Below are 144,179 nucleotides of genomic sequence, written 5' to 3'. Positions count from 1 at the left end.
CAGTTCCCTAACTGATGGTAAATACTTGAACAGTCAGTCTCAAGATGTGGATCATAAAGCAAAGTAAACCAGCTCTTGCAGAACAAGGTTAACAGTGCAGGTGTCAGCAAGGCTGTTTGCACCAGCCATCATCAGCTCTTTAACAGAATCAGAAGTCCCAGCTACTACATTTTTCTGACCACCTCAGCTTCACATGGCACAGAAGTCAATGGCAGCTCAAAAAAAATCAGCATCCATACAAATGCACCTCATCACAAGATTCTGCAGGAATTGTGTATTAGGATTTGCAAAGGTTACTTTTAGTTACATCTGTGGTGTACATGGACCTGAGACAATAATTATCAAAATAAGTTCTCTGCCAAATTCCTACAAGTCATGGCTTAAATTGGCTAAAAGTGGATGATCCAGGAATTCTGCTACTTGGGGTTTTTAGAATTTTTTTGCCACAGTACTGTCCAGTGCTGTCAATCCTAGGACATTAAATTCTGAACTATACTGTGATTTGTCAAAAGAGGTTACCTGTTCTTTACCAAACTGGGTATCACAACCTTAAAGTCAGGAGAAAAGCCTGGAAAGGCCAAGCTTCTGCTTTCAGTCTGTGGGACTTAGGAGCATGCCCAAGATCCAGCTTGTAGCCTGTGTCATGACCCTCATCATGACTGTGTTAGGGTAAGGCTCAAACACAAGTCCTTTCCCATCTCCTTTCCACTGTTTTCAATCATGGCATGCCTCAGTCACGTTTGCTCTCTGAATAATCAGCAAACAGGATGCCAGGGAGCATGAAGTGGAACATTTGCTGTCTAGGCTGGACATATGCTCCTGCTCCCTCACAGCTCAAAGAATATGAGAAGCACTGGGCATGATTATCACTTCTCTTTCAGTAGGTCTGGAGAGCTGCTTTAGGCCACCATCAGCCATCCCACCTATATAGCCAAGGCTTTTGCCTCAGCTTCCTGCAGCACCTCAGGATCACATTGCACTGCAGCAGAAGAGAGGTCTTGCTGCACAGTTCAGAGTTCTCTGCAATTTGTAGATCAACCAAAAAAGGGAAGTTTCCCCTGTTTGTACATCTTCAGGTTCTCACAATTATTTTTTTTTTAATTTCAACAGTGAACATGTTCAAATAGTTCATTAAATAACTTATGATAGGTGGTGGTAAAGAGCTTAAGAAATCCTACTCTCAGTTGCACAAAGTACCATCCTGTATCACCTTTTAATCTGCCATTTTTTGTACTAGTAGCAACACAGTAGATTTTCCTATTTTCTTATAAGAGTACTTATCCACCAAATAAAACAAGCAAACAAATAAACAAACAAAAAAAAAATTAAAAACCAAGCCCTTTCCTGTGAGTGTCTATACAGGCAAACTCCAAAGTGCAAGTCTGTTTCCTAGACAGAAAGCTATGAGATTTCATAAGATCAACATGAGAACAAATAAATTTTTGGCATATGAAAGCAAAACCATCACTATCCATCCTCCATAATAATAGTAATTTCATAAATTGTAGGGTTTATATATGAGCTATACAGACAATTAATACATTTCTGAAAAATTTTAGCCAGAAGAAGAAAAAAAATAAAGATAAAAATCATAAATATGCTGAAAGTCCCTCAACACCACCACTACCTTGTATGCAATAATTATGTTGTCATTTGTGCTCAGGGAGAACAAACAAGAAAAAGACACAGATCCCCGACTACTCCAAAGAAAATGTTTGTTCAAGAAACACCAAGTAGAAAACACTTTCACAAATCTTATTGTGCCCAAGAGAAGCTGTAAGCAGCACAGCAGACATTTACACTTGCCAGAACTCCATTCTAAATGACCTATTCAATACAAACGACTCTCTGGCATCGTAATTGCTGCACTGCTCATGTGCTTGTGTTTATCTTCTTAAAACAGATGCATGGCAAACTTTCCAAAATAAAATTATCACATATAAAGTTTTTTCTTTCTGTCGTGTAGCTAGTGTCCTGGATACTTTCATGGAGCAATTGGGACTGAAATCCTTGAATTTTACTGCATTTTAAAAAATTTATTTAAGAAATGGACATTTCCTGGTAGCTTAAGGTAAATGTCAGAACTTGAAGCCTAGGTACAATTAAACATGAAAAGAAAGAACATGCTGATGAGTCACACATATGGTATTTATTTAATACAGCATTCCTCCCAGTCTAATTTTTGCCTCTATCTGAATTAACAACTGGTTAAAATACATGGGGTTGTTCATACCAACAGCTTATTTCAGCTTCCCCCAAAACCAAAATAGCAATAATGCATTGGTTTATGTTTGGAAGCTATTTTTATATAGTAATCTCTGTGACTGAGGCTGCTAAACTTAGTTTTTTGTCATTTCTTTTAAATGAAAAGTGAAAGGTTAATGCACAATTGTGCACAGGCAGGAGAGGAAATGCTGTAGCAAAATCCATACCCACGAACCCATGAAATCCGTGAAGCTTTCTTCACATCCACTGTTTAAGCAGGACCCCCACAATGACTTCACTTAAGAGTCAGCATAAGAACAAATGGCATAATATCTCAAACTTTAAAAGATACAATATGTTTGCAAATTATTTCCATAAGTATGTTAGTAAATGGAAAAAAAATCTTATATCAAAGCAGAGGAAAGAGTGGGAGTTCTTCATCAAACAGCTTGTGTCCCAGTAGAAAGAATGTTTTCAGGTTCATATACAGGAAAAAAAAATTAAAGCTCTAAAGCTGTACCCATTACTACCAGGTGGATATATCCGGAATGTTACTTTTCATGGGAAACACTTGGATGACAACTAAATTCCAGGCAAGAGCACTGTAAAGTTTTGCTCTGCTTTCTATTACAAATAGCTCCCTCCATATTTTTCACCACTCCTTGCACACTTCCCTCAATACATTGAGAACTCAAGCTCCAAGAGTTTTTCCTCAGCCCCCAGTTAAGAAAAAGTTGTTTGTTTGATTTCAGAGACATACAGGTGTAAAATCAGTTGAGTTTTCAGCATTTGGACACGTGCTGGCTTTGTTTCTAGTGACTTGGTGGGCAGAAGAATTAGAGGTCTGAAAATTTCAAATTTTAAAAAAAATCACTTACATTGACATTCAGGGCTGTTGGCACCCACGCTGATTTCAAAAGTCAGATTCTTGCTTCTTTTATAAAAGCGGTCACCTGCACAGTAAAAGAGTTTCTTAAGTTAAGGATGTCCCTGCACCTCAGCACATGGTCCAAAACCCTCTCAGTGATGCACACAGCTGGAGACATCACAAGTCCAACTCCTAGATGGAGTTGCAGTACCGAGTCCTCCCATGTTCCAAAGTTTACCTTTTCCCTCGGCTTGCCCTTTATTGCTTAATATGGTAAGTACATCTTTAAACACCTAAAATACTATATTAATATGACAAAATAGTAATCCTCTGCTGCCAAAGCCTGGCTTTGTATACTCAAAGCCAGTCCCCCTTGCTGGGAGCAGCGTCAGAGCAGTTGTATACACTCTGAGCTTCTTCCCCTTCAACATAGTGATGCTACAAAAGTTTGAGTTATTTGATGGGGGGGGTGAGAAACCTGTCATATCTCTTACCTAAAATATATGGGTCATAGCTAGAGAGACTGAAGAATTACTCTCCTGCCTCAAGGCAGGATCCCCACACTCATGTCATCCCTAGCAGGGGCTAGTCTGGCTTCTCTACTATGGATAGAGACTCCAAAAGCTCCCTAAGTCGATTCCAACACTCAGCTACCTTTGCAACTGGAGACCTCGACCTACCTCTACCTCAAACCCTCTTTGCTACGATTTAAGCTCACTCTCTTCTGCTGCCAACTGTGGTGAAAGCAAACACTCAGCCCTGGTTCAGTCCTTTTCCCACCAATAACTTTTTCTATACTCAGTTCTTCTAAGCTTTGTCCTCTCTACACTAAACCTTTTCTGTGCTATATTTGCTCACAAATCATACCCTAAAGCCGCAATTAAAATTGCTGATTTCCTGTACAATTTCCTAATTTTCCATTACACAGAAAACTCAGGTCTAGATTACCTACCAGCAACCTTCTAGCTCTCCTTCTCTCTCTTAGCAGGAACATTCAAAAGAAAATGAGTAACACTCTCTCATATATATAGCCATGGGCCAGATCCACAGGTGATATAAATTGACACAAGTCTGTACCTAATTAAGGGGCTATGTAGGTTCAGGTGAGGTAGGACAGTTTGTTTTGCTGCTGCTTTAGGAAAGACATAGTAAAGAGAAAGGCTAGGTCTTCCTCTTTTTTTGTGGCTGCATGAGAAATTTAGGCGTTTTGGTTTGGGAGGGAAGGGGGGTGGTACTGTAGGCACTATTTAGGAGATTTTCGTGGTTTTGAGCTAAAGAAACCCTCAAAGGTGCCCCTGGGTGTGTAGAGGTAAATTTAGCTTTGTCTTCCTGCTCTGATGAATTTGCTAAACTAACAGCGTGTTACATCTCCCTAGTAAGGGGCTGCTTTCCTAAGCGGAGAATGGCTTCTTTACTGAAAGTCCGAGGGTTAGGGGGGACTGCCCCCAGTTGTTCACGGCCGCCCACTGCCCTGTAACGCCGAGAGTGCAGAGGGTCACTCCTGGGGTTTGGAGCAATTGCAAGCAGTGCTGCGCAGCGCGCTCCAAACCCCACGGAAAATCCAAACCGCCTCTCTTGTCTGACTGATGCTGCTCAGTCTCAGAGCACAGAGGGGTCTCCCCACCGGGGCCAGAGGCATCGAGCAGAAGCACCGCCCCGCTCGGGGTGCCCGGAGCTTCCACGGGGCATCGGCGAGGCCGGGAGGCCTCGAAGGATCGCGGTGGGCGAGGATGAAATCCAAGGAGGAGCGCGTCTCGCTCCTCGCTTACAAAAAGTTGACATCAACTCAGTTGAAAAGTAGGTTAATTAGTAGTGTCTGACACAGCTCCCCAGCAGTGACTTACTTCAGGTGCCGCACATTACTGTTATTCTGCTGTAAAAGGCTTTGTTTGCACCTCGCTTTGTAGCCTCGAGTGTCTGAATATTGAGTAACTCTGGGTATTTGATTTCTTTGAAATACCCTCGCATTGTTCCAATAAACCGTATCCTTCAATCGAGTTATTTTTTTAGTGTAATGAAAATATTAACAGCACTTTGCTACTATATATGTGACCCTTGGCAATGAAGTAATTTCTCCTTTTACCATCAGAGCTCTCCGATGTCCCTGAGCGAAGGGATGTGGAGGCGGGGAGGGAGTGGTCGGGGTCAGCAAACTCCCGCGCGGGGACTTATCCCGGCCAGGGTTTGTTTTGCGTTTGTTTGGGTTTTTTTCTTCTCATAGGAAAGACAAAAATATTTGCATTCCTGAGAAGGTCTTGGAGAGCTTGGCCGAGCCTAAAGCCCCTGATCTGGCCATGCGAAACCAGAAAACCTTCCCACTCCGAGGATGTCGGCGGAATCTCTCTGGACCGGAGCCTCTAACCTCCCACCCTGAACTCTCAGGCGTGTGTCGCGCTAGCGGGGCCCCATTCGTGGACATAATGTCGGGGTGGAGGTGAGAGGCTGTGCACAGGGTCTGCCCCGGGTGAGCAGCGCGACGCGGAGCGCTGTGCCTGACACCAACCCAGGGATAAGCTCAGCTTTACAAAGGCATTTGGGACAGTTCTCTTCTCTTTTTTACTTCTCCTTTTATTAACCGAATGAGGACGTGCAAGGGAAGGCACGCAGGGGTAATGGTAATCGTGAGATTAAACACGTGGGAAATACAGGCTGAGTTGCTCCGCGCTCATTCCTCCTGCTCAGGCGATGCTACCCAGTACTGAACGTTACTGAAGCAAGTTTCTCCTTGCTCCGGTGGTTTGCTTGTAAGTCTGCTGAAAATCCCCCCCGCTCCTTGAGATCCCCATCAGCCAGAGAAACCCTGACTTTGCCCCTCTATTAAGCTGCCTTTTTCTCCCCTAAAGGGCTCTGGCTGTTTGCTGGTTTGTTCTCCCCTTGTAATGCCACTGTGCAGGGTGCAGCTCCTCTCGGAGGAGGAAACCTCTCGGCGAGATCCCCCTGAGCCAGATGGGATTGCTATTTCAGGGAGAGCAAGCAGTGGCCAGAGCCGGCGGAAACCCGTGCGGAAGGACAATCTTTGAAGCTCCGCGGGAGGGGGCGGAAGAGGGGTCGGGACGCAGGGGCCACTCGTGGCTCCAGAGAACATGGGTGGGGGTGAGTGCTCTTCTTTTAGCAAAGACGTACGCAGCCCCTTCACAGACCTCCTCCTCCGGTGCTGCCACGTGCTGCGAAAGCCAGGAGCAGGGCTCAGCTGTACCTGCCTTCTCTGCTTAACGTAAGGCACCGCTCTGGCGCGGAGAGAAAGGCTCGTCAGCTGCTCACTTTTGAAGCCCTGGGCCCCACTTTGGTGCGGTTTTCTCTTTCCCGTGTTCCCTGTAAAGCCAAGCAAAATCAAACCCACTTGTCTTGATCTGATCCAAAAGATGTACCAGACCAACTCCTTTCTCAGTAGAAATGTCCCTGTTTCAATTTCCTCTGAAGTCTATTGCTTTTTCTTCTCAGGCAGGCAGCCGTGCAGCCACTGTTTTAATGTGCGGGAGGAATTGTAAGGTCATCAGGACTTTCCTGTGCTCTAGGAAACTTTATTTTTTGTTTGCAAGGAGATGAACGAGAGAGGTCCCCAGCCAATCCCTCTCCCATTGAAACATTTGTAATTTAGACCCTGCCTGTTGACTTTACCTAGCTGTGACGGGGCGGGGTTATGGGAAAGAGCCTCTAAAAAAAAAAAAAAAAATCCAAAACCTCCTTCAAAGGGCCAGTTTGGGAGGGCTGGGGTCTGCCCTGCTGCAAATAAAGACTAGTCCGCTCTATTTATACTGTACCCTCCAAAGCTTGAAGGCTTCACGGATGAGAAGCGGAGTGATCCTGGAATCAGTTCAGAACGCGTTCTGATGTACAGATAAACTTCTGGAAAGTATCTGATCACTGTGCCTAAGAGCGCTGACCCGCCTCCCATCAATGGAAGTAAAGCGATAGCATTCGACTTAAAGAAAGCCACAGAACTTAATTAATTGGATGCTTTAATGGTAATAGAATCTGCAAAACACTAGTATTAATTTAGACGCTGGCATCTGGTTTCACTGAAGTTCGTGTCGATGCGCGCTCTACCCACCCCAGAGCTCCGGCTGTCGCGGGCGGGCAGGGGGAGCGGGCGAGGCGCCGGGGAAGGTGCCTCGTCCCGGGCCGGCCGCGCTGGGAAGGACTGAGAGCGGGTGGTAGCTGACCCTGCACACGCACATCCATCCTAGGGCGGTGCCCCGAGAGCCGCCCGACACTCCGCGGCCGAGCAGAGCCCGCGGAGCAGCGCGCCCGCGGCTCCCACCTGAGCATGCGGGGGTCCCGCAACCCCACCCGCAGCCGGCCAGGCCGGCGGGACCGGGCCCCGCGTGTCTCTTCGACAGGCTTTTACCGCGACGCACACGCCCCAGGGGCTGTTTGCCCGCGCTTCTGAAATCGTGCAGCAGTGTGACTCGAGTCGGCTTTTTCCGATTGTGAAATCTTTAAGACAAAGAGTCTCCTTAAATCATGAGAGTGACAGACATGAAAAAGAAAATTGATAATGTTAATAAATGGAGTTTACTGGGAAGATGACATTTAGAAAAGGGTGAGATGTCTCAAATTGAGTTTTCGCTGGTGAAACAAGGCGATTCTAAAAGGCCACAGATGAGACGATTTTTATTAAACATTTGTACTATTTTAGAAGCTCAGCCATAACTCATCTGCACTAAAATTTAACGACTTCGATTCATCAGAAAAGTTTACTCTTGGACTCCGCTTCAAAGCCGGAACAACCCCAATGACAGGCTATAATGATTTTCCCTCTCTGATTTGCAGTGGACTGGTGTGTTCTTGTGCCCAGACCGAAGATTCATATTCAGATCCCTAAGTCATAAAATTTAGGATTTCGCATTTCTCTTTTCCAAACCGAAACTTGACTAAACCAGAGTCCAGGATCAAAAGCGCGCAAGAGCTATCACTTTCTCAGGGGACTGCAAAAGGCACTCGACGCAGCTACTCTGACAGTATTGCAGACAATTTGGGAAACATTGGGCAACACGTGTTGTCCCTGGGAACGAAATCGTGCTGCTTTTCCTGAGGTTTCCCTGTCAGGTCCGGTTTAACAAAAGCTGTGTCCGCGGTTTCTCGGGAAAGGCGATCAAGGCTCCACATTGGACATAGAGGATGAGCAGAGTCAGAGAGGAGGTCTGTTTGTTCTTAGAACTTTGTTGCTGCTCCCGGCTTGGTTCCTTCCCCGCTCCCTTTTTTTAACTGTTTTTTTCTCCAGTAAAATTAAACCAAGAAAGACAAGTGCAGAAACAAAGGTGAGTTCAAGGTAGTGATGCCGGGACATCATCCCGTAAACGAGTATCTTTTCCTTGGAAAGTGGTGGCCCGAGAAAATTATGCTTTCTCACCCGACAGTATCTATCTGATCACCTATGGGAGAAAACTACCTGGATGTCAGCCCCGAGCCTCAGCCCGGCTGATACGGCCGGGGCAGCTCAACCCTGGCACCTCAGCTCGCCTGCCAGGAAGTGTTTTCTGTCACTGAACGGGGTGTTCCCGGCACCATCCTGACGCGTTTACATCCAGTCTCTGTGTGAGCAGAGCTCGGCAGAAAGCAACCTGGCCTGTGTTTATCCTCCAGACTTGGAATAAAAGAAACCGGGTCGTTGTTTCTTGATCTTTTTACTTCCTTTCCCTGGCCTAAGTGGAAACCCCTGCCCGCCCCGCGCGTTTAAAGACGTCTGCGGGCTCCGACTAACCCTAGGTCTGTTTTTTAAAACGTACTTAAGCTACAGAATTTGCTGACACATAAATAAGCCATCAAGGCTCTCGGAAGCTCATGAATCTTTGACTGAAGTATGTGTGGGGACTTACACACTTGTTCCACGTCGTGATACTTTAAAAACTTTCACAAAGACGACTCTGGACAAAAAAAGCACCTCTGTTTAACAAGATAATTCTTGCTTTCAGTTTTATTTCTATTTTCAACTTCCTATTCTTTTGTCCCATGACATGGCGCTTTTTTCCCCCTCGGGGACTCCTTTCTCTTCTTTCTCCCCTCCTATTCTGAACTGTTTTACAGCCCCGCTTTGTTACTGTCAGGAAAAAATGTCTGGAGAACCCTGTCTCCTAAAGAAGGAACAGAAAAGGGAGGACTGGAGCTGCAATGTTGCCTATGCATGCAGAACATCCCAATCTGTTTTTGTGCATTGAGTTGGGGAGAGGGCAGCAGGGAGCGTGCACCCAGCCTCCGCCCGGACAAAGGGAGGCCGGACAGCTGCGCACCCGCCACAAAAGATTCACTCTTCTGTCAACTCTGTTTACTTAGTGTTGTTTCTGACCTCTGTGCTACACTTGTTGCTAATACATATGCTTATCAAACCATTTTAATTGGCTTTCTTGATAACAGTAGTCCCAGAGGGTTTTTTTTTTCCTACATGTGTTTCCAAACAACTTAATTGACTTCTCTAATATTCATCTTCTCGGGCTCTAAACAGCGCGTTTCTCCCCCCACGCTTCAAAGTCACGGGAAAAAAAGGCCCAGGGATGTCTGCACGGAAAAAGCTTCAGCTTTCGGAAGAGTGTTTGGGCGGGGACATGAGTATGTAAGGTAACCCGCACCCCAAGGGGACAGCCGTGTCGCCGGCATCGCTCCGGCTGGCACAGAGGATCCGGGCCGCACGTGGAGTGACTGCTGGTAGATAGGCGAGCTGACTGTCCCCGTAAGGTTTTAAATGTGTTTTTGCTTTGTTTGTGGCATTCGGTGGATTGGTGCCAGCCTGAGAAGATCCAGAGCCACCCTAGGAGCTGCCCATCGGTCACGAGTGCAGCATCCTGCCCGGCTCAGAGGGCACTCATGGCCGCGTTCACCCTCCGTGGGCAGAGCCCTCACCCACGCAGGTAGATCTGCCCCACCTCGTACTGAACCCCCGTGGCCAGGTCAGCCGGCGGGGAGGTGCTGAGAGCCCGGGGGTCCGCCTGCCTGGGATGCTGGGATGCGGGGGGTGGTGGAGAGCAGCCAACCTGCCCCCCAAACCACAGAGCCGCGAGCACCAATCCCCGCAGCCTTTGCCATCTATATTAATCGCTTCACTTGAGCCTCTCCCTCCTTCCTTTTTTTTTTTTTTTCTCAGTTTCGTAATTAATTGTTGCACTCGGGTTTGTAATGGAAACAATCCTGCCAGGCCGGATGGTTGTTATGATTTGCTTTCTTTAGCGTTTCTCCCCCTTTGCGAGCATTGTTCGCGGTGACTGTCTGGGCTCAGATATGATGTTGGGACAGCGCCTCCCTTGAAATGGAAACAGAGGCCTGAATAAAGAAGGGTGGAAAAAAAGTACTTTGTAGTCTGCATCGTCCATCTTTAATTCAGAGACGCATCTATACTCCTGGGAGCGCCGCCTTTGATCTCTTTGATTTTTACACCAGATCTGTTATGGACTAAAATTCCTAGGTTTTCCATAGAAACATCTCCATTCCTTCGGGATATTGATGTTTTCTTCTTCCTAGGGGTTATGATATGGTAAATCAGATTCAGAAAAGCATGGACAATGCCAGCATTCATGGGTCGGGGGGCGGGGGTGGGGGGGCGGGAGCCTCTCTCTCTTCTCCCAATGAATCAAAATATTGTTTATTCTGTTGCTCTTTAAGCCCAGTCACTTCAGCTGCCTTTCAGTGCCTTCAACTCTGGAAGAGGGGCAGCAGCAGCAGCAGCAGCAGGTTGCGTTGCCATGGGGACCCTACTGTATGGCAGCAGCGCCAGCCCCAAAGACAATGCCTCGCAAAGGGGCTTGAAAAGTGAGGTTTCTCCCTTTGCCACGCAGCCACTTCCGATGGAGCAAGCATTCTCCTTTCGGGACCCTCATCTTGTCACTAGAACAATGTCTATCTTCGCCTGCCAATTTTTTTTTCTCTATCCTGCCTTTGATCTATAAAAAATCAAAAGAACAAAGTCAGGGGAGAATAGGGGTCTTTTTTTTTGTTGTTGTTGCTGATGCACAGAACAGGCTTTTATAATTTGGGTCTACTTTTGTGCCTGAGGATTGCAGGGGCAGGAAAGGAGGGTAGTTTATTCATGTGTTGGGCTCTCTCCAGCCCTGACAACCCTGGGCATGGCGTGTGCCAAAGGCCTCCCCCTCCCTTTCCCCTCCTCCTCCCCCTCCCCAGCAACCAGGAAAAAGTACGGGTGCTGCCCAGCCTGGGTGTCCCCTACTCCCCAGACTTGGCCCTGAGAGCTCTCCCACAGACTGGGGCCTTCCCACCTGCTGGGCCTAGGACACCACTGGGGTAGCAGTGACCCTTGCTTAGGGCCCAGATAAGATCACTCAAACCTACTAATAAATGCTGATGTTAATAACAGATTCATACAACTAACAGCATGCCCATCACATTATATTTTAATGAATGATACAAAATGGTGCTCTTTTCCAAGTCATGATTTTGTGTAAACGTTAGAGGCATGAATGTGAGACTAACACCCTTTTCTAAGAAATCAGACAATTCTGGACCGTGTGAGGTCCTGAGATGCTGAAATCTTGGAAAAGAAACTGGATCGTCCATGCAAACAAACCAGTATGCATTTCATTTCTTTGTTTGTAAGTGGCAACAAGCATTGTCATGCATGTGTAGGACAGGCTATAAATAATCCTAGATGAAAAACTGGGTCTAGTTCTGGTTCTTTCTAGGAGGACAAGTGGCTGGTTGGGTTCACATATGACTCCATGCAAGTAATCCTCCCAGAATTAACCCTCATGATTTGAACTCAGCTCGGTTCCTTGCCTTGCTTCGAACAGTGGGAAGTGTTGATTTCTCCAAAAGGATTGCATTACAGTTACTTCCTTTGAGTAAAATGCCAGCAAAGGAAACAACAGAAATGATTGGTCTGTGCTGTATCGGTTACACTGGCTTTGGTGCCCTGGCTAAAACGTGTTCCTGCACGATTCGCTGATTAACTCCACGATAGACTGGTTTCCTACTTAGCAGGAGTCAATTTCTGGGCAAGAGAATATGGTGGGTTTGGGAGAGAGTGAAGTTAGAGGAAGGTTTATTCAGGAAGCTCAGACATCCTTGGTGAGAGCTTGTTCTCTCTCTGGCTACCTTTTCTTAGTTATTTTTGAAAGAAAATCACCAGTTTCAGAATTCCTAGTTGAAATCAATAATTTAGAATAAGGGCATCATGCCCTCCCTCTGGGTTTGTTCTGCTGGGGAATATTTGCTGTGGACTGCAATTGGAGGCAGATGCAACCCTCACTGGAGAGCTGTAAGCAGGGACTGGGAAGGCTTCTTGACACTCAGGGCCCTCGCTCCAGTCTTTATGTCACACAGACATGAAGTAGAGGTGACACAGCCTTTTTCGAGCATAGAAGACATGTGGGTGGACACAAAGGAGTGTTGTAGCACTGCATGTCCCAGCAGTGTGCCATTACAGTTTCAGGTCTGGATGTAGATCACAATGGGATGCTCTGGGTGCACCATCCAGTATGTGGAGGCAGTCAAGTCTCTACTGCTGCATCTGCCTGGCATCACCTAAACTTTACAAGTGTGTCCTAGCTATTGCCTACAACCTGCACTGGATATTTGAACCCCAGTCCCATGTCATGCCCATACAAGCCCTCAGCTCAGTGCCTAGGAGTTGACCCTTTACCATGCAGGGCATCCCCATGCCTCAGGATCTGTGCCCAGAAACTGCAGAACTGAGTCTGCCATAAAAATGGTTACTGAGATGGTGGTTTTGCATGGTACTGGGAGGACTTGGAGACCACACCATCCACTTAAAGGCAGTACCCGGGCTTTGGAGAGAAGGGAGCAGGATGGGAGGGGGCTATATTTCAACTCTCTGAAAGACAACCATTGGAAGAAGATGTGGCAGGCCTGGGGCCCAAGATCAATTCCCCTTCCCTCTTCCTCCTGTCCTGCCCCCCACTCCGGGGGAATCGAATTCCCACCCTATCTGGTCACATTCTCTTCCCAAGATTAATTGTTGGGTCAGGGCAGATTCACCATTGTGGCAGCCTACGAACGCCTTTCTCTTTTTTCTCTTTTTTTTATGAGAATCTTAGTCAAACTTCAGGCTCTCCTCTCTCCCCTCACCACCCCCCCCCCCCCCCCCCCCTCCCCCAGTCTTTAAGGGGAGGAGGACTGTTACCCTGATCTGACGTTCTGGGCTAAGAGTCATCAGCCATGCCTTTTAACTGTACAATTATGAACACTCCCTTAATGTTGCTTTAATAACAGAGTTCGCAAAAAGCCGGAGCGGGTCGGTGTTTAGGGCAGCAGTGAGATGCCGGAAGCCCTCCCCCTCATACACATAGGCATGCTTCCGACGGCTTTGCGGGGGGACTGGTGGAAGTGCACCCAGTAGGGAGATGGGTTGACCCTCATCTCCACTGCAAGCCCTGTGTCCCGCCGGGCTGCATCACCCCTGGAATACACATGCTGGGGGCATCCGCGGAGGTGGCTTGGGGAAGCAACGGCCTGACCGTGGGTTTGGGGTGCATGGAGAGCCATGCACGGCCCTGAGCAGAGTCGGGGGCGCGGGGAGGCGGTGTCTCCACAGTGACTTCAGCGCAGGGGACAGGACCAAGGGATACGGCTGGGGCCGGAGTCGTCGGCCCCCCGCAGCCGACAGAGCTCATAGGGAACGAGCGCGGTGCTGCCGTGCGGGTCACCAGCCTGCCGTGCCGCCGCCCCGCCCTCCACACCTGGACCCTTCACCCGCTACCGGCAAACGCGCGGGGGACGGGGCCAGGGGGCAGAGCCCGGCCCCACGCGGGGCAGCGCCCGCCGCCCCCCGGGGAAACAGCGGGGTTCCCCCGGGCACCGTGGTCAGGGGGTCTCGCCGGCAGATGGGGCGGGGAGAGCCCCTCGGTGCGCCCTGGACCCCGCGGCTCGTCAGGATCTCAACGCGCACGGAGGTCTGTCCCGACGGAAATTCCCACCCCGCTCTCGCTACGTGTGTAACTACAGAGCCTGTCACTCATTTGCCTTCCAAAGCCACCATGTAAGAGGTGCTGTGGAGACCCAGACACCTTCATATCTCAATTTTTCTTGTTTGGACAGGAAATGTGCCTGGAGTGGAGGGGGGGTCGAGATCGTAAATTTCATTGATTACTTGCAGACTATACAGAGTATATTCAGGCTTTCATGACAGCTTCTGGAGACATAACGACTGGACAATATTGCCCGAGCAGTACAAACTCTCTTTAACTACTACAAAGAAATCAGCAGGTAATTATAGGCTCGATTGTATACATAATAGGCATCGGAAATCGGAGAATAACTGTAGGCAGCGATTCTGAACCAGAAGAAGAACTATCGTGCTTCAAACTCTCATACAATAGATGCTTATTGTGCTGGGTGTCTTATTCTAATTACAGATACCTGCACAGCATAGTAATTATAGAAGAGAGACACTTCCTTGATCTTCCAGCCAGCAAAACTCATCCTTTAGAAATTAAGGATATAAAGGCAAAACAAGCCATATGGGTATTCCTGAAACAGGCAATGGTGTTGAGCTGTGCCCTCTGCTCTGGAAGAGCTCTTTACTGCGCAGAACGAACAGAATTTCTGAGCAGAATTGGGCTGCTGGGGAAAAAAACAACAAACAAAAAACCCCCCAAACAAACTAAATAAAAAAAAAAACCAAACCCAGCCAAAAACCACCTCAAACCTTTTCTCGAAGTGCACAGAGAATTACGCTTTCCACAGGAAAAGCTGAAAAATGTAAAAGAGCTCTCGGCCAAAATTAGCCGAAAACAACAGTCGCTAAGGGAACATATCAAGTCCTTATTTAAAATCGAGGTTATAACATTTAAAATTATTTTTTCTTGGCTCTAGGGAAAAAATAATCACGCTTGCTTTTCTATACCTAAAGGAATATAAATATTTAATTCTGATATAGAGATTGTTCCCTTTTTTAATAAAAGGTTTTGTTTTGAAACAATTATTGACAGTCTCTGCGCAGAATAATCTGTCTCTCCTTTAACCAGTGACTTCTCCTTCCAAAGGACTCTAAATACCAGCAAAATCGTGGAAAACACACCTAAACACTCCTAAAAACCCTCCCGGTGTCGATGCCCGTTTCACTCAAGTGCTTCCTCAATTTCCGTTTCTTTCAGGTGAAGTTTTCCAACGAGTTCCTTCGCGACAAGCCGAGGCGGTGCCTGGCATGTGCAGCTGTGCGTGGGTGAAGCCACGCATAGCCCGTCCCCGAGGGTTTGATCCCTGTTTTCTGTGGCTGAAACGAGTCCCGGCGGTTTCCACACAACTTCGCTTCGAATATCATCTGGCCTTAAAGTTCACTTCGGTTGTTTTGCCTCTAGGGATACGTGCTATGTTATTCTAGGTCACTAGTGACTTACAAGCTTAAGTGAACATGTGTCTACATCAAAACCCAGCCACACAGAGGCAAAGAATCCAAGGTATCATTTCAGCCTGTGGGGAAGGTTGTTCCACGGGGTCAAGTTTGACTCTGTCAAAAAGCAGAGCAGAGCGAACCGAGGAGTGCCAAGCCAGGGGTGCTCACTGCGCAGGAGCTCCGTGCGGAGCGGGGGAAGGCGCTCCGCAGGCTCTGACCTTTGCCGTCAGTTTGACTCCGGCACCCACCCGGGGGGCGCGGGGGGCGCAGGGATGACACGCACCCCACGCGTGTCCGTGTGATCGGAAGTACATTCACTGGGGAGCAGCCCAGCCTCTAAATAAATTAGATTTGGATTCCTTTCGATTACAAATATCTCATTTGTGAATTCCGATTGCTATTTTTCTAAACATCATTTTCTACCCGGTAAACGAGATAATATAATTGTTGATTTAAAAAATCTAAATTATTTATAGAAATAAATTCTCTGTCTAACTGGCAACGAGAAATAGCTGAATATTTCACTCGATGCCATTCAATCCTGCTCCTGTAACAACCGTTTTGGTTAAGCTTTGGTGCTAGTTTCAGCCTATCTACTCGGGTTTAATGCCAAGTTAACGTAGGATCTGAAGCAGGATGTTCGTATAAACATGAATCAATTTTTTTCAAAATGCTCTTGACTAAATCACGCCGTGAAAATAAAACACAGAGTGAGAGAAGGAGGGGAAGTGATGTTTCCCAAAATTGAAAGACAGTAAAAAATTGGTCATCAAAAAAAAGTCTCCAGATGAAGACAGTAAAGGTAAATCAAAGCAGAGCAACTGTTTGCAATATCACTTGTACTTTTCCTGTTGGACTGCACAGTATTTTACTGACTGGAAGTACTAGCAGGATGTGCAGGTATCCGCTTACATCAGAAACTGCATTTGATATAAATATTCTGTTCCAAAGAACCGCTTAATCACGTTTCCAAATAATAAAGTATCCTTTGAAACAAAAGCCGCACATCAGGTGTCATTTTATTAATGAATGATGCTCTGCCTGATAAATGTGAAGGGTGACTGTTTTTATGAAAGGTGACTGGTTTCTGCTCCATTCCCCCTGCCGTTGCCTGTCCCGTCCCGTCCCGTCCCATCCTGCCGCCGCCTCTGACGCGGAGCCCCGGCCGCCGCCCTGCCCGTCCGGCAGCCACCTAGAGCCGCCCGGCTCCTGCCCGGCAACCGGCTCCAAGGTCTCTTCCGTGCAGGCTTCAGAGCGATGCCTTGGACTCCAGGCTTCAGCGATCAAATTCACACACTCTCGCCAAGTGGCAACTTTTTTTTTTCCCCCCTAAAATTTTGTGGTGTTTGCCCAATTTCAGCGAGAGAGGCTTGTGAGACGAGGGATAAGTCAGATTTACATCAGAGTGACCTGCCTGCCTCCATCCTTTCGCCTGAGTCACCTATGAATTTCTCAGGTGCACGATTGCATCTCAGTCCGCACATCTCTGCCGCCAGCAGTCTCCGGACAGCGTCTAACTGAGAGGATATGTGCCGTAATACGTGCAATATTTGCCATAGCCGGTCCCAAAGCCCAGCTGCTAGTGCAGCTCGACAAGCCACGCTGCGAACGGGACACAATAAGAATCTGTTGATCGTCGTGGCCACAAGTTCGCTTTTCTGACCTTATATCGCTGTCCAGCCGGTCCTTTGGTTTGGTCTGGTTGGGGCGTTTCTAAGCCGACTCTTATTCTACGTGTTAAATAGTCGGCTCTTTAACCAGCAACTGGCAATCATCAGACATTAATTTATACGGCTTTTACAAATACCTAAGCTATTTAAAATGCTGAACTGGGTTGTGTGTGGCAGGGAACATCTATCTATTGAATAGGCAGTGTCACACGGTAGCATGCTCTCTTGTCAAGGGTGATTGTGTTTTAGGCAAACATTTGAGCAAACATAAAGGCAAAGGTCAAGTACTGTTCAGTTGCAGTGTGTGCTAATTCACCTAGCTAACCAATGGGGCAAAAGTTGCATTTTCTGCGAGCACCGCAGACCAAACCTCTGCGAAGGGCATTATTAGTTGTGAGCCGACTGTGATCGCTTCCAGACAGCTCCCGGGTGGAAGGGCTGGAGGCTCCGAGGGTGCCCGGGGTGCAGCTACTGCACCATCACCTCCCATTGCTAACAAGTCCCTTCCAATAAGCTGGTGCTTTTTGTCCTGTTCTGACCCCGTCCCTTCCCCTCTCCCCCCCTTTTTTCCTTTCCTCTTTTCCTTGGTGTTTAGTTCTTTCCTTGCATTTTCTTCCTCTCCCTCCCCATCCCCCGGACAAACGAAGATGGGCTGCTCATCGCCGGCCGGCTCGGTGCGCTGAGCAGCTCCGGAGAAACTGGGCGAGAGGAGACCAGAGGAAGGGAAGTGCACTTTGGCTTCTCATTGAAAGTGCGTGGGGAGGAGGGGGGAGGAGGAACCGAGTAACTTTATTATCCTCATTCCTCCCCACGTCGTCGCAATAAAATAAAGCCATGTTTTGAATAGAAAAGGCTGGAATTTATTTCTGAGGGGGATCTGCCTGCAGATTTTTCCAAGCAAACTGCATTATTTCTCATAGGGAAAAATTCCCTGCTATCTATCAAAAAAATAGAGAAGTATCAAAGGAATGGGGGGTGGTGTCACACTAGCAGCTTAGAATTCTCTCTCTCTTTTACAGAGGAATTAAAAAAAAAAAAAAAAAAAAAAAAAAAAAAAAAAGATGACCCATTCCTTCCCTCTCGGTTCAGCCTTGAGGGTTCGCACTTTGAATCAATAGTCATTTTATTTGAGCCAATGGCTGTGTTTCCACCAAGGCTGTATATACAGTAGTTTTCATAATAAATCGGGGTTCACAGTTGTAGTCTTAAAGCACTCAGGTTTGGGGGTGGCACGTGCAAAATAAATAAATAAACAAACAAATGAATAAATAAATGACAGTGGGATGAAAAAGAAATCAAACCAAAAATAAAATCCCTACCAAGCCGCCAAACACAAATGACTATTCTGAACCCAGGCGAAATCTCGTGAAATTCTTACTTGTTGCCTTGTGGCATAGAGGCACTCGCCTCTCAGTCCCGCACCGTGGGGTCTGGCTCTGCCTATCTCTACTGCTGGGAGAAGCAGGAGGATTTTTTTGCTTTTGACAAAATTCCAGGAAGAACATCAACAACATTAGAGACATGATTCTGAACACAAAACTAGTTCATGGCTAAAATGACATTAAAATCACGAGGGCATATTTTCTTTGCAACACAAACTTTAAACACAACCATACATTCATGAGAAAACACATTAAAAATAATAATAAACTTACCCCCGCCTGCCAAACCACCACAATTTGTGGGACTCTTCTTTAGTGCTGCAGACAACTTGACCCTTCAAGCCCTGCATTAAACACGGTGGATACAGTGAAACAGGAGTAAAATTAGGGGGAAAAAAATTGTTTTGTCATGTATTTCTAACTAGTCTAATCTCCTTCAAATGTCTCGGATTTCTTTACAACCCACTGGCTACGGTCCTATAAACACCACCTGGGCAGTTTCACAAGCTTTAAAGTTTTGTGCGAGTGTGTGTGTGTGTGTGTGTGTATGCGTGTGTGTGTGTGCGCGCGTGTGTGCAGTAAGTTGTTTAAAAGGCATCGTTACCATTCAGAGGTATAAAAGTATTGCCCTGATCTTTGGCGTGATGGGATTTGGGTTTTAGATTTGGGAGGGTTTTTTTTTTTTTTACATGCACCTCTCATTTTACTTAACTTTTTAAAGATGGGAAAAGCTGGAAGCTTTAGTTTTCGAGAGACTTTTCTCGTTATTCATCTGTTTGGTCGCCTTAGCCGCACAAAAGCGTATCAGCTGCGTTATGAAAAATGGCCTAAGCCCAGAGAATGTCACAGTGGTCGACTTATTATTTTAGCCCTTCTTAAAAAAAAAAAAAAAAAAAAAAAACTCGGGCAAAGTTTGCTTTTGATGAATTCAATAAAAGCGGCTCTGCAACGGAAGAGATTTTAAGCTAAAATCATACAGCATGGGGGCAAAAGCTTAAACCAGCCAGATGGCCAAAGGTAGACAGAGTCTGCCCGCTTTAAACCAATCCACTGAAGTTACAGTCCTCAGACTTCTAGCTTCCTATTATGTTAATCATGCTTTGTCCCACTACCCCCCTTTAAAAATGCCTCAACAAACAAATAAACAAAAGTGAACTTTTGCAATTCATGTGTCACGAACCGGTTTTCTTTCCTCCTCTGGAACAGGAACAAAGAAGGATTTTTGTTTGTTTGCTTGCTTGCTTGCTTGTTTGGTTTTAAAAAGACACGACATTCATAGCCACTGGGCAAGGTGTTACCTTTTAATTTACCAACACCTCATCTCTAGTCTCCGGAGAGGGCTTCTCGGCCGTAACCAGAAAGGACAAGTCTAAAAGACCGCAGGGATTGCAGCTGAAGGCTGTGCTGCGAATCAACTCCTGTCCTTCTCCTAAGTAATAAATAGATCTTATAATAACAGAGAATAATAATTATAAGAAAAATAAATACCACAGGCTAGGGACCGTGTAGGGTAGGGCGGTGAATTTGGTGTGGGCTTTGTTTAGTGTTAGGAAACATTCACAAACAGCCCTAAAACCACTAGTAAACTCCAATCTCCTCTGGCGTAATAAACTTTATAATTCTTGTGATTTCAGTAGCACTCGGAGGCTGCCATTGGCTTCCGGAAAGTTGTCCTGGCTATAAGCGAGGGCAAAGATACAGCGCCTTAGCCTGGGTCCGAGGCTGTCTCCACCTGCTTTAGTAATAGGACAGTTTCTGGTGCCGCTGGACCGGAGGAGGTAGTGCTGGCTCTGCAGAGGAGAGAAGAATCTGCAGGAGCAGTGCGGGCCAAAAGCACCCTGCCAGCCCTGCCCGTCCTGCGCGGGCTCCTCTCGCCTCTTGCCCCTTCTTTCATAGTTCTCCCTATCCTGCAGAACAAGTGTCGGCACCTCCCCGTGGGAGGGGGGGCTGCAGCCAACCGCAAGTGCCTAACGCCGAGATGACCCCCCCTCCTTCACCTCTGCCCCTGCGCCGCGGGACCGGGACCCACCGTGCCGGATCGAGCCCCTCCACCCCCGGGCCGGGCCGCACAGACGGGGCGGGAGAGGCCGGGCCGGCGCACCCCGATGGTCACAGACACCTGTGCCCCGACGGCCGGGCAGCCCCCGCGACTCCGCACAGGCAGCGCGGCGGCCGGTGCGCGGGTCCCCGCGGAGGGATGCGCCTCCCTCCGCGACCAGGGAGCCGCCGTGCCCACGGGGGTGGGCGACAGGTGCTGCCAGCGCTCCAAAGGGGCCGGAACGTCCTGCCGGTGGTCCAGTCTGAGGCAGGGAATGCTGCACGCAGACCCTGGGAGCTGAGGGTTATCCCCTAGAGCTGGCTATTTCCCTAGGGCAGTGGGGATTTAAAATCGAGTATTTGGCTTAATTTGTAAACGATTAAACGAAATAGAAGGAGAATAACGCGCAACTCCGCTGAAAGCCTGATACAGAGCAGAGGAAAGAGCGTGGGTTAGCGTGTCTATCCGAGTGTGTGAGTCGCGCACTGGACACAGCCACCTTTCAAAGAGCAAATTTACTGCGCAGTTTCCTAACTCCAAATGACCTCCGTGCGCGGGGCTGGTTCCCCGACAGGCGCTGCTGGGGTGAACACGGCACCAGTCACGACAGTGGTCAGGAGCAAAATCCACTTTGCAGTCGTTTGCCCCGCTGGCACAGCCGCTTTCGAGAAGAGCTGAAACGAGAGTAAAAACTTGCTGGCGGGAAAAACTTGGGAAAAACCAGCTCACTCACTCGTGTGTGTGTAGGGAGCCGAGGACTCCCGGCCACCGGGGTGTGAGTGGACATGTGTGTCCCACTTGGCAACCCCTGACCTTCGGCAGCCCTCGCTGCTGCCCAGCGCATGGGTCTAACCCGTGTTCCTGTCTCCACCCGTGGCTGCGCTTAAAGGGTCACCTCGACGTCGGCAGGAGAGAGGTCTAGGGGAATCCAGGTGACCGTCTGGACGCCTTTTTCCCAAAACGCTTGATAAATCCGTTAAATCAAATTCCTCGAGAGGCTGGAAATCGCCCTTTGCATCCCCAGGGATCATAGGCTGGGGAAACTTGAACAGACTTTATCCCTATGGGAATGAGAGCGCACCATCGAGGGGCGTTCGGAAAATTTGGAGGAGGCAGTTAAATCGGTCAGACAAAGAGGTTTTGGTTTTGATTTGGGAATATTTTGTTCCCCACATAATAATATCGATTCTGAGCGGTTTTGCAGAAAAGGGGGTAAATCCGGCGATAAAGGGGTGCGTCCCAACTGCATGCTGCCAGAAGCGTACCTGAGCCTGCTTACACAAATGACCCGGACAAAGTCTGGCAGGACAGAGCCCCGCTGCCCCCCGGAGCTGCTCCCTCGGCGCTTCCTCCCCACCGCTGCCCCCTGCGCGCGACAGGTTCCCCCGTCTCTCCCATAGCCGCTGATTACCGGCTTTGAATCCTGTGCAGAGCACTTGGAGACCCCCCGGGGAGACGTGATGCTCTGAGCGCTACTGGAGTCAGCTTCACCCCTCCGGCTCCCTCGGGGGACCACGACGCGGGGGGGCACCCCAGTTTGGGGCGCGTGAGAGGGTAGGTTGACCCGGGTCCGGGGCCTGAACACCTCCTGGCCGGGCTGGGTGTGCCCACCTTGGCCACCAATAGGGCATCCCCATCCCGGCCACTGACTGGACCCTACCGACACTTCACCCGTTGTGCCCCGATTCCGTCGGGACCCGGGAGCACCGGGACGGCTCTGCCACGCTCTGGGCACGGTGGGCCCGGAGCCAGCCCGGGATCTCACCCCGGGTTGCAGCCTCGCCGCTCCTCTGTGGGAAATAGCGGCATGTGGTCACGTTCACGAGTGGAGAGCTAATAGAAGGGCTAGTATGCCCTCCCAGCTCTGGGCTGCCCATGAAACTCTGGTGTTCAGTGCCCGCCCTGCTATCATAGACCTTCTATGTTACAATCTCTCAGCCCTGCGGGGAAACTCTCTCTCGCCCAAAGGCCCCTTGATCTGGACTTCACGTCTTCTGAGGACCGATCCCGGAGCTCCCATTTAAACTTCCCTGGAGTAAAGAAGAATGAGCTAGTTTGATCCTCTGAGTGCTTTCGCAAGTCAGGACACAGCTAGGGAACGGAAAATAGTGAAGATCGTTCCCTCTGAATGCCCAAAGTGCCTGCTAAGTACGGGCAGGTCCTCGCAGTTCTCGAAGGCTGTGCCTTGCTTCAGTGTTTACTCCCCGTTCTGCAAATGTCACCAGAATGCAACTTTAGTGCTTTGCGGTTAATATTTTTCGCCCGAGGTCTATCACTAGCATTAATTGTCCCAATAAATTGAGATATAGTGTGCATAATGCAATGTAACAATATGGTTATATTCCACGTGTATGACTTAATTAAGCTATTTGCAGCCTGATGCTGCAAGTCAACGGGTGTGCAAGTGGATTAACAATGTACTGTTCTCGTATCCTCAGGATGGTGCATAATTACTTTACTGGCGGTACATATCAATTTTTGATGATTGCAGAACACATGCTCACTTTACCAACAAGCGCTTTAATAACTCTCCGTTGTGTTTTAAAAAAGCGTTGTTTGGAAATATTTGGAAGCCTCTGCAAATAATGTTCGAGGTTCGTGGCGCGAGGTTTAGTTAGACCCGATCTCTGTTTGATGGAGTGCAGAGGTTGTGAGGCAGCCCCCGTTCCCGCTGCCCGCTCCCGGGGCCGGGGAGAGGCACGGAGCCGAGAAGGCCGTCGAGGCACGCCGGGCTGTCCCCTGGGAGGGGGGCATGCGGAGAGGGGGGGGCAGCGTGCCCCAACACATGCTCCTGACATTTGCGAAGGGAGTAATGCAATTAGGAAACTCGATTACAGGGCGGCGGCGACGCTGGGAAGCCCCGGGTCTTTGTTCCCAGGAAGATGGCGCCAGGGTCTGGCCGACGGGATTTAGCGTGTGCCTCTCCAGGCAGAGGTGGAGGGCTACGAGTGCCGACCTTCCTGGGGACAACCTAATTTCTGCATCCTAATCGCGTTGGGGAGGCAGGTACCATCCATCAGAGCGAGTTCCCTGCGCCACGCCGAGCGGGGCCAGGTTGCCTTGCCCGGCCGGGCAGCGCCAGCGGCCCAGCGCTCTGCGGCACCAAGAACACCTCGTCACAAAAATAAGAAACGAAAAAACAACGCACTAAGAGCCGACACATGTCCTCGGCACGCTCAGGCGTCGCCCAGGAGCCCGACAGGGAGGGCCTCGAGGGGTCGGGGTGGGTGCACCCGTCTGCGGGCTGGGCCCGGGCTCCGGCGTAACCAAAGGCAGATGGGTTCCTTGGCTGCGGAGGGCGTTTAGCAACTCCCGACCGCCGGGGTTGGCCGGGGATTGGGCTGCCAGCCCGGCCGGGGTGGCGATCAGCCGGTGGCGTCGGGCGAGGACAGCTTTGCTCGGCCTGCGCGACCCCCGGCGCCCCGCTCCGCTCCCTTCCGCGCCCAGGCGTGGTGTCACTGCTGCTCCAGAGCCTTTCTGGAGGAAAACGATTTGTTCTTGTACCTGAAGCAGGTGATGTTTATGCAGAGACATCTGAATGACAGCAGGAGTGAAGGACAAATCTAATAAAGCCTAATAAACCGTGAGAGTCTAAATGTCATTAAACTTACAAAGATGAGAATCCAAATCACCAAAAAGGTAAATGTCTTCATTAGTCTGATCTCTGAAGACTGTCGAACATTTCATTAATTTATAATTTATGATTGTTTGACAAATATTGAAAAGTATGTAAATATGAGGGGGATAATGTCTTTTCTGCGGGAGATAAGGAAATGACCCAAACTGTACGTGCCTGCTAGATTACACACGAGGTTCCATCTATCTGTTATCAAACTGTGCTTTCCCTTTATACAACATATTGTGCAACTGACAAGTGAAATAGTGCAGATAAACCAATGGTTTAAAACGTAATAAAGACAACAGCCATTTGCATTTTTTACATTTTATTACAAAGGTAATTTACTATGACACATTTCTGAATGTAATTTATGAAAACATTTTAAGGCAATTATGTAATGTATACAGCACTCGAAGACACAGAAAGTCAGATAAATAATAATCTTATGGATCTTCAGAGACTTTCTATAACGCTGAAAATATAGACTTTCACAGGAACAGCAGTAAAACATAAAATCATAGAAATAAAATGCAGAATGATGTAATAAAGAGGAAATGGCTCTACTTCAAACTGGAATTGCAAAATTAGATATTCAAGGAAACAATCTCATTTATTCTAAAGAACTAGATTATCTCAGAATATTTTTTTTCCTTCCTCTGCGCTGTAAAACGGGCTTCTAAAGAAAAGAGGATTTCAGAGGAAAAGGTCTTGCACCTCAGTCTTCCTTGGTGGACCAAGTAGTGGACATTCCAGTGGGGATCCCGGGGAGGCAGGGAACAGCTCACCCTCCCTTCACTCTCCTATGACAAAGGGGAATTGCGTGTTTATTATCACTCCTCGTCTCGAAATGAGAGGGGGGTAGCAGGCGCTGTTTGGCGCGGGCAGAGGTGGCTGCGCAGGGCCGGGGCCCGAGATTGCGGGCAAACCGGGGGTACGGGCAGAGCCGGGCAGGGTCGGCCACTGCTTGTCCCCTCCGCACCCCAGCGGCTGGACCTGGGGAAGGTTTCCACAGCCCCCCCCCCCCATTCTCAGCACAGCTCACACTTGTTCATGCCCCAGTGAAGTCCACGGAGAGGTGGCCACTGTTCTGGTGGGCGAGGGGCACGGGAATGTGTCCTAGAGGGGGTCCTGCGCCACTTGCGCCCGCCCCCTCCGCTCTCCGCGGCTGGCGCAGGAGCTCTTCTCTGCTTACCGTGGAGAGCAGAGAGACGCCCAGGAGAGGAAAGGGGACAGCATCGCCCGACAAATGTCTTCAGGTGGCTCCAACAAGCCATTTGCACCCAGAGGGTGAGCAACCCATCGCGTGCAACTGCCGCGGGTTTGGGTTTTCTGTTTGGGGTTCTTTTTTCCCAAAGCCGCCCAGTAGACAATAAGCCACGGAGCAGAGTTTTGTAAAAGCCCCGCATTCCCCAGAATGGGCTCTGTGTCTTTGTCTTTAAATAAAACAGTGCCCTTTGGCCAAATGTGCCTGTAACGAGCCTGTAAAACAAACCAGAAGTCTCAGCTCGTCCTCGAGACTACAACCAAGTCGCTTTATTCCCAAATCTTGCAAATATGTTAGGAGTGTTAGAAGTGGGACTAAAAAGCCCCCTAGCAGAGCTGGTTACCTGCTGTGAGCCTCACTGCCACAGACCCTTTCACCAGACATATTAAATCTCTTACCCTAAGAAAACAGGCACTTGTCACAATTGAAACACGACATATCGGGGCAGCGGGATGTAAGAGTTTAGGGAACTTTATATTTTCCCCGGAGGCCCTCCCGAGTGGAGGTCCCTAACAGACCTCCCCAAGAGGCCTGAAGGATGTCCCCAGCTTCAACGTTTCTGAAGGCCAGGTCCAGAGAGGTGCTCCAGATAGGTGGCCCTCGACGGCCTCCCCTGTTCACCGCCAGCATCTCGCCCCTGGCCTGGCGCTGAGCTGTTTATAGGGCGAAAGAGATTGTGACGAGATGGCAGGTGATTTCCCACCCGGAACCCAGTTTTTGACGCTCCCCTGCCCTGTCGGTTGTGTCTCCCGTGAAGGTAGACCCTGGTGCCCACCCCAAGCCCGGGGCCGCAGGGCACGGCCGGCAGGAGGGCTGCCCGGCCTTGGGAATCGCCACCCCGGCCCCCCAGCAGCCGGGCCTTGGGAACCGCCACCCCGACCCCCCAGCAGCCAGGGCGGGGGGCCGTCAGCTCTCCCCCCTCAGCCCTTCGGCAGCACGCTGTCATTCTTTCCCATCTCTGAAGTATGTGTTTTATTATAGATTATTTAATTTGATGAGTAACATTCCCACCGCCCTGAGCAGAGTCTAAGTGGAAAAAGGTTTACTCGGGTTTGCGAAGCAGTTTCAGTGATAATATGATAATTCAATGACGCGCACACAAGAAATGCAGATATCGCCAGAGGGGCAAAGCCGGCTTCACCGATCTAGGCTGCAAGGTTTTCCACCCAAACGAGCCCTCATCTTTTTTTTTTTTTTTTTTTTTTCCTGATAGAGACAAGGAACAAGATGTGTCCTGTCACACAATCCCACATCTGCTGCCAGGACAGGTCCTCCACACGGCTGTTCGTGACCATCTTGGATAACGACTGGCAATTGTTAAAAACTAACAAAATGTCCCCTGTGATGTAAATCAAATATATGCCAGGGGAAGGAAAGACACTGGTAACCCTTTTTTTTAGGGCGTAAATGATTTCTTACAACACTCCTGGGTTTGTAACTTGCAACGAAAAGAGGAAAAAAGGCAGAGACGGCCGGAGGCTGAGCTGGGAGAAACCCACCGATCCCTGAGTCATAAAAGTGTACAATGAAAGGGCTTTATTGTCTCTCGTTAAGCAGTTCATAAGTGACCCCGTTTATTTCTGAATAGCCATGTTTTGATGACTTATAGTATATGCAAAAACAAACTTTCCCGCGGTGTTTTTTTTCTCCGTCATGCTTTTCTTTTCAAATAGCCAGATGATTTTAAAAAGAAAAACACCCAGAAATGATAAATCGCGTCGCATAGCTAATGGCTGGAGGGCGCGTTTACCAATTCATAATCATTTATTCTTGGTGATGTATGACCCTTACTCTTAAATCTCAAAAGCTTCTATTTGAAGGTGTAAATAGCTTTTTCCCCCCTTGCAGTAAACCTTACTGCATTAGCAGTGATTGATCTCCTGTACAATTCGTCCCAGAGTGCTATTTTAGAGGGGGAACACTGGCTTTTGGAGATTAACTGGGGAGTCTGTTACATATTAATGAACCTAGGAGATATACTAACGTTTTGGTAATTTAGTTATTTGTGTCTATAGCTTTCGCCGTTATTTTCTCTTAGACCCCCGCGGTTGTTATACATCGAATTAAAAAGTGGTCCTTCAGCATCATTTTTTCAGTGGCAACTAAATGCCATTTAATGTGAAAAACAAATGTTGACTTGTCTCTTGAAGGAAGTGTGTTTCTTGGCAAGACATCAAAGTGTTTTAAACTGTATTAGAAGGGTTTGTTGGTTTTCTTACGCGGAGCCTACGGTAATGTAAGGAAACAGCCTCTCGGTGGAAGCACCCGTCGGAGGGGGGAGCGGGCGCTGCGCGGTGCTTCACATAGGTGCAGGCTCGAGAGGCGGCTTTAGCTGCAGCAGGAACGCATGGGCACCTCTTCGCTGGGATTACAGCCTTGATTAACGTACTAATGAATAGGGATGTTAAAGTGTCGTCCGGAAACCCGTCTGTGAGGAGGAGTGAGAAACTCCTCGGTTGGGCTTAGCCTGCAGAGAGACCAACTTCACTAAAATGCCATTAACCTACTGCTCCGTAGCAGACACTGGGGCAAAGCACCTCGGAGATGTCTGAGACGGGGCTGAGGTGGAAGCAGGGGGTGGAAACCCTGCTGGGCTCTCGCCTCTGTCCCCGCAGTTGATTCGGGGCTGCAGAGCGGGCAGGACAGCCTGGAGCCGCCGGGCCGGGCACCGAGCGCTCGGCGCCGGTGCAGCCGCTGCCCGACTACTCGGAAGAAAAATAGTGTCGGGGAGTTGGCGGGCTGGGGGAGAAAGGAGCCTACGTGGGTTTTTTAGCAGTTCCTCTCGCTATTAACTTTGACGTCTTGCTCGGATTTATAAATTAGAGTTCATTATCCTCGAAGGTCGTTAAAGTAGGCAGCTCAGCTAAGAATTAATGCGTGCAAACCCGCTCGCTACAGCTGGCTTCACCCTGACCTGTCTGGTGGGCTCAGGAAGTTGGCGGAGACTTCAGTCACTCCAGTGGTCAAGGAGAGACATCGGTCCCTCCTGTCTTCTACCCTCCTCCTCGCCATTTATCGCCGGTAGAGGGTTGAAATGCAGCTGGCCACCAGCCTGGAGGGAGCAGCGGGCGGATCCCCAAGGCAAATGGATCTGCCCTTATTTTTGAGGGGAACAAACATGTTTCTTTCCCGTCGTCCCGTCCCAAAGTTAAACGTTTGTTTAGGACAAACTCGAGAAGCAACAGTCTTTGCGAGAACCTTGTTTTCCCCTTCTCCTTGTGAATAACAAAGTGGTCATAGGCTACTCGGCCAGTTGGCGAGGAGAGAACTTTTGTTTTCTGGCGCGATTTATGTTCTTTATAAATATGTGGTTTGGAAAATAAAAAGAGACTTGAAAACGTTGTTACAATGAAAAAGGACAAATTAGAAGACATTTTCTGTGATCAAAGGAGGAAGAGAAAGCGAGTAGGGGTATTCAAAAAGCTTGACTTATTCACACAACTCCTTTGGAGCCCAGGGGCAACAAGCGTGTCTTACATTGAAAAGGCGGCTCTATTCAGAGTGCAGGTGCGAAGTGGTGTGGCACATTCTGCCACATTATGTAAAGGTTGTTGGAGATTAGTGTTCAGACTTAATAACTAAAGCGCTTGATTTACATTGGAAAAAAGCCTCCTCATCCGTGAAAGCAAAATAATTTAACGCGTGATCATTTCGAGTGCTGCTGATATCCTAATACTTGCATTGTTCTCGGCCAAGTACTAGAGGAGCGCGGATTGATGCTTTTGGGAACCTATCATTTACAGCCACTGAACTCTGCTCAGAACTGGAGGTCTGGAGGGAAGATAAAAGAGGGACACAAGAGAAAATTTCGCATTACGGGAAAAAAAAAAAAAAAGGAGAAAACAATATAAATGTGACAGTTCTCCTCCTCCCTGAGGAAGACTCCGTGCCTCCTGTCCGGTGCCAGGGCGAAGCAGCGCCCAGGTCTGCGGAGACGAAAATTGGGCTCAGGTCTCAGGCTCTTCCCTACTCCGCCTTCCCCCGTCGCAGCAGAATTACTTACCTTACTAATTATTCATATTTATGTAAATGTCATTAGTTAATGTAACTTTCTATAAAAAGATAATCAGGCGAGAACGGAGCATAGGTATTACCTTAAGTGCATTGGCTCTGGTTGTTTCATTCATATGTTAATACACGTGATGCAGTCGTGCCAGGCGTGGGGAGGGTGCAGAGGAGGGGAGAGGAGGAAGGCGAGGGAAAGAAATTAAATAATAATAACAAAGCCCCACAAAGGCTTTAAGTTTGCATCGCGGGATCAAGGAACACGATGCCTTCTGATGCGCTGAACAAAGGGGGGACCCGGCGCCGTCCCAGCCGCGGCGGCTGCCCGGGCATTCCGGCAACTTTGGGTGGCTTTTTTTGTTTGTTTGTGTCCCCTCCTCTCCTGAAGGAGAATTTTATGCTTCAAACCGTTTCGATCTACCCAAATCCTCGTGCCGAGCTGAGTCCTTCAATTCCCGAAAGACCTGAATTAAAGTATCTTTGTACGGGACACGCACCAATTAAAATTGCAATACCTTTTTGCATCCCTCTTTAGTGTAAGCATTTTAGGGCCATTTCCATAAATTCTCAACGAGAATAAAGGCTATAATGGGAACAAGGTGAGAAAGCTGTTAACCATTGTTTCAGCAAGAAAAGGTCGTAAGTCAGGCAATTGGTGTCTGACCTGTCAGGATAAGGTATAAAGGCTTTATTCATGCAGTCGCTCACGATTTTCTCAGCTCTCACAAAAGTGTTTTTATGATTCTGTTTTCTTACCTCGTTCCTTAATTAAAAAGCTGAATGATTAGAATAGCACCTGCATAATGTCTGAACGACGCCTGCATACTAATTCGCGAGTCTTTACATCTAGTAATTATAACATAAAATCAGAGATTGAATAAAACAGAAGGATTTTGCCCCTAAAGCCCTGCTAATCCTCTTTTAAAAGAGTCTGCTGAAATAATTCAGAACAGTTTCCGGAAGTTGGATTACCGACTCTTTTTTGACTATTTACAATGAAATGATATTTCACACTTAAAAGAGTCTCTGTATTTCTACAACAGGTTTTTAAAGGTGGCCTGTTTTCTAGACAATAACAATCCGGTGACTCTTTTCTCTTCCTACCCATTTTTTTTTCCTCCTCCTCCCAGCAAAATCTTCATTTTTATCAAGTATATGCGAGGATTAATCTGTCCTCAGGTAGGGATAACAAAACCTTCCCCCTTGAAACCTCCCTTTGGCTCCCCACTCCTGGACTCCCCGGAACGAGGGAAGAGGGAGGGCTGCAGGAGGGCAGCCCAGTTTTGCCCAAGTTCAGATGCATCCTGTTTCCTGGCCGCTGGCAGGAGCAGACGGTGAAGCAAGGAGCTCCCATTGCTTCACTATTGCCCGCATCCAGGGCACAGGATAATTTAAACCAGCACTGACTAGGCAAAAGTTGGAGACTAATTTTTTGTGTGTCTTCCCGAAGCAGCTGGGGGGGGGGGGGGGGGATGGAAATGGTGGTGTCCTCGCTTTTGTCTGAGTTTCAGGGCGTCCTGTAGCAGGCATCCTCAGGGGCAGCAGCGGGGGGGACGGGGGGACGGGGGGACGACAAGAGGGGCTGCTGGGCGCTGGCAAGGCGCTCTCAGGGGATTCCCCCAGCCTGAGAGGGCGGTGTAGCCACTCAAGGCTCACCCTGGCCCTGCCACCGAGGGCTCAACCCGGCACCCCGGGGTGGCTTCCCCAGTCCAGGTACAGCCGCAATGACAGGAAGACAGGTTTTACGACAGTATCGAGCCGATTCTGTCGGTAACTTTGACATGGGAGGAAAGAAAAAAACCTCCAAACAACTAAAAATCTGCCGATTTGTTAGAGCGTCCTACTTATTTTAAGAAAAAGGGTTCCTCGTAGCCCGGTGTGCTCCAGCCTGGCCATGGGGTTGGCTGCCTCGGATGAAGAAGAAAACGAAGCTGATGCGCGGATTTCAAAACGCGCAGTTGGAGCCCGCACCCTTTGCAGCCCCGCGGGATCTCGGCGCCTGATGCAGACGAGCCAACGTGGTCCTGGCCTCAGAGCGGGATGGATCCTAATGTAGAAGAAGTTGTGAATAAAGTCAGCCTCACGGGAAGTCGTGGATGTTTCTCTGAGCTGTTGTCATCATTAGGAACACCTTAATCTGCTGTGTCTTTTTTTTCTTTTAACTGTTAAAGAGTTGGTTTTGCGGTGACTCCTTCTCCTCTCATAATGCAATTCTGCAAAAGCTCTAAATAATCTAGAAGAAAATGGAGTCAATGTGTCATTCGGCATTAAAAATCTAGGGGTTTTAACTAAAATCTCTAATTGCTATCCTGGCCCCATTATAACCATGGGAACGACATACTCTGCTGGGATCTCAGAAATGTTACATATCTCTTAAGCAGGCGCTCCCCTTGTTTGTTTACTCTAGCTTACTTTCATTTATATCCCAGGAATATTATTTCAGTAGGCGACACACGAAAAGACAAAGGGTGTAAATAAACCAACATATGGCCCAGAGGTTTTAGAGAAGCTGGAGCCGCTTAGCAAGTCATGTGGGTGATACTGGGAATCCGTCTTCTGTCCTTCCCCCACTGCCTCATAACCTCTTTCTCCCAGTGTTTTCCTTCTACCTTCTCACGACAAGACACGCTCGTGTCGCGACCGGCTTTGAGGGACCATATGGTTTTTCCTTCGGAGTGGAAAAATCTGGGCAGCGGAGGGATCGAGAGGGGTGGACGCAGGTCCGTGTGTCTGCCTCTACGTGCAGCTGGAAAAAACCCGTTGACATAACAAATGTTTGTGGGGATGTGTGTACACACGCACACCAGCTCTGGACGCGGTCGCGCCCGGGTGGAGGGGCCCGACTCCGGGATGGGGCGCCGGACCGATCCGGGCCGGGCTGGGCTGGGCGGCCCCATGGGGCAGGCGGCTGGCGAGGCGCCGAGCAGGGTCGAGCAATCCGGCGCCCACAGAGACACTTGACAACCTTTTTTTGTTGTTTTCAATTGTAATCAATTTCAGGGTTTCTCTCCCAAAAAGCCTAACCGGGGCTGAGCGCCGCTCCGTCCGGGAGGTGCGGGGTGTTTAACTGCACGCTGCACCTCCTTCCCCTCTGCTTCTCCCGGTAAGGCGGCGGAAACGAGCCTCGGTTACTGATTCATATTTCTAATCTTCCTTTCCTGAACATACAATGTGCTTTTGTTAAATGAATGGTCTTTAATTAATGCACTTGCACAATGCAGGGCCTTGCATGGGGATCGATGATAGGAAGCAACAGGGGATGGTTCCCTCCAAAATGGTTTGTCAGCGTTGAGAAAGAAAAGGCAATGTCTATAAAAGGGCCACTAATAATGCCCACACGTCTCTCACCATGTTGTCTGAGGGGACATTCCTTCCCTTGTTGACAGTCAAGTGTAATAAGTACATGTCTTCGCTCAATCATTATAGACCATAGAATTGTATTCTTTAATTAGCATGTACTGTTAACCCTCCTTTCCTTTATGGGCCAGTTTTTGTCTTTTACAGACCAGTAAAAATGTTTCCCTTCTTTCCTTTTTCTTGAATTCTGTTATTTCTTAAATTATTTTCTTTCTTTCTTTCTCTCTCTCCCTTCATGTAGTCAAATGTATTCTTTATTGACAATATTCCTGGCAGCCAAAGCCAACTTTTTGTCATCTCTCTGTGTTAGGCAACTTCTTTCAAGTTTTCCTTTCTTAAAAGGATTCAAGGCAGCGCATGCGCGAGGCGCCCGCCGGGTTCGGGCCGCGCTGTGCCCGAGGCTGCTCCAGCCCTCCAAACAGCAAAGCTGGGAGTTGTGTTTGTCAGGAGAGGAAAACTCTGGGCAGGTTCGAGAGCTGCGGAACCCTGTAACGTATTAACATCGATTAGGAGAATATGCGAGGCAAAGAAGGCTCACTTTCAGATTACTTTAGCTGACGACAGAATTTGCTCTCTCTCTCTCTCAAAAAAAAAAAAAAAAAAAAAAAAAAAAAAAAGAAAGAAAAAGGCATAAAATGCTCTAAATCCTCCTAGAAACCTTACAAGAAGTGTCACTGTGACTGGGGCTCATTGTGGCTGGGGGGGGGGGGAATTCTTCAAAAGAACACTTGCATCCTGCGAAACAACAACCCCTCGGGGCGGCGGGGAGCGGCAGCCCCTCGGGGTGGCCCCGCTGAAAACTGTCGCCAATGCTCAGACTGTTAGTGACCAACATCCCCAGTGTTAGTGACCCCAGAGCCGCACGCTGACCGTGCAGGAGCCAGGATGCCACTGCAGAGGTAACCGGGACACACACACACCCCAGAGGGACAGAGCTCCACTTGGGTGACGCTGGTCTCTGTTTTTACACTCTACACTTTGGTCAGTGCTTAAAGTATAATTCGTTTGAAGTCTGCGATCTGAAAAATGTTGTCCCAGAAATGAAGCCACAGAACTGTTTTGTTTTGTTCTTTTAATACAAATGCCAACCTAAAACGATTAACATTAAAAAAAGGTTAAAGACCAACAAAACCCCCCACGCATTAATACTTGATTGTACACCACATTAATAGTACATAGGTTTGGGGAAATTTTTTGTCAACTAATATGAAAACCAACAGAAAGCCAAGGCTGATTACACAGTGTTTTAGGAATGGCTCGGTATCATCAGTATACCAACACATATTTTAAAAGTGCACATTTGTAAAAATAACCATAGAAATGAAACGTTTATAAATATTTATTGTAAAAAAATCCAAATATTAAAAATAAATAGTATGTTCAAGCACACAACAGAACATTCCTTCATTACCAAACACGTGATGAAGAAAAATAAGGAATATAAGAAGTTTGGAAAGAGATACAGCATATCAACATTGTAAATGTTTTTTGTGAGAGCTACATTTTTCAGAGGCTTCTTCTCTGTACAGTTCACAAAGAATGTGCTAGATTTTCCCATAAATATGACAGGATCCAAAATTAATAACAATAATAATAATAATACCCACTCCACTGCAAATTGACTCGGTCTTTACCCAGGAAAGGTCCCATTAAATTAATGGATTGGCTTAGAATGGCAGGATTAGGCTCAGATCATTCTGTAACAACTAAAACAGAAGTACACTGGTGAGTTACAACTTCAAGAAATTCGTATTCTGAACAGAGTATTGCATGATCTCCAATGAGAAGCTACTAAATAAAACTTGATCAGCGAATCATTTCAGTACAACACCGTTATGTTTATAAAATGAAGATACAAAAGGGATGCAGTTCAACTATCCTTACACTCACAGACAATAAAACATGAGAACATATGGAAGCCATCACTTTGAATGCGTTAACAACTTCGATACATTGCACTATATACATGCTTGATAGGTATCTGGACCGTTAAAATTATCAAAGGTTTTACTCTTATGTCTACGGTCTCGTATTCACTCTACTGGAAAGAAAACATTCGTTGGTAACATAGTGGTGTTGCTGAAACCCAACATTTCTGCCTTCGCCCAAGATTCTCATTCTGTGCAGAGTGTGTGTAGGAATAATTTATTAGACAGAAAAGTTTGGAGGATGAAATACCAAAAAAATGGACATAATTTCAACTTTCGAACTGGAAGGTCATACAGATATCTATGGACGTTTGTACACAGACAGAGTTTCACGCAGACACAGCCACATATATCCAAATGTATGTCTATACACAGGATTCGATAGTTTGGTATTTTCTGCACCCTCTGGGCCCCTAAAGTTATCTTTAAAAGTTTGATTTTTATCTCTTTAGAAACGGTTTAAAGCTAACGGGCAGGGTGAGTTTGACAGAGAGGAGAACAAATCGCTGACAAAGAACCTTTTACGTTTCATCAGCGTTGTTAGGACGACGAGCAGGAATTTCTCAGATAATAACTCCCACTTCAAAGATTTCTCAGCTCAATAGAAATTGGACCATCCTTTTTATTCAACCACAAGGGCTGGCACTAAAGACGACTCAACTGTTTGAATTTTTTTTCCCCCGTGTTTATTTTTCCCCTATTCACTAGGGTACTTGGATAAAATAAACAACAAGACAATTACTGGAACATGGACTTCTAACTTTCCCGGGCCCATGGCCCAGCGCCCATGGCCCCGGCCATGCGGGTGTCAAGTTCCCCCGCACCGCGGAGCCTCCGCTCGGTGCCGCGAAGCGACAGCCGGGACGGGCGGGGTGTGAAGGGGGGCACGGGCAGCTCCCCCCTTGCCTCGCCCCGCTTTCCCGGGTCCTGGGGCACTTCCATGAGCACACCTACTCCCTGGGGCCAAGACAGCCCAAGGAGGGGGGTCTTTCAGTACCCATCCTATCTTCCCCTGCCGGGGGTGGAGGGGAAAAGAGAAGGAAGCAATTTTCAGGCTTTGTGGCCAGTTTTGCTGCGAGAAGCTGGTCAGAAAGGCTGAGGAGAGCGGGCGGGAGATCCCCCCGAGCCTGGGGGTCTGTCAGTCCCCTATTTTGGGGAGAAGGAGACCGGGGCTACAGCGACGGAAAGGAGCCTGCCTCGGGGGGAGGGCGAAGTCCAGCAAAGCCCAGCTCCGCCGAAGTGCATTAGGTGGAGGAAGTCTATCTCTAGCGGGGAGCAGATTGAGTGTATTAAGCTAGCATGAAACCAAAGGTCAGTGCAAATGTATCTTAATAGACTGTCTCAAATGGAGTGTGCCTCCTTTGAAGGCCGCTTGCTATTGCTCTCCTCATTACCATAGCGATCCTAACGTGGCATGCTGATGCACCATAAAACTCACACTTTCAACCCCAAAATCAGGCTCTTTGAACAACCCGAGCTTGATTAGACCTTTCTCCTTTTCTTTCCCCCCTTAAAAACCATTTCCTTGCCTTTAGAAACTCTCCCTCAAATCCCAAATGCATTCTCTGATCCTGGCAGAAAGCAGAAACAAAAGTGAGCTGAGGCGACGGTTCAAGCGGGCCTTTTCTTCCTGACAGTCTTATCCATTTTTATTATGGTCTGGAACAAGTGCCCTGTTCGCGTGGGTTTTGTTTACCGGAAATTAAATGAAAATGATTTAGTTCGCGTCAAACAAAAATATATACTTGTATACACAAGAAAAAGGCCCTGTTAGACGTAAATATTATGTCCTTAATGAAAAGACTGGACGGGCTCCAGACTTCGCCTTTCACTATTTAAGTATGACTTGCCTATTGCCATAGAAATCCTAACTTACCATGAAGATTCACCGTTGTGAAGAAATACTTCTTTGTGCGAGCTTGCTTTGATGTCTAAGGCAAAAGATTCAGGCTTTCAGCTGCGTCTGTCTAGATTACCTTGAGAGCAACGGGGTAGACATCTGTAACAAGCAAATGAAAAATTAAAGGTGATTAGCCTGCACATCCAAATACTTCTGTAAATAGAGAAATAAAGAAATAAACAGATATCAGGACATCATGGAAACATCCTCCCTGCTCACATCTGGTTTCTGCACCTCTCGATTTTCGTGACACAAGTTTCGGGGGCTGCAGAGGGGCACAACTCTCTCCTGTTTAGTCTCCTCTTTTGCACATTGCTCTCGCCTAGCTAATTCCCTACGTGTATTCCCGGTAGCGACATGCTGTTGTCAGTATTCGTGGTATTTCAATACAAAAGTTGTCGCGTTTGGGTGAGTGAAGAAGGGAACACCGACTTGCTGCCGTGGGAGGAAAATACAGATGGATCAGTAAGGAAACACTGGGCGTGGGGGTGTTTTTAGTCACTGACCAGCTATTAATTTTCCTGTAGCTTTTATATTTATAGATACCAATTTACCCGTGTGTATGTGCATGTGTGTGCAGTTGTACACACACAGTAACCCCAGTCACCTGGGTGCAGAGGTGATCTGTCAGACACAAGAGGATGCGGTTACAGCAGCCTTCTGTCTGTACTCCGCAAGCCATAGAAACCCCTTCCAGCAGCCCATGCTATTTATTTGCTTACACTATCTGCTATTCTTAAACAACATTAAAGTAATTAAACCGGCACCATTCAGTAGTTTCAAGCTACCCCAGTGGATAGGTTTGGTTATTTATTTTGGGTTTTGTTTGTTTGTTTATCCCCTCCCTTCTTTCTCTGAATCACTGTAGTGGACCCTGTAGGTTTGATACTCTGTGGCAGAATGGAGATGCTAAAGCCGCGCTGTGGGACCGGTTCGTTCTCATCGGGGCTACTCGCAGGGCAGATGCTCCGGAGCAGTGGCCCCGAGTCCCCGCGTTTCGGGGGGGCTGCCTGGCCCCCGCCCTGACAGTGACGTCAGAGAGCGGTCTCCCCCCACCCCGTTAGAACCCCCCCCAGGAGCTTCAGCGCCCACGGTTCAACAGGAACCACATTCTGGATGGGGACGGGCATGTTTAGGTATTAGAAGTCATTACCAGTGGGAGCTAAAATGGACAGTCAATCATCGCACCCCCCCCGGGCCTTTCTTTATTAGCGACTACTGGGTGTGGAGGGGGAGGAAATATATATATATGTGTTTATATACAGGAAGAAGGAAAAGTGAGGAGATTCTTTACAGAAACATCCATCGAACGGGTTAATTAATCAAAGAATTTAATGGATCCATTTTGTACAAATCGGTAACAATAGTTTATATATATATATATTTCTTAAAAAACACACTCTCACAGAAAATCGTGGGTGAACAGAACAGTGGCAGCACACAGTACTGTAGACAAGAAAAAATCTGTACAGCCAAAATCTGTATGAAATCACTTGGGAAGGGACGAGAAAGGAAAGGAAAGGAAAGGAAAGGAAATAGGAAGAAGGAAGAAGGAAAAAGGAAAAAGGAAAAAGGAAAAAGGAAAAAGGAAAAAGGAAAAAGGAAAAAGGAAAAAGGAAAAAGGAAAAAGGAAGGATGAAAAGAAAAAAGGAGAAGAAAGGTGAAAAGAAAAAAGGAGAAGAAAGGTGAAAAGAAAAAAGGAAAAGAGATGCAAATCGGTTGGCTTGTAAACAGACTGGAGCAAGGCGGCCAGAGAGGGTGTGTGTGGCACGGCGGGAGGAGGCGGCAGCGCCCCGGCCGAGGCGGGCGCAGCCCTCCCGTGTGCGCGGTGCCGGGGGCGCAGGCCGGGCCCCGCCGCCGGCCCACCCGCGCGTTCCGCAGCCCTGCTCTCCCTCCACCAAGCGCTTCTCGCCGCCGCTCCCGCTCGGCTCCCCCGTGCCCGGGGCGGCGCTCCTCGGCCCGGCCTGTCCCGCCACCGCCCACGGCGCGCCCTCAGCAGCGGGGCCGGGGCCCGGCGGGGGGGCGCGGCGGCGGGGAGGCGGCGGGGGGCGCGGGGGGGCCGCGGGGCCCCGCGCCTTGACACACGTACCATTCGCTCAGGTTGGCGGCGGGCTGCGCGGGCGCGGAGGGCTCAGCGTGGGAGCAGGAGGCGGGGGGCTCTCGGCCGGAGTCCGAGGAGGGGGACACCAAGGAGGGCGTGGAGGACTCGTAGCCGGAGCTGGGAGGAGGGGATTTGCAGTGCACTTTCATGTGTTTTCTCAGGGAGCTGGGGTGGGTGTAGGACTTGTCGCAGCCTCTCACTTTGCAGTTGTAGGGCTTGTCGCTGGTGTGGACATGCGAGTGCTTCTTCCTGTCGCTGCTGTTGGCGAAGCGCCTGTCACAGCCCTCGAATTCACATTTGAACGGCTTCTCCCCTGCAGGAGGCAATGGGCGAGCACAGCCATTAGCGGCGGCGGCAGGGCCGAGAGCGACGCATCCCGGCACCTCCCCAGCCCACAGCCTCCCGGACCCCTCTCTCCGGCCCTGGCACGGCTCCTCTCCCCGCGGAGGCTCCTCTCACTGGCCTTGCCCTTTCCCGCCGGCCCCGCCGAGCATCCCCCGGAGCCGCCGCTCCGTGCCCACCCCGCTGCGAGGCCAGCTCCGCACGTAGAGCACCCTGCCCGGCCAGCTTCTCTTTCCCTATCCCCTGCCCTGTGTGTCAACGTGGCGGTTTGTGCAAAAGACAAAGCTCCGAAACAAGGAAAACTTAAGAGGCCAAGTGCTCGTTCCGAGCAAATGTGTGCTGTCCCCGCGGACTCCGAAGTCCTGCAGAAAGAGCGGTCAGTGATTTATCCCTTCGAAGTTTTTTACGTTAAATACATTTCTCACAGTCCCCCAGGTGCAAGTGGAAATATTTTTCATAACCTGGCTGGATCACATTTCATCCACTTCTTACTTGCACTGATTACACTGCCATGGAAGATCCATATCCCCCTCCTTTTCCCCGCTCCCCGGCTTGCTGATACCGTGTGTACAGGCACAAAGTATTTCAGAAAGACATTGATTGTGGGGGCAAAACGATAAAGATTCATCAGAAGAATGATTAGGCCGGTGCACGGCACTGTCGCGAGGGTAGGATTCCCTTTTCTTTTGAACCTATAGTCATGGAAGGAATTGCATTCGGCATTAATCTGTCTGGTAATATGATAAGTAACGTTACGCATAACAGAAATACAATCATGTTGCTGGAGTACTGTGAAAGTTTAACCTCTAATCGTGTGGACCTGGCATGGTACACGATATACAAGAGATTTTCAAGTAAACGCGCCACAGCCAGCTTCAGGATGAAATGTTGACGGCATTATCGTCGTTGACAATAACAAACTGCAAAACCCTCTTGCCAAGGGTTACCCAGGTCCTGTACCAGCGAGTATGAAAATAACTTTCTGATCCCTCAAAAGCCAAAAAGTATCAGGAAGGAGAGGACTCCATAAAAATACATGGTCGAACCTTACCGTGAAGAGCAAACAAAGCCACTGTGTTCACCATCATGGCGTATGTGGTCAAAAGGACTTCCATTATTTGGGTTTGTGTGTTTGTTTTGGTTTGGGTTTTTAAAAAAATTCTTGGGTTGTGCGTTTGTGGTTTTTTTTTCCCTCTTAGTTTGTCATGATTAAATTTAGGAGGGACTCAGCCCACATCAGGTTCGGCTGCGAGCAGAGGCAAATAAAGGAAGGCATTCCAAATATTTCACATGAATGCACTTTATGCAAGGTGGGTGGGAAAAGCTCACGGCTCCTCGTTTAAAGTATGTCCTTTCCGCACTGTAATAATCAATGAGGAGCACTCACATCCTGCACCCTTAACACTTGCATAGAGGATGGGTAAATACCTGGCGTTGGAAGGAAGGGGGGGAAGAGGTTAAAAATAAGGTCTCTTACAAAACCATGCGGATTCTGTAACCAAATACTGTCGACGTACAGCGGTGCAAATGCATAGACACACGCCCGCATATAATCTAATTAGAGTTTCACGTAAGGAAACAATTTGACCTTCAGCATCTAAGTTGAGACAACAAATCAAGGATATTAGTGTAGTACAAGCAAGCAGTAAGTTAGGAGACCCCAGGGAAAGCCATCCTCATAAGCACTCCGCTTGTGCAAAGTGAGTTCCATTCAGGTAAAAGAGGGCTGCGGCGCACTGCGCTTTGCCGAGAGTTGAAAAATGTTCAACTTCGCTTAACCCCCTGAAAGAGCCACTGAAAGGTCCGTCCGTGCAGCCGGGTTTCAAGTGAGAAGAGGGCAGCATTTTCTCAGCTGCCCGGGTTGCATTCCCTGAACGCCTCAATAAAGAGGAGCCATCCGAGACATTTGCAAGTATTCCTTTCGCGAGAGCAGGTTTTCTTACGTGGAAATCCCTACCCGGCAGGGAGAGGAGATTGCACAGGTCGCGGCTGCCGCAGCCCGGGCAGCGAGCTGCAGCCACGCAGAAAGTTCCGCGGGCGATGGAGACGCGTAGGACCTGAACCGCCATTTTACCCCCACACTTGTAGCTGGGCAAAAGTGTTCAGTGAAATTCAGCTTGGAATTGGTGGCATAACCCCCCGTCTCCGGGAGTGGATTAAGGTATTTACCAACTTCTCCGGGTGAGTTGTGGTGGGGGGAAGCCGGAGGCGGTGGCCTCCGGGCTGAGGGCGAGGCGCGGGGCGACGGGGGCCGCAGGGAGGGAGCGGGGCTCCGTCCCACGGCTCGCACTATTGTTCCTGGCCCTCTGGGAAGGCGGCGAAGCGATCCCAGCCCGTCCTGCTAGTCCCGCTGCCGCCGCCTTAACGGCCTTATCCTCCAACCTGGAAAACTCGCATATCACCAGATATCCCTCTGCCTGCTCCCCAGCCTCGGAGAAATCAGAAGTCATTAATATTTAAGGAGGCAATAATTTTCCTGTTGAATCTAGAACTGTCTTCATGAATAATTCGTAGTGAGTTCTATTAGGGTTTCAGAAACATTGCTTTTTTGACAACTTCTGGGTGTTTAATAGAAACGGTGGAACCATAAAGGCCCCGCAGGAGTTTGCACAATACAGCAATTAATCACCGGGAAAGTTAAAGCCAAAAGTACAGAAACGCAGAATGGTGTTTAATAAACGCAAATCTCCGATCTCGGGTTGCCCTGAACCTGCGTCTCCGATGTAGGTCAGTTTTCCCAAGAATTTAACCATTTTCTGCTTCAGAGACTTCAAACAGTGAGGCCGTTAAAGAGCAGTAAAAGTTTGTTTACTTAAGAAAAACACTGTCATTAAGAGATGAGCTCTCCCGGTTAATGGCTGTACCTGTGCTGATCCAACAAGGAACTGGCTCGGATACAAATTACGTGACCCGGGGATACCCCTTTTTCCTCGAAAAAGGGGCCGAGAAGGCAGCCGAAGAACGCAACTGTGCTATCGTCCACCTCCTCCCCCACCTCCCGCCCTGCACACAGACTTGCTCCTCATAGAGCGATGGAAAAATAATGAGGTGACGAGTGACGGTCGCTGTAAAATCTCAGTGCTATGTTTAGAAGATAGCGATACGAAATTAGTGTATGTTCTGCATATTATATCACGTCGAGCTCTATCATAAAAAATGCGACTCTTGGAAGGTCAAGCCCTGCACCGAGCATGGGGGAAGGGGAGTTTTATGAACTGGAAGGCGAAAAAAATCGTTTGGCTGTAAGCAGATCTTACAATAGGATTATGTAGTTTCCCTCGCAGTGCATAAGGCTGTACAGAAGGGGGTGGGAGGTGGAAAACCCTACACTGGAACAGATTAAATTTTCCAAAAAGGGCTTATTTCTTATCTTCTTCTTCAGAGGGAAAAAAAAAAAAAAAAAAAAACCACACACAAAAAAAACACAAGCCAGTGCTACAGACTACAAACACCGGCTGCTAAACTAATTAATACAACTTCACAAGCTGCTCCTGGAAGTGTGAAAACTTTCTACGTGCAATTTCATTAATTATAAATGCTTTCCTGGCCGGAAGAGTTCAAACGTAGTTTTGCAAGATCGTCCAACGAGTTACTTTATTTTCTATTAACTAGAACTAACAGATGTTTCTGACACATGTCCCAATTTCACTTAACAGATCTGCAAATGACATTTCAAAATGTACAGGCCGAAACAATACCAGGGTTTCTTTCCTTTTCTTTCTTTTCTTTTTTCTTCCCCCCCCCATGAGAATCAGAACTTGCAGCTCCCCATATTCGCGAATGCAGAAAGTCGTTGGAAGGCAATGCTCATTAAAAATGTCAGTGTTATTCAGATCAAACATTTGAAACTCTCCCTGCCCAAAACAGAACTGTTGAACGAAAAGGTCGCAGCTGTGTTATTCTCACAATGTTCGAGCAGCAGCATCTCAGCGACATCAGTCAAAACTGACTAGACAAGTTGTAACTTCCATTGTTCACTTTTAATTTGTGAGCTTGCACAATGATTTCATTTTTTCCCCCGACTACTTTAAATCGGAAAAAAAAAAATCCTCGCCCGTGTGAATAAGCAGAAATAGTCGCTATATCACTCCATATTTACACACATCTACCCGCATAAACATTACAGCAGCCTCTCTGCACAACCAGAAAAAAATATGGACGAGAATTCTAAGATCTGCACTTGCTGTCCCCTTCCCCCCTCCTTCTCCCCCTTTTCCAAACGGTAAAGAAGAAAACAAATCGGAGAATTTATTTTCCAGAAGTGCTTGGCGTGCATTCAATAACAACTCAAAGGATACATTAAAAAAAAAAAAAAAGGCAAAACAGTACACTGAATAACAGAGAGAAAGAGAGTAAAGAGAGCTTTACATACTGACCTGTATGAGTTCTTTTGTGTATTTTGAGATTCTCTGATCTGGCAAACACTTTGCCACAGCCTGGGAAAGGGCAGGGGAAAGGTTTTTCACCTGTGTGGACTCTGATGTGATTTACAAGTTTATATTTGGCCTTGAAAGGTTTCCCTTCTCTTGGACACTCTTCCCAGAAACATATGTGATTGGACTGCTCGGGTCCTCCAACGTGTTCCACCGTGACATGAGTCACCAGCTCGTGCATCGTGCTGAAAGTTTTCGAGCATAATTTTTTAGGAGTCTGGTCCAACTCAATCCACTTACAGATGAGTTCCTGTTTGATGGGCTGCCTCATGTAACGAAAGAAGGCACCCGGGCCGTGGTGTGGAGCCAAGTTCACATTCAGGTTCATACCACCGTAGTTATGAAGTGAAGAAGCAGCAAAATGATCTGTCCTGGAGGCTGGTACTTGAGTGAAATGTTCAGACCTGGCGTACATTTCTCCAGGTAACCCCAGTCTGAGCTGTCCGTTTAGATGGCCACCTGGAGCTGCATGGGGAGGCTGCTCATGGAGTCCAGTGAACAGAGAGGGATTCCCAGCTTCTGAGTGGTGGTGGTGGTGACCATGGTGTCCGGGGTAGCTACCTGTTGTTGAGACAAACAGTCCGTGGTGAGAACTTGCAGGGGGCTGCTGCTCGGTCAGCCCTGGCATGAGTGGGGCCGGCAGGTCTCTGCGTATGAAGAAGTCCCTACCTGCTGCCAGAGCCTGGGCTGGGTGAGAGACGGGGTAAGGGGCTGATGGTGACTGCGCCGGGTCAAGCGCTCCCGTTTGACTAGAGACCACCTCGGCTTGGCCTGCCATATGATGATGATGATGATGATGATGATGATGATGGTGGTGGTGGTGGTGGAGCTGGTGGTGGGGATGAGGGGCAGGGCTGAGCTTAAGGGCCGCGGGGCGATGCTGAGGATGAGGATGGTGGCGGTGCCCCATGTGTTCTGGCCGGAGCGGCTGCGGCCCGAGGCGGCACTCGGCGGCGTGCTCCCCCGGCTGAATGGTGTGGGGGCGCCCGGCGAGGCCCGGGAAGCCTGTCATGCTCTGAGGGGGGTGGTGGTGGTGGCGAGGAGCCCCCGCCAAGTCTACTAATCTCAGTGCCGTTTTCCGCCTGGAGAGAGCAGCAGGGTCCATCACTGGGATCCCCAGAGCATCCACGCTCATTAGCTTCTAACGCTAAAAAGTCACCTGACAGCGGGAGGAGAGAGACACACAGAGAGGAGAGGGGCAAAAAACAACTTTTTTTCTTTTTTCCTTTCTCTCCCCCCCCCCCAAAAAAAAAAGTTTCCCAGTCCCGCTGCCCTGGCAGCGGGGGCGCACGGACGGCGCTGCCAGCAGGCGTGCTCGGGGGGGCTGTCGGGGCCGGGGAGGTTCCCCTGGCGCGGCCCGTCCTGCCCGGGGCCGCGGGAGCCCCTCACGGCGCGGCCGCAGCGTGCGGGCCGGGCCCGGCCCCGGCTCTTCCCCGCTCCCATTGGCCGCCGCCTCCGTGACGTCACCGGTGACAGGTCCCGCCGCCGCCTCGCAGGGTTATCGCTCCGAGCGGCGGGGGGTGCGCGTCGCGCATGCGCCGCCGCCGGGCGGCCCCTTCCCCCTGAGCGGCCCGGGGGTCTCTGTCCCGGGGCCGCCCCGGCCCGACCGCGCCGCTGCGGCCGCAGGAACAAAGCCACGCCGGGCGCGGGGAGCGCCCCGGCCTTCCCCCCGCGCCTCTGCCCGTTCCCGCTGCTCTGCCCCGAGGCGTGGGGTCGCCCCCGGCAGAGCCCTGCCAGCCCCCCGGGCCCGCACAGAGCAGCGCGAGTCGAGGCGGCCCTGCCGGAGCGATCGCGGTCCCGATCTCCCGGAGGGTCCCTGGCACTTGTTGCCAGCGCGGGGAGCGGGTCCTTCCCCGCAGAGCTCGCGGCTGGGGCCGTCCGCTCGCTGGCCGGGCATGTGCGGCCGGGAATCGGCTACCGCGCCGGTGCCGGAGCCCGGACAAAGGATCTCTGGGAGACCCCTCGCCCCCTTCCCCGCCTCTGGCAAGTTTTAGCAGTTATCTCGTTACTGGACGCCGGAGCAATGCGAGAAATCGTGATGTTCAGGCTGAATCTGAGTGTTTAACCCAGAAGAGGGAGTCTCTCTCCCTTTCCCTCTCTCTCACTTTCTCTCACGCACACTTACAGGGTAATTCTACGTAAAATCCCCATCCTTGGCTTGAAGGAAAAACATTGCCAAACATTTCTAACGGACTCGGTTCTGATGATTCTCACCTGAAAGGAATAACACGGTCTGCGGGGTTTGCGTGCTAGTAATGAAAGTGTAGGTTTGGGCTTCAGCTGGATACAATGAGGCCTTATAGGTTTAGAAAAGCTTAGGGCTTCAGCACAGAAGGAAGCATCTGCTTAAGTTTTTAAGAAGAGGATTGTGAACTTAAAAAAAGTAAATGAAACATGGGGAAAGACTCTTCTGCTCCAGGAAAGAGAAACACATCTCTAAATATCTACCCACCGTATTAGCACAGTACTCGGATCATGACATAAGAACAGCTCCCCTAATAACCTCTCAGTCTTATGAAATAAAACAACGATTAATTCTCTATCCACCGTGTCAAACTATAAGTACTTTAACACATTGATTTGCTGTTAACTTGCCAGTGGATACTTTACCAGATGCATGCCAGGTAAAGCTCCCAGTGTATAATTTTGCATTTCCGTAAGAATGTAACAGTTTTGGCAATTGATATTTTTTTTCCCATGTAGTAAAACAAGAAACGGTTTGGCAATATCAACCCAGCTACTTTCATAACAGAAGCTACCAGCCAATGATTGGAAACCATAAGATTAAAGAGTAGGACATACATAACCATATAGGGGATATTTTTTTCACAGCTTCACATACTCTGAGTTGGCTGTAATTTTGGCTCTGCTTGCATTTACCATATTTCCTCTGTAACACAAGGCTGATATGCAGGTAGGTAGCCATAGATACATCCTTGCGTGCATCTTTCTGAGTGGAGATGATGAAAAGTGACAAATGATGCAATTAGCTCTCCATCCTTACATAACATGTTTACGCAGGCAATTTAAACCACACACCATCCTCACAATATCTCAACTTTCTAGTCTACTTGCTCTACGAAATGGATTTGACAGTCCTATTCATGACCATCTCAATAGGAGTGCACGGAAGAGACAAACGTTAGGAAGTATGAATCTGTTACTTACAAACGTACTGAGAGTGGGAATCCCAAATAAAGCTGCTTTCCTCATACCTCTTTAAAACACTGCATCTCTACATACTTGTTATCCATCATTTGACACTTCTCAGTCAAGTGAGAAAACATCTGGAACAGTTTGTCAATTAAAAAAAAATGTCATAACCGGTTTGCCCTAAGTTCATTTCAAATGTTGTGATGATTTCTCGCCAGACACTCATGGCTCTCAGCTTGCCCCTCACTCAGGGATGTCTCTCACACCCTTTCTCAGGCAGTGCAAGAGAACCTGGCCCTCGGTGTCCCTCACTGTTAGGTGAGGTTGGTGTGAGCCCCGGTTGCGTGGGTGGGGGGAGTGGGGCGGAGGCCGCCACATGATTGCAGGAGGCGGAGAAACGGGGAAGAGGAGGGAAGCGGGCCCAGACCCGGCCGGGCTCCGCGCATCTCCCACACTGTTTTGAAAACTGCCTGTCTGTGCAGACCTTTGGCAGCTCGAGCTCATACTGCTGCCACTAGAGAGGTGACCGAGGTCTCCTGCTTCTTGGCAGCGGCCTGAGCCGTGATTGACCAGACACGCCGGGCTCTCGGCAAACTCTCAAATGTGTCAACATCAAGTTCTGCAGGGTCAATAAACTGGCAGCTTGATCCTGAGTACAAATTTTCCTGTTGCTGCTGTATCTGCGACCCCGTCTGCAGCCCCGCGCCCCAAAGCTCACCCATGCTGGATGGTTGCTCTAAAGAGGTGATATGTTGAACAGACGAGTCACGAGCGTTTCTCGTCCCTCCAGCCGTCTGCCCCTGCGTCCGACCCGGCTCTCTCGGGGGAGAGGCTGGCCGGACAACCGCCGGGAAAAGGCAGGAGCCCGCACGTCGGGGCTGTGCCCTGGGAGAGGGGCTGAGCTGTCTCCCTGCTTTCCGCCCTGCCATGCTGGACCCAGATCTCCACCTGCCCACATCTCGGAGGTGTGGGGCCGAGGCGGGCAGCCCCAACCCTTCGGCCTCTATCTGTACGCACCCCCGCTCGGCGCCGGGTTGCCGGGCCTGCGGCGTGAAAACGGCTGCACATCTCCTTGCTGGGAGGGAACAGCCCCACTTGCTCAACGGCTTTAACTTTGCCTTGGTTTTTGGTAGGAATCTACCTCCACATCAAGACTCTTCCTATTTCTAACAGAAGACAGAGCCAAATCCTGCTCTCCCTTATAATCGTGCTCAGTGCAAGGCACAGCTCCTGCCCACGGGAAACATCGGAGAGAGCAAAATCTGACCTTTACTCGCCCCATGTTCTCCCACTTCCGCCTTTGCAGAAACTTCCCCACGAGCCAGCTAGAAACCATCCAGCCTGTACTCTAGGGCTGGGATGGAACAGGACGCTCTGAACACTTCAGACAGGCATTCGGGGGGTTATCTTTAGGCTTCAACTCCCAAACGAGAGGAGGTGAGCAGATCAATCTGAAAAAACCCTAATCTTTACTGCGAGAAAGGAAAAAAACCCGAAGAACAGAAACAGAGAGGACAGAGAAGTCACTCTATGCAGTTCCTTATCCCCTAAACCCACACTGGGTAGGAAGGGATGAAGGAGGAAGACTCAGGACATGAGCCCGAGTCTCTGCCTGCCCCGGCAGAAGGCACTGCTGGTTAGTAAGAGGTGGTTCAAGAAAGGTTTTCAGCAAACCCATCCTCACCTCAGAGAGGAGAGGGTGCCTAGTAGCTGGAGAGCACACTCTGCCTTTGTTTTTATTCCCTCGTCCCATTCCTGCTTACGGGGAGTTCTTTACTTCAGGGTTCCCGGACAATGGGAAGCCACCTACCAGACAAGCAGCGGTTTGTGCCTAGGTTTGCCTCTCACATTTTGTGACCTAGAGCTACCCTAGGACAAGCAAATCATATGCTTATTTTAAATAGAATATTTCATTCAGGACCTCAAGATTAAGGTATTCCTGTCAGATAAGCTGTCAGTCACTAACTACTTAGACACCACATTGTGGAAGCCTGGTATCCCTGGTAAAGATGATACATATCATGTAAACCCCATCAACAAGATCAAAGTCTTCTTCTTTAATAGGATCCAATACATGTCAAACCTCATTCCAATCAAATCGTCCGTAAATGAATTCAAGATGAATATGTCATAGAATAATGTGACAGTGCAATCACATGGGGTCAGGGGTTGTTGTTTCAATGAGAGAGTCGTCAAATATTAATTCTAGAACCCGCAAATGAATAGGCATTGAGCAGGATTAGGCAGCTGCTGGTGGGGAGTTCTGTCGCTGATTTGTGTTTATGCAAGTACGTTAAACACTAAGCTGAAAAAAATAGTCTCCTTTGAACTGTAAAAAGGACATATTTTAACTTACTTGACTTTTCCAGGATGTTTCTGTAAAGTCGTTTTCTTTTCCTCATTACAAGGGGAGTCTTGTGCCTCATTTCCTGACTTTGTTCCTGTTTGGGGAGAGAGGTGGAAAGTTAAGAGCAAAACCATTTGTGTGTGATATGAAATGAGTAAGGCACTATATGTCTTGGGCATCATGCATTCAAAAAGAAAAGGAAAAAAAAAAAGCAGAAAAACATAAAACCAAACCAAAACACAAGTTAGGCAGTAAGAGGGGAAGAGAAGCTTTCTCCGAGGGGAAACTGGAGGCTGTCTCCTCAGCAAAGCAGCACATGTTTTATGGAGTCATGAAGTTTCCATGGCTGATTTAGGGAAAAAAAATATGAAAGGACATCTTTTCAGTTCTCCTTTGATCTGACATTCACCTTCTGGCAGGCTATTGTAAGGGAGGTTTTTTACCAACTCGACTATATTGTTTACAGATCCTTCCCTCCCGAAATTAAATTCCGGACTCTCTGCGAGCCTCCAACACAAGTTGTTGTCTCAGCAAGGATTAGTATAGTACCACCCTGGCACTTCTCCCTGCCTATAATTTTCAGCTTACTCTTTGCTCTCTGCAAGGCAGAGCACTGCCACTGCTGCAGGCAGAACTTTGCACAGCTTGCTTTGAGCGGCAGCAATAGCCCTGAGAGCAGATCTGGGGTTGGACGCAGTGTCCGAGTCTGAATTTTTACAGATATCTCTGAAATTCTCAGGCGTTGGTTTGTTTATTTTTAATACAGAAAAGCATGCTAGGGTCTAGAATCAGTTACTTCAAGTGCTATTATTGTTATTACTCTTGCTACTATTATTATAGGGAACTCCAGAGCTGAAAAACAAAAAACTATACTAAGACAAACACTTAATGATATTAATCATGAAACTTCATCATTGTATCACGGTCATACTCTATCATAAATAATTTGATGTCCTCAATATTTTCACTGTTGTGACAAAAATTACTGCCGAAATAAGAATAACTTTAGGAATCCCTTAGGAATTAAAATTCCTAGTCAAGTTTCATTCATCCTTGCACTTTTCTCGAGTCAGAGCAGCCAACACTGCCCCACTAGAGAGAGATTTGCAGGAGTTGAGCTTTATTGGTTAGGATAGGAGGCTGGAGGAGTGCTCAGTTCCCAAGCGTTCGCCAAAACTTGTTGAAACTGGACAAAAAAAAAAAAAGCTGCATTTAAGGTTTCAAATGGTTACCAGATGACAAAAAGGAAGGCAAAACAGTTGTGGATTTCAGAGTAAATATTGGCTAAAACTCTGGCTCCACCTCGCACGCTTTTCTCATCTGCAATGTGCCTTTGGCGGAGCAGGAGGGTGAGGATATCCCATTGCCCGAACTGGTCGGATCTCGGCCGGACCGAGCTCCGGGGCGTTAGTACCAGTGCGGGCTACCAGTTCCCCCCGGGTGTCGCGCTGGGGCTGGGGCTGCGATGGGACCCGCCCCTCCTCCCTCCCCCCCGCCCTTACCTAAACGCTCATTCCTACACCCGGCCGAAGGTGCGCCGGCAGAGCAGGGCTGGAGCAGCCGCTGCCCGCGGGATCCTGACGGCCCCGGGCGGGTGTGTGAGAGCCAGACCGAGTGGGCGGCAGCGGGGATGGCGTGTGCCCCGCCGCCACCGGCTTGTCACGCAACCTGTGCTTTCCGCGGCCGCGCAGGGCGGAGGGAGCGTTCACTGGGAAGGGCTCGGTGCAGAAATAAAGTTCCCTGTCTCCGGGTGGAGCAAGCCCCGAGCCTAGCCCGGCCAACGTGCTCCCCGCTCGGCCAGGGTCCCCGGGGCTGAGGGACCGTGCGTGACAAAAGAGTGGCAGGGCGTGGGGCCGGGGTGTCTCGGCGAGAAGTACACCCCGGTTCCCGTCGGTTCTGCACTGTGCCGGTGCCAGGGGCTGGCACACTCTTTTGGGCTTGGGTCAGAGGTCACCTTCAGAGGCATCGCCCAGGGCAGGGATTTGGGAGCATCCCCACTTCCACACTCGGCTGCAGACGCGGGACGGCCTCTCGGGGCCGGAACCAGAGTCTCAATCCCTCCATGGGCTCTGCTCGAAGCTGGCGGCAGCACCCAGTTCCCTGAGCAGACCCCCGGCTCTGCCCGCGGGGGGGCGGGTGGGGGTCGGAGGGGGCCGGCCGAGCTCCCGGGCTCCGTCCCTCCCGTACCCGCCTATAAAGAAGGGCGTGCTGTGCTGGAGCACCGGATCCCCCGGCGCGCCCCTGTGGCACCAGGCGCGGCAGTGGGCGAGGTCCTGGGCGGGGAGCGCGTCCCCCGGGACGCCTCCCCACGGGGCTCGCCATTGTCAGCGCTCCTCGCCCTCTGCCCGCCGCCCTGGGCCCCCGGCCCCGCCTGGGCGACCGCAAGACCCGTCCGGCCCCGCCACTTGCCCGTCCGAAGCGAGCCCGGCCGCTGGCGGGGCCGGGAGCGCCTCCGTCCCTCTCCGCGGACCCCGCTGCCCCCCACCGCAGACCACCGCACTCTGCATTGCTCGGACCGCCAGGCCAAGCTCTCGCCCTCTTTTGCATTCAGAGGGGCAGGCGCGTTTCCCAGCGTCCGGCGGAGGGTGCCGGACCCCCTCTCGATGGCTCCCGCGCTCTTGTCCCTCCGCCCGCCCCGCCCGCAGAGGTGCTGTCAGGACCCTGCCCCACGTGGGCGAGGGGCAGCCGTGCAGCTGCCCCCTCGCACCGCAGGGTTCCAAGCCCTTCCTCCCCAGGGTGTCCAAGCCTCCTCCCGCTGGGCCCCCCCGACGACAGGGAGCTCTCGTCCAGCCCTTGCGGCAGGCGGTGGGGGCCAGCCAGCTGCCCGCACTGCCCAGGCACCCCCTACTCCCAGGCACTTACCCCTGCGACCTGTTGAAGGTTTCCCCTCATTTCTGAACTGGCAAAAATAAAAGTGGGGGTGGAGGGGAAGGGAAAAGAAAGAAAGAATGAAAGAAGAAAACAATACTCCCCCCCACTAAGAACCCACCACCTCTTTGGCGCTTCCATCGAGGCGGTCATCCTTCATTTCTTCTTTTCTTGCTTTCTGGAAGCAGTTAGGGAATGTATGATGATGCAGAAATGAGCCGTCAGGATGATATTTTAATGGCTTATATGTCACGTTGGTGCATGTGGCTTTGAACTGGAGCAGCTTTCGTTTCCTGCAGAGAGCGCACCGCAAATCCCACTTGATAACTTCTACAACCCACAACATTTTTTTTTTTTATATTCACTCTTACATTGTATATTTAGATACGCTTCCTAAAAATACCTTCTCGTCTGCCTTCTCGTGTATTTTGTACCGACCTGGAATGATCACTGTTTTCCTCCTGCACTGGGAGGCAGGCTAGCACTGAACTACCTAACTTTCTAGCTCTCCTAATGCCATCGCCCAGAAGAGTTCACAACAACACTGACAACTCTGTCCTTCACTTAATTTTAGCACCAAATACAGAAAGCAGTGTAACACCCGCCTTAAGACCATGTGCACACCCAGGCGCTTCTAGAGCGGGTATACCTGTTGCTATAAGCCATTGCAATTCCATCAAATAGATTTGGTAGAATAAATGCAAACGTGTAGATTCAGCGCGGCATTATTCTAAATACTCCCCCACCAAACCCTGTAAAGCATCCCAAGATCCAATGAAAATTACATAATATATCTGCTTTGAAAGCTATCTCCATGCACCGAGCACAGACACACTGCATCTGCAGATAAACTGCAGTGAAACATTCCTTCAAGGCGTATCAAAGTTTATTTATTGTCGTTGTTTTTTGTTTGGGTTTTTTTTGTTGTTTTCTAGGCAATATGGCCATTTTGTACCTCTCGAAACGAGGCAATTCTCATCCGAAAAGGGTTCGCGCAGCTGCACTGCTGGTCCGACTCCCCAGTACCTGCGCTGCGGATTGCTTACCAGCGGCTTTAATTGGAGAGGATGAGTTTAAAGTTTCTTTGTTTGGCACTAGGAATTGGAGGGGCTCGGATTGAGCTGCGAAGGAGGCAAGTGAAGGGCTGAACAAAGGCGAAATGTAAGGAGTCTGACTCTTAGCGAGCTTTTGGTGTTTTCGTTACTAGAAAATAATTAGAGCTAATGAATATGCAGGCGACTGAGTAAATAAATAATTTGCCAGTTTTATATATGTACGCGCATGAGCACATACATAAGTGTATCTATGCATACTCACACAAAGATGTCTATATTTTTAAGTTTCATGAGTTTTGTTTTTTTTTTTAGCGCCGAAGCATCTTTTAAAATATTGTACAAATGTTGCTCAGCTTAATTGATTAAGCCACAAAGGCTTTCTGCTTTTAAATACCATACTTATACCTTTCAACAATCATTTTAATATATAGTCAATGGCTCTTTGTAGCGGGAACAAAAAAGAACTATCCACAGTTTTTCAATAGACTTTGAGCTGGGGAAAGACAGGTTAATCGAGGGTTGCATCTAGAAAACAACCAAGTGTTGTATGTTTGCACTGAATCCAAATGTCTGCATTTTTCTAACTAAATCAAAGGGAGTGTTATTTCTTTTTCTGCTCACTCATCTGAAGGTAAGTAAATTTTCTCTGGCGATCAAAAGCCTGGTCAGCAACAAAGACACCGCCTGCTTTTTCCACCGTCCTGGTGTGGCAAGTTGAGGAATTTCAATAACTGTGACAAGGGTGACTGATTTGTGAACTAGAAAAGGTTTGAATGTCAGAGAATTTACATTGCTCCTATCGAAGACTTTAAATTTTTTTTAAAGAAAAAAAAATAAAGAGAGAAGTATCCGGCAGTTTCATGCAGCAGAAGGAGAAATAATGTAGGTTTGTGAAATTTACAGTTTCACCTGAATAAAAGAGACTCCATAAAAGCGAGGGTGAGAGAAAATGAGAGTGAAAGAGAAAAGAGAAAGAAAATAACAAGAAAAGGAGGCAAAACGACCACGATAAAATTAGAAAGTTAAGAGTTCTCACCCACCTGCGTTTTGATGGGTGCAGAAAACAAGATTTATTTCAGAAACCTGATGGAGGGATAGAGTCAGCTACACAGAGAAATCACGCCTGGTGTTTAAAAATAAAATATAGTGCACCCAGCACCTACTCTCGGAGAGCTTCAGTTTTAAACAAGAGGAAAACACCTTCAAAAGACACGAGTCCCTACAGGGCTTCTCTTTCCAAAGCCTAAAAAGTTGCTCAGTGATCTCAAAAATTCTGGATCACGAAGAAATCATCATTACCTTCATTATCAGAGTGCTGGAGAGAGAGAGAGGGGGACAGAGAGAGGGAGAGAGGGGGAGAAAATAACCCTAATAATATTAATAGAAAAAAAATTTTTTTTGTCCCCTTAGCATACATACACACAAAAAGATGCGCTGGAAATATTTTAGGGGGGCGGGGGACCAAAAAAGAAAAAGGCAAAAAAAAAAAAAGGCAAAAAAGCAAAAAAAAAAAATCTTATATATTAAAAAAAAAAAAAAAAAAAAGAAAAGAAAAAAAAGTTGTTTCTGCCGCAGCCCCGTTTGTCAGAGCGGTGTCAGGGCGCCACAATACCTGCGATGGATGAGCCGGCGCGGCCAATCAGCGCCGGGAGCCGGCGGGGCCGGGGGCTGCTACGCGGGGAAGGGGGAGCCAGCCCGGGCCAATGGTTGCCCACGTCCGCCCGCACGTCGCTCCGCCCCCGGCTCCCATTCATCAAGGGGGGGGACGGTGTCGTCTTTTCAATTCATTTATCTGCAGGAATGATTGCCGCTATCAGTCTCGCGTTCACCGCCCGGCTGAGGAGGTGAAAGTTTCTCCCCAGGAAGATAAACCGCAAAAGACAATATTGTGCATGATTTGCGCCTTTTTTTTTGCAGAGGGAGAAAAAAAAAAAAAAAAGGCCCCCCGAAAAAAAAATCGGGTGAGTGTGGGGAAGCTCGAAGAGGAGAGAGAAACAATCTCTCGGCCACTTTGCAACATTCCTATAGCCAAAAAAATCACTGAAGGAAGTTTCTTTTTTGTTTTGGTTTTTTTTTCAAAAAATTTTTTTTTTTTTTGCTGCCCGTGTTGAACTCTCGCCGTTATTGTTATTTGCAGCCAGTTTATTTTTGAGCTTACCCAACCCCCCCTTCCCCACTTAAACCTCCCCGAAAAGTCAAAGCAGAGAGACGGTGAATATTTTTGGGGCACATTTTTATTATTTTTATTTGCAACTGCGAAGATTTCTTTCCCCCTTCCGCACCAGCCTTTTTTTTTTTTTTTCCCTTCTCCCCCCCTTTTTTTCCTTCCCCCTGCGCTGATGCCGAAGGGGGTGTTTTTGATGTGGTTGCTTTGGTGGTGATCGTCGCTGACTTTCCAAAGAGGGTGTTTTCGCCGCCGCTGCTGCTGCTGCTGCTTCTCTCCGCGTTGTGTGTGTGCGCGCGTGCTTTTTTTTTGGTTGCTGCATCGACGCTGGGAAGATGCTTCTGGATGCTGGACCGCAGTATCCCGCCATAGGAGTCACTACCTTCGGATCCTCTCGCCACCACTCCACGGCCGATGTCACGGACAGAGAAGTGGGGCTGGGGATCAACCCCTTCGCCGACGGCATGGGCGCCTTCAAAATCAACCCCAGCACCCACGAGCTGGCCTCGGCCGGCCAGACCGCCTTCACCTCGCAGGCGCCCGGCTACGCCGCGGCGGCCCTGGGGCACCACCACCACCCGACCCATGTCAGCTCCTATTCCAGCGCCGCCTTCAACTCCACCCGGGACTTTCTGTTCCGCAACCGCGGCTTCGGGGAGGCGGCGGCCGCCAGCGCCCAGCACAGCCTGTTCGCCTCCGCTGCCGGCAGTTTCGCCGGACCCCACGGACACACCGATGCCGCGGGACATATACTTTTCCCGGGGCTGCACGAACAAGCCACCAGCCACGCTTCACCTAACGTGGTGAACGGGCAGATGCGCCTGGGCTTCTCCGGAGACATGTACGGCAGACCCGACCAGTACGGCCAGGTCACCAGCCCCCGCTCCGAGCACTATGCCTCGACCCAGCTGCACGGCTACGGCCACATGAACATGAACATGGCAGCCCACCACGGGGCAGGGGCCTTCTTTCGTTACATGAGGCAGCCCATCAAACAGGAACTCATCTGTAAGTGGATTGAGCCCGAACAATTGTCAAACCCCAAAAAGTCCTGCAACAAAACTTTCAGCACGATGCACGAGCTGGTGACTCATGTCACGGTGGAACACGTTGGAGGACCCGAGCAGTCCAATCACATATGTTTCTGGGAAGAATGTCCAAGAGAAGGGAAACCTTTCAAGGCCAAATATAAACTTGTAAATCACATCAGAGTCCACACAGGTGAAAAACCTTTCCCCTGCCCTTTCCCAGGCTGTGGTAAAGTGTTTGCCAGATCAGAGAATCTCAAAATACACAAAAGAACTCATACAGGTACGGTAACCTTCTCTGTCGCTTTTCTGAGTGGAAGCGCCGAGCGCCGGGGCCAGAGCGGGACGCGGGGCCGTGCCAGAGGGGTCGGGGGGCCCGGCTTGGCTGAGAATCGGACGGGCAGGAGGGGGTATGGTGCAGGGCCACTGCTTTTTCCGGTAGAGGCCGGCTAGGAGCTTCGCTGCAGAAGGAGCTCGGTCACAGCCACGCCAGCAGCAGCAACAAAAAGAAAATGATCCCCGCCGAGGCAGAGAGGGAGGACGGCAGGGTTTGCTGCTGGAATTGTTAGGGCGGAGGGGGTGGGGTGGGGGATCATAGTAACATGTCCTGTTTAAATTTATAGGTTTTAATTAATTATTGTTCGGCAATTTTGGCTGTGGCACGATGAGAAATTGTGCTAAATATTGCAGGCAGCTCATCAGTCTCCTCTTTGCAATTCAGGGCTTGGTAAATATTTAATTCGGAGGAGCGACTTTAAATAAACCGAGCCCGGCGCGTTAGTGTGTTATTGTTGTGCGGAGGGGAGGCGCCGGTATCCCTGAGAACTTTTTCCTTCGTGGGAGGTGGGAATGCAGCAGCCTCTGTCCGGGAGAGCAATCTCCCCCTGCTCCCACCCCCGAGCTCCGAAAGCCAGAGCCGCTTTCTCCAACCCTTTTGCCGAGGATTTGTGGGGCTGCTCACTCGTTGTATTCCTGGGCCGGATAATTTTCAATATTGCAAGAAAATAGGGGGAAGGGACTGGGACGGGTGAAAGAGTAAAATATTGCGAGAATGAGCTATAAAACCGAAAAGTAGACACTGAGAATGGTGTGTATATACGCCTGCTCTCGCGCTCGGAGCGTTGTGATGAGAGAGAGGTGCCCGGGACTGGGGTTGTAAAGGAAACTCGCCCCTCCAAAGGGAAGGGGGAAAAAAAGTTATTTAGCTCTCCCGCTCTCCGAAAAGGGCGCTGAGCAGGAGTCGGAGGAGCAGAAAGGGCAGAGAGAGAAGCAAGATTTTGGGATTTGAGTCTCGTTGAAGTTAGAAAGTTGCAAGTGTTTGAAATGGAGCCCTGGGCTCCGTCCGGCGGTGCGGTGGGGACAATGAACGATCCAGCCGGCCCTGCTTAATCAGATCCCTTTCCCTCCCCCCTCCCCCCCTTCCCTCTGCAATAGGTGAAAAACCATTTAAGTGTGAGTTCGAGGGCTGTGACAGGCGCTTTGCAAACAGCAGCGACCGCAAAAAGCACATGCATGTGCACACTTCCGACAAGCCCTATCTCTGCAAAATGTGCGACAAGTCCTACACGCACCCCAGCTCCCTCCGAAAGCACATGAAGGTAAATGGAGGGCGGCTGGCGTGCGGGCCCGGCCGGGCGAAAGGCTGCGGGGACGGGCAGCAGCGCCGGGCCGGCGGCGCGGCGGTGCCCGCGGGCGGAGCGCGGCCCGGGGCCGCCGGACTGCGGGGCCCCGGCCCCGGGCCCGCCGGGCCGCGCCGCCCCCGCCCCGCTGCGCTGAGCACCGGCCCCTCCGCGGGGCCCTCGGGCGGTGCGGTTTGCCCGGGGAGGGGCGGGGGGGGCAGCACCAAGACGCAGCCGGGGGGCGCAGTCCGGCCTTCCCCCGCCGGCAGGGGCTGGGGCCGGGGCCGCCGGCGAGCCCCGCAGGAGTGCCCGAGCCTGGGACTCGGCGCTGGGTCCCGTTGTCTGGCGCATCCCCAGGCGAAGGCCTCCGTCCACCGCTGCTCCCTATCTCTGCCCGGGTTTTCTTTTGCAGGTCCATGAATCATCCTCGCAGGGGTCCCAGCCTTCTCCCGCCGCCAGCTCAGGCTACGAGTCCTCCACCCCACCAACCATCGTGTCTCCATCCACAGAAAACCAGACCGCCAGCTCCTTATCCCCTTCCTCCTCCGCAGTCCATCACACGTCCAGCCACAGCACGCTTACATCAAATTTTAACGAATGGTACGTCTAAAACGCTAAAACAAAACAACAACAACAACAACAAAACACAAACCGAAACAAAACAAAAAGCCCCAAGCGAGCAAACAAATACCCTATTTAAAAACTCTAAAAATAATGAACACTTTGAAATCAAAATTTAAATGAGCAAACAAAAGTAAAATGCTGCCAGTAGACCCAGGACTGAGTAAAATGAAGACTTCATTTTTTTAAATCTTTTTTATTCTTTTTTTTTCTTCCCTTATTATTTCTCTTTTTTATCTCTCTCTCTCTCTTTTTTTTTTTTTTTTTTTTTTTTTTTCCTGACTGTTCTGCTCTGTTCCAAGGCTTGGTAGGCGAAGGGGTTAGTAGAATGCATAAGAAGACAAGGTTACCAGGGCAAATGCCAACTGTGTAGGGCTTTACTGGAAACCACTGATTAGAGATCGCCAAATGCATGTCTGCTCGGGCAGCGGCCTTCCCCCCCATCCCCTCTTGTAAATACAGAATTATTAGCTTCAAAAACAAAACAACAAAAAAATGTACTGATTGATTTTGTAAATAGTTATATCGCAAGTTGAATAAGGGGATATGTGGATTTGTGGTCTTTGCATATATGTGGGGGGAGGGGCGGGCGGGCGGGAGCGGTGGCGGGGGGGGCGGAGGTGGTGGGGGGGCAGAGGGAAGAGGTAGAAATTCAACTATTTGTACTGAATGGCAAGAATGTTCTAGTAAATGTGTACCAAAATGTGAATTACTTTGTATTATTACAGTCTAAACGTCGATCTAACAGAATATTATTGGTATTAATGTGCTTTTTTGTATAAAGTGCAACATTTCGTCCCAAAGTCCAGTCTAAGTAGTGCAGTAAAATGTTGTTACACGTCCTGTCAAGAAATTCGTATAGTGAAAGCCTGGATCTGCGTGTCAAACTGTTACATTTGTTTATGTAAAGTGATATTAAAAAAAAAAAAAAGATATAAACTATATCTGTCCGTTGCTTTTGGCAAATACAAGAACATAATGTATATAAATCCTAATTTCCATATTTATCCGCATGTAAAGGTCCGGTTATACCTGTTACAAGATATTCAATATTTATGGCTAGAAGAATTGGTATGTAAAATTTAGTTTACAGAACTGTTTGGTAACATTTCGTACCTTATTAAAGATTCTTAAATCCCAAGAATTGTGGTAGGAATTCTTATTCGCTAAGTCAACCTGCTGCAACTCCAACTAGCTTTAGGATATTAGAATAAAACTGTCCCAGTTTTTCACTGCTTTCCATTATGTCATCACTAAAGCAGCGAAGGTGATATAAATGTGATAAATGAAAGGATCCCTGCTGGCATTACTATAGTGTGTAATTAGTATTTATATCAAAATTTATGAAACAAATTTTCGGCCGCAGTATAATTTAAATGACCTTTGCAGACATAGAATAACAACCATAAAAATAACAGAAATAGATTGCATATGCTACATAAATATTAATGTGGGGAATTGTTACACGAGAAGTGCTGCATTCCACTCCAACACTGTCCATGAATCTGCATAGACTGGGTCCCTAAATTAAATTAATTCGGATAACATATATTAGGAGATTTAAAACAGAGGAGATTTCAGTTGCTATTTTAATTTAAGGCATTTATGACCATAACTAATTCTTAGGCAGTGGATTCATGACTTTCCTTGGGCCTTTTACTCCAAGAAGTACAGCACTGTTTCACGAAGGCAGTTGTTGTTGTTGTGTGTATTTTTTATTTGGGTTTTGTTTCTTTTTTTCCTCCCCCCCCCTTTTTTTTTTCTTTGCTGATATTCCTTAAAACGTGATGTTAATTTAAATCAATTACTTCTTATGTTATGTTATTATTATTACTATAATTTTGCCAGTGTTAATAGCTTTCTAAAAAAATAAATCTAGGGCATAAGAATTATTTTATGTAATTTGATTATCTTTCTATCTCTTTTATTTATTTCTCATTTACTTAAGAAATTCGTTCCATTGGCTGGCGTTGATACAGTAAATTTGTAAATGAGAAGACAATATAAAAAATCTAAATTACTTGTGCTTAATGACTGTAGCAGAACGCCTTTTCTCTAAATCAGATTGTCTTCCTTGCAGTTTAGTTTGATAGATTTGCAAGCTGTACTGCTTCCACTAACTTAGCTACGGTTGTTGGAACTGTTGGGCTTTGTTCCTGGTTGTAGCTTGCATGATCGCCCCATTAAGCAGACAACATATCAACAGACAACACAAATCATGAGGTTGGCTAAAGCTGCGAGGGCTTGTGATATGTCATAGAGTGAATTGCACAAACTGACCTTCCAGTAGACCAAGATGACACTTTAACAGCTTCTTTAAAGAAATATTATGTGTACAGCGAGTCAATAGCCATATTAACCGCTCGGGGGGCGGGGGTACGGGGGAAGCCGCTTTCCCCTCACATCCGTGCGGACGCTCCGCAGCCCCGGCGGTAACCCGCCCAGAGCACAGCCCGCTATCTCTCAACAGCACCCGCAAGTATTTTTCTTTGTCCGTAACATTTGAGGATCTCCCTCGGAGACATTTCACTGCCCCAAAACACACCGCTCCCTCACCTCCCCCCCCCCGAAAAAAAAAAAAAAAGAGTTTGCCTTGCTCATCCGAAACCCCGCTCCTGCCAGCTCAGCATCCCCGCCTGCTCCCTGCAGCACCCGTGGGAAGGCTTCGCTTTAACTTTACTTTCTACAAAATGTTATTATTATAAGGCTAATATCAGTTTTCAATGAAAAGAGCGCCACCTTGCAGGGTTTGGCGAGATAGGAAAAGTTGAAGCCCGGTGGGACTTGGGCGGAAAGTGTTGGGACTTGAGGAAATTTAACCCATCGTCAAAAGAGCCAGGGGAAAAAATGTTTCATGCGCCGAAAATGTTGCTCCCTGCGAGTCTTTCAGGGTAACTGTCCCACCGACTTGACCAGGCATCAGTTTTAAAAAATATAACATGAATGTAACTAAGAAAAAAGGAAATATCGTAGAGCTATTCTGAGCCATACATCTGTAAAGTAAACCCGGAGAAACGCGGTGAGGATGAGATATTTTAAAGATGCATTTTGCAAGTTTCTTTGAACTTGTGTAAAGTCCCTAGTGGTCGCTTAACACAGATCTGTTACTTGTGTGTATTGGAACACTTGGTTAATGAGTATTCTTTTAAACTTTCGGTCTGAGGTTTGTTCGAGCGTCCTACAGCAGAAGGAATGATTCTAGTGTTGTTGCTGCTGCTGCTATTGGCTTTTTATCTGTGGTGAAGTGGAACGGTGCGATACTGGTTGATCGCCATCCTGTGTATGTTCTGAATTAGCGACGATCACTAGGGCTGGAATTGTTAATTCGCTGAATTCAAGTCCACGCCATTCTGGTGCTTGTTCTGTTCGCTTGGGTCTGGAGAGGGGAGCAGTGCTTTGAAATCTCCGGCTGAGAGAGGGGTGTTTTTTCAGGCAGAGAGGTTGTGAGGCGTCTCTCGGCGGTTTCTGTGCTGTTTCAGTCCCTAAAGTCAACTTTCCTCTAGCAAGGCGTCCTTTGCGGATTTATTCACGAAGGCTTGCGGGGAGAAACACCGATCCCAGCTCTCCAGCCTCAACGGGGGCCATAATTTTCTTTCTGCTGTCTGACTCTGGAGATGCTGTCGGGATACTTTGCCTGCGTGGGTCATGAGGTTTCGCAGCCCATGGCAGGCCATGCCGGCAGCCCCGCGCTGCCTGGTCCGGGGCAACCAAATCGCTTGGGTCTGTTGTCTGCCTCCCGCAGTCTCCCGCGCCCGCGGAGGCTCCCGTCGCCGCGGAAGAGTGTTTGTACCTACCCAAGGGAGGACGGCAGTACTCTCGGGAGGGTGCAGGAGGCTGTTCGGGTGGATGTGTGGAGAGCTCTGTGTGCTGGCCCCTCTCGGGTGGCAACCCCCGGCCGTGCTTATACCGTTTGCACGCAGAAAGTTAAACGCAAAACAATAATCGGGTGCTTCTATTTCCCCTGCGAAAGACTCGCCTTTCAGGTCGCTTTAATGGCTTGTGAGTGATCGCTTGAATTTATTACAAGGCGAGTCCGCCATTCATAAGCCAAAGTTAGCTTCTTTAGAACAGACACTGTTTGAAAGAGAGACACCCGCTCCGCGCTGGCCTCGCCTGGTTATTGCCCTTGTTTCAGCCGCGAGGAAGCAGCAGCTACTGGACTGATGTACGGAACGTCGGCATTTTTATTTGCTGCTTTTCTGGCCACGCTGGTGAACGGCTCAGACTTTGTAAGTTTTCCTATGTCCGGAGCGCCTGCTCCTCTTGCAGCAACTTTTAAAGGGAGCGAGCGGCGAGCGGGGTCAGCGGGCCCGCAGGGAGCCCCGCAGCACGCCCGGGGCCGCAGGAGCCCCGGCGCGGCCGGCGAGGAGCCAGAGCCCCGCTGCAAAGCCCACTTCCAGCAAGCAGGACGGGGAAGGAGATCCCCTCTGGAAAGGGCAGGGTATTTCAAGTGACCTAACGCTAAAAGAACCAGTGTGCATTTTGCTGTTGCAGATCAGATGGAGAGAGGAATTCGTGAGCGATAAGCCCACGAAGGAGGCTGTACAGGTACCAGGCACACTGTACATCACCACTATGAAGTTTACATATGCATTTGCACACAGACGCACCCCGTTCACACCAGCCCGCACACGGGTGTGCCTGCCCGTGCGGGGAACGCGCCCGCCGCCCCGCGCACACGAGCGAGCCGGGCACCTCGAAACGCAGGGCTGGTCCCCGCGGCTCAGTGCGGCGTTTCCGAGGCAAATCAGCATGTTTTCCTCAAAAGGTGGCGATTCCCTGCTGAGCGGGGGTTTGCTGCCGGGAAGAGGCCGGAGAAGGCTGAGAGGCCCGGCCGGGGCCCGGAGCGGCCGCGCAGCCCGGCCTGCGGTGCAGCCCCTCCGCCCCCGTCCCGCACGGCTCCGCGGGCACCGGGGGTCTCGTGGAGGGCACCGTCACTACCTGTGCTGAGGATATAACTCACAGGACACACGGTCACTGCTGCAGATGTGCACGAGCTCACCGGAATCACCGTTCGCGTTGCTGGTTTTATTACTAATATGTCCGCATCTGTATATATACACCTTTCTCTGTGTCTACATTTGTATATAAAGAAGTAGTGTTTCTAGAGAGACACGTATTCGTGTGTTTACGTAGAAGTATATTTTCGAAGGCTCACAGAAGGCCTCTATTATTTAATGAGAATGTTTCCGTACAATGGATCGCGTTTGTAACAAAATGGGTGTAATTTCCAGAAAGATTAATAATTGAGATTCGTATTTTGAACGAGGGGCAGGACTGATTTCTGGAACTTGCTGAACGGAAGAAGGTGAGTTCCGTTTCACTGCAAAGATGCCGTGTTTTAGGGTGCATTGTTTATCAAGAATGGCCAAGCTTTTTATTTTGTATCAATTTTTTTTTCCTGCTGCGAACATCTATGGGTCAGATTTGATTCATCTTCGATAACATGAAACACGATCCTGTGAAGTGAAGGGGCTATTTTTATCATGCAGCTGGAAGCTGTCATCAATTCGTAACATTTATTTCGGCTTCAGAACGATAGTATAAAATAGCATGAAGTTTCCAGATGACGCCGGTACTGCAGACAGGATTTTTCAAGTATAATAAATCAAATTAATTACCTTTTAGATATATGCGATCATAATACCTCTCTATGAAACTGCTATTAAAAAAATGCTCGATGTGTGCATCTGTGATTGTGCATGTGTTTACATCTGGGGACCCAAACAGAATTAGCTGTCTGGGGTAGCTGCAGAGAGGCAAAGTGGGGCACACTCAAGGTCTCGTCCACACACGCCTCTTCGCGAGACGTGGGCACGGCATTGCTTAGCAAAAAAAAAGAAAGTTGTGTTTTGGCACGGGTCAGGACTGCAAGGTCCTTTTGGATCTTTCTCACTTCCAAAAATCCCGTGAAAAAATGTGGCCGAAGAGTGAAAAAAAAACCAACTGGAAAATACCCCCACATCAGCCAGCTTCCCCTCGCCGGACACATGTGTTTTGTGCTTGATACTGCCCCTCTCGGATGGTGGGGGGGTAGGAGGCAGCGGGGAGGTGCAGGGCTGTCCGTCTGGGGACGGTTCCTAGAAATCGCGCGGGAGTGCGCGGGGGTGCGGGGTGTGTGTGAATGAGTGCGTGTGTCGTGCGTGTAAGCGAGTGAGTGGCGTGTGTGAGTGTTATGTGTATGTGTGCATGACCGACTGTGTGTTACGTGTGAGTGTTATGCGAGTGTTATGTGTGTGTTATGTGTGTGTTATGTGTGTGTTACGTGTGTGATGTGCGTGTGTGTGTGTGAGCGCCCGCCGTGCGCCCCGGCGGCGCATGCGCGCCCGCGGCCCGGGCTCCACGTGCTGTTGAATATTTATGCCGCGCCGCCCGCGGTCGGTGCCGGGTCCGGGGCTGGTGCCCCTACTCCCCCCGTGCCCCTGAGCCGCGTCCCGGGGCTGCCCGGCCCGGCCCGGGGTCGTTCCCGCCGCGCCGTCCCCCCCCGGCTGCCCACCAGTGCTCCCGGGCGGGCACTTCCAGCCTTCCCCGGCGCGCTGGGCAAACACCACCTCCCTCCTTTACCGGGCGCTTTAGCGAACCCCTGCCCCCCTCCTCGCCGGGCCGAGTGGCTTTTCGTGGGGTTATGTGGCAAAAAATGCGACGGGTGCAGTCGCCACAAAAGTACCATCTCCGGGGAAGGGAGAAAGGTTCTTATAATGGATTCCTTTCTGCCTCGTTCCTCTTAGGGAAAAACCTTATCATACTGTATGGCCCTTCATATTTTTTTGCTGATATATCGACATGGCATGATAGATCCGAGAAAGAAACGCAGGCTCTTGGTGTTTATTCTGTTTGTAGGCTGCAGGGTTTGTTGTTATTTTGGTTTGCTTTTTTTTAAAAACAAATAGTAATAATTCCTAGTACTCATTGTTCAGTGGCACAAAGTGATTTTAAAACCTTTTGTAGGGTGGCAAAATAACATCCCATGGTATCTGAAATGTGTTTCTGCATCTCGCTAATGAGATGGGTTTTTCTTTTCCCCCAGAGCCCGATGGGGAACGGGCAGGACGGAGGAAGGAACCCTTCGGAGCCCTCGCGGGCTCCCAGACACACCTGGGCACTTGCCCCGCCGCGGGCCCGGCCGCGGCCGCACGGCCCGGCCCGGCCCCCCCAAAGTTACCAGAAAGGCCCTTCCGGGTGGAGTCAGGCTGGCTGGAAATCGCCCAGCGACAATTCCCTCTCCGCAGCCTTTCTGTCCCTCTCCCCCTCCGCCATAGCCCACCTCTCTTCATCTCCCCTCTGCCCTCCCTGCCTGGCGCTGCGGACGGACGCGCGCCCATCGGTGTGTCTGCCGGGGCTGCCTTGTGGAAGCCGCTCCGACCAACACCTGGAGTGCCCGGGTCACCCTCCCCGCATGGCTGAGGCTCCCTGCACGCCCCAGCCGACTACAAGAGGCGACAAGAAAGCCGATGTCCATCATGTCGCCTGTTCATTTCAGAAAGGGCAGATCCTGACCTCGGTTCCCCAAGTGGAAGCTTGTCTTGGGCACGCACTGTGGTCACCGTTTGCTCCAACATTTACACAGATGTATATTCATATATAATTTTGCCCTCCTTTCCATCCAGCCTATTTTCTTTCTTCCATTTTCCCCTTTATCCAAAGGGGAAGCTCCCCAGTAACTGCAGGGGCACGGAGGGCGTTCAGGGGGACAGTGGCACCCGGGCACACACCTGAGCCACAAGCCCCCGCCTTCATGTGGGAACTCGCTCGCATAATTTAGCTCCCAAGAAAACTGTTGATCTCCAAGTGTGAGACTGAACCTTTGCATTTAGTGCTCATGGCTGCATCGCTTCCTCCCCCCCAGCCCTTTCCCCCCCGGGTTCGTCCCTCTGTTGTGTTTCCAGAGATAACCAGGTCCCCCCGGTGGGCTGGGGCAGGCGCAGGGCTCGGGCTTCTGCGTTGGGACGGGACTGCGCAGCGCTCGCTGTGGGGGCAGAGGAGGGGGACGTGCCCTCGCTTCTTAGCCAACTGGACAAGAATGGGCTCTATTATTATTGTTGTTGCTGCTGTTGCTGTTATTAATATTATTATTATTACTGTTGTTGTTGTTATTATATTAATTTTAAAATTATCCCTTTACAACTTGCAAAGCGCCTGTAAATTTACCTTAAACCTGTTTTCTTTTCTAGCCAATGGTGTCAGGGGCCGGTTAGCCTGTCCCTCCGGAGCATTAACCCTTGTCGCTAGCTGCAGTGAGTGAGGAGCTGAGGTTTGGCCCTGAGGAGCTGTGTGTGTAGATCTGGCACAGCTTTGCTCCCTTAACTCCTGGATCTTTGTTTTGGTGGCGACCAGGGAGAGCAGGGAGCGCTGTGCTCGCATTTCCCTCTGGCTTTTACACACGCACACACACACACACACACACAAATCCCCCTTTCCAACTTTCTGCTTTTTGCGCTTCCCTTCCAGTTTTTTCACTTTTCAGACCTACTGGCAGCATTTGCCGAGATCTAGATCCCCGTCGTGGTAAGTGATGCTTTTCTCCGTTGCAAAACTCGCTCAGCTCTCGACTTGCTGTCCCAGGGATGGGTGTAGAAGTTGTATTTGTTTGGAACAGAATTGCCCAACCCCAGTGGTTTCACGTCAAGCAGCAAAGAGTAAAACTATTGTCGTGTATTAACTCTGAATGGGAGCAAATGGGAGCAAACAGACCAAATAATCACTGCTGGCTCCGACAGTAGCACGGCACTAATGTCATTTTCTTTAAGTTTGCAAGGCAACTTTTTTTTTTTTTTTTTTTTTTTTTTGGTTGTTACCGGGAAAGCGAGCTTGTGTTTTGGGTCGGAACTTATATATTTACATTACACACCAGACCATAACAAAGTATACAAAGAATGCAGCTGCCATATGTGCTTTGTGAACATACAATTATGATTGGGGGGTTCATGCATTCAGCTTAAGTGTTGCAGACACACTGATATCGCTCCGTAAGGTTTGTGCAGTACCTGAAAACTCACTCCATCCTTGGGGGAGGGGCTGGAGAGACGTTGCATTTTTAAAACCTATTTTTTAAAAAAATAAATCAACTTCAGTAAATGCCTCCTGGACGTTTATTTTTAATGTACAGTCTGCAGCTCTGACTGGATCAAATTCACGATTATTCAGATGAGGCTGAATTTGAATAACTTGCTGGTTTCTCTCCCCCGCCCTCCCCCATCACACTCCCCCTCCCTTTTTTTTTTTTTTTTGTTTGTTTTAAAAATTAAGAAAATGAAGAGAACCGCTGAGTCCGGCTGACCTTTGGCTGACATAATTTAGCAGGAGACCGGTCGCAAATGAGGACTGGATAAATTAGACGCTCTAATTCTCCGGGAAAAACGATAGCGCAAGGAGCCGGGGCAGGGGCTGCCCCGCGGCCCGGTAGCCCTCCAGGGCGGCGGCGGGAGGACGGTCCCGGCGGAGCGGGGCGGGGGAGCCGCCGGGCACAGCCACGTTCAGGGCGCGCCGCTGAGTAGCGAGCCCGGTCACCGCACTCCGGTGGCTCCCGCACGCAGGTCCCCGCGCAGAGGCCGCGGGTGCGCACGAGTGGCGGGGTGGCGGCGGGGCGGCGGCGGGGCCCGGCTGCTCAGCGCTGCCGCCGCCCGCGGGCCCCGCCCGGCCGCGCCGCTGCCCTCGGGGCCGGCCCAGGGGACGGGGGCCCCGCAGCCTCCCCGCCGGCGCGGTCAGCGATCCGCGGAGGGCCGGGTTCGCGGGGGCGCGGAGCGGCCGCCGGCCCCGGGACGCGGTGCCAGGCCCCACCCGGCCTGATTAGCTTGTCAGGGTTTATCTCGTTAAGTTCTGCAGGACGTTACTCACATGACAAGGCACGGGCAAACTCTGGAGAGGGATTAATCCCCCAGAAGTTGATGTAAAAAAAAATAAAATAGAAAAATGATTAAAAAAGAGAAGGAATCCGCGTTTCGTATTTTAACCGATCATTTGTTGAGCATTTGCGGGTACAGCTCAGGCAGGCTGGACAGGGGACCACTGTTTTGGAGACAACGGAGCGTTCTCCTAGCGCAGACTGATGTCCTTCTTTTCCCGCGGGAAGAGGTGAGAGCCGCTCCCGCACCGCAGCGGGCGGCAGGGACACGGGCAGGGGCACGGGCACGGCAAGGGGCCGATCCTGAGCTCCTCAAGCAAAACTTCCAGCCGAAGCGGGACCGAGTTCCTAGCCGACAGCAATTTCCCCCTCTCTAATGAGTCGCCTCTGCTAATAAATGGTGCCTCTGCTCAGGTTCCTCAGTGGGCTGCAGCTGAGTCCGAAAGAATCTGATCCTTTATTCCGAGATGTGTTTTAATAAAACTGCTGTAACGTTGGCATTTTATTAGGAGCCTATTGTTTCCAAATTAATACCTTATCTATGAAAAAGTCTATCCTACCAAACTAGATTCACCTCTGTGCACCCCTTTCTTCATTTACATGCATTTTACAGCTGAGAACCTAGCTCTAGATTTCTTTGAATCATCAGACCATTAATTTGGTGGGTAGCGAGATGTTTCGCCCAGATGGATATATTTCTGAATAAACTCAGAAGAAATGCAAAAACATGTGCTTTTCTGTCATATTCCTCTCCCCTCCCCCCCTCTCCCCCTTTTTTTTTCCCTTTCCTCTTTAGTCGGTTTGTGTTGAGCAATTCCTTCAGAAACTTCATTACCTAAAGGCAGACCTAGAGGGCAGGGACTTTGGGAATAGTTCCTTTTTATTCTGAAACTGTCTAAACTTAGAGCAGGGTTGAACATGTCCTCAAATCTGCACCTTCCAGGAAGAAATGAATGATGTGCCAGACTCTTCACTTGTAGTCAAAAAAATATAAACCAAATGCTGTGAGATTCAGAATTCTTTCTCAGGCCCATTTACTGTGCACATTTTACAGTCTCAATGTAAAATGGTCACCTCAGAAGCTGACAAAAAATCCTATGCAGATGTTACTGTATATCTTTTCCTCCATTTTATTTCAAGAAGATTTTACTAACAATTCATAGAAAAAAATGGACAGCACACCCGACAGGATACCTTTGCAGGTTGCAGGCCAAGCAAGCTCCAACAGCTTGCATTAGAAAAAACTTGGATTAGGTGCAATATTTCTGAAAGAAAATTCCCCCCCTGCCCCCATGCAAATAGATTTTTTTTTTGCACTTAAAATTTCACCTTTCTTTGACTTTCTTAAATGGTGAAAGTTTATACCCAGGTCAGCATGAAGCACTGTAATGGAGGGTGGTTTGCAGTGGAATTTTAGATTTTAAGGTATTGTACATAAAAAAAAAATCCTAGCAGAGCAAGTGTAGTTTCTGCTTGGTATCTAAGAGAACTATAATCTAGGAAATACCCTGAAAATACTCATCTGCTAGATAACATGACTGCTGAATAGAAGTGAATTTCCACTAGCTCATCATTACAAATCAAGAAACATTGTAAATATATTCGATTGATAAATCAAGAATTTGTAAATGCAGTGCCAGCATCACAGCACTCTAGATATTTTTCTTAATTATAAAAATAAATGTTTAATTATTCAAATTTGGATTGTCCTTGTCTTATCTGTATGCTTTATTGGCATGTTTGGTTTAGGAAGTGGGGTTATAATGCAGGCAGTTACATATCTAATGTGAGTATCTGTATTTAAATCAAAATCATTATCTTTCACACAGGTGAGCGAAGCAGGTTATTTGCTTACAGCACTTTTGGTGTCAGTCATATTTTTGATCCATTTAGTTTTTGTTATTCATTTTTATTTACGATTACTGCTTGCAGCAGGACTTTCATCGAGATGACTGTACCTAATATGAGCATTTATAATTTTCTGGCTAGCTGGTCTAAAATACTTAGGATATTTTTGTAAAACTAAAATAAAAATATATTCTTGGTCCTTGATTAGTTTTCTGCTGTGATATTTGTAGGAGTTGTCTAGCCTGTGTGTATGTCTGGTCAATACACAACAAGGTTCATGTTTCCACAGACATTTTTAATCATACAGCAAATTGTTGAATGCTCCTATAAGGAGCAATGGACAAAGGCTACCAGGAAGGGTGACTACATTAAAAACTGGCGAAACACATGTGGGCTGAAACAAGGGACTAAACCAAAAACCACACCAAAATCAATGGGAGACTCCTATTGAGTTGGAACAGGCTTCAGACAGAGTATAAATGACTGTACAGGTATGGCACTTTTCATCTCCTTCCAGTTTCGCTTTGGTTTATAGCACATTATTTACTGGTAACATTCTTGAGCTAGATTAAAATTTATTGATTCATGTCTGACATAGAAAGGTCTGTTTGGATGCAAGCACTGATAGGAAAGCTGGACTGATGTTGCAGAGCTGATGGAAATGACATGCAAGTCACCTTATCCAAATAATGATTGCTTTCAGGATATTTCTTAAACTATTCTTTTACACAAAGGTGTATTTTTGTATGAATGCAGCAACTACTCAAGAGATCTGGTCAGGTTCTTTCCAGTAAACTGTTTTCTTTCAGGCACATGACTAAAAGTTGAAAATTGACCAGATTACCAAATCTATATTCTTTGCCAAGGAGTAACAGCAATGAGGGACCCCGACCCCCCCCCTGCCCCCTGCTGCTCCCTCAACCTTAGCATGGCCCTACAAATATAACTTAATAATTAATTCACTGCTAATATTGGAACTCGACTGTGAAAATGCTGCTTTCTGCTAGGAGAATTCAGATGCAGTAAACGCTGCTACAGCAAATGGAGTGTTTCTGTTGGGATATGCTATAAATGGGGTTTAGTCAGTTCCCACTGGAGCCATAAGTTTAGGATCAGATCCTGCTTAATATCATATTTCTCCTTCTCGTGATACTTATTGACTGTAGCAAAAAGGACAGCTATTTAAAAACCCCCACCCCTTAAAAATATATGGACTTGCTTATCTAGAAAATCTTGGTATTGCTGGAATTTTTAATTTTCTGCCCACATTTGTAAAGGACTTAGAGACTCCCTAACAAACTTAGCTTCATATATAGATACTCTCCCCTTTTTAGTTCTATTGTGTACTGAAGAATAGGACACTTAATTAAAAAATCCTAACAGCATAAAACTGTGGAGTGTTGTCAGCAGTTGCAGAGAAAGGGCCAAATTCTTCCTTTCTTACCCTGGCAAAACTCCCATCAGTGCTATGTTCTTTATGAAGCTTGAACATGTATTTTAAGACCCCACCAATAATAAAGAAATTGTTTTACTCTTTCTTAAGTGTTTTCCTGCTGGCTGACAGCAGCAATCAGAAAGCTGCATGCTCTTAGTTTTTCTAGTCATAAAATAAGAATAAGATAAATAAGATAAAATCCTAAATGTTTCAAAAAGCTGTAAACAACTCACTTCCGATATGAAAGCTGTGCAGGAACAATCTGTCCTCTTCCAAGCAGGACTTTGAGTTAAACTATAGGGAAAGTTCTGCAGCCTTTTAGCTTTTCCCCAGCCAAAGCTGTCAATAGTTAAAATATTATTTTTACCTGTAGAAGCACAATGAAAGGGCTTTTACAATCCAGATCTGTTTATACTCTGTAGGTCTAGTAACAAAACAAAGTTTCTCCTCTGACATGCCCAAATAAACAATGACCTTATTTCAAATTCCGCTCAATAAGTGTGTTAAATGCATAAAGTATTTTGAGTAAATGCCATGCAGCTGTTTGGTGGCTTGCAATTGCTGTGGTATCTCGTCTGCCTGTGTTCTGTGTACTGCTATAGATCCTGCAAGTGGACACTGCTATTTCTGACACATCGTGTCAGATTTTCTATAAGTCTACATGTTTTGTTCCAAGTAGATGAAAATAGTGAAACATTATAAATATTAGATAGTCTTGCTCCAGTGTGTGGTGCTGTAAATCTCTGGAGATTTACAAAGAGACAGTGACAACATGAATGCAGTTACACACGATACTACTTTATGAGCTAATTCTATAAAGCAGCATCTCAGCTGTGCACTGATAATAATTTTTCACGGCAACTTTTGGAATGTCCCATGAAACCTTTTAATAGATTAATTATTTGCTCGTCCCAAAATAAATTTGCACGTGTCTAGAATGAAACAAAAGGCCCACCACTGCTTCAGGAGGAGTTTTGCCTGAGAAGGAATTCAGAGTAGAACCAGTTGTTTTAGGGCTCAGAGTAAAATATTGAAATACAGTGATAATCTGCCAGGACACTCTGGTCTGGCTGTGCAACTCAACTGTATGAGCCCTGTGAAACTTTTGCACTGTCCACTGGTCTGTAAAAGTTCTAGGCTGGTGAAGGAGAAATATTTCTTCTCTGTTAGTTCAACAGGTGACTTTGAAATGACCTATGAATTCTTCCACTTTTGTCAAGCTGAGATCAATAGCTAGCATGGTTCTAGGAAAATACGTGTAGGTATTTTCTCAAGGCATGCTAATTTAAAAAATAAGATCTGGAAAAACACTTGTAGTGTTAGAGGATTCAAAGACTACTCAGAAAAAAAACAACTTTGGAATTGTTGTAGCAGCTGCTATAATCTATTATGTAAATCATCTGGGAATTAAAACAAAATATTTTGTAAGATAGTTTTTTGTCAAATAATAAATATGCTATCATTTACAGTTAATGTTTTTCCAGAGGTGTTATTGTTAACTGATGAAAGTGAAACCTCAGAGTACTCCTTATTTTGACTGATGAGGATTTAATATTTATTTATAGCTGTGCCAATGATAACACCCGTATATCTGTTCAAGAGAACATATGTTTCTCAAAATTGGGTGTTGGAACTTACACTGTTGATCTGTACCGAGTTATATTTGTCTTCTAGGTGTCACCTAGATACTCTCACCAAATTTTATCAGACATACTAAATTATGAAATACGTGAAAAAAAATCCCCAAAGGCATAAGTGTCTTTGGTCAGATTATTATTTACTTAATGTTCTTTTGTATCACCATAAAGCTCTCTGCAGAAGCTCGGTGGTTACTCTTCATTGCCTGAGTGTTGTAAACTGGCTTCTATAAAAACAAGAATCAGGCCCTTTAATTCATTTTGCCCTTCTATACAGGGCTGCTGGTGCAACATGTCAGATCATCAGCCTGTTGACTAAAGTACAGTATGATTTCACTAATGACTGGGATGCATACTGCAGATTACCACATTTTGCAAATTAGTGAGTAATCAAACAAACACCATAAAAATCAAGGATACTGCATAATGAAATATACTTTATTAATTTATTTTTACAACCATATATTAGCTTTAATTATTTGTGTTAGTAATTCATTGGATGCTAGCACATGGAGCTATGGAATGTGGGCTTTTCTAAAAAAAAAATGTTTTAGTATCCAAAGCCCCCATTGTAGCAGTCTGACACACAGTCCTTTGTGAGAAGGTGGCTGAGCACTTCCTTGAGTGGGCAACCCTCTTTCAGAAATAATCCCTAGGAAGGCCCTAAAGTCCTCAGGGCCAGCCCCATCCATCCTGGTGGAGATCCATCCTGGGGAGGACTGGCTGTCACCTTGGGAAGGTTGCTGCAGCTGGGCTTGCTGCTCACCTGTGTTTGCTTCAAAAGAATTGATGAAGAGAGAAAAACTCATGTTGGGCAGGTTAGGGCAGGATCCTGACTTGACTTGACCACTCATTGGAAATCTCTCTTTCTTGCTCCTTTACTCCCCTCCTTCCTTCTCCTTTCCTGGTCCATACTCAAGCCTAGACCACAAATAACACTAAACTATCTTTTACCCACCTTGTTTCTGGTGATGGACCAGGGAGTGAAAGCTTTTCTACTAGGTGACTGTTGCCTGCAAGGAGGATTTATCTCTGGGTTCCCCTCTGAGATGTCCACCTCCAGCACTGCCTGCTGCCCAGCTGGGCAGACATCATTCTTTTAATGTCTGTGGAATGAAATTCTGCTTCTCCTGAGTTCAGTTTGGGCCTCTGATGTGGAGGAAAACATCCCTTTAGGGCCTTAATTTCTTGCCATTCCTGTAAGAAAAGTACTGATTTTCAAAAGCATAAAGGTAAATATTGTGTGTATGTATAAAACCTACATGCAATGTGCACAGTCTTTGGTTTTTTTCTCACTGTACATTAAATTTTCTCTTCCATATACTAGCTTGTCATCTGGTATTTCCATAAACTCTCAGTTGTTAAAACCATTTCTCTTTTTTCCTTATATTTTAAGTTTGATCCATGAATGGCCTGTCAAGAGTTTTATATTATTGTAAGCTGAAGTTTGGATGGTAGCAGCGACAGGCCACTAACCATAATTGTGTTGCTGTTACCACTGTAACAAATTTGTGTCACTTAGCTATTTTGAAGCTTGGGAAGTATATAAAGGCAAATGTAGTACTGATGAATATTTATTATGCTGCTGTGGGATCTTAGGTTTAACCATGTTTTCCTCAGTTCTTCAAAACTGTCCCTAAAATTTAGCAGAGTGGATTATATCTCAAAATGGGTGACAACTGTGAAAAATCTTGCTGGAAAAATTATTTATGACTATGGATAATACTTATTTATATAATTTTAATAATAACAGTGTTAGGGATAGTTTTCTTGCAAAGCCTGGAGTAGGAGACAGATACTTGGTCTGACCTTAAGTCAGTACACCAGTATTTGACAAGATACTAAGTACAGTGTGAGGTACACAGATTTTCCTCATTTGACAATATTCAACTGAATGCAAGTTTATGCCCCAAGTATCTGTGTTTCTTGGTGACCTTATCAGAGAAAAGAAAGTTTTGGCCCCCTTGTATTCTCCGCAGGAGCAAGCCTTTTCTTGTATCACAGTCAAGGCAAATGAAGGTTATGTTCTTCACTGCTTCTGAGGCTGGTGGGGTATTATTAACCTACTTGAAACATGATTTTAATGTGTATAAAACACGCTAACAATTTCAATTTATTGGCAGGTCATTGATTTTTTTCCTTTTCCTTTTTTTTTTTTTAGTTAAGAATGAATATAGGTAATAAAAAATTGATAGGTGTGAGTCATAATGTTTCCCTCCTTTATTTCATGAAATAGTCTTTTTGAAATAGTCACAATCTAGAAGTAATTTTTTTTACTCCTGTTGATAATATAGTGTGCATTGGAGACTTGACATAATGTATTGTATTTTAGATAATTACAGTCTTCTTAGAAGCATAGCAGCCAGTATTTTTCACATATGGAGGACCTCTGTTAGAATGGATCTCTATTTTTTTTTTTATTTTCAGGTTAGTGAGAACTGCAGTTATCTAGCAGCTATTGAGTCACTACTAATGTTTGAGTGTGAACCATAAAGAAATGGTGAAGCGATTTCAGTGCTCTGAAAAGGAGCACTGTTTTCATGTGCTGAGTCTGACTGTCCATGGGTGTAGCTGGAACAAACTTGTCTGGTCAGACTTAACCCTTCAGAATCAATGCACTTAAGTCCAGAATGACTAAAGTTCAGCAATTTTTGAGGTTTAAGTAGAGGCTAAACAAACCCCAGATCATCTTATGACTTCTGCAAACAAACAACTGACTTTCATCCATTCAAGCCTAGCTAATGGTTGTGCTCTTTTCCTTGGCCAGTGAGTGTGTGCAAAATATGACTATTTTTGAATAAGAAAACCTCAGACATTTACACGAGAACATCTCTCAAGGTCATAAAGTATGTGTGCTAAAGACAAAAGGATATTAATTTGACCATAATTTGTGTGAGGGCTTTCAACAAGGCAGGCGAATGCATATTTTTAAGACTTTTTTCTCTAGTAATTTAATTTCTCAGGAAATGCTGACATTAATATTTTATTTTGAGCACTGGGGCGCTAATGGTATTACCCATGTTTCTCTTTACTCTTTACAGTACACTCAACACCAAACACTTGTTCCAGTGGCATATTTATCCCCTGGTATACGTAAAGTCTTCTTTTTCTTTTCTTTTCTCTCTTCTTTTTTTTTTCCCCCGTGCCCCTAACTTATAAAAAGCACCCATGTTTAGAAAGGCTGGAAAAATAACGAGATGGGGGACATATGAAAAACTGTGATTTTTCCAAGTGAAATTAGAAACAGGGTCTCTTTAACATGGAAATTTGATTTCTCTACAATTTGAGGACTCATTTCTGCAACTGTCACATATGTAAAATTTCCAGTGAAGTCAAAGAGGCCTTTGAATACAAAGAAACAGCACAATCAAGCTCTGAATATATATATATATATATTCCATATGCTTTTCTCTCTCTTCTAGTGATATACGTCATAATAATTTCATGCAGATAAAACTGTCATAATTTTAATTTATACAGTCCTTAAACTGTTTAAAAATGAAATTAATAAAAACAATTTCAGAGAAGAAGGACTCATCTTCATGAGAGCATTTAATTAGCATCTCCATTTTTCATTTTAAACTGAAATGGGAAATATTGCATTGTCAGGACATCCTTGAATAATCCTAGATATTTTGTTTGTTTGGAATGGCTTGAAATCACACAACTTTACTGAATTATAACCAAATAAATATATCTAAGCCTGAGGGCAGGAAGTCCTGGCAGCTGAGATGTAGGGAACCTGCCGTTTGTCCATACTAGATTCTTCTGTTCCCTTTTACTAATAAATCTAGTAGAAAGCTTTGTTTTCACTCTCTGCATGATAAATAAAGTCTCTGTCTATGGTGCCATATTAGTGCTTGGTACTGGTGCTTGTAATTCCACCTATTCTCATGGAGAGATGAGACCTCTGTGAACCAAACCTCATCAGGTCAGGTTTTGTTTGGGTTAGTGCCTGTTCCGAAGCAGGGAAAATATTGCATTTTGCAAGTATTATGGGATTGATGAATCGCACCTTGGCTTCATAAAGTCATCTGCAACAGTTATTTGAGCTTCCAGACCACCCACTTCAATTTTTGGCTTTTCACAGGGTCCAGTTTTGTTTTCTATTTACCCATTTTAAAATTCTGCCTTCCCCCCATCCCCACCTCAATCTCATTTATAAAAATCAGTCAAGAGGAGACTGTAAAAAGTCAGGGTAGTACCCTCTGCATGTTCATACAACTCTGTTTGGCTGAAGTCTTTCATAAACAATTTTTCTTGCATGATAGAGCATGTGCTGTGTGGCAGACATTTTTATGGAGTAGCCTAGGACAGGGCTAATCACATCACCCTGTCTCAGGTTTTGACCTTATCACTGTTGTGCACTGAGCCTAAAAATTGGACACTGGCAACCACATTGCAGGAAAATAAATGGGAGATGACATTTTAGTTAAAAAGAATAAGTAGATTTTATTTTATTGAAACAAAAGGTCATAGGACTTTTATTTATTGTTCTCGTGTGAGTGTAATTAAATAGCTACCATGTTGCCATGTCAGGCGAGTTAAAAAAAAAAAGGGAGGGGGGCAATATGAGTTGCCAAGCCCCAATTCGTGGTTCTGCAGCTGTTTTACATTCAGGCCTTTTAATGAAGCCAGTGGAAACTCTACCTGGAAAGCAATAAAGGAATAATATTCTTATGTGAAACATCATTTATAACATCTGTAATAAAGCAGGCTAAATCATACCTCTGCCATTTGAAATCATAAATAGTATGCTAGCTTTTAAAAGCAGCCTTTGTCCTTTTGAAATCTTTTGATGTCAGGCTGCTTTAAGAAAAGCCTAAGTGGACTCTTCTGTACAGTGGTTTGATTAAGAAAAAAATCATTACAGTCTTCAATACCTCTCTAATGAAAAGTAGTATATAAATGTGAGCCTGGTTATTCACTATTGGTATCAGAAATAGAAGAATTTGTTGATACAACCATCACTGTTTATGTATAATATAAATAAGGATATAATAAAATAAGCTATTCTAAATTGATTATTTGCATTTTTTAAAAATATATTGATATGTATGTGCATGCATGTAGACAGGTGACATAATCTTTAACAAACTGTCATTAATAATGTAATTTTTCACAGATGCACTAAACCTCTTATTTCATAGATATATTGGCGCCTTTTACAGTGATAAACTGACTGTACAAAATGAGAGACAAGCTCTGGCAGCACTAGTAAGGATCTTAGTACAAAGTAAGAATAGGTCCTGCAAATTCAGAAACAACAACAGGTATTTCTGCAAATTGGAAAACAACAGTTACTTGCAAAATGCCAGGCTGCAGAGAGTGATTTGGTTTGGAAGACATATTGGCTGCAGCTTCCAATATAAAACCATTTAAACCCAATGTAATGCCAGACGGCCAAACACGAGCCACATGTGTGTGACCTGCACTGCCCTGGGAAACCTGCACACCACGGCCAGTGCTCAGGCAGCTTTTCTGGGGTGTTTGTGGTGAGCTGCAGAGGCAGGACCTGGAAAAGAAGCTCAAGTTCAGAAGAAATGGCTGCACTGTAGGGTGTTTCCTGAGTAAACTCTGACTCCAGTGAAAAATTGTCAAACCTTTCATACCCTTGTATTTTTTTCACACCACTCATTTCTGGCACAGGACTCCCCACAGCCCAGGCAGTTGGCAGCCAGGGTCACCCAGGTGTGTTCTGCCCATCCTTGCTCCAGCACTCACCTGGAGACCCACTGCTGTGAAGGGGCTTGTAAGGGGAGCTCTGGATAAAGACTGAGGCTGCTTCTGGTTGGGAGAAATGAGCAGACAAGGATTGTCCCAGCACCTGCCAATCAATCAAATTGAACACACAGACCAGTGCGCAGCCCTCGAAGCCCTTGACCATCATTTACACTAACAGAGTTATCTTTCCCTGATGTTGTCTGAAAGAAGCAGGTCCCAGATGTTACCTGCTTAATAATTTTCCCATTTCCCAAGGACAAAGCTCCCCGCAGCTCCTGCACTGAGGGCTGGGCGGACACCTATGGCGGGTCCTCAGAGCTTCACTGTGCCCCGACAGCTGACAGAGCACATTGAAAAGGCTGTGCCTCCTGTCCCCACTGCAAAGAAGGACAATTTTATTAAGGGTTGATCTTATTTTTTTCCATTTTTTCATAGGAAAGCCACAGGGCTCTAAACCAAGTATAAATGTAAATTTTGCTGCCCCTCTTTTTTTTTTTTTTTGTTGTGTTGATGTCACCTGCCAAAAAGCAGAAATAAATTATTTGCTCTGAATTTGCATCCCATGAGACATGAAGGTTTCAGAAGTTTGAGACAGAGCCTGCTATGTCTGCTCTGTTCATGTATGATGCACGGGGCAGAGTGTGGCTCATCAGGGTGATTAGTTGTAGTGATACAAGGATGCACATCATAATGTGGGGGCAATGGTAAGGTTTCCTTTTAGCTTTCAGTTTATTGTGTTTATTCGATTTCAGGATTGATGACTTCTAGAGCCTAATTCTCATCTCACAGACCTGATGTGGGTATTAAACACACTGTAATTGACCTCTTCTGATTTATAACAAAGTAGACTCAGATTCATTCTGAAATGGGCAGGCTTACCCACAACTTCCAGATGTTGACAATGCAATTAGTTCCTACATGGAAAGAAAGAGAGGTGTTTCTTCAAGCCCATCATAAATTTCCATGCTCCAATCCCTCTTTGTTTTAACTTTGCCCACATGCTGGTATGTCATGGTGGTAATTGGACATTTTGTTTTTTGAGTTACGTGGAGAATCTGCACCCAACTCATTGACATATAGACGGATAAGATGCCGGAAAAAGAGGATACCTCCAGCACAAGTGTTATAAATAATTGGTCTTAAATAAAAATATACGGAGAAAACAAAAACACTGCTATTAAATATAACTTTGCTGTCTGCAGTAGTACACAAGACAGATTCGCAACATTAATTATTTCCACCAGCTTTGAGCCTGAAATATGAATATGTCAGGTATTTAAATACTAATTTATTTAAAAAAAACTCTACTTTATTAAAATATCATTATGCATATTGGAAAGTTAAAAGTCAAAGCTATATAGCTGCTGAGGTAAAATTCACATTTATTGTCCACTGAATGTGATGGAAATTGAATTTGTCAGGAAGCTGATTGATATCTAGAAGTGTTTTGTTTTCAGTGACTGGCACTGCCGAGTTACAACCATCTATCATCTAACAGGTAATTAGTCAGATTTCTCATCATGAGCCTTCAATCCTGCTGTTTTATTATTGAAATACCACAAACCAGTAGGCATCTGAATGCAGATAAAGTTCTCTGTCATGGTCTTAAGGACAAAGACAACATTTTGCAACTCAGCTGTAGTAAGTTTGAATAAAAGTCACTGAAATATGAGGCATGACGTTAATACACATGGGAAAATGAGATCCTGGAAAACATCGTCAGTGTTGACTTCTTTTTTTCCTGCAAAACAACATTTAGTATTAAAAAGTTTAGTCTTGCAATGCAGAAAAATATTTCCTAGTGCATAAGGAAGCTAGATGAGGGAAAAAAACGTTTTGGACCTTGGGAGGACAAGGTGGAAATCAGAGTCTATCTCTCTGAAGCGCCATGTCCGTCTCTCCTTGTTGGTGGCAGATATCAGCTCCTCCCATGCAGGAGCCCCAGGTTCTTCCTGGTGGTTCCCAGAAAAGCCAATCCTGCTCCTGTATACATCTGTGGTGGCTCTCATTCTCCAAAGAAAACAATGGCACAACTCACTGAGTTTGGCCCCATTTGAAAGTGGACAGGAGTGGAGTTTGGGAGTCAGGCCACAGCTGACCCCAAGAGTTTATGTTTATACAAAAATAGCTTTGTTGGAGGGTTTTTATAAACTCTTCACATAGGGTTGAATGCATTTTGAACCATAAGCAAACTTTATTAAAAAAGGATAAAATATAGGATTTGATAACACAGTTGTTACCCTCATGACTGTGACAAACCCGCTTTTTTTTACATAACCACTTCTCCTCTCATGTCTTTGAAGTGTTCACTGTAGATGATATAACAGCAGTTGAAAAAGCATTATTAGCTAACGATATAAAAAAGTAAAAATAAACTTTTACTAGAGCTTCAGGAAAATAAGCACAATGAGCTGATTACAGTACCAAATGCGTTGCACTCCAGATTCTGACTGTGTACTCAGTGTCTACAATGAAATTGAAAATGTGTTGCTGTTCACTCATAAAATATTGCTTTTGTAACAGAATGCAATTGTATAAACTAAGATCAGTAAAAGCTTATTTAATGTTCGGTTTGGGGACTAATGTATCTAATCCAGCTGCACAACTCACTCATAGCACTGTGTTGCCAGCAACCTTGGTGGCTTCAGTCAAATCCAATTTTTTTAAGCTTAATTCTAATGTAAAAAAAAATATTAGTGGAAGTCTGTGTTCATAATATCCCAGCCCTCTATAATGTCAAGACACAACAGCCTTTAGTTCCTAATGAGTCATAAATATTGTTATTTTCTAGAGAACTTCCATTATCGAGTATTCAAATTTTATATACTTCTGTAATCCTGAGCTAGACATGATAATTCACCATAGCTGATAAAGTGTTCTTGGTTTATGCAACACCCCAGAAAACAATTGCTAAGCAAGTTAGCTAATCATACTAAAAAATGTTTTGATCCAAAATGTCAAAACATATCTAGAATGAATAAACTGTCCAGTGGGTTTCCTGTGTTTAATGATTCAAAGAATTTGACAGTAGCAGGATTTAAATCACAGTGTACATTGTTGGATAACATATATGTGAATATTGTATTACGGTATTTAATTTGCAATTGTTCCTTAAGATTATCTTGTGCTGCAGAGCCAAGTAATTTTGAATTATGAGTTTGTTGCATATGCTTGAGCTGACATTGTCACATGTGAGCAAGAGGCTGAGACATGATTAACAGTGAAAGAGAAGAGTTTGTATTAAAGAGACAGCTGAAATGTGAAGGAAGGTAGCTCTTGTTCCACAAACTAAGTTTGTTATGGAGGAAGACCAAAGCTTGAAAGTTCTGAATAACACCAGACTTTTGGGGAGAGTAAAATGGAATTTACACTTTGTGGCTGAGACCCATCTTTCAAGTAAATGCTCCCTGCAGAGAGGATCAAATAACCCCTTGATGGAAAATACAAATATAAACCTGACCATGAGCCACAACTTTTCTTTACTCTCCTTCCTTACAAGAGGTCTGTTTTACAGGAAATTTTGATAGCTTGGGTGCTTGGGCAGACCAGCCCTGTCAAGCTGTTTGTAAACAAATCCCTTATTTCTTGTGCAGTTACTCTACAGTCCAGCCCTTACAATCCATCTGGCAACAAAGACAAGCTCCTGTCTTGAGAGGATGCAGTGAAAAGAATGTGTAGATAGAGACAAGGAGTCAAACAGGAAATCAGTGTAATTGACAAAAAAACCCAAACTGGCAGAACATAAGGTGACTGTCAAAGCAGGGTGGAACATATTAGCAGTAATAAATAACCCAGAAATCTCACTTCATGGAAGCAAACCAATGTAAACACTGAAGACAGCCAATGCTAAACACTAATTAGATATAATTGCATCTTCAAAATGATTTAATGGATCGGAGAACCGTTCCCTGGCACTGCCCTCTTGGACACCTGGGCAGAGGCAGTCAGCTCCCCCTCCCAGGTCCCCAGGCTTTGCAAAACATCAGTGAGGAACCAGGGGCCAGATCAGGGAAACTGGAAGAAAGAAAAACTCTTCTCAGGCATGACTGACTTTGGAGGATCACATCTGACTCCAAACATGTCTTCCCTGTAGCTTCATCCATGGTCCTCTTTCTTGCACAGAGCCAACATAACTCCTGGTCCATTCAACTGTACCTGGAAAGGCTGGCTGCTCCTGGAACATGTCAGGGGATGCTGGGCCACAGAGCAACAGCAGAAGTTGGGATTTCTCTATGTTACTACAGATTAAGAAGGTTCTTGCAGAACATTTCTAAGTGATAGGTCACAGGCTATGTCAGGATTGCTGAATATTTGCAGATGTGAGTTACAGTCTCTGTCAGTGCAGTGAGCTAGTCACATGGGATGGGAGTCTTGTGTTTCAACACGTACTTTGAAGTAGCTTGGACAAGTGGCTGATGTGTTTGCTGACTCTGGCATTGTATGTTATAATTTAAACTATTTGATTCTGCTTCTGGCTGTGCCTGTTCCTTTCATGAGCAGTTAGGAGTTTAAATTTAAGGAGACCCACCGTACCAGCATTTTGTTTCTTGCTTTACTTTTCTGTCTCCCATCAGGCAAGTACCCAGCTGAGGGCAGGAGACCAGGGCTGACCTCTAGTGAAATGTCAAGATGTCTTATTCTTAAGCAATCACCTTTGGACAGTTGCTACATGAACACAACATGGTCTCTCCTAAATGGCTGTTCACCATCATTTGCATCAATAGCAGCTCTGCTGGTCTCTAAATGGAGCAGCCCTGGGCAGCTCAAACCACCTACTCTCTTCTCCCATCTCCTCTGTGTCTGTGGTCTGTCTCCAGGCAGTAGTGTTCGTTATTCCCACAGGGCCATCTTCTGTCTGGCTCATGACCACCAAGAGGTCTCTGAGCCCCATCGCTCAGGGGACTTTGGCCAGTTACTTCCCAATGTCTTGCCAGCCAGCCTGGTGTCATTGGCACAGCATGGGCCATGGTGGAATGCAAAAAGAGGCTACCCTGACTTTCTGCCCTCCCTTCATAGTCTGCTGCCACAATCTGACACTGCAGTGGCCTCCAGACAAACCCCTGTACAGTCATAATTTAACAGAATAGGAATTTAACAGCCAATACTCTCAAACCTCCTCACTTTTGGTGCTTTGTGGTATTTCTCTCTCTGTGTGGATGAATAACATACTTACAGCCTTATTTAGACGCAAGTGCAGAATAAATGGGAGTGTGAATAAAGTGTAGCGATCAAATAGGAGGTGACAGATTACAGAGGTCTGGTGGAACAAAAGTGACAGTGGTGGAGGGTCACAGGAAAGGATTCTTCTTGTCTCTCAGTTTTGCATTCATTTTGATAGAGACAAGATAGATTTTGAAATGAAGTTTCAAAGCACCAAGTCTTTAGAAGGAATGCTTGGAACAGATTATTTTCCTTTTGATGTTAGTAGATTAATTAAACCACTGAAATCCAAAGTGAAGGGTAAAGTCAAGCCTACCATCAGGAGTAAGCATGTGCTGGCAAGTATATAATGTGTACTTTTCTCTCACCTTTCAGTTACAATTTTGGCTTCCTGTTTAGAGTGATGATGTCCAGGCTGTTGTTTCAGAAGATCCAGCAGCCATGTGCCAGTGCCAGAGCAGGACACATCTCCTAGTGCTTTGCCAGGTAAAAGCCCCATGTGTTCATCCTGCACCACCAGAGGTGTGTTGGGGTGGCCAACCAGCATCACCTGCTGATACAGCTCTCCTTCCCCTCACAGGGAGAAAAGAGTTTCCCCATTGTGAAGGGACATAAGGGGGCTTGAGGTGCTGATTTTTTCTTCTGTGGGTTTGAGAAGTGCTCACTTCCATCCTTGCACATCCCCCCCACCTCCAGGCACCTGAACCAAATCCTGTAAAAAGGGCAAGGTTGCAAGGTGCTAAATACCTGGGGCTTAGCTAATACTCTTGGGGATAATGATAACTGACGTATTCACAGAAAGGAATTCTTTAAAGTTCAGTGGCTGTAAAATGGATAATATATTAATGTTTCAGTATGTTTATTAAATACTTAACAATGTAATTTTTTAGACTATTCTAGCATTGCTATCTTTTTGCATGTGCTTAGTTACAATTTTAAACAACTACAAAACAGTGACATGTGGTACTGAAGATTTTCTAAGCATCCCAAAGCAATATATGTGTGTGATATATGACATCCTTCCATAAATCCTAAATTTACACAGTATGCTAATGCTTGATTCCATAATTTCTTTTAAAAATGATTATACCCTGCTGCTAAGAGCAAAGGCATACTAAAATCAGTTTTCTATGCTTTTCCAACAATGAAATGCAAGCCAGCACACCACATAACCAATACTTACCATATGTTAGAAGATAATCCAGTAGGCTTCAGACACTGACATGATTTGCTTAAATAAAAATCCCGTTTTTAAAGGCAGTAACAACAGCCTACCATTTTTATTATTCCTTTAGTGACCTACTATAGAAACACTAATATTAAATATAAATATTTTTCCTGTAAATCATTCTAGTCTATTTTCATTGCCTTTAATGTGGGATGGCAGTGGCTTAGTCGATAGGCTGGGGGAAAAAGAGCTGCAATTAAATCATTGGGCTTTTCGAAGAAATTCTCAAAACCAGAAAATATTCATCAGATCAAAAGGAGCCTAAAGAGCAGCTTCAAGATTTCTCTGGTATATTGGAGATGAGATGAAACAGTTCAATTTGGTATTAAAATAATTAAACGTAGTCCAGAAAAACAGCTATAAAATATTTTTGTAGAGCACTGATGTCTCTTAAGTGCAGTTCATTGCTTTCTCATTCTGTGCTAAATGAGACTTAATATTAAGCACATGCTTAAGTATTTGCAAATTTGGGGTCTAAGGAGAGAAAATGTGAAATGCAATTTTTTATAGTGAAAGGAATGAATGTGCCTGACAGGTTAAGATTAAGGCTCTATGCACTAATGTGGTATCTTTCATTGTTACAGAATGATAAGAAAATAGAAAAATTGCATGTAGAAAGTAGAAAGTAGCAAATACATGAATTCCTTTTTTTTTAACCACATTCACCAGGGAAAACATGCTTGATCTTAAGTACTACTTATAGGTGAAAAAAAAAATTAAAGCTGAGATACTTCCAATTTTCCCCAAATCATTAGGACATTGGAGTTGCACTCTTGGCCCGGTGAAGTCAGTGATAAATGAAAGACCAGACTATTTCTCTCACACTGTACTTTTAAATACTGCTATCATTTCAAGTCATGTCATTACATGATCCTCAGTAAAATATATTTGTACCTGTGAGGTAGTGCTTTATATTTCCTTGTAATGCAAAAATTATGTAATAAATCTCAGCATACTGGATTTTTTTTAGTCCAGTTTCTTCAGCTAGAGGTATCTGAATTTCTGGTGCCCTTTTTCTTGGACCATACTATTCCAGTTGGAGTAGTGGCTGGTTTTATTGAGTGATGGACTGAGCAAAACCAGTAGTTATGGGGATGCAAGGAGTATTCCCAATGGGAGCATTTGGCAGTACATAGAAATATTTGTAATAGGAGGATCTGGCATGTTTCCAGCATCTGCAAAAAAATGTAGACTCCTCCTTTACTCCCAAAATATGCAAAGGGTTTACAGCCGAGAACAGAGAAATGTGGGAACTCCACAACTTGACACGTTGATCTGATCCCAAATTGCCCACAACTGTCTACGTGCTTTGGAATACCCTCTACAAACCCCAACATTTGGATTAAGTGTTCGTTAGTTCTTTTTCTAATTAATAGCAGAGTGGATTATTTTGTTCATTATGTAGTTAGCTATTTATTGGGCCAGATCTTCAGCTGGGGTTAATCATCATAACTATTGATCTCGATGGAACTTCCCAAATTATATCAGTCATAGTTTTGGATATTTGATTTTATGTCATTTTATAATAACACAGTGGAAATTACAAATAGAAATATATGTTTAAATATTTATAGGTATATATTTAAATTTTGAATTTTGATAAGTACAATAAATTATGCACAGAAATCAATTTTGGACTAGATTTTGTAGGAAAAAAAATACGATTCATTCTTTTAGCTGCTGATTAGTAATTTTTTGCAAACATACTTAAAATTACTGAGAAGATTTTATTAAGGCATAATCCCATTGAAATAAATAGCTACATTATGCAACAGTAACTAGCCAATAATTTTTATTTTTTTTACATTTGGAAAATATCACCGGTTATCTCAACCTTCTGTTCAGTCAAAGCTTATGTTCATTTTATTGTAACCTACTTTAGAGATAAATCAAGCATATCCTTCTCCTTAGTATTGGAAATTAGATTGTACTAATTGTTCATAGCCTTGGGTTATAAATGTACACCCTGGGAAAAAGGGCCAGCAGAGGACGCAGAAAATGATATGACTGTCCAATGGTAGGATTATTACATTTGAGAAAATACAATGGTACCAGAATCTCAACAAAACTTATGACATGAAGACCTGGATGCCACTTTCAGAACATTCAAACATGTTGCAGTAAATCCCAAATCCTGCCCTGGCAGAAATGCAGGCTGGGCACACATTTCAAATGAATGAATGAACTCATACATGGCAATGTACTAGAATTCAGGGAGGATTTTCAAATGTACTCAGATTCCTAACTCTCTTACTAAACCAAACCACCTAAATACCTTTAAACATTGTCTGTTTGCACTATTTACTGAAGGACTTGTGCACTTGTAGCCTAAACCTTCACTTAGTTATCCAAAGATATATGCATCTGTTAAACTTTGAAAGTGTAAGGAAATTCTGGCTTGAATAGTAATTTCCAATAATTATTGTATTTCTTTTTCCTGTTGTTCATTCTCTGAGTGTAGGAAGAGCCTTGGGATGGTGAAGATTATCTACAAACTTGAGGAGAGGGAGTAACCTCCACACACACTATGCAAAATGGGGCTGTAGTGTGGCTTCTAGAGGGCATCTGAGGTAGCATAATTATATGCCAATGGGATAGTCTCACTTTCCAAAAAGGTGATTGATTTACAGCTTAATGAACCATAGTAAAATGAAAGCGTGTCCCCCATAGTTACCTGTATCATGCTGTCATAGATGAGACTGATTAGTCAAGTAGACTGAGAATATTACTGGCAAACTCCTGTCCCTGCATTTTTGTCACACGAGGATTTACTCTTCCAGCTGCTTTTAATGAGAGTTGCCTGGCTAAAGCCTAGTCTGCTCTTGAAGATCTTTGTGTGGAAACAAGAATTATTCTAGCTATGAGAGAATGGCTCAGAAAGTTGTAAATTAAAGGTGATTGGATAAATATTGTGCATTTCCCAACCCATAGGCAAGATGTAGTACTCTAGTATGGAAGGTATAAAATTGATTTCAAAGTATGATGTAGAGACAGTGGTTAAGAATGTATAATTATAACAATAAGATGTTGTAGGAGGTTTGAATAATCTTGCAATATGGTGTATATCAAATGTTTCTTATGCCACTTTCTTCTTATTTTGCTGTCTGTACCACGATATTTATACTTGTTTTACAAACAGATTATCACTGAATTACCTAGTAGTAGCTATAAAACACATTGTATAGATGCAGGTTCCTCCTGGTATTTGTGGGCTGTGATCCTGCTGTTCATTGCACGGTCAACTGTTGGAAAAGTAGTTCCTGGAGAGTTTCAGCAAGCCTCTCTGTGTGCAAAAATGGCAGCTTCTGAGGTTTACTATATACATGGAAATAGACTGTGGTTTGTACAGGGGCAATACCCAACCTAGAAACACAGTACTTTAGTATCAGTGTGGAAACACCTTGCAATCACCTATGTATATGAGGCTTCTTTCTGCTTCTTGATTTCTGGGTGTTCTATAGAAAAGTTGAAATACACTCACTGGGTAGATCTTCAGTCATCAGTCCAAATGCAGAGCTCAGTTACAGTCATTTTAATCCCTGGGAAAGAAGTTGTGTCCAGTGCAACTCCTGAAGAGCAATAGAAGTATCTACCAGCAGAAGAAATTCCTTTTTGCAGAAGACAAAAGTTTCCTGAGAATCAGCTCAAGGATTTGTCTACCTGTACAATGTTTGTTGGCTTTATTAGCAGAACTTCCTCAAGTAGATTCACTGTATGCTGGCAAAAATGTATTTTGTCAGCACAGTTTCTGCTAGTTCCCAAAGTGGAAAAACTATGCTGACAAAAGGACATTTATCGACAGAATGAATGTTTGACTTCATAATATCACCAAAATTACAACTCCTGTCTGACAGAGATACAGCAACTAAAAAGTCAGCTTTCCTGTGAGCTTCTACTGGAAGTACACAGTATCTCAGGAATTATCTTTCCTTCCAATAACAAGGTGCATCTCTCGTGTAGTCTTTGTTGCCATATACACTTAAGGTTCTTTATTTGCCATTTTAAAACCAGAGGAAAGCAAAAGCCCTCAAACCCGAATCCTGCACTTCAGACAGCTCTTTCCTTATGGAGAAGGAGGAACATGGAGCAGAGGAGACAGCTGCCATGAATCATCTTCCAGTCTGCACCATCCAAAGCTCCTTGAATGGTGCAAGAAGGGTTGCAGCAAGATTTATACAGAGGAGTTAAGATAATGCCACAGATAACCAGAAAAATGACTTTTCTCTCAGAGATATCTGTGGTCAAACTGATACAGATGTGCTCACATCTTAAACACAGAGCCATCTAATTTCTTCAATTTATATTTTCTTAATACATCAATTGAAAGGTGTCTGACCCTTATAGGCTGGGACTGTTACACAGCTACTCTGGAACTGTTCAGTTTAACTGGTCCTTGTTCAATAACAACCTTGCTTATAGAAGCAAACAGCTTGCTTTCTTTCCTCCAGAAAACCTTGTCCTCTCATGTTTCTTAGCTTACCTGTCATTACATGAAAGATCCATGTTCACTGTACGTTCTGACACAGCTTTCTCAATAAGCACCATAGGCGACTGTACAGCCATGGAAAGGCTCTGTGCTGTATCTCGTACGACTGTCACACGAGAAACTAAACTGCTAAGTATGGTAGCCACACTTCAGTTGGCATGCTTTGAACATGTGATTGCCATCATTTCACATAAAGCCAGGCAATCAGCAGGAGTTCTAATCATTACTACATAGTTTATTTTCACACTATTTTTCATATAGTATGTTATTTTGGAATTTGTATCGTTGAATGGGTTAGTAAAGATTAAATTAGACAATGTAATGATAATCAGGACATTGTGCTGACTGTAGAAGAAGTAATTTGATTCTTTGAGAATTTGACAAGGGGGAGGGAACAAGAACTAGAAGTTTAAAGTAACTCCGAGATTTGAGGAGGATGGAATTAAACAGCAAAAGCAGAAGACTGAAAGAGGTATAACTAGCTGAGAAGGAATTAGTTGAAAAATAAAAGAAAGGTTTGAAAATCAAAATTGAAAACAGCCATTTTACATTTTTAATTAAAAAGTAAATGTTACATTAGACAGTCTTCATTACATATGAAAACAGAAACAGTTTGGGCAGATTTAAAAGTGTAGATAGAGGGTAAAACTGAAAGCAGCAAAAGGTAAAGAAACCCAAATAGAATTAATAAAATAGAAAGGGAAAAAGCCCTAGAGGAGGAATTAATACACCTCTGTTTCAGCATTAGCACTTTCAAGGAAGCTCTAGCTGCCTGTCAGAGCCCCACTGGAATCAATGGGTTACTGTATGGGTGTGGATATCAACCAGTTCTCTGCAGTTTGCAGGCTCTTGGCTAAGATGTGAAGCTATCATCACCTTAACCACTGTGCTTGTATGTTATATCACATTTCCCCATCTGGATTCTGTTTTTTTGTCTCTTAAACCAGCAGCCTCCTTGGAGCAGGGACTGTCTCTTCTGAATATTCAGCACTTAGCACAATGAAACCTTGATCCTGACTGCAATTTAGAAGAGTAATAACTATTTCTAATGACATTGGGTGTAAAGATTTTCAAAGCCAAGCAGAATTCAATTGCCAAAAACACTGAACTGGCCCAATATAATTTGGGGGTTATTTTAATCATTCTGTTCCAATATTTAAAGTTTCTGCATATTTCTGCTAACACTTGTGTGAAATCCAAATGTTTAGAAAATGGTATTGATGGTGTTTGAAAATACATGCAAAAATTTTTATATAATGACTCACTAAGTATAGATAACGGATCTCTTCCGCTTCGAAAGACTTTAGTCAGTCATGGGGTAGAGATGATGCTGTTTGAATTAGATCTCTTCTTACAGAAAGCTGGCAATGCAGATGACCATTGTAAACCCTCCGTGTGCACTCATCCTACACACAAAACTACTATTACTGGTGCTTATGGTGCAAAGAGTGTGTTTCAAAAGTCAGAAATTGTTTGCAACTGTGTTCCTTTTCCCAAGACTGCAAAGAGGAGTTAGTTTCAGGATCCTGAAGTTCTGGGGTAACCAAGATAATATAAATCTGAAGAATTTGAAAACAGGCATATTTTGAGCCCTCTCTCTTGGTACAAAACCACTCATAAGTATTAGTCACTTTTGAAAACTTTGGCCTAAGCTAACCACAGATGTTGACAGAAAGTGACATACATGCAGCTCATTGAATGAATTTAGATACATCTGTAGAAACACTTTTTTCTTATTGTGTAAGCAATATATTTGATATTGACAGCACCTTTTTATCCCTGGACAATGACATTGTTCTTTAACACTGGAGATTATCTATATATGTCGGATAGTTAAGGTCCTTTCGGGAAACTAATGGAGATATTTAGTTAAGAGCCATAATGGGTAAAAGAGAGATCCTCCCTGTGACTTTTAAATATGGACCAGCATGCTTATATGAGTCCTGAAATGCACATTAATTTCACATTTATGACTACATCTTTTTCATTTGGAAGTCAACAAGAAAATGTTGAATGAATTGAGGAAAAAAGGTAAGTGTTATCTCAAAACTATCCATGCTGCTTTTATGGTTTTACAGAATCTGTAGGTTTAAGTGCTGTTACAAGAACCAGCAGTACCTAAGAAAAAGGCCATGGAAACTCCGCTCTGAATGTGCCTCTAAGCACATCTAAGACACCATGTGCTTACAGGCAAGCAGAGTAACCTGGCAGTAGCTGAGTCTAGGAGGTACAATTGTGACTTTCTCTGCCCAGCAGCCTTGCTGTTTTGACATACGACTGTACTAATACTACCATCTCCCTTCAGATCCCTACATCTGGAGAAGGGCATAAGCTAGATCTGCTTTGACTTAATGCATAAATATCAATTTTTAAGATGCTTCATTCACATGGGCACAATACATAGTGACTCAACAATGTAAAAATTATGAGATCATGATTTGTGTCATTCAAGACATGGTATACAGGTAATTCGAGAAAGCTGAAGACTGACAAAAAACATATGGGTAACTCTTAAAACTGTTTGTTATTAGCAAGAGAAACATGGTAAGCCACTGGGGAGACCTGACTGAATCTACATTTTTGTGGAGTAGTTGAAGGTGTGTATCTGGACATGCTGAAGCAAAACCTTACACATATGGCTAGTATATTCACATATGTTGACCAAAATTTTCAAATACCTAGCGTTAAAATTTAGTCCTAAACTGCTATTAAGTTTCCTAATAATGCATGGCTATTTACCCCATACTCATAATTCCCTGCTGAAGTCAGAGCTTCCAGTTGGGCACTGCCTGTGAATAATCAAGCAATTTTATTTAGAAATCTAAATTTGGATGTAATAGTCTTAATGCTGTAGACATCTATCATGGTGTTTGTTTTATTTGCATGTTTCTCTGTTTGAAATTTTAATTGTTCTAATTTATGTTGCAATAAAATTGGTTTTGCATTTAAAAACTTGTCTTTGGAGAGATCAGTATAAGCAATAGGTCTAGAAAAGGTGATCTGAAAGCTCTGGCCAACCCGGTGTCTTCTTACAGGCAGCTGTATTTTTTTTTCTGACTCGTTTTATATGATATGACACAAGTGGTGATCTAGAGTACACCCTGTACTTCAATTGGTCAAAAAAAATTATGATTTGTTTAATGGTATAATAACAGGGACAAAATCTTAATGAGTCTTCCTACAGCTTTACACATTGACTTCACAAGGGATTTTCATGGTTAAGGCACAGGAGCTGTGGGCCACACAGGTCAAACCGTATCTTGTCACATATGGGAATACAAAGCACCTCTCTTTATATTTTGCTGGAGTTGATTCAAATTCACTGTGGTCCACATATGAAGAGCAGAACTTGATAATAGCTGAGCTGTGACAGGAAACACTATCAGTTCTGTGAGTGCTAATAGGCATGAAGCAATGGGGCAGGCCAAAGCCTCTATGTCATCAGCTCTGTGGGAGCAGGCTGGCCCCTAGTGAGAGTCCCCAGTCACTCACTGCCTGCACAGTCACCAAACCACTGTGATCATTGCTGAGGGATCTTTGCATGTGGGGATGCTGGCAAATGAAGCCTTTTATATGTTGAAAAAATAAATGATTGACATCGGGTTTATAGGAAGATGTATTATCACTCTATTAGAAAAAGAACATCAGGAAAAACATGGAGAGTTCTTCTGTAGGAACTGTAGAAGTCTTGTGTGGGACTTGTCTGTTTTAATCCACTGCTGTGTTGGGATGAAAAAAAGGTAATTTTTGTCCCTATTCTTCCTTGTTCGTATCATTTCACCATCATGCAAACCCACATTGCTGTTGTAGGCTTTGTAGAGCAGAAAGGTGGGTCACTGTCATGTGGATGGCAAGGAGAGGGGCACAAATGGCTTCTGTGGACATTTGCATTTCTGGAGTCAAGGATACCAGTCTTTGCCCAGAACAAGCTCTGTTTTCTCTGGGGTTTACAGGGATACATAGGGATCTAAAAGGGTGCAAAGCAGTCATGACAGTGGCTCCAAGTGTTATTGCTTAGTAGGAGACTTGACCTGTGCATCGCAGAGAGGAGCATGAGTCAGGGTTTGTCCAAATGTCAGCGAAGCCTTGTCCTCTCAGCAACCCATCACCCTCCCTCCTCTGAGCTGGTTCAGCCAGGGTGAGTATCTTTTAGGGTACAGAGGGCACTAGTGTGAGTATTTTTTGTGTGAGAGAGCTGACGGGACTGTCTTATTTCTGAAATATCTGAATCCACAATGAGAAAATAAATCCTTCATTTCTTGCAAAACCAAATAGAGCCCTCATACTTTTTTATATTGGATACTGATGTAGTTTCATAAAATGGAGTTCTAAATTTAATAGTCTAACTCTCCATATTAAGACACATCTTTTTGCTTAATATGCAAACATTCAGGTAGATTTATATTAGATCCATTACAAAAAGTGGGGATAGGTAGTAAAGATTATATTGATGTACATAAGATAGAAGACAACAACACATGGAAAAAAAAGATATATGGCTGCCTGGAAGCACTGCAGGCTAACACTTGCTAACTTGCCACATGTGTACATCACATAAGCAGCTGAAAATATTTAATAGTGAAGGCTCACACATCTACAGTGCATTCAGTTTAGGGGGAAGTGTATGCAGCTGTTACAGATTTAAGTAGTATTTTCTTTTCCTGTTGGTGACACTGAAGCAAAAGAGTACCTATAACTGAAAGGTTATATTTTAAAGACAGAATGAGATATGACATGGAAGTTAAACGAGTATGAGGAAAACCACTGCATTCTCTCAAAGTGCAGACGTGGATTTTAACTACAGACAAGTTTCTCCTCTCTCTCTCTCTCTCTGACTTTCTTTATTTAAGGACTTTAAATGATTTTCCAAAATGAGCTACCTAACACAAAATTTAATTTATACTAACTGTAAATTAAGAGAGGACACACAAATTATATTTTGTGTACCAAAATTTTCAAATGTGCTATGCTTGTGTTAATTTATTTATTTTTCAAAATAACGATGGTTAAAGAATAAATATTGTTACTTATAATGCTTCCAGTGTCTTCAGAGCTTGCTCACTAGTCTTTTCATTTCCCATACAATCAGAATCTAATTTATTTATATAAAAGCATCCTCCATAAAAAGTAGTGCAAAATGCTTTACAGAGAGAGATAAAGAAAAGAAGGAATGTTTTACACAGACTGCTACAATGACTTTCAAGGACACAAAAATGGAAAACTATCTCTGAGGATAGAGTACAATGTACATAAGAAAATCGGAAATAAAGAAAAATAGCAGCAGAATTACTTTTGAAATATAGATTGAGTCTGAGAGCCAGAAAAGAAGGAAAAAGGGAAGGGAAAAGAATGGAAAGGAAATGAGTTGAGTAACAATAAAAAAAAGAAAAGGAAATTGGAAAGTTTTCAGATGAGATTTAAGAACAAAGACATTTCCGGGAGAGGGAGATAAGGCAGGAGTACAAAAAAGGGGAAGAACATCCATACGGTGTAGGAAATCACAAAGGAAAGAAGAGTGGGTTAGTTTGCAGTCAACCAATCAAGGACTTGGAAAACTTGGGTACAGCTGTCCGGATGCTTTTTGTCTCTCTCGAATTTCTTACCTGTAAAATGGAACACAGGTTAGATGATGAAGCATGAGGGTCTGGATGCAAAAGGCTTCTGGGAGAGAAGCCTTGAAGGGACTATGGAACAGTTGAATAGAGGTCAATAAAAGTAAGATATGTTGATTTTCCCTGGTGAGATACAAATGTGCATGTTCTTTATAGTCAACTAGTAAATTATTTTGTAGCAAATCATAAATAGTAGGAAAGGGCTGTGACTAAGCCAACAGAGGACAGAGGGGAGGACAAATAGAACTGTGATATTTAGAGTAGATACAGTGATAACAAAGATAGAATTGACAATAAGAAGCCCTGGAGGGAGAATAGGGAACAATGAATTTTAATGAAGATGAAAACTTCCTTCAAGGGAGCTGGATAGATAATTTTGTTGTAACAAAAGCATACCAGGAGAAAAAGCATACCAGAAACACTGAGCCAAATGTAGCCTTGTATTATGCCAGCTTTTATACCTATCTCCTCAATGTGTATTCTGAAGAGAAGGAAAATCATCCCATGGAGAAGCTTTGAGAGAGAGGTGGCCTACAGATTGGCCAGCCTTGGATGAACTCACAAGGGTAAAGGTGTGGAAGAACCTATCTGAGACAGGCAAAAGTTTTGTTCCTCCTGTCAGGAGAAGTGAATGATGAGGAACAAATGTGGAACAATGATTTGCCCTTTTGCAATTCTCCCTTGAGGTTTTCTCCTCCTCTCCCCCTGGAGTGCTCAGAGAATGGCTGTCCTGCCCCACCTGCCAGTGTTTGCACAGGACCCTGTGAGCTGCCTTGGCTATAATGACACGTGATTTACCTTTGTGGTATAATAAACAGTGATGTAGTCTATACCACGTATTTAGTAAGATGAACCAAATGAAATGGCTTTCTGATGCAAGATCTTAAAATGTACTGAGAAGATATTGAAACTTCCAAGAAGAACAACTAGAGCAGAAGAGCTAAAGCAGAGTGAAGCTGTATGACTCAAGAAGTAAATTTCACCAAGCATTCAGGGAACTGAAGTATCACTTCAGATCACTCTTTAAGCTATACTTGTACTGTACCCATTTGGAATACATTTTAGTCTGCTGCCCAAATGCTATGAAGTACCATAAAATCTGCTGTACTCACATAACATAATTCATAAGCATGGTGGATCTTCTCTGAGGACTTTCTACTCTATACTTGGTGACCTTTTACACCCACCTTATTTCTCTTAAATGTTTCTTTCCTCTTATTTTCTACTTTATATTTTGTTTTACCTGAAGACTTGAAGGGGATCACATTTAATGGTGGAGTCCATTAAACTGGTGATGAGAGAACAAGAAATGGGGCAGTTACCTCTCTGCCATACTCTTTGAATAAGTTTGCACAATGACACTTGAATGAAAGCCTGAGTAAATTCTAGTTGATAACTGCATGGAACAAATGTGGAACAAAGAAGCTATGTTCTACTCTTTATATGTTGGAAGAATGAACTTGTTGCTGCTTGATCAATTCCTTGTCCTTCACTAGTCCTTGAGTTCCTCTCTTTGCTGAGAGAGCATGCAACATTGCAGTGCAGGGTTGTGTTATATTTCCTTACCTTTGTCGCTTTTTTTCCCCAGAGATTCAAAGGAGTTAATATGGGAAGCAGTTTTTGTCTTGCTTTGGCTTTTAAATAGCAGAGCCTATTTATTCCTCATTCAGCAAGCCTCAATTATTCGTTTGTAAAAAATCATTTGGTAACAGGATTAATTCATCCTTCATGTAACTACACTGGAAGACAATAAGGTTACACAAGAGATGAATTTGACAAATATATAACTCTTGTAGGGACAAAAGGAATTCTTTCTAGAGCTGTGAGAAAGGTTTATGATACTTGCCTGATTTAGTATATTGCTGCAAATCTGAATGTTAGAGCCTATTTGCCTTTCTTCAAAAGTATTTAATGTGTAACCAGGCCCAAGTGTTGAACCATCAAGCCTAATTTTAAGAAAAAGTCTTTTGATTATGCTTGTGCTGAGGTTGTATCCAGCTTTCTTGCTCCTGGCAAGTACTTCTTTCAATATTTTCAATATAACAAAGAGTTGGGTAAATCCAAGAGGAGTAGTCATGTGAAGCTATCTAACTCCAAGAGTTCTCATGGGCTGGTAAAGTGGTGGTACTGATGGGGAGGTATAGAGGCCAGGCTGTCTGGCCTCTATACCTCTTCTGGTATTGTGTCTGGCAAGACAATCCCTTAATATTTGAAACAACCTCAATCACATCTGTAACATGCCGTTCTTTCTCTCCTCTTCCCCAGGAGTGAAGCACACATAAAGAAATGTCTTACTTTTGGATAGGTTTTTGTTCTTTTTAACTGTGTGCACCCACACACAACTATGATAATATGTACAATGTAGTGTCTTTCCCTAAATTCATGTCCTGTCCATAACCAACCTTTGTTGTGAATGTGATATGTTTGTTTTGTGTGCTGAGAAGGTAATGTCATGCCCTGGAGAGAGCAATAACCTATGATTCAGGACCCAGGATTCCTAATCCTGGCTGTGCTGCCAACCTGCTGCATGGACCTAGGCAAATCACTTGACCCAGATTCCCAAAGACAGATAAGCACCTAAGATCTTTAAATAGTGACGTCCAGGACAGATTTATTTGGAGTGCTGAATGCAACTTATAAGCAGTCCTGTGATAGGGTTGCAGCTGGGTGACTGGATAGCTTTCTCTCCTACTTTTAAAGCTGTATCTGTTCTTCACCTATATTCACTATTTCAGCTCCATCCAAATGCTGAGATAATACATTTTGCAAAGGGCACCAACCTTTGCACTGTGCCTATGGAAAAACATGGAAAAAATCATCTGTGGCTGGTGGCCTGGAAGCTCTAAAGAGGGAGTTTTAAATTAGGTGCCCCACTGCTGTGAGAACCTGGGGCTGAGGACGTGGCTGTATTCAGAGTATGTGTAAGACATAGATTTAGGGAACATGGAGGCACAGAAGTGAGGGTTACCTGGGTCATTTGGTGGTTAGAGAACCAGCCTGGGGTGGTGAAAATGCAAGTTCAAGTCCCTAATCCAAACCAGGTATGCTAGGAATGATTTGGTCACAAATACCAAATGTCCAAACCAGTAAGCTACTAGACGCTCTCTGAAATGCCTTTTTATTTTTTGGGGAATTGTAGGGAAGAAGGAAAATCAAGCCTGGTAACCAAGTTGCAGATGAGTATTTATGGCCTAGAGTCCTTCTAGCTCCCAGATTTTTGTTGTCTTGTAAAGGCAAGGACACTCTCCAAGGCCTTATTTGTAAGTGTGAAGGTGACCCCAGAAACGGCAGAGCACAGCCTTGGACCTTATTGCCAGAATATCAGCATCAGCTAAACCATTTGTATGGGCAGCTTCAGGAGAGGCATGGGCACAAGGGTGCCAAGCTCTTTGGAAAGTCACAGTAAGAATTTATAGATGATGTACAATATAACCGTTTGTGTCATTCAGCTCCGGCCGCATTCTGTGTGAGTATGTCGGAACAGGTAGGGACCTCTGTTTCCCACAATGTTCGAAGTGGTGAAAGTATTCAGAACTCCTCCATGGCCTGGAGAAGCCTGGTACTGTGCAAGATGGAGTCCAGGTTAAAAAAAAATGCATATTTTATGAGTAGGTCTGGAAGCGAAACAGCTGACTGCCTCTTTTAGCCAGGCTTTTATACATGGTCGTAGGGTATCTGGGAATCCATGAATCCACACTGACATCTGCACGCTTAGAAGCATGATGCTGCAGGCCCTAAGTATATATTTAGACTGCATCTACAAACCTTGCAGAAAAACATTAAATCAGCAAAATGAAAAAAAAACCCAAACAAAAATGAGACATAAAAATGAGCTGGCTACTCTAAAACACAGATACAGTAATTATTTCAGTCTTTTGCTTAGGGGTGTACCAACTGTTTACAATTTACTGTTTGGCAAGCTGGGTGTTCTCATTTCCCTCATGGTTCAGGAGTCAAAAACATATGCTACCTTTAGTAATGAACTCTTCTAAGATTTGAAACTATCCATATTCATGTCACAAGAAATGTTTACACAAGAGCAAAATGCTCCAACATCAAAATAAATCAGTAACATCTCAGAGTTTATATTTCCATATGCTTCTTTGGCATAATAAAGCAGGGGAAAGGCTGCTGTTGTAAAATGCAGTTTAATTAAAAACAAAAGAAAAAAAACTTTATCAGAAATCATGGCCACCCAAAAATGATGCAGACTAATGCACGGTTTCAACATATTCTAAAGATTTATCATCTATCAATAGAAACAAGAAAATGCAATATAATCATATCCTCTACACACCTTGCATATTTTCCATATCTGTGCATAAATTATGCATTCATTTTCATAATTATGGTAACATTCTAGTTTTCACATAAACTGCTATTACTCCTGGGTACCAGTAAGTTTACATCTACCAAGGCTACACGCTAATTACATTTTCTTTTTATAATGTTATCTATTTATCAAATTTAGTTTCTTAATGGAAATTAATAGACTAGGTCTCTGCAGTAAAAAAAAACAACAGAGGTAATGTAGTAGTTTGGGTATTTTTCAGCTTTTATTTTATTCAAGATTAAAGGGCTTTGAGTGCTTGATTGGTGATTATGGTGTATGAAGTAAGTTATAAAACCAATGTCCAGGAGGTGGTTGGTAAGGAGTTAATGATTTCCCTTTTGCTAGAGGAGGTCCACAGCTGCCTGAACTGAGTGCAGGGATTTTCAGGGTAGCCAGCTGTGGGGATTTAATTGATTCACCCACCAGTCTATAAAGGGGGGGGTACAGCAGGGTGACTCTAAATCCTGCTGTGATTCAGGGAGGAGGAGGAGGTAATTTGGGGTGGGTATTGTAACCATGAGAAGACCTAAGCAGGAATGACTAGATGGGTAAATACTTAATGTTGTTTTCTCCTGAATGTCAAGGGAGAAAAGGAGGTGGGTTGGTTTGTTTGTTTGTTTTAATGTTTCTGTGAGAAAAAATGTACTCTTTCTATTTTTCTAATCCTTTACTTTTCTAGCTTTTAATGGAGCTTTACAATGCTCTTGCTTGGTCTAAAGTCAGGGCAGCAAGAAAGATTGGACTGAAGGGGCATCAGTGGATGGAAGATGTGCCTCAGCCAATTGCAGCAGATGAGGAGCGAATGGGTGTGGGCAGGAGAGAGAAATAATCCCACAGTGTGTGGGATGCCAGAGGAAATCTCCTTGTCTATATATACATCAGGTGAGATCTTAAGCAGTCTTGGCTTTCAGATCTGCAGTGTACCTCAGTTTGCTTTTCAGTTGAGTGAGGCAGAAGGATTGTTTACTTTCCCTGGATACTTGAGTGTTTTTAACAACAAGGATTATCAATACCTGTTTTACCCTCTGAGTGGATTTCCCTTCTCTTTCTGTACCTTTGAATCAGAGTATTGTCAGAAATCTGCAACTTTTTCTACAGGGATAGTAGTGGTATTGTAGCACCTTCTCTAAGAACAAGCTTTGACTGCATTGATTAGATCTTCAACATGTTTTTATTCCTTCCTCACCTGTAGTGGATTAGTTCTACCTGCCTCAAGGTTTCCAGGTCTAAGCATGGCAATTTATCTGAGAAAACAAAGGCTGAGAAGTTCTCCATAAATGTAAGACATTAACAACAAGCAGCACCTTGTTTTGAATATTACAGTATGTTTTGTTTTGACATATTCTATTTCTACTCTATTTTAGAAATGGTCTGCATATTTCAGCCACTATTTACATCCAGTTGTTCCTCCTCTGGCAGTAACTCTGCTATAGTTGAAATGTGAATCAAGAGAGAGAATATCATAAGCTTCATTCAGCAGTGTTTCTCTAAATACCATGTTGTGTCTGAAGAAGGATGGTTCACATTTATGTCTAGCACCTCATTCTAGCAGTTATACACTGCTTATATGAGTAATAAGGGTCTATAGGATGCTTTGCAGAGGTCTAGGAAAGAGATATAAGCCTCACCTGTGTGTTCTGCAAGACATTCAGTGGTTGCTGCAATGTGTCATACTTGAACAGCTTCCAGTTAGCACCTCCTTTAACATGCTCCCAAAGCATGCTCCAGGCAAGCTCCCCAAACTTAGTGGAGTGAAGGCCTGGATGTGTTCATCTTCCCACTGCAACATGTACACTTTAAGACTTTTCTAAGTATTGGTATATAAAAGTTGGCTTCTATTTGTATTTTGAGACCTTTTACAAGCAATTTTTGTAGATTCCTGCTTCTGCAGACACAGTGTGTTGACTCAGGATATTGTCATGGTTGAAAGGTTCTCAGGCCATTTTTCCCCCCAAGATTTGAAAAGCTCACTTATCTTTTGCCCTCATTAAGGTCAGCTATTGCCTATGAAACACCCTATGTATTCAGAATGCTCAGCGAAGTGTTAATCATTGACACAGGAGATGTTCCAAGTGTTGTGAGTGCTGTATGTTAGCCCAAGTCTCATCAGCCCATGAAATCTGTTCCAGATTCTCTGGCTATAATTTATTGCTGGATTATTCTTTAGTAATCCCTGACAGGGTGCTCTGCTGATGTACACAACAAGAAAGGAGACAGTACTTGTTCACTTTAAGTGATGTGGCTGTTGATGGCAGCCTACGTTTGTTTATTGGCCCAGTGTTTTCTAAAGGTCACTGGCAGCACCTTATTACACTGCAGTCTCCTGGCAGTGTTTGATGACACAGGGTAAGCAGAGACTCAGAACCTCCCTCACAGCTCTTCAGCTTCCCCTCAAAGCCAAGGGATTGTTCACCTACTTTCAGTGTGTTTCTGAATGATCCCAGGCACAATCCATTATAAAATTGAGAGAGTGCCAGTCAGCCCTAAACTGCGTAAAGCCCAGACTGCATCTAACATACAGGGATGGTTTAGATAAGCAGTCTTGTACATGTGAGATTATTTCTAAACCGACTTATATTCAGAGTTTGCCTCCTGCTATTAAAATCTTAGTCGCTCTTGGATCATACCACAGCCCAATGAAGCATCACCCACTTTCTTCTCTCACTTTGTGACAAAACTTTTTCAAGCCATAGCATTGCTCAGAAACATGAAGTGTGTCCTGAGTATTTTTGTTATAATATTCAGAAATAAGTTCATAAGAGCAACTGTAGTAGTTCAGATGAGGGTTTGTCTAGCATTACTCTTTTTGCAACAGTGGCCAAAATTGGCTGTCAAGGGAAGATTATACAGTATGCTCAAGGCAAACATGTAAAATCTGTCCATGGAGTATTTTTCTGACTTCTAACTGTTCTGGCTCAGGGACTGTTCAGCCACAGAGACTGTGGCTTGTCTGTTTACTAACCCTCTCCAGATCTCTTTTCAAGTACTTATTAAGCCTGCCCTTGAACCCAGTAAAGTTTTGTTTCTGCCACATCGTTTGGTAAGGATTTACATAATTCTCCTACGTATGAATGAAGAACTGCTTGTTTGTTTTGAATTGGGATCAGCTACCTTCCTTTGGCCACCATGTCCTCTATTGAAAGAGGCAATGAGCAATCTGTCTCTATTTCATGGTTGCTTGTGATTTTGTGGACCTCCATCACTTTTGCCCTAAGTCATCTCTTTTCCAGGATGAGAAGCCTTAGCTGACTGAGTCACCCCTTGTATAGAAACTATTCACCTTTGTTGCCCTTCTCTGCATATTTTCTATCTCTAAGACATTTTTCCAGGTGAAGGGCTTATAGTTAAACAGCTTACAAAGTGTACGAGAAGCATTTGTACAATGAAAGTATAGATGTCTTTATTTTTGTTTTCTGTTCCATTCTTCATTAATTCTAAAATGTGAATGACCTTTCTAACTGTTACCAAGCACTTGCATGACATTTTCATGGCACTATCACAACCCCAATACTTCATGTTTGAATGATAATGACTAGCTCAAAACCCATGATATTTTATACATATAGCAAGCACTGTTTTCCCCAACAAATGCTATTTTACCTTAGTCTGCATATTAGTAATACAGTACCCTCAATTATTGGTTACTTTTTCCTGGGATATTATCTTGACATTCAGTCTTTGACTTTCATTTTCAGCATAGTTTTATAAGTCCAGTAGTTTCCATGATTGTTTTAAACTGTACATCAAACCCAGTTTTCATAAACAGACAACACCCTCCAAATATCTTTCTGCAGTATGCATTTAATCCTTTCTTATAAGCTTTGAAAAGAAATATTTTATAGAAATAATTCAGTGAAAAAGAGTGGTTGGTGCTCAAGAGCTGGAAGAGATTTTCTGTGTAAAAGTGGCAGCATTTAAGAAAAATCATGAGAGAAGGTTATGAAGAAGCATTAGGAAGAGTGGTGTGAGAAGAGCACAGCCAGCGGGAGGTTTACTATGGGGAAAGGAGGACTGACACACAGGAAGGACTGGTAGAGTCTGGTGCCTTGAAGTAAAGATGAAATACTAGAATACGATACAAAAGGTGAAGGGGAAGCCATTGAAGGAACTTGAAAGGGAATTTGTATGCTAAGAAGTGGGGAAAGATGATGTCATACCTCTTGGTTTCATCAGGAAGGAAGTAGATTCAGGATAATTTTTTAGGTATTTTCTAAGTGTTCCAAAGCACAGACAAGAGTATTAAAATGCAGCACACTAAAAATAGTGCTCGTCGTGTGGGGTCCTTAAGAGCTACTGTGATGATATTACTGCTGAAAAGTTTGATGCTTAGGTTCAGCTGTGGGAAATTTGAAGAGACCTGCAAAATGTCATGTACTAAAAAAACCAGATTTTAGAATGTCCTTCCAATGAGCTGGGCACTATTGGAGGGGGCAGAAAACATCTGACTGTTTTTGAAGGAGTTGTAGCAAGCTGTCATCTGTATTCCTCATGCTGAGGGTAGATCAGAACCAGTCCTCATCTTCATCACTCACAAAAAGAGCCCCATAGAAGATGTTCTCTCTTCCTGTCTTTGCATTCCCCAAGAGAGGCTTCCCTGACTTCAATCATTTTCTTTGTGATATTTGGCTCAAATCCTGTATATGTGGACACTGCCTTAGCACTCATTCTCATTTGATGATTCCTACTTATGCTTTTAGTTAAGAAACTTAAGGAGTATCTGAGAGTCTCAACTAGTGTACATTGATGTAGACCTGTAAGCATGTCATCTTTATCATATCTGCATCTTGGTTCCTCTATTAGAGGAAGTGGGAATGATGAAACCACCTGCAAAATGCTTTGATGAAAAAGGCTTGCAAGAAGTGAGTATTTTATTATTATGACAACTTTTTCCATCTGATAATATCCATGAGCATTCCAGTATATTCCACTTCACCTATTGAAATTGGGCAGAGATCTGGTGTACAAGGAAGGAAGAACCAATTTATAACTAAGTCTGGTCATTCCTCCTTAATAATGATGTACAAAGGGCTGGACATTTTGACAGAGTATAACTGGAGAAAAGACATGTTTTCACCAGATGCATAGAACATAAACCAAGGTATTGTCGAGATACTTGTGAAAAGATAATTTGGGACACTAAGTGCATATTTAAGGCTCTTACTTTTTGTTTGAGGTTTTTCTTCCTCCCTGAGAGGAGGCTAAAATATATGTAAAGTCATCTAAGTATTTTTAAAAGGATTTCAAACTACTAAAACTGTATCTGAGTTGTCAAGTGTATACTACCGGAGGCTTAAATGTTATGCCAGGTAGGTGGTGAGGTGTGAGTCTATAGGAATATAATGTTCTCTATTCATATTTTGATAAAACTTTGGGAGAAGACATGTTTGGTAGGGAAGCGTCTTGTGGTTTTTTTTCTTCTGGAAAAGTACAAAACCATTTTTTTTTTACGAACAGTATTGTTAGAGCTCTCACTAAAATAGATTGATTTTATTGGCTATACAGTACTTCAAATCAAAACACTTTATGCTGATCTCTTGTAATGTTACTTCTAGAAATGACACAGAGAAATTACTGGAGCTTTACATTTAAAATAAAACATCAACAGATAAAGTGCATGAATAATTGTGAATGTGACAAAAAGGGAATCAAGCTGAGGAAAGGGAATATTTTATAAAATATTGAAAGCCTGCAATTCATGCATGCTGCATAAGCACAGTGTATGTGGTTATGTTTCTGTACTGACTGGGCAACACAGACCAAAATGTTCATATATTTGGCTGCCTTTAGAAGGTATACGAGGCATTAGGTCTCAACCTTATCACAGTTATTTTAATGATGATGTTTTTATGTTTAATTTAACTATAAATCATGTGAGTGGCATTTTGACTGCTATGTCAGAGAGCTTAAAAACTGAGATGAAATTATTTCAAAAGCTAAGAATTTGTCTAGCCTGTGATGTTTAGTCAATATGATCCACTCAAGTGTGGAGCTGTCAGAAAGGACACCAGTGGATGGTGCTTAATCTGCTCAGTTTTGAAGAGAAGTTGGACTCTAAGTATGAAGTTAAAATTTTGATCTATCTCAGTTACTGTTAAATAGCCAATTTATGGATTTGTTAAGGGCATTAAGGGAGTCACAGTGGCCTACAAAACACTGCTATGCCATAGTACATTTTCTAGTCAGATATCCATGGAGTGTTTACTTTTATGTATGGGAAATTATTGTTTCAGTTTAGTTTATTCACTCTGGTGTCTCATACAGTGCCCGGATAAATGCTTCAAAAACCACATCGGCAAATACTGGCTCAGATGAAGCCTGCACATCCATGTCAGCAATCATGAGGCTTTCTGTTTGCTTTCTTTTCCACAGGCATTCACACATTTAGTTTCTGCATAGTCCAAGAAACGTAAATTCAGAATGACTCTGAAGTTTTTGCTTGAGCATTCTTGTAGATCCAAAGTCACCCTCTGCCTTCCTGTTTCTGTTGATGTGCTCCCGACCATGTGTAAAAGAGCACCTCCCTTCCAGCTTCCCCAGACAACTTAAAAAAAATAAAAAAAAATTCTTCCTGGGGAAGCCTGAAGAGTCAAGGTGATGACCAGACTGAGGTGAACCTCTGGCAATGTTGTTTTCTCACCGTGCACATCCACACACTTTCAACAGGCAGGGTGTTTTTTTTTTTGCCTTCTAGGTCATGAATATGTAAATCTGTGCACCAGCCTACGTAATAAGACCATGTGCAGGATCCTGATGGCATTGTTTTTGAGGAAAAATCCTGTTTAGATGATTGTGGATCTATTTTGTTTTATGTTGAAAAGGTTCAGATTTAAATCAAAGATTTTTCCTGACATACTATTTCACACAATGTTCCAGGAGAAACTGAAACAAAACCATCATGGTATCTTAATGGAAAACAAGAAAAACACATTCCCTGTCTTTGAGTAACAATTGTCTAAAAGGTCTTGCATTTAAGAATAACTGAGTCAAGAAATGTAATGAGCCCAGGTTTGCTTTATTTATTTATTCCCCCCCTGCAAACATGCTTCAGGTAGAAGCTTCAAATGATTTTTCCCTCAAATCTTTGTGCTTCCTGGAAAATTTGGTCTAGAAAATATTTTTACTGAGTTCAGGCAAACAGGATTTTCACCAGTGAAAGCCATCTGTTTACAGAGCAAACAAGGATCTCTACGTATAGAAGGGATGCTGCAAAGGCCCATAATGTTGGTTAGCCATCCACCTCACTATCACTTGTTAGAGATAATTATACATGGGTGGATTCAATGGTAGTAGAGTGTGCATAAAAACGTAGTGTCTGAAAAATTCTTGCTGTTACAACATTTTGACATAAAAGGATTTTTGCCTGAAACTATTGGAAATTAGACTCAATTAAATATTTGTTTTCATTTTGATTCATGAAGATAATTGTAAGATTTTAAAATGAAACTTGGCAGTTATCCTCTTTCCTGGGCCTGTAACATTCTTTTTCATTCTTATATTTTTGTGTTGTATGACATTGTCTAGGAAAAAATTGCACATGATCTTAATCTCCAGGCATGTTTTTTTTCCAGAGAGAAACCAGTAGAACATTTACAGTAATTAACATATTTTCTATCTTCTCATTTTCTTAATGATATCTCTTTCAAGGCTGTGCAGTAATTACTGCCCACAGAGGTATGTACTCTGAAATAAATTAATGACCAATGACCAATAATGATTATAGATGTAATCATCCATTGTGAAATATATGCTAAAATAGATACTAGGAACAGTGTTGGAAGGGAAAATAAACTCCACTGATAAACTGTGCTGTTAAGCACTACTAACATTATTTAAGAAATGGATCAGAAAAATATAGAGTAAGTTATTTTCTAATTATATACTAGTGTTAGTAATTTTTTAATTTTTTATCTCTGAAATATTTCTTCAATAGATGGATACACTAATGAGTAAAAAACCTAACCATACACAAGCTATGATTTTTTTTTTGTGAAACCTACTTTAGAGATATGAGTTTGTTAAATGCTCTTATTTTCCAGATGAGTTTTCAAACCAGGATTAGAACTTTACTTTCATGTAAATTTGAGTTTGAGAATCTCAACCTCAAACTTTTTTTGACAATTTCACTTGTTAAACAAAATACTGCAGATAAAAAAATCCCTTCTCTATACTGGTACAATTTTGAACTGATATTTGCCTACAGAATGTGAAAGTTTAAAAGTGGAGAGTCTCCAACAGATTAATATGATCTTGCCATTCAGAGCAAACATATACAAAGTTTTTTTTAAAAATTATATTTAATAAAGAAAGACCTTGCATTTTGTTTAAGGCAGCACTTTGTTTTTAAAATAGAGCTTTAAAAAATCCAGTAGTACTTTTTAAAGCCTACACTGATGGAGAGCATGATTCTTTTTCAAACAGTGTAGTTTAGAAGTCTTGTTGAAATCCAATAATTTGGTTGTTCCCCAATAAGAAATAGACATCTTAAACACCTTAAATATTTGACCCCTCGGCTTTATAAAGCACATTTTCACTTTAGCAAACCTTGATATGCAGAGGGTGGTTTGGATTAACATCTGTACTGTCCATACCTGTCTTTAGGCATCTTGGTTTAAGGAAATACATCTTTGGAAAATAAGCTCACTTGGAGGAGTTGTATACTTCACACTGAGCAACAATAGGCAGTGTAAGAGTGGCCCTTTTCTTAAATATTCAGGGTTCTCATCTTTGAAACCATGAATTTTGGAGGCATGTGTAAAAGAAGAGGTGAATACACATTGAATTTTGACCTGAGACCTTTATGTTCTTAAATTTAGCCAGATTGATGGATTTAGCTCTATTTGAGCTCTTGTTAAGATATGCTATCTCACAGTTGGTTAGATTCTGATTTTTATTTCCAAGCTAATGCCAGTATAAATAGAAAACATGCACTGCAAGTGAACAATGTGGGAGAGAGAGACTCTATAAAATCCAAATGTGCGTATAAGCAGCCGCAAGCCCATTATCTGAAGTGGTTATGTCATCTTACACCAGCAGAAAGCTCAGCCCCTCTACATTTGATTCCTAAATCTCACCTTACATCAGATGTTCAAAGGTTCAGATGAATAAGATATGTCTCTATACAGTGTGTTTTAAATTAAAAGCTAGTGGAAAGCATGTCTTTCGATTTCTGGATGATAGTCTTGGAAAATGTGTTTCAACTGGCAGCTGCCCTCTTCCTATTTGTGTCCACCCTCACCAAGAAATCGGTATCCAGCAATGCTGGAGCTGATAAACTCTACAAAACCAGTAACCTCTCTTTGGTTTTTCTTCCCTGGTTTGTTCCGGGTGCTGAGAGGTGGCTTTGAAAGGGCAGCATGTATAAGGCAGAAATATTTCTTGAGGGTATGGGAGGATGTTCTCTCATTTGAAGGAAACCAAGACTTCCAACTGATTTTAATTTTATTTTTAATGTTCATGGGAACCAGTCTTACATGCCTGACTGAATTCAGAGTTTGGATTTTTGGCAGGTTTTTATTTGAGCCCAGCTTGGCTGTTTTTCAAAATGTCCAGATTGCTCACATTAAATCTGAATAAGCACTACCCACTAGTTTAATCAGAGTCATCTGGTACACCTCTAATTAGTGTTAGTTAAAGTTGAAATTCTTAATAATACAAAATGCTGCATTTTTTGGATGTATTTAGTAAACTCCTGAATGTAAACTGTAGGAGAGAAAGTATCTTTTGCAATATTGTTCAAAAACTGGAATGCATGAATTGTGATGGCAATGACAAAATGGTAACAAAATAAAGCTAAGTTCCTGGAAAATGCCATCTTTATCCATTTAGGCATGCATACACATATCCAATATTTTTGATACAAATGCATTTATGAACTTTAGTTGTTGTTCCTGCTAATCTAATAATTGGCTATAACAGTGCACAAATCAGTAAAACATGTACACATCTGGGAGTAGTTCAGCAATTATCAAATACGCATGTGACATTGTTGGTTTAGATATAAATTGTTTCCTACTCTTAACCCATTGCAATAAATGATATGTAAACAAAGTGTTATAAAAGTATCTTTCTGTTTTTATTCAATCTAGGATTTGCCTGAGTCAGAAACAGACCATAAGTGTGTTACTGCAGGTTGTTAAAAATGAAGTTTAAAAGTTATTGTATTTGTGCAGTTATTGGCTCTAAAGGATCAAGACCCCCTGCAAATCTAATTTTTTGTATTAAAATCTAAACCTATGTGGTGCTTGTTTATCTTGAATTATTTCCTGAATTCTTGCCTTTGAAGATGTTTTAACTTTTATTATGTTGAGACATCGACCAATTAAAACAGCAAGCCCTGCAGTTTGATGTTTTTATTAAAGTGTTCCCCAAATTAGGAATGCTAGATTTATGACTTTGATTTTTCAGGTGTTACTTCTAAATCCTAGAGAACTGGTGAACCATACTCTTATATTTTGCAGATGAGCTATTGTTTTTACATGTGTAACATAACAATAGTGCAAAAAGTATCTGTTTACTCAGATTTATGTCTTCAGATGTTCTTGTTTCTCAATCATGCTTCGATTGATACTCTCGACATAGAAATACCATTTATATATTTTTTTTTTTTATTGGACACATTTCAGCTTCACTGTTCAAGGATTCAATGGATCGTGATTACACAGTTTTTTTTTTTCAAGGGCATCTGTTCTCAGCCACAGCTGAGGATGGGGCCCACTGAGCTGACTGGAAGGATCCACCTAGAATTTGTTGAATTAAGTCCTTGCACCTGGATATAATTGTCATGCTGCTGTGCTGGGGTTTTCTTAAGCTACTGGTAAAACAAATTAGCTCAATTTAAACTGGCATCCAGTAGGGAAGCAACAACTCACCTCATATAATGTTTTTCAAATAATTATTTTTCTATTGCCAGTTTTGCTTCATGAATATTTTCCTAAAGGCAGGATGAATTGTTAGGTTTTTTTTTTTAAAGTTAGACACAAGAAGCAACAGAAAGCATTCTATTCTGCTTCTCTGCTGAGTTACAACTAATAATAGAGTACTCTGTGATTATCAATTTTATGTGACTATATCTTAGATATATATATAAAAATATGTATTAAAAAGAAGGTAACAGCAGATAAAACAAATTTAAAAATGCAATACCACAGCAACACCCTTTACCCTTCCAAAACCATCAAAGCATTCTCAACACATACACTTCATGGACCTTTTGCCAGATTTAGCACTAGAATTGTCTAACAACTTTTACATTTGGGAAAGATTCACGCAGGTTTGTTTTTTTGTTGAACAGTAGACAAAGGTAGTCGTTTATGTCTGACATGGGAATTTGTATAAATACCATGGGATCTCATTTCCTTATATATTTTAGAGCTGTTTGAACTTGGCAACAAAATTCACAAGCTTCCTGGAAGGTCCACAAAGGTTCATTGCCTCAGTTGGACCTGCAGTGGCAGGATTTTGCATGAATCCCTGGAATGTGTGCATCTGTGTTAGCTTCAGCTTTTCATAATATTCTCCAAATGTAGACTCTGGGGGAAAACAATGAAAAATAATCTCTTCAGCTGAACGTTTCAGGATGACTTCTGAAATGCAAGCAATAGTACTTTTTACTGGTGCTCTAAATATTACTGTTATTTTACTAGTAGATGACATGCTAATTTGGAGAAGAGAGGGGTATAAGGATGGTAGCTTTGGATGTGTCTCTAGTACAACCCCAGCTTCAGCTGCTGACCAAAGATGCTGTTCTTGTGACCTGCTCATGTCACAGTGGATACCAGCTTAAATTGATAAGACACTGCTCAGTTGGCTAAAAGATAACCTGGACTGAAGCTACTTCTTGGTTTTTTACATTTTAAAGAAAATTTAAGAATATAAAGGGAGTCCTGGTCATCTTCTTAGATACTGTGGCAGACGTATAGATGTACATAGTATCATAGACCATCCTTTGAGCTACTCTCTCTTTTATTATTGGGTAGGCTCAAATGCAACAGGAATGTGAATCAGGAAAGCAATGCTTTTCTGAAGGATGGCAAAATGTTCAAAGATCAAAAGTGAAATGCAGAAGCTGCTGTCAGTCCTTCAGCTGTGCAGTGAATCTCAGATTTTTGGAGAGTGTACGTGTACAGCAGCAGGGGCAAGCACGGACATTTCCGTAGCTCTCATGTGTGGCCCTGAGACTAGTGGAAAAGTGCTAAGTGCAGACTGTCCTGCAAGAAGGAAACTTTCAAAGACCAGCTGGTTCCTAACTCAGGGCAGTTTCAAGGTGTAAGGCAGTTGGTTGTTTTTTTAAAAAAAAAAATCTTATTTTTTAACTGCTGAGTCTGATTCTTGCTTACAGTGAAGCCTGTTTCCTCCAATCCAGCGGTGTAACAGGCATTCCCCCTTGGCATAGATTTGCCATTGGTGCTCTAGCTGGAGGCTCTGTACAGGCCTGGGATGCAGAAAATTCACAGAGCAAAAGGGGTCAGCACCTAAAATAATGTTGACTGAGTTATCTGTCTTTGTAGAAGAAGAGGTCATGGGAGAGAGTTACTTTACCCTTACTCATTGTACAGCTGCAAACCCAGAGCAAAGTTTTTCTTCTAACTGAGACAACCCTGAATCAATGCATACGAGAATGGACAAGCAGGTTGCTTTCATACAATATTCCTTTTCATAAGTTCATTTTTCATGAGCTTCAGGGGAAAGAAAAAACCTTCAGTCTTCGCTCAGAGTTGTGTAACAGCTGTGGCTGGTGTAAAGGTTGTCTTGACTCCTCTTCATGCTCCCTCTCCTGTCCTGGCTTCCAGGGAGGAGAAAGTAGGAAAAACCAGTAGCAAACTGAGTTTAATATTTTTTTTCTTTATGTGATGATAATCCTAGGCCTATGCTTAGAAAGAAACTTCCAGTAGGAAATTAAGCTGAACTGAAAAGCATAACAAAACCCAAATCATCTAGACTCAAGAATTCTTCCAGTGTTTTATTCTTTAATGCTTATTAATAGAGCCAATACTAAACCCAAAAGGAAGCTAGCAATATCCTGTTCTTTTTCTTTTTTGTTATAGCATGGATTTTTGTTTAGTAAACTCCATGTCAGATCTTCTAATTTAATTATTGAACTCACAATGTGAATAAATGTACAGACATGACTAATAGCATTCTCTTACAATTTCATTACAGGGTAATAGACATGTGGTTTTAAAACTGATTTTTTTTTTTCTTTTGTTACAGAATGTTTATAATATAAATGAATTCTCATATCTTGACTTCTTTTTCTCTTTAGACTCTTTTCATTTGTTTTTAGTTTTGGTTCATAGAAAAATGTGAGTGGGTGCCTCCAATTTAGGTCATCTGTGTGCAATTCAAAAGGAAAAGGTTATTATATTCTTTATTTTTTTTAAATTTTTTTTTCATTGCCTGTCAAGGAAGTGGGAGAGTTGTAGGAAAAAGTGGATTTATGCATAAAATGCAAAACTCCGGTTGAAAGAACAAATCTCTTTTATCATTGCAGAAAAAAAATCCATCTTCAATAAGTGCAGACTATCTGCACACTATGTTTCTTCATGACATCTGAGAACTGCTTCACTTCTTGAACCAATAGCTGCTATACAGCAACCAGCATCAATCCTGAATGAAAAAATTGTCCCAACTGCTGGTGAATGGCACTCAGTAGGTTTCCCATTGAACTATGCTTCGAAACAATGATGCACATTGGTAAATCACCGTGTGTGCCTTTCAGTTCTTATGCATATCCCATACTGGACAGCTTCCATTCACTCCAGCATCCACTGCAAACAAATGTAACTATGCATCAGAGATGAAAGTGAAAATGCATATGTTAAATCCCAAATGGAAGCAGAAGAGTGTAATATATACATAGTTGCTTAGCAACAAACATGTTTTGGCCACAGGAATGGTGACATCAGTCAGAGGAGAGAGAGGGAAGCTGCTCTGCCCTCCTTGTCTCTCTCTCCCTAGAAGCTTCAGAAAGGTCTTTCCTTATTTCTTTCAAAGCAGAAGAACAAGGGCTATTGTAGACATTTGTTTAGGCTATTAATGCAACAGACTGTAGGACAATTGGACTTGGAGCAGGGAAATCTGTTTTCCCTCTGGGTGTCTGTTGCAATGGTGCATGCCCTCCCCTACAGCCAGGTGCTTCGATCTCACTGCAGAGCCCCTCTTAACCAGAACACTCAAATAGGAGAAATGAAGTCTGAAAATACAAATTGCTGGAAATAAAAAACATTTTTGGCATCGCTCACTCTGGTTTAGACCCTATCATGTGTTTCACGGTCCTATCATGGGTCCCTACCATGACCCTTTCAAGGTCCTAGAAGCTTTTACTCTACTGGCATTTCATGTTCATTTGGCTCTGCATTTTTCAGGAAAACAAGCAATGTTTATTTCAGTAAACCATGCACTCTCTATGGCTAGTATAGACAAATATTTATTAATTCCTCTCATTTCAGATGGTTTGAATATCTCTTCTCTCTTTTTCCCCTTCTCTCCCCTTCCTCCGTGCTGTGGTGTGCACATTGTCCTGCCCTCTGCAATAGGAGGCCGAGGAGAAAGCTGGCAAGTCCTAGTTCCAGTTCTGTGCATCCCTCCACACATAAATGTGAGCTCTGTGCATGGCTAACACACAATATTCCTCATGCTTTCAGCAGCCTCCTTGCTCCACTGGATCACAGTATCTTTCATATATAGATAAATTGCATATTTGGGGCCAAATCAGTCTGTCAACCTGGATTGCTGCAGATGCATCCCTGAATACGTTGTTTTTGAGTGTTTCTTTTTAATTTAAGGTAATGAATGTACTTTGGTAGATCCCCAGTGGGGAGAAAGAACCTTTCAGGCAAGCACTTTCTTGATGGTGTGAGACATGTAGCAATGAAAGATATATTTAAGAACTCAAATGAAATTAAAGTCATGGATGAAAGCAGGGTTAAAGGACTATTATGGTAAAATAAGGCCTTTATTTCCATTCATGGAGCTATTATGTAGACAGAGTTTTATTTGCTCTCATTTTCTATGAATTTATAGGGGTTCTTTTTCACACACTAGCACATATCAAATTGACAATATAATCAATAATAAATACTTACTATCAGATAAGTTTTGGGAGAAACAGTGTGTCATTCTGAAAATATGGAGGAACCTGAGACAAGGTGTGGTGGTTCCTCTGCGCAGAAAGTTAAACGAGATCAGGGTAGATCAAAACAGAGGGAAGACAAAAAAGAGTATGATAAAAGACTGGAAAACAAGAAAAAATTGTGATATTGACTCTTTATGAAGAGCAGGAATATTTTCTTTTCTTAAAATGTCTAGAAAAAGAACCAGGAAGTGTACAGTTGACGTCCTTGGCAAAGAGCTGAGGTGAATTCTTGTCTTCATTTTCATCTGTGACTGAAAGCAATTCTCCTAGCATGGCTTTTAGCCTCAATAGGAGTACTAACATGGATCTGAAGTTCATGGCTGGCTCCTCAGAAAGACCGTAAGTGAAACTGGGTTTCCATATCTGAAGTTGGCAGCTTGAGCAATATTTGTTGGCTGGAGTTCCCTCAAAGAAATTCTCCTGCCATGTACTAGCTGCCTTTCAGCCCTGTATGTAAACTCGTTCTTTTGTAATTTGTGAAATCAGAATGACTACAGTCAGCTGAAAGATAAGTTAAACTAGCAACCAGAAATGATGTTTTAGAGCCTGTTAGATTGCTGGTAAGTTAAACTTGAGAATAATAATAGTTTTTTAAGGGTAATTGCTGTCATTGAGTAAAAGCAAGATTTTCCAGATCTTCATAAAGTACGTCAACTCAAATTTTTTCCCATGTATACATTTATTTATATCTCTTTTTGACTTCCACTCTGTTTAGATCATAGCTCAATGTTCTCAGTTTACTTTCTGAGAAGTGTAATTTATGATTTTCCTAATGGAATTATTGTCTTCTTCTGTAGTTAACCACATAGATGCACAGGTAGTTTCCTTTTAAAAAAGATATACCTCAATGTTAATCAAAGATAATGACTCTATCCATACTTTTAGTAGTTGTGTTGCAAGGCTCTAATCAAGCAAAAAGTGTCTCTAAAAATGTATCAAAGGTTATTAACAATTTCACATCCCTAAATGTAAAGTTTGAGTTTGCAAGACTAATAATATGAGAAAAGCTGGAATGGAATCCTGCAAGTTCTGAGTGTGAGTCAGTTCTGCTGTATGATCTCCAGTTTTCTGTCCCTCCTTCTTTTAGACAAGTGACATCTCTGCCCCACCTCATTGCATTTGCCTTCATGTCTGCAATGCACCCTGTGGGGTCTGTACAGACTGTACTTGCATGTCACTTGGAGTCATGTTGACACTCTTAGCTCCACTGACAGGATTGGATAACTTGGTTTTATGAAAGACTTCTGAAACTGTTTCACTATGCACATGGGTCTCCTCAAGAATTATTAAATGTCTTATAGGAAAAATTGCATACCTCAAACCCTGTTTAACCTTTCCCTCTCTTGATAAGCTCATAAGAAAAGCTAAGGAAACGTAGTTTCGATGAAACCTGACATAAGATGGGTATTTTCCCGGTTGGAAAGCCATATTTGGAGATCAGTTGTCAATGAGACACTGTTCCAATGGAAATCTGCACCAAGAAGGATCCTGTGCTGTGTTCTGGTATCACTGACAAGAGTCAGTAGCATCCTGGGTGCGGGAAACAATTGTGCCTGTTATATCTACAAAGAAGTCTGGGAAAGCTAAGGTATGTTGGAGGGTGGAACTGGAAATCAGATTGGAGAAATAATTGGAAAAATTGTTATGCATTGTGGAGAGAAAATAAAAGGTCCTTGCTGTATAGACAGAGAAAAAGCTGGCTGTAGAAATGCAGAATGGAGACTATAATATTTGATTCTCAACTTGAATTTAAGCCTTTAATGATAAAATGTTGTAAAAAAAATATATTACTGAGAATTTTTTTTAAATGAGTATAATCTGGAAGACAGGTGTATGTGTCCTTCTAGCTTCCTCAGCATGGGCAAGCTTTGGGCATTACTTTCTAAAAAGGATGTGGAACAAAGGAGAGAATCCTGAGCCAAGTGGTCAGAACTGGAGAAATTGGATAGGGAAACTGGAAGGATGGGGGCTGTGTACAGTGTACAAAAGGGAACATAACAATCTTCAAATACCCAAAAGGTTGCTGAAGAGTGGAAAGAAATTAACTAACACTTTTCCCCTGAATTGATAGGAAAATATAGACTTAGATTACTCCAGGAAAAATTTAGATTAGGCATTATAAAAGTCATAATTGAAGAACAGGTCAGATGGCATTGAGAAAATGTGTGCATTTCCACTGCTGAAGGACTTTACAAAGAAGTTAAATAAATGACTGTCAAAAATAGCATAGGTACAGTTGATTTTTGACCTCTTAAAATCTTTTTCAGCTCCACTTTCTATTATTTTCTCCAAGCGGATTCTGCCTCTTGGATGTCTGTTGGTAAAGCCAGCAATCACAATAATAATGTAGAAGCAGAGGCCTGTAAACACAGAGGATCTGGTGCAGTTTCCAGTCATGTCATTTAGCCTCTAGCTGAAAGTGCCAAGATATGTGCTTTGGAAGACTCGTAGGGCACATAGCTGCATGTCAGCCTATTTCAATTAGTGTGTTGAAATGGCGGATTACACATCTCTATAAAAATTAAATTGGTCTCATCCCTGAAATTATAAAAAGCCTGAGAATCCAATGGAAAAATCAAATCTTGAGCACCTCGATTTCAGGGGCCACTGAAACGCGTCGTACCACTGCTTCTATGGCACCCCACTGCTGTTTCTCATCCCCTCTGGATGTCCCCTCTCCCACAGTGTGGGGTCACAGAGACAGGGAAGCACTGATGGAGAGCAGTCCCTAACAGATGGCTTTCTGCATGGAGTGTGTTGGCTGCTGAGATCTCGGTGAGCCCTGGGAGCCTTAGCTCTGTAGTTTTCTGAAGATAGTCTTGCTCTCTTAAGTGCCTGTATTCAGACTATTTAAATGTGGAGTTTAGATGGATTTTGAGTGTTTAATGGTACAACTGTCCCCTCTGCAATATCTGGCTTGTGGCACATTGTAACACACCATCCATTCACTATCAAGTGCCCCAGCTAGGAGCTCAGGTGAGCTGATGGTTTGTAGTTTCCCTTGTGTGCTCAGCCACTTCCCTCTTTTGAGTCCTCTCCCTCCAATACATCTCTATCTCATGCCACTAGCCAACACATATGCCTCCCCCAAGCCCTAAGGGGATTTATCAGGAGATCTATCTGAGACTCAAAAACTTCTCAGATTTTCTTATTTCTTCATGCCAGTTAGTGGGGTCTGACAGTGCCTCCGAAGCTGTTGGTCACTACTGTGGTCCCTTCTACCTGTTGTGTGCTGTAGGTGGGTAGCAGCCCTGGGCAGAGGCAGAGACTCAGCCCTTTGTGCCTCTATCTGAGAGGCAACCAAGGAGGGGTGTCTTTCCTGGTGGCCCCTCTGGTCCTCCTGATGCTGCAGCACTGGGTGAGCAGGTCATGGACAGGCACTGAGAGCCACAGAACTACAGGCTGCTGTCCAGAGGGAGACTGAACTCTGACAGATCTTCCCACCCCATGTTGGGTGGTGAGTAACCCTCAGGGGAAAGCAAAAGCAGAGAAAAGATTCGGCAAAGTTCAGGCAGCTTCCCTGGGGAGGAAGCTTAGCTTTCCATGTGTGGATTCATGCTCTGTACATGAATGCAGTGGCATTTCTGTCTCTCCAACATTTCCTCCAAAAACTGCTCCAGAATGACTTGCTTGTCAGATGTGGGTGGATCCGGCATTGCATTTCTTGTGGACCAAGGCACAGAGTTCTTGGGAAATGGTCTCAGGAGTTGTTATTTCCATAACTCTCATCCTCCAGGGACTGGGGGAAGTGGGGACAGGAAGAATTGTGAGGCTAGCTATTATAAAAAGGAAAAAAAAAATCCAACCTACTGTCTCTGATGCCGTATGCTTGAGCTCTAAAAGTACTGTCTTCTAGATACCTATAAAAGTTAGTAACACTACCGTGTTACTGAATTTGTTGGTTCACCTTTTAATTCTTTTTGTGGTGAGAAAGACACTGAAGGGTGGAGGGACAACTTCAACAACTTCTACCAGCAGTCCTTAAGCCTGGCACACCGACTCATCCCCTCCCTCCATCTTCCCTCATCCCCATCCTTCGCAGCCTCAGTGGACCACACCAGCCATCACAGAAAATGCAAACAAAGTATTTTTGCACAATGCCAAAGTGACTGCAGCATATCAGGGAGGGCTGCCACACCACAAAGCTCTTCAGACGCAGTTTTAGGTGACAAGTGGGAATCACAAAAGCTGGATGTGCAGGTTGGATTCTCTATGCTTACCCCTGTGCTGCATTTGGATTGACAGACAAGAAATAAAACGCAGACAGATATTTTAGGAGGTGCAAAGGCAGTAGTGGCACAGGCCTAAGGTCCATGGGGTAGTTTCTGGACTACAATGATGCTGCAGTTCAGTTTTCAAGAGAGGACACTGGTGCAATGGCAACAGACTGAATGCTGCCCAAAATTTTTCTTTGCATTTCTTTGCTTCTTTTTCAGCAGGGGGGAACATTTGGTGTGGGTGCTTCTGAAAGAAAAGGCTTGAAGGCCCATCTTCTGGCCTGCAACAAAATGATTTGTATTTTTAAAAATTTCCTGATAAATGAATTATTTAAGAAAACATCAATGTGCATGAAACAAAATTAATTTTAAATGGAACACTTTTGAAATGAAAATGTTCTTTTCAGATAAGGCCAGAATAAAATGCTTTGAAACTTTTCTGCTCTGTTTGATTTTGAAAGTGCAATACAACTGAAACAGACCTATTCCTTGAGGAGTTTTTTATTTTGAAAAAGCAACTTTTTCTACCTGAAAAGCACCACCCCCCTCCAATTAGAAACCTATCAGCACTGATGTCTTGTGGTGGGAATTTTCTGAGGTGCATAAATAACCTGGGTAGTTATGAACGTTTTACTCAGAACCAGATTTATCATATTTAATGTCTTAAATATTGGTTGAACAACCCATATTAAATCCTGTGTACCATAATTTTTTCCTGATCAATTCCATATTTATCACATTAATCATTCCTCTGCAGTTAATTAAGAGAATTGATGACTCTTAGGCTTCCTTAAGCTGATTCTTTAAATAAGTATATCAAACAAGATCTCCATTACCCAAATCAGACTCCGTCACAATAGCTGTACAGAGGCCAAAGAGACAGGAGCACAGATCCAGAGAGTATCCACAGGGACTTGACAAACAAAAAAGTGATATTTCAAGCTTGTGTCTCAGTGGAATGGGGAAATAATAGCAATATAATCGAGGGAGTGTTTGTGTAGTCCTTATGGTTTAAAAACCTTTTGCCTCAGCCGCACTAATACTCTGAAACAAGGATGCTGATTATATGACCAATTGTTTGGCATGTGTTCCTAAACTGGTTTATAATTACCAAATTAATATCTCTGAGGTATTAAAAGCCTATTTGCAACACAATCTTTGTAAAACTAAAAGGGAAGTGAAGCACTTTACCTGTGTTGATACAGAGCCCTGCAAATAGCAACTATTTGTTTTTGTAGCTGTTTTGGCTCTGGGAACAAGTAAATATAAACAGCAGGAAACACAAATACAGAGGCAGTGCAATTGGAGGCTGTCAGGAAGCAGTATGGTGGCTTCAGGAGCTGAATTCGGCTTGAAATAAGCTTTGTCTCAGTATGCGTAAGAGGCTTTGGCACTGTATCAGACCTCTGGGGAAGCCACTCAGCAGGGTGGGGATTACTATAGTTTGTGCTTCCCAATTCACAGCAAACTTGCTTCTCTGTCATAGTCGTGCATTAACTCTCTCTGTCCCACCTCGACGCTTTTTGTGGGGATTTGTTTGCTTTTGAGCAAACAGCCTGACATCTGCTAGTGCAGAGTGGAGGAGAAAACCCCCCAGCACACATGACTGAGCGGCTGCAGAGCGCGTCTCCTCTGTGGCGGGGGAGAGAGGCACAAAGATGGCTAATTTTGCCAGCCTGGGTAATTCTCCTCCGCAATGGATATGCTGTAGTTGCTCTGACAATACCATCTAAAATGCAAATGAATTATGCCTGCATCGAAGAGCTGGCAGTGGGTGTTGTGTAGACCTGCTGCTGGCATAAACTTCCTCCTAATGGTGATTTTTTTCTCTTTCTCTGAACACATGGACTCCACTCTCTCTTTTGAGGTTTCGCAAGGGTTAATTTTCTCTTAGCTGTGGGAATATTTTTCGTTAGGAGCAACTCCATGGTTATTCCTAACACATGACTATCAAAGAGTCAGATTAGCCGAGGGGGAGGGGAAAGGCTCCTGAGTTTGTACTTCCTGTCTCTTAATAAAGCTGAGATTCCAGAAGTATTTAATATCATTGTGGTTTACATAGGAAATTGTCTGAACACTCTTAGTAAGTAACTGAATATATGGCTGCTATATTGAATACCATTTGTCCACGATCGTTTTTCTTTCAGTTATGTTAGATATCTGGAAAATGCTGTAAAAGCAGGATCTTGTTACGGTGCACAGCTAAATGAGGAACTATAAAATACAGTTTTAAAAATTTAAATATCTAAAATGTATTGAGAAATGTGAGGTGCACCAGTACTAAAGAAACAACAGCAATTGTTTTATATGCACTGCTAAGGCAATAAAATGTGGATTCCTTATGTAGGTCCAAATGTAGCAGCTGGATTTGGCTTTATGAACCATGAAAAATAGTTCCCATCTGGAAGTTGATGTTGAATAAAGATGCAACAGTAAGGCTGCATCTTACATGTAACATTTATATGTTTCCAACTCAATACAACACTAGTATTGGAGAGGAAAGAGAGCGACGGAGAGGGAGATGAGAATATACAAATCAGAAGCCTCTGGCCAGCATTTTAATGTGTATTCTCTAATTTGGGAGCCTCGGGTTTTGGCTGCTTGGTTGTTTTTTTGTTTGTTTATTTTTGTAGGATGACCCTACCAATAGTCAACACTCTACAAGTAAAAAGCTTCTGAATGTCTCCCACCACACTCACTGCTTCAAAGACCACAGTCTTCAAGTCAGATAAGTAAGAAAGATAATTTCACTATTTTGTGATATTCATTCCCCCAAGAATTCCTACAGCCATCCCAGCTATCAAATTGGCATTTAAAAGTGCATTCTTGGGGCCTGAAAATCAGGAATTCTGTTTCAAAGTGGCTGCAAGCTGAAGCTGGCCCCTCGCTCTTCACCTGCACCCTGCCATGAGCCGCATTTGCAACATGCAAATCCCACATTTTCATATCCAACTCTCCCAGTCATGCAGTGCCCAGGAGATCCTAATTCCTCTCACACAAAAATATGAAGGTCCAGTTTAGAGAGCTTTTTTAAAAAATCTGACCCAGGGAAAAACTCTATTAATTCTTAAAGGATTTTGTCAAATTCATGATGCCCCAAGGATTTTTAAAATTCAAATTACATAAAAGCATAGTCCATGCTAAAACCTTGCGCACTGTAAATAAGCTTGTAAATTCTTATTAATAACAGGGCAAAAAAAAAGTCAATAAAGGAATGAAGTTTGAACATTTTATTGGCTCTTTTTTTCTTCCTTGAGCAAGAATTATTTCTAATGCAAGATGAAGTGTTAGGAGACGTGATGATCCCCTTTTTGCCTAGAAGATGTTGTGAGGTTTCTTTAACTGTGAGGCTTTCATGGTGGCCCCAGTGCTGCAGTGCATGTGGCTGAAAAGATTTCCTGTATTTTCCTAAAAGGGTGCTGTTATTGTTCCTGCTGCCTTGGTTGTTTCCATGAGCCTTTAAACTGAAACCAGGTCCCATATCAATGTTGTGAGGCAGACATTTTAAATGTTGGGAAAACTTTAAAGTCAAAGTTGGATGTTGCAGGTATTCATGGTCATCAGACCATGGGAATCTTGAAACACCCTTAATCCACATTTACCATGCATTTGAAATAACAACACACCCTGATGCTTGCAAACTGTATTCCTTTAACATAGGAAATAAGAACCACATATGTTTAATATACTAACATGTGCAACACTCACTTGGTGCATGTGGCCCACTGATGTGATCATAGGCTTTCCTCAAGTTAGCTCTTCAAATCATAAAGCAGTATCACCCTTTCACCTCTTGATATCCTGAGATCCCACACTTACACTGCTCCCTCCTGCTTATTCAGACCCCCTGCTCAATATAGCGCTAGAGCATTAGTATTAAGAAGGAAAGAGAGAGAGAGGCAGGAGAGTGATGGGAATGTGCAAGTCAGAAGCCCCTAAGCAATATTTTTATGTGTGTTCTCTCATTTGGGAGCCTCAGGTTTTGACTGCTTGCTTTGGTTTTGTTTTTTTTTTGTTTTTGTTCTTGGTTTTGCTTTTGTTCTTTTTTGTAGGATAACCCTACTACCAATAATCAATACTGTACAAGTAAAAAGGCTTCTGAATGTCTTCTACCACACTCACTGCTTCAAAAACCATAGTCTTCATCTCCTTGTCAAATAAGTCCGAAAGTAATCATGTCACTATTTTGTAATATTAAATCCCTCAAGCATTCCTATAACCTCCCCACCCACTGAGTCCCTTGCTGAGGAAGGCTCTGGAGATTTGCCTCAGGAAGATGTGTGGCTGTGTCTGTCCTTGTGCCGGCACAAGGGTGGCCACAACCCTCCTTGAGAGAAATTGTGTGACAGTCTGAATGTCTGCCACAGCCCTTTTTGGAGAAGTTCTGAAGAAGAATTGAATGCGTTTGACTTTAGCAGTCTATTTTCCATGGAGGGATCTTGGAGTTTCTGGCAGATACTCCTCATGCTGGAACCCAGGTGGCTTATCTGAGCACATTCTTCCCCCACTCCTCAAAAAATGAGGAAAAGGCACCTTGTTTGGTTAAAAGCATCCCTAATGGTGAGTGCAAGCAGAAAATAGCATCATGGACCCGTTTCAAAGGAGACTCACACTTGCAGGTTTAATGTCTCAACAGCAGCCCAGCCCCTGAGGGTGAGGGGGCTGTGGGCTGTGCCTGCCAAACTGAAGCAGGAGCACAAGGGTGGGCATTGGGCTGGGGCAGGTGGGCAGCAGAGGCAGCGGGCAGCCTGGTGACAGACTGGGGACTGCAGAGAGGAAATAGGAAGGTCAGAGGAGCCGATGAGCTTTGAGGAGGGGGTAATGAGGGGGGGAGACACCCTCCACACACAGCCTAACCAACATTGTCCTTCACTCCATCCCTTCCATTGTAGGGTTCTGCCAGCTCTTCACTGCAGCCCCTACATGTGTCCTTGTGCACCTTGGGCTGTGAGGATGAGGGTAACCAGACTGTGAGATGGATGAGACATTTCTGCTCTGTCTTCCAGTCAGCAGGCTGCAAGTCCTTGACTTCCCTCAGCCTGGCAGGGAGAGGAAGAGAAAAAGTTTCATCCACTGGAGTGGACTTTTCAGGGTCAGGGACCCAGTTCCTTTTTCCTCTGACCTGAGCAGACCAGATGATCAACCATTACCACCCTGGTCTATGGCTTTAGCACAGTCTGGGCTCAGTACAAAGACCATAAACATTCATTAACTTCCCTGTCCATCCTCCATGAAAAAACCCCCAACACCTGGAGTAAGCCTATAATGCTGACTACAGCATATGGAGAGGTGGCTTCCTCTTTCCCTTGTATATTTACATTTATTGTTCAAGTTAGTTTTGTAATTAAAATGGCATTAAAGAAATTAAATATCTAGGCTTTCAAGTCCCAGACCTATTTTTATCCTCAAACTTGCAAGGAAAATAAGATTTTTGCATGGAGGATATTTCTATTCCCAGTTGCAGAATCTCCAGCCATTTCATTGTTTAATTCACGTGCATGCAAATGTAGGGATTGTGTAAGCCTTGGCAGAGGATGCTCTGGAAGTCATACCCACTGCTGAACAATTTAAGTAACTGGGTTTCATGGAGTTTGGCAATCCCTTCCAAAACTGCTGAATCTAGGCCAGGATTTAGGATAGACTTGCATGGTGCTATTAGAAAGCATAGGTTGTGTGCAGTTAGCCTGGGAGCTGGAGAGCAGAGCTACAGTCCTGCTTCTGACCAGTGGCTTTAATAAAGAATCCCATTTATATTCATTACCGCAACCAAGTCCTGTCTCTAATCTATCGCAAGGGACACTACAGATATATTATTTCTTTGTAGTCTCAAAATGCTCAGATGGTTTTTAACCTTATTAAATCTAAACCCCTTAAATGTGCTTCTGAAGCAAAAGTTTTAGCAATAAGCCTTCCAAAAAGTGCAAGATTTACAAAGCAGATTTACAGCTATGTGGTGAGTTAAATAGCATTTCTCTCAGCATATCGTTTGCCAAAATTGGAGGAAATTCCCCGTCTTCAACTGAACAGGGAACATTAAGAACGTGTATTGTGCTGGTAGATCAGGTTATTAGTGCTCTAAGAAGCAAGACAACAAAGTGTTAATCCACCTAGATGAAGTTCTAATGGTTGTTGCATTTCAGGAAACAATAAAACTTTGTTTGAATTACAGAATGTTTCAAAGTCCTCAGGATTTCACATTTACTATATGGGAATAAAATAACCTCCCAGAGTCTGTATCTCTGTTTTTTAATAGAACCAAAACCCCAATTCTTTTAAAAGGTTAAACCACAATCACATGTACTATGTCTCCATGCAACTATGCGATTGTTCCTAAATGTGCAGGTATTATCTTGGTGTTTACAAGTAAAGGATCAGCCAGAGTGTTTCAGAGCCCCCATAGTACATAGTGCGCTACACGTGGCAGTTTACTTCACACAAAAAAAGGTATACAGGTGCAGGAATTATAAGTATTGATGAATCTAAAACTAAAAGGCAGATCCTCCTAGTCAGATTAGGATATTTTTTTTTTAAATTGGAAAATTATGTAAATAATTGTTAGGTGAGTGATAAAACTCAGCATTACTAAAATAACATGCTGTCAGACTTTTGCTATATTCTGTAATAACTAAGAAGACTTTTTGGTTACAGAAAAAGGAAATAGTGTGTAGACTGGACTTTGATTTCAGCATTTGGTAAACAGTATGAAAATGCAGATGTTTGTTCATTTTTCATCTACATTTTGGGGCCATATGTTCTCAATCAAGTTTTGGAGACTTGTTTTCTGAGCTAAGTGTATTTTTTTAACTATTATTTTAGATAGAGCCAGCTGGAAACTCAGGGGGAATGGCCCAAGTCCACCTCTACACTTGCAGTACTTCGTTTTACAGTATCAGGATAAGATATAGAATTAGAAAACAATCAATGGAGAAAGAAAAATGGCCTTAGAAACACCAGTGTTAGCATCTCAGAGGCAGTAATTCCTCTTTTTGTATTCTAGGCAAAAAGAGTTCTAGAGTGGAGCCTTCTCCCAGCACCTGGTCCTGGGATGGGACATGTATATTTTGGCAATTTGGCTGAATATGCCAGCTGAAAAACGAGCAGATCTACACTGTGAAATCCTGTAGCCAGACCAACAGGAGAGCCAAATTGTCTGTCTCTAGGCAGAGTGGTACAAAACACAGTTGAGGGATATATTTTCTCCAGATCGAGAAAGCAAAAGTTGGATGAGTGTTTTCTCCATCTGCCTGTTTTGGACAATGGTGTTCAAGGTGACCAGGAAATACTTCCAAATAATGTTCAAGTGTTGCTCTGCAGGCATTTCTATATCTTTTAAGTGAATATTCCTAAATGGATGGATACTGCTTTTATATCACGACATGTGTCCCCTAATAATGCAATGCTACTGACAACAAAGCTGTGGATCTCATCAGTGGTATCCTCCATATACCAGTGACTGGTAATTCCAGGGAGAAAGGATTTCCATGAATCACAGTGATTTATAAAATGAATCCATTCAAAATACATTATATCTGTAACTTTTATATTAAGTAGAAATTTCTTAAATGCAATATGAACCGATGTTTAAATGGATTTATGTTATGCATTTATATAAATATGAAGTGTTTACAAAAAGTAACTTACAGAAACTTTGTTGTTAGGTCTGTATTTCTTTGAGGTTCTTTTATGTATTTTTAAAGCACTAGGTGTTAAAGTATCCACTTTTTAAATTGTATTCTGGGCTATAAGCTTTTAACTTGGAAGTAGACCCATCTGCACTGAGGTCTGTATCACTTGAGAGAGAATCTCATTCTAAATATGTATTGCCTTCAAAGCAGTAGATATCGTCCTTGAAGTCTGGGTTTGTTGATACCTTCTCAAATACTTTGAAGAAGGAAGTCTCAGGGTGCATTTGCAAACTTGGCACTTGGCAGAAAAAGAATTGTGAAGGCACAAAGTAATGCAGTGTCAGGTTCTTGGTCTCGTTTCAGGTGATATCCCAAATGCGTGGGGGGTAAAACTGCAGACTCGCATAGCAAATTATCAGTGAAAACCAAGGACACTGATTCATGTGTGACTTGCACAAAATCTGTGGACATATCCAGCTGCCTTCAAGCAGAAGTAATCTCTGGGGGGAAAGGCAGGGTGTATGTATGTCTCTACTGGTCATACCCAGAGACAGATTTAAACTGGTCCCAACTCCCCCCTGTTGGGATCTGTGCTCCCCAGGAGAGCCTGCTGGCACCTCGGGCTAGAAACCCCCTAATGTGCAGGCTCTGCTGTGGGGATTCCCTGTTGTAGGAGCCCTGCAGACACCAATCCCTGTCTTCTTTCTTGTATGGAAACTTAGGAAAGGGTTGAAATATTTCTGAGGGAATTCTGCCAGATATTCATGTATCTACATTTTTTGCTCACTCAAGGAGAGCAGTGGTAACCAATGTACTAAAAGTCTTCAAATGCTGACAAATACAATTTAGCTTTGAAGGCTGCCAGCAATTCTGTGGTAGTAAATCCCATTTGCAATCAAAGGGTGAGTCATTAGCCTTGACATTTGAGAAATGGAGATTACTATGAATTTATGAAAAAGGTTCCCTAAAATGTTTCCTTAGCAACTGCTGCTGAGGAACCTGGGGCATCTCTCAGGTCCCCAGGCTCAGAAAAGCCGGCAGCGGTGGAGCAGATGGTTTCCTATCCACTTGCTGTATGTAGTGCTGGGGGTTTGCTATCCCTTTCCACTCAAGTCTCATCTAAGGGAGGAAAAATGGTGTTTCCTTACGTTGAGTTATCTTTACTGAGCTGATTTAATGCAGCTGAAACTATTGCAAGGGGCATAGCTTGTTATACAACACAGGGTGTTGAACCATCTCTTACACAGGGCTAGAAGCAATTTGGTCAATTCCAAACATGACTCCAAGAGAAGTAACATGACAGCTTGTTACCACCATATCAAGCATAACATTTTAGTTTAAAAGGGTTTTGTTTAAGAAAAAGAATTAGATAAAGCTATTGGTTTTCCATTTGTCCTCTACTTCTGAAACGCCCTTAAGTCCTCTACTCAACCTATTCCTTACAGCCAGGAGTTTTTCTTTTAGGTGAAGAAAACAGAGTAATGAAGACCTTCCATCTATAGGAAAATGACAAAATATTTCTTAACCTGCTGCAAAATCACTGCTGTCAACAATATTATGTATTTTATAACTAAGCCTGCTAATTTAAGCTCAGCATGGTTACTTTGGTTAAGTCAGAGAAAATTAGTTTTCTCATAGTTTAAATAGGAGTCTTGTCTGGCTGCCACATCAGCAAAAAAAGGTGAGAGACCTCCAGGTGAGCATGTGGGAAGGTGGGAATGGAGGAGAGGGAATGAGGGCACGTGGAGAGGCTTGGGTGCTACTTGGAAAAGGAAAAGGGGTGTTGGTTGGAGGTAGCAGGCACAGCTTACAGAGAAGGAGATGTCTTTTGACTATACTATAACAACACCTGTGCCTTGCTTCAGTCAGGTAGGCTATAAAACCAGAGATAAATCCCAAGAGAACCTGGATGATTGCAAAGCCATGAAGGCATACCCTTATCTCATGGCATCTGAGCAGACTGGTGCAGAAGACTTCTTCTGGACCTAGGGAACAGGTCTTAGAGAAGAAATGTGCAGCCATCTGACTAGCACATGCTGTATGATTTCTTTTTGTTGTATGAAATTTATTCCTTTATTAAAGTAAATTCTAATTTTCTGTTTCCAGCAGCCAATATTCTATTTGCATGATTTCCTATGGTGACAATATCTCATGATTTTCATGTATATGTGTTTTTTTTGTTTTTTTTTTCAGGATTTTCCAAATCTAAGTAAGACCAATAAAACACCTAACAGCTTCTAAGGAAAAGATATTACTACTGGAAAAACCCACGATACAAATATGGACACAAGTAATTTACAAGTCATTTCTTAGCAGTTCTACTACAGAATATTTGCAGGGGAGTGTTTTCATTTCATGATATTTTTCCAAAAAAACCCGAGAATCTTATTTTTTTCGAATGAAAAAAGCCCTTCTTTTCTCCTCTATGAAACAAGACACTCCCCATCTTTCTATTGCTCCTATGCTGTATATCCGCTGAGAACGGGCTGTCATTCTACAAACTCTCATGTATTTTACAGAGTCAACATTGCTATTCATCTCATGCAACTGCAGCCAATCTTGGCTGCCAGGTGAAACACAATGTTGAAACAGAGAAGCAGTCTCAAAGAAATACAAGCTCTTAAACCTTGAATGGCTTCGTGGATCAAAAATGCCATTTTGAATTACACCTGGAAATGAAGTAGAGAGCGGCAAAGTCCCCGGAGCGCGGGTGCAACCACGGGAAGGAGGAGCGGTGCCGGAGCACAGTCCCACCCTCGCCTGCTGGGTATTCTGCAGGTCGGCTCTGAGCGCATCGGTTATGATTGGGAGCAGCTGCAAGCAGAGCCCAGTGCAGCGCTCCCAATACGTTCCAGATGATGAATATGATGCAGACTTACTGGAACAAAAATATATTTCTGGAGAGAAAAAACAATTACTTCTCAAAGCAAGACAATGAAGCTGAACCGATGCTACGTGGGCATAAAATAGAACAGAACTTTTGGGCAACGGCTTTAACTTCTAATAAATCACCCACCTGGAGATCCTTTTGCAGAGTGAGTTTGGAGGTATCAGAAACAAAATATTTTCAGAGTTACATAAAGTTGAAAAATTATGTGTTTCACCCTTGATTTCTCCTCAAAGGGACAGATACTTTGTTGTGTCATAACCTCCGAATTCCACATTAGCAGAAAGATGCCTTTGCCACTCCAAACAACACATGGGCTGTTCCACAGAAGTTATGCAAAAAGGCTTGGAGACGTCACTGGATACAGTGGGTTTCACTGGCTGAGTCTTCAGAGTGGACTTGAACGAAATATGCAAAAACATGTCAAAAGTTAAGTGGTGAAAATCAGCTTAAATGCCTAATTTTAATTTTGTTTGTGCTCTTTGTTGTTTCGTTGGGGGGGGAGGGAAGGAGCTGTCTTTTTCTCCCTGTCCTTTCATTTTTTTGGGGGAGAAAATGGATGTTGGTGAAAAGAAGAGAGCTCTGGCAGGGACTGGGAAGAGGTTGTTTATTCTGCTTTGTTTTCTTTAGAAAGGGGTAACTCTCCTAAAACTCGTGATGATCCAGTTAAAGGGAGATTGGGGGAGCCGAAGAGAAAAGAAAACTAAAAATCAGCCTCTAAAGGACAAGTTTTCTCTTGAACAAAAGAGCAACAGGAGGCAGTGCAGGCAGGGGGTCGGTGCCCAGGGGTAACGTTGCCAAAACAATGGCTGGAGAATGTGTGTAGCTTTTGCCACTCCAGAAGCTGCTGCCCCAGTGCCTTCACTGATGGACTGGAAGGATCAAACCTGATCCAGCGCTGGTCGGTGTGTGGTGCCACTTCTGGAGTGCTCCAGAGAAGAGGCAATGATTGACTGTGGGTAACACAAGCAAGAATAGAAGGACTGCTGAGGAATCCCCCCCAGTTCTGAATGACAGGTACGATTGAACAGCCCCAGCCAATACAGCAGAGCCCCTGCCAGCAAAGGGGCTAAAGGTGGGGTTTAAAGTGGCTTCAATTAAAGATGGAGACTGCTTGGCAATGTCTGTGCTTCTCTTGCATTTGGTTAACTGTCTGCTGGATAAACTGAAGCGAGATTTTAAACTATTACGAATGTTCACACAGAAGTTCATTCTGGTTTAGACTAAATTGGTTTTAATTTAAATTCATGTAACTTCTGTGTGGATGAGGCCCATGGCTTGCCATTTTGCAGCAATGGTGAATTTATAGCATATGTGCTCCAAATGGACTATCATGCAAATTCTCTTGGTATTTGCTCCAAGTCCGGTTCCAGCTGTCGGTGGAGATGGAGGAGCAGAATAGGCGGCTCACATGGCCTCCCATGTAATGCAGATTGGATCTATTGTCAGTCAGATGGACTGGTGGTGTGGGAGCAGTGTGAAGCCAGTTCTTTCACTACATGGTGTGTAAAGCAATGAGGCAGACAAAAGCTGGATTTAAATTAGGGAATATTTCTGCCAAATTTCATTCTCCGAAGCAGAGAAATAAAACATTTAATGTGTCTGGCAACGTTTATTCTGTGTACAATGTTCTAGCTGATCATAAAAGGAAAGCTATATCTGAACATTACCTAGAAACTTCATCATATTCTGAGGAGATGAGAGAGCATGATTCCATCATGATCTGAAAAAGTGTTAGATCTGAGAAAGTGGATGCAGTTTGACAAGAAATCAAGATGACAAGAGAAAAAGGAAAAAAAAGTTTCTTTTCCATTAGGTAGGAATTACCAGTTACAATCACAGCAGAATCTTATCTGCCACACAGGCTCCATTTTTAAAGTCCTTGGTGTCCTCAATGTCCTGCTCCATGGCCAGAGGCTTCCCACTTTGACTTTTGCTGTGTGTTCAAAGGGAAGCAAGATCGGAATGGTTGGAAAATGTATGTGTTGCTCATGCAGTAACTGCATGTGCATGAAAATAAAAGAATTTCTTGACTGTGCACAGTGGGTATCTATGCTGATAAGTAGGCAATAACTCTCATTACATGTATATTGGCCCATTGAAAATTTGGCCCTGAATTCTACTGGTGAAGTTCAGCATGTATTTTCCATGACTTTTCCACTGTATCTTCTTAGAGTTTTTGTTGAATCATCCATTACCTTGACAGAAATAGAAGACAGTGTTAAAAATAATCCAAAGAAAAAATTCGAGACCATTTTTAATTCTAAATGATTCATAGAGCAAGTATCAGCTAATGTGAATGAAAACATAGTTGTACAATCCAAGTAAGAGAATGTCAAGAATAACAACTTTGTAACTAGATTTGGAAAAATAAACAATGCTTTCCTTTTTTTTGCATAATAAATATGATGTGGGTAGTTAAAAATATAATTTTAAAAATGCTGTAATGTGTTTTTATTTCTACTAGTTCAAAACAGCATTTGTTTCTTGAAATTTAAATGGAATCTGATTGAGGTTCTGTCCTTTCAGAGACTTGTCTGATATAAGGTAATGCATTGACTACCCTATTGATATTGTAATTTTTCTAGTATACATAGAAATTCTCATATTGCAAGTTGCTGAGGCCCTTGATATTTCACAAATTTGGGATCATTAAGAATGTTTTCCATGTCAGAACTATACTAATTGTGACTGTGTTGATGACATTCACCATTCTACTTAAATTGAAAATAGCTGCTTACTAAAGAAGTTGGACTCTGAGCTTAAGTCCTTGGTGACTGATTTGATTAGTCCATTTGAGTGAGAATAGGGCAACACAGGGGCTATGTTAATGGAACTTAAACAATAGGCCATCACTAATCAGAGACCTCAAGGTTGAAGTGAGGTTAATTGTTATGCGGGTGGTATTTGAAAAGAAGTGTTGACTGGTGTAATGCACTATGGGACTGTAGCATTTGAACATGCAGCCCTAAGGCCAGAGGTTTTGTTTAGTTTCCCAATGAAATTTAAAGCTACATTATGTACATCTCTAAACAACAGCCTATATGCTACTGCCTTTTGATACATCACAAGAGCAACTACTAATTGATAACAGAAATGAGCCCCCAGGCACGAAATTCAGATCCAAATCTGGTACTGGATTGAAATCCCTTTCTAAACTTGGCGAGGTGGGAATTGATTGAGTTTTGATTAAGCCCTTCATGAAATGCACATACAAGATTCAAATGACTGCTCCTGCCCCCTAAAGTTTAGAAAATTCTAAATTCAGTTTCAGTTTAGTTCTAGAGTGCACATTTGGTGGAAACATATGAGCCAACAACTACAATGTCAATGAAAAAACATTTTGGCATAATTGAGAAAAACTGTAATTGATAATGCTGTGCAGACATGGATTTATATCTCAATATGAATGGCAGAGGTTTTAGCTAGTTTTCTGAGGAAATGCATCTTGTGTGATAATACTGGTCTTTCATCTGTCCAGAAACTGTGAACCCGTAGAGACAAAAGTTTCAAACTTTGTGAAAATAGCCTTAGAGAAGACAGAGGTTGTTAGTAATCCAGCTGAAAGGGAGGCTGCAGACTTGGCAGACTTTAGATGTAATATATACATTACATGAGCCTGCAATTCAATGCAATAGAAACAGATCTTGTAAACTGGATTGATACGTGCTTAGGCTCCTTACAGCTTCATTTCATGTGGTTCACAGGACTTATTTTTAATTAAATAGAGTTTGGACCTCTGAGTTGAACGCCTCCACTGCACATGTGATATAAAACTTTCTGTAAGGGATGTATTAGCTGTGCACTGGAAGACTGGCCGATGGTGCAGTCCTCCTGGTTGTTTCTCAAGTATCACTTTGGTGGTGGAGCACGGCTATAGGCTTAGTTTTCTCCATTTTCTCTGAAAGAATCTGGTTTGCAACCACAGACTAGTGGATGAAGCCCCTCTGGTGTGAATGCTTTCAAGGAAATGAATGAGATGAGAAAGAAAACCAGCCAAACTGGGCAAGGGAGGGGAGGGGAGGGAAGACAAACAACTCCAGAATCACTGAGGAATAAATATGACCATTGTTTCTTCCAAAATATGGAAAATTATGACAAAGACAAGGGGACAAGAGGTGGTATAGGGGGTAACAAGAGACTTTTCTCCTCTTTTCCTATCAGTCAACCATTGTTTTTCAAAATGCAATTTTTTTTAGGAAGACAAATTTTCCATTTCTGTGGATGTAGAGTGGTATAGGAGCATGGGCAGGGAGAACATGCTGGCACACATAAAAATCTAGAATGAGCATGGGAAACACAAGGACATTTTTACACAATCACACATGGAATTTACAAGGTCCTAAGTCATGAATAAGTGCCTTATTCACAGGAAGCCAATATTTTGATGTATTCCCACAGCAGAAACAAAATGATGGGCAAGAAATGGATAGACACATAATACACACTCCAGTTGTCCTTTGCAGTCAGTGCCTTTCCCTAGAAAGAATCCTTTCTCTATTTTCATTTCTTCTATCTAAATAATCAGTCCTCCCAAGCATACCCAATATTAGCAAAGTCTTCCCAACGTGTTCAGAAGAGTCACTGGGTGCTGTAGATAGAGCAGCTGGGGGCCTTACAAAAACCAGTGATTCAAAGTATTTTAGCATAGTATCCCACACACCAAATGACTACTTAAATGAAAGTTTAATTGCAACCCCTAGGGAAGGATGGAGGAAGGGTCAAACTGTTAGACACATGTGCTTTGTTCTTTGTAACAAAAGCCTTTGAGTGTAAGTAAATGAACTCGCAAAAATAAAATGAAATTGTGTTTTGATGTTTGGGATATCGACTATATGGGAGCAGGGGCACACAAAAGGAAACAAAGAGCAAGTTAAAAAAAGCAGTTTGTTATCTACTGCATCATGTATACTTCTTTTAAAAATCCCAGCAGTGTTCAAACTACCTGCTTATATTGTACTCTGGGCAAATTCAGGGCTCAGGGTAAACTTGGCAGGGGTTTGTTTACTTGCCTGTTTATTAATGCGTCTATTGCAATGTTTAAAAAAATTCACATGTTTTGGGTAGTGTCTAAAGCTCCACACTTCCACTAGGATAGAATGTGCTCAGAGCTGTACAGATGCAGAAATAGAGTCCTGTTCTCAAAGAGCTGAATGTTCACAAAAGGAGCCGGCAGCCGACAGGTGGTTGCAGACTGGTTTTCTCAACGAGCATCCAGCCCAGCCAAGCGTGCCCTACTGAAGAGTTGTCCCATTGAAGTCAAATGAGAGTATTTTCAAGTTCAAATGAGCTTGAAAATTGCAAGGGACATTTCTCACTGTGTGGAGGCACTTTCTTTCTGAAAAAAAGGAGAGCAGAACTGAGTCGTCTTCTTCCCGAAAGCATGAAATCCTTCTCCCCTGCATAAGGCAAGTGGTAAGAGGAATGAGGAGGGAATGCATGTGGCAGAGCAGGTGGCTTGTTCTCATCGGGATTAAATCTTTCAGGTCCACCTTTTTCTCTGGAAACCACCCTTGCTTTCCATTCTCACAGCCTCAGGGTGAGTCTGTCTTCCTTCTCTCTGTTGTGCTGTGAATGATCAATTATTCTAAATGTCTTTAGTGCTGGAGTTTCCTCCACACCTTTTCACTCTGCCCATAAGTCACTGAGCTGACTTACAAGTCATGGGGGCATTCAGGAGGACTTAGACGAGCTTGGTTATCCGATCAAGTGCCACTAATTGAACAATTATGGAGATGCCAATTACATCTGTTTGGAAAGTATTCTGAATTCCAGTCCCTCTATTTATGCAGTTCCACTTCTTTGGCTTTAAAGATGTATACAAACAAGTGTTATCCATGGCAACTAGTGGAATAAATAGACTTTTTCTGGAACTCGGAACTTTCTCAACTTTATAACACACAACAGCTACAATGCCAGAACTTGAATTCAGAAAGCCCTCTATAAATAAGAAATACTTATGGCTGCCCTCTCTAGGGCTCCCTTATTTTAAGTGAAAAATTTGGGTTCTAAGTTTCTGTCCCAGCAGTTTTACCAATTTTCCCCTGGCAATGAGGTACAAGCCATCTGCCATTTTTATGCACCATGGCTGTTTTCACTACAGCCCATGTCATTCCAGCCTTTAATCTCACTCAGCATTCATATCTGGGGATACCCATCTCTTTGCCAGGAAAGGCTCTTGGAGTTGTCAATTCATTATCTAGATCCATCTCATTACACTGTGACCTCCAGCCTCAGCCAAAACTCCCATGGGATTCAGGGGGAGATCTGATAGTGCTGAAAAACTACATGGCTGGGCCCATGTGCTCGTGCTGGAAAGGGTGACAAAAGAGGCATTATTTTTAACACCCTTACATGAAAGAGGAACACTGTAGTGCATATGAGCCATGCCAAAAGTTGTGGTCCTCTTTCTACATTATTTTCCTTTGCAAAAAGCTTGAAAATACATTCATTTAAATCTTACAGACATCAGAAGTTTATTTAAGGATTTACTATTATTTGGGGATAATAAAAACTTTCAGTAGTGCTACATCTTTTAAAAAACAACAGTAACTTAAGAAAGATCCTTCTGATTCACAGCTGAGCCTTAAGTTTCCTCAGCACACCACTCACCAGAGCTTTGATTCATTGTCTAATGTCAGTAAAAGCTTTCAGATGTTTAACTAACTAAATATAAAAGTTATTCTCTCTGATCTAGATACCTTTTGTGAGGCTGGTTTCAGCTAAATCATCTTATTTTTATACCAAAATCAACACAAGCCCAGTAATGAAATAATTTTTATCTGCTGAACTGTATTTGTTGTTACTTTCTTCTGTCTCATATGTCTGTGTTTCCAGGTAGTACAAAACCCCTCACACTACACTAAGCAAGCCAAGTTTAAAAATCCCCCGAAAACTACAGAGTGCACTCTGTATGATGATTTAGGGTTTTCAAATCAGCCTTCAAAGATACTGTTTATATCCCCACATTGCAATCTGCAAATTAAACAAATTTTCCCTGAGGTGAAGTAAACTTACACTGGACAGCAGACATTGCTAAACATACCAGTGTGCCTGCTATATGGCCAAAGTGTTTATTCAACAGAAGCTTGGACGACAGCCACCACATCAATGTCACAGCCTCTCAGCACATGCGAAGAAAATACATGTGATACATAGCAAATTAGGTGTCCTGCTCTAGAAGGAGTGGAATGGGATTGATTTGCCACTTTTAGCAATGCTCTTTTACTGTCAGCTTGGCTTTGAGAAAAGCATTAAAGATTCTTGTCACAGATGTTTCTTTCATAAACTGTTGTGGGAGAATGACATTCTGCAAAAATGGTTTACTACTCTGCTTTCTTCTCCTGGGAAAACAAAGTGCGCTAGTCAGCCCAGCCAAATGGGCTCAAGGAACGCTCTTCAGTTATACCACAATAGCATTAAGGATCATGACATTTACAGAGCTGATCTTAGAAGCTCTCTTGGCAAATGTACAGTGCAGAGGTATTTATCCAGAGTGTGTGCCATTGAGGTTTTTTTTTTTTTTTTTTTGGTTTTGTTTTGTTTTGCATTAGTTCAGTGGGGTAAAATTGGCCAGTTGGGTGTTCAAAACAGAGAAGATAAAAAGGATTGAGCTTACACACCGTGTATTAAGTGAATGGTTCACACTGCATTTGAGTAATTAATCACCTTTAAACAAAACAAAAAAAAAGAGGGAAAGCAAAAAAAGAGGGAAATCTACTACAGTAGTTAACATATGAAGCCTCATTTGTGTTTACTCGAAGTTACTGGATTGCATAAAATGTAGTTTTGAGGAGAAATCACTCTTTAGATCACAGAGTAAGTCTTTGATCAAGGAAGCATAATTTTAATTGCTTACATCTAGCTGAGAGAGATGGGAGAAGGGAAAGACAATGAATCTATTATTTTTAGGTCATCAACTTTACTTGAAAACATTTTGAGAATACAAATTTTCTTACTAAAAGTCAAAAGGTTTTGTATGAGCATTTGCCATGCCATAAAAAAGAGTTACTATAGCAACAGCAACATCATATAGAATCTATGACTTGTAAAGCACATTGTGGAGAGAAGAAGTTATCCACGTCACATTAATTTTCATACTTTACATAAAGTTAAATAAGCAAAAAATTCCTATAATGTCTAGGTTTTTCTCATTTTGGAATGTTTACTTAAAGCAATATTTTTTCACTATGCAGGCCTATATTTGCAGAATAGTTTAAAATCTAAGATTTTGGTACTTCAAATGCACCCCTTGTTGTCCTCCATACAGCTCTCTGAGTTACTGAACTAATTCCTGCTAGAATAAAACACCACTAGGAGAATATGAAAGAAATTCCAAGTTTGCTGTGATTATGAGCAGGATAAGTATTTTGCAGAAAGGGACATCTCTTTGTGTTTGAACTGCATCTAGCACAAACCTCAATATGTGATCCTGGGCTGCCCAGAAATGCTGCTGCTGGCCAGGGGAGGTTGCTGGAGTGGGTGTGCAGGGGGAGAGGGAGCAGAGGTTCACAGCTCCTCTGTTTCTCTTTTCCTGAAGCAGTGCTTAAATAACATCATTGTTAATGGTGCCAAAGTGCATGAGGCTTGATAGATAAAGAAATGTTTACTGAAATAAGGGTGTCATTTTGGCAAAAGAAATCTATGGTAGCTGCGGGCCTAGCTGCAAGGTGAATGCTTAGAGGTGGGGTGTTAGCAACGTGTTGTACAGGTTTAATGCAGTGTTGTACAAGTATGTAATGAGTTGATGAGACTTGGTTTTTCCAGTAAGACAGACTAGCACACAACCATTAAAAAAAGAATGGCTAAGCAAAGATGATGCAGAGTTTGCAGAAGTGAAAAATTGTTGGATTTACCGCCCCACCAGGTGGAAATCCCACAGGAACCTCTCTGTACTCCAGCTTCCAGCACTGTACAGGCCTCCATCACCAGCTCTCTCAAAGAGTATCTTTCTTTCTACGAGCTGATGCGGTTTGTCTTGTTTTGAAAGGTACTGCCCGGTGTCCTAGAAATAGGACAGTAAGAGACAGATCTTATTTAATTTGAAGCTGTGACCATGTGGTCCTGTCATTATGAACACAGTTATACTGAAAATATATGTTTTAGTTTCTAAGCTGGCTTGATTCCCAGATTGCAATGTGGTAAGACTTTCGATTTGAGATATTAATCAAATGACAAGAATTTCATGCAAGATTTGCTTCTATAGAGGGCCCATGTAATCTATATCTTTCTTTTCTACACTGTTAATATATTCAGGGGAGCCTTTTTTTTTCCCTCCATCTAAATGTCAACAAGTCTGATTAAGTGTAAGCAAGAAATCAGTGTTCCTTCTTCAGTAGTATCTCAGCACAGAGAGGACTTTCCAGAGAAGACGATGTCATCATTTTTAGACAGACTGTTCCCCAAAACCAGCATTTCTGGAATTCTGTGGCAGCTCAAGACCGACTTTCTGACTGGGGGAAGGATAATTCCCTGGCCGTAACCCACAAAACATACCCTTGGTGAAAGTATTCTCCAGTCAGAAAATCAGTCCATAACCACTTGTGAAATAGTTTCAGTGCACACTGACATAGCTCCTGGGGAGGAACAGCAAACAATAGCCTGCATCCTCCCCGTGTCTGCACGGGGGGAGAAAGAGCAAAGCGAGCGTGTTCATTACTCATGACACACACACGCATGAGATGGCAGCTGACAGTATCTGACAAGCTACAGTCACAAGCACCCCCCAGCACATTGATCAGGTCCTGTGTGACTTTGCCATGTGAGGACAGACACCACCACTCCCCAGCTTGTGAGCTGGGTGTACCTGGTGTCACACGTGGCACCGGGTACCTACTTTTGGGCTTTACCCCATCGCCTGAGCATGGGGCATGGGACCTTTAATAAAAAAATTCCCAGTGAAATGCTGGTTAAAATATGTTCCACGTGTTTCTGTAGAAAAAAAAATAAAGTGGAAAGGATAAGACTAGAGGCTACTGAGCAGACCTATCTGGTGACAAGAAAGTGATTTCTCCATGAACATCAGGAGTAATACCAGGCTTTAAAAACCAAGCAATGGAGTGCTAACATACTGCTGTTGACAAACATGAAAGGAAGTGGATCACAATTCAGAAGTCCTTTTTCTTACCCCATTTTTTGATTTTATATACAGTCTCCCCTTATCTATACACTGCTATTTCCTCCAAAAAATGTGGGGCTGTCTATCTTAAAATATTCTTGAAAGGATTTTGTTAAATTTGTGATTCAACACAGACACTGTCTGAAATTCCTTTCTTGGTGCTGCTATTTTGTCAGGTAACAAAAAGGGGTGAAAACAGCTATTTAAAGACTTCTGAATTATGTCACCACTGAAAATAATGTGGGAACATCTAAAAGAATATCAGTAATAATATCTGTCTGGTTGCTTTGCTTTTATTAGTTTATTCCATACCACCATTTTGTCTTAAGATTTATATTTGGTTACCACTTAACATAACACATGATGTTGATAGAAAATTTTGATCCTTCATTTAGAAAAAGTGGGGCCTAGTTTTAAATAAAGTAAAATAAAATCTGCTAAAACACTGAAAATGTCCACAGATGTTGTAAATTGTCTTTAATGAAGTTCATAAACTTGAATTAAAGTCCCAAGTGGCTGTGTAGTTTGACTACAGTCATCCCTCTTTCTGTCTCTAAACGCTTATTTAGGCAGGATTGTCCTGAAGGTAATATTCCGGAACAAGTATTCTTTAGCTGAAGGTCCAGATTCTCGCCTATTGGCCTGAAGATCATACCTTGTAACCAATTACTCATTATTAGACGTTAATTATTTATTCATTTTCACAACTTCCCTTCTTGTGGTCTGCCTACACAAACAGCAGAATGTGAATTTAAAAAAATACATGATGAAACAGGTACAGATACCTGGCGGTTGAACTTTGAAAGCTGTGCAGTTGTTTACATATTTACTGCTGAGTCAGTGAAGAAGAGACTAGGGGAAAAAATCGTCTGTGCATGAATTTTCTTTCAAAACAGAAAGAAAAAGGGATGAATATAGCTGATAAATTGTTCACAATGAATGATGTAATATACATCTACCTCAATTTGTAATATTTTCATTGTTAATGAAAGCAGATTTCAGGTCCTTGTGTCAGTATGTGTGTCTTTTGCTTTCCATAAAGCACTACGTAGCTGTTGAGTCTAATGGTAGCTGGAAAACTAGCATAAACTCATAAATGATAGACATCTATATTGTAATGAAAAGGTCCAACCAATTGATGAGTGGGCATAATGCCATTCAAGCAGATGGGTCTGAACAGCAGCATCCAAAACATCAAGTAAGTCCATCAAATGGAGATGTTGAGGATGGGTACATTTCACAGCCAGGAACATCGACTGTTAAGACTGTGTAATTAGCAGAATATGACACTATTAAACCAGCTCTGGGCTAGATTAATTCTGAAAAATCTAATAAATACCTTCCACATTATAGAAGGGAGAACCTGAAAAGATGCCTGCCTTTACCAGGATATGACAGATGGAAGTCAGGATTTCCAAGCTAGGAATTTGAGGTTTCCCTTTCAAGCAGATTCATAGCACAGTGCTGTATTTAGGTATTTCCAAGGCTATATAAGGGCAAACTCTTGCTTGCCTAAAATGAATGGCATGCTACTGCTATGGAAGAGGCTGCTTTCCACAGGAAGGTCCCACCTAACAAAAACAAAGCTCTTCCTCCTGGCTAGCACTTGCAGAATAGCACAGTGTCTGAACACAGCTTTTAGTGATTAAAGGCTAATTTACTATACATCATAATTTAGTCATCCAATAAGAGAGTTAAAACAAGAAAATGTGACTTTAACTAAATGAATTGTGAAGATTATATCTGATAAACCCTACAGGAATTCAAATTATATTTCAATTCCATAAATTTGCTGCCCCAGAAACTGTGAATTACTCTGATTTTCTAACACAAAACATATTTTCTTTGAGATTAATGGGAAATGTGCATTGTTTATAATAACTCAGATTTCATAAATTAGCAATGATCATATTCTGGTTTCCATTTGCATGCTTAGATTTTATGCCTCACAGGGACACAGAGCAAACTACTGCTCAGATACCAGCTAAAATGGCAAAGAGATGCACAGTTGCTTTCCAAGTGCCACCCTGGCAGGGTTCTTTCTTGGAATAGGAGCTTTGAACTTTGCTTGTGGCACAAGAGGAGCTTTCCTGGAGAGGCAGTAGGAAGCCTAAATGATACCTCCCTCTCTTACACTGTCTATTGCCTAGCAAAAAATCCCAAGGCCTTAACAAGTGAGTTATAGTGAAACCCTATGGAAAATCACATGAGTGGTGAACTGAACAGTGCTTTGAAGAAGAAATTTAGTGCCCAGAGAGTGTATTGGTCAAGCTGGAGGAACCAGAGCTTTGTGTGTAGTCACAGAGCTTCACCATTGTTGGAATGGCTGAGGCGTGATGGAGAAATTGCGTAGGTGCAGTGATGTGATGGATGCTCACAAGCTCTTCAGAATGAGCACCAGGACAGGGGTTTGCCTTGATGGGAAGCAATGTGTCAGGTGAACAGATATCTTCTGTGGGATGGGCAACAGATTGGGTGACAGTTTGAGGGTCAGGAGGAGAAGAGAGGGCAGTGAGGGTGCCATCATGGTGGTAGTGAGTTGCAGACCAAACAGTCATGGTGAAGTTGTGAATGGAGCCTCCTTTAAACAAGTCATGGAAGTCTTTGTATCCCAGACTCTGGTTCTTAGGGCTGACTTCAAGCTTGATGACATCTGATGGAAGGCTGATAGTCAGATTTCTGGAGGGTGTCAGGGATCGCTTAGTACAAGGAAAAATCTTCTACCTTTTGAGAACAGTTAACCATTGGAACAGATTGACCAGAGGGGTGGTGTTGTCCCAGGATGTTTCCAAGATGCAACTGGAAAAAATTCTGAGGCAACCTGGTAACTGCTACTTCTTTGAGCTGGGATGTGGACTAGAGACCTCTTGATGTCCCTTTCAGCTGATGTCCCTTTGCAGTCTGAATTACTCAGTTTTAAATTTTAATGTGCCAATAAGGGTGGTGGACCCCATCTGTGTGCAGTGTATTCAGCAGGGCTGAGACAAGATCATGGCAGACCACGAGCTCAGAGTACAACCCCCCTTGGCAGCTATCCAGCTGTATGTGTGATACGGCCAAGATAGCCAGGAAGAAGCTATGATAACACACGAATGTGAGTGCATGGCACAAGGGTTTGGAAGTGCCGGTCAGAATCCAACACTTTCTACAAATCCAGGAGATCTTTGTGGTGCTACATGGAAAGGAAAGAGGTCTCAGGCACTCTGAGATACAGAGCAGACCTTTTTTTCCCTCTACGACCACTTCCTTACAGAAAGTGTCCTCTGGCTAGAATATGGCCAAACCAAAACATGAGTCTTCAAGAGACTTATTGCAATGGATGCTTGTTCTGGCTGCCCAGAGAATTTGTTAAAGAGTGAGGGACATGAGATACAGTGAGAAATAAAAACATATCATCACAGAGAACAGGAGCAAAAAAAAAAAAAAAAGAAAAGAAGTTTATTCCTCTTTGTGTTTTAATGCCTTCCTCCTCCACCCCGAACATTTATGTATATCCTTAGTCATTTAATAGGCTTATAATGTCACCATGGGAAAGCAAGATGATATAGCCACAGTGCACATTAATAGACCACTAATCACAAAGCAGCAAGAGATTGGTTGACCTGAGGATATTCCAGCAAATGGTGAATATTTACATTTTTCCTTATTTGTATGGCATTATATTCACATGTAATTTTCAGAAGCAAAAGCCAAATCCTGGTCTGGCCCTAGGTGACCTGTTGAAAATGAGTTACAAAGGCTGCTCTCAAAGGTGGTTTACAATTTAAGGTGGGATGTGACAAAAACAAACCTAGCACAGCATGGTGCAGTCTTTATGGATGATGATACGTTAATATTAGTTTTTCTAGAAACTGGAAGCTTGAGAAACCACAGAAAATAGATTTTTTTTTAATTTACATTTTGCTTAATTTTTCATTGCTTAATTTGAACTATTTTGTGGGTGGAGCTGAGGTGGTGAGGGTAAACCGCTCTTAATTTTTTCATCCACTAAACCAATCTAAAACATCCTGACAAAAGCCTAGTATCATTACTGTAACCACACTGAAGGACATTTAACCTTTGGCTTTCTATTTCACAACCTACCCTAGGTGTAGTGATATTTTCATGGTGTCATGTTAGCCAAATTTATCTTTTTAATAGTTGTAAAGCTTCATCCCATCCATTGGAAGTTATGCTAATCATGTGGCTTCTTCAAAATATGTTTCAGCTGAGTTTTGTGAAGGAGACCAAATAAGGCAGAAGGCTAATTCAGAGAAATTTGGAGAAAAGGGAAAACTAATACTAAAAAGACTAAATATATAACATATTCAAGATTGCTTTAGCAAGTGTACTTGGAATAACTTTGTTTTTTGGCAGAGTGATATATGTTTTCAACTGAAATGTTGATAAGGCCAGCTTTTATTTTGAATAATCAAGATGCAAGACTAAACCCCACAATTTCAGTCTTCTCAAGACCTGAAACACACAGTTTGCAAAAGGTGGCCTAAGGTCTTCTCTGTGTTATACTGCCACATTTCTCTTGAAATCAGCAGTGGTGCTTCTATACAGACTGTTTAATATTTGGCTTGTGAAAAGTTCGCACCGCCCTTCATTTTTTTTTCATTAAAAAATATCTGGCTGAAACATGCAAG

The 144,179-nt window shown here is 43.8% G+C and overlaps 2 protein-coding genes and 1 long non-coding RNA gene across 11 annotated transcripts; 2 read left to right on the top strand and 1 right to left on the bottom strand.

The window, feature by feature from the left end:
- Nucleotides 1-33,761: 33,761 nt before the first annotated feature.
- Nucleotides 33,762-54,252, bottom strand: ZIC4 (Zic family member 4). 8 transcript variants are annotated; one of them, XM_064666358.1, is made up of 6 exons: nt 53,874-54,252; nt 51,900-52,071; nt 48,920-49,004; nt 43,354-43,971; nt 38,624-38,948; nt 33,762-36,633 (listed from the first exon to the last, which is right to left on the bottom strand). In XM_064666358.1, coding segments are annotated over exons 2-6 (1,068 nt in total). In that variant the 5' UTR covers nt 51,939-52,071; nt 53,874-54,252; the 3' UTR covers nt 33,762-36,632. The 8 variants fall into 8 exon arrangements, 7 of the variants coding, with proteins under 7 accessions (XP_064522428.1, XP_064522426.1, XP_064522429.1 ...); XM_064666356.1 differs by lacking the exon at nt 53,874-54,252 and having other exon boundaries at nt 51,900-53,134; XM_064666359.1 differs by lacking the exons at nt 51,900-52,071; nt 53,874-54,252 and adding an exon at nt 50,413-51,125.
- Nucleotides 54,253-54,797: 545 nt separating this feature from the next.
- On the top strand, nt 54,798-58,295 carry ZIC1 (Zic family member 1). Its single transcript, XM_064666351.1, has 3 exons — nt 54,798-56,308; nt 57,460-57,623; nt 58,057-58,295. The coding sequence occupies exons 1-3, from the start codon at nt 55,333-55,335 to the stop codon at nt 58,252-58,254; spliced, it is 1,338 nt and encodes a 445-aa protein (XP_064522421.1). The 5' UTR covers nt 54,798-55,332; the 3' UTR covers nt 58,255-58,295.
- An 8,005-nt stretch (nt 58,296-66,300) lies between these two features.
- LOC135419673 (uncharacterized) lies at nt 66,301-131,873 on the top strand. 2 transcript variants are annotated; one of them, XR_010433089.1, is made up of 3 exons: nt 66,340-66,770; nt 84,286-84,396; nt 128,738-131,873. It is a non-coding gene; the product is annotated as an uncharacterized LOC135419673 (long non-coding RNA). The 2 variants fall into 2 exon arrangements; XR_010433090.1 differs by lacking the exon at nt 84,286-84,396 and having other exon boundaries at nt 66,301-66,770.
- The last annotated feature ends 12,306 nt before the right edge of the window (nt 131,874-144,179 follow it).

This window comes from Pseudopipra pipra, chromosome 10 (assembly GCF_036250125.1).
Source record: "Pseudopipra pipra isolate bDixPip1 chromosome 10, bDixPip1.hap1, whole genome shotgun sequence".
Lineage (NCBI taxonomy): Eukaryota > Metazoa > Chordata > Aves > Passeriformes > Pipridae > Pseudopipra > Pseudopipra pipra.
The sequence above is the reverse complement of the archived record's forward strand: the minus strand, read 5'-3'. Positions and strand labels throughout refer to the sequence as shown.

Excerpts from the sequence above, each read along its gene's own strand:
- ZIC1 (XM_064666351.1), top strand. The coding sequence starts at position 55,333 with ATGCTTCTGGATGCTGGACCGCAGTATCCCGCCATAGGAGTCACTACC. Across the intron at positions 56,309-57,459 it reads ACACAAAAGAACTCATACAG|GTGAAAAACCATTTAAGTGT; the intron begins GTACGGTAACCT and ends CCTCTGCAATAG. Across the intron at positions 57,624-58,056 it reads CCCTCCGAAAGCACATGAAG|GTCCATGAATCATCCTCGCA; the intron begins GTAAATGGAGGG and ends TTTCTTTTGCAG.
- ZIC4 (XM_064666352.1), bottom strand. The coding sequence starts at position 44,545 with ATGAGCGTGGATGCTCTGGGGATCCCAGTGATGGACCCTGCTGCTCTC. Across the intron at positions 38,949-43,353 it reads ACACAAAAGAACTCATACAG|GGGAGAAGCCGTTCAAATGT; the intron begins GTCAGTATGTAA and ends TGCCTCCTGCAG.